This window comes from Schistocerca americana, chromosome 3 (genome assembly GCF_021461395.2).
Source record: "Schistocerca americana isolate TAMUIC-IGC-003095 chromosome 3, iqSchAmer2.1, whole genome shotgun sequence".
Taxonomy (NCBI): Eukaryota; Metazoa; Arthropoda; class Insecta; order Orthoptera; family Acrididae; genus Schistocerca; species Schistocerca americana.
In genome coordinates, this window is record NC_060121.1 from 335,247,568 (window position 1) to 335,391,746 (window position 144,179).

The 144,179-nt window shown below is 43.0% G+C and overlaps 1 protein-coding gene across 1 annotated transcript; it reads left to right on the forward strand.

Annotated features, from left to right (window-relative positions):
- The first annotated feature begins 5,007 nt into the window (after nt 1–5,007).
- On the forward strand, nt 5,008–119,532 carry LOC124606069. The gene is made up of 6 exons (XM_047138032.1): nt 5,008–5,174; nt 14,381–14,624; nt 58,276–58,441; nt 78,923–79,098; nt 90,950–91,143; nt 117,339–119,532. The coding sequence occupies exons 1-6, from the start codon at nt 5,015–5,017 to the stop codon at nt 118,364–118,366; spliced, it is 1,968 nt and encodes a 655-aa protein (XP_046993988.1). The 5' UTR covers nt 5,008–5,014; the 3' UTR covers nt 118,367–119,532.
- The last annotated feature ends 24,647 nt before the right edge of the window (nt 119,533–144,179 follow it).

Consider the following 144,179-nt stretch of genomic DNA (forward strand, 5'->3'; position numbering starts at 1 on the left):
GGTTATAGACTATGAGTCATCTGGTAAAAATATATGTTCCGGCCTATCGAAAAGCGCCGGCACGAAGACGAAAATAGCACGAGGAAAGAAGGCGGAGAGACGACGTCAGCCAATAGCGCGCTGACAAAGACCGCACCACGACAGGAGAGGCATCTAGCCGAAGAGAATACAAGCGCCGCTCCTGCCAGCCTCGGCCGACAGTATTAGTACAGTAGTAGACCCGGTACTACGATAGCAGTGACGTGTCATCCATATCCATTGCTTACTTGGACATTGTCTATAGTGAATAACATTACTTATTTGCATGTCGCCCACCGCTTCCGACACCGATGTAAAGCCTAAGTATTGTCAACCTTCTTATTTGTAATAGAAACCATTAATGTTATTTGCTTGAACTGTTGTATAGCATTCCGAGAAAGCAGCACCCTTTAGGCATCCTATAAGCGACGAGTGGGTAGGCCCCCAAATATATTAACCGTCGCACGTAAATGTGAAAATAGCGAGAACAGGTGAGATGCCGCATAGACCTCCCACAGAGAAGAAAACAACAAACAAACGGACGTGAATTATGTTGTATGTTGTATGTTCGCCGGGGACCTAGAAACGACCGACGGAGAGACTCCGTCCCCGCCGCAACCGCAGTGGTCCACAACCCCACGACGACTACCGCAGTCCACTTCACCCCTCCGCCGCCCCACACCGAAACCGAACCCAGGGTTATTGTTCGGTTCGGCCCTGGCGAACCCCCCCCCCCCCCCCCCCCCCCAAGGGAACGTCTCACACCAGACGAGTGTAACTCCTGTGTTTGCGTGGTAGAGTAATGGTGGTGTAAGCGTACGTGGAGAACTTGTTTGCACAGCAATCGCCGACGTAGTGTAGCTGTGCCGGAATAAGGGGAACCAGCCCGCATTGGTCGAGGCAGATGGAAAACCGCCTAAAAACCATCCACAGACTAGCCAGCTCACCGGACCTCGACCCAAGTGCACCAGGCTATTAGTGCCGGCGACCAGGCGCTCCGCCCCTCTCCGGAAAGCCGTGCGTTAGACTGCTCGGCTAACCGGGTGGGCTGAACTATGTTACAACAAAGGAATTCAAGAGTCAAAACATCTAAACAGAAACGCGAGAGTCATAACATGTGGTATTTGGGTAGAACAAATAGGAGGTACGTACGAAAGTTGCCCAGAAAATAATGCATCACATTTTTCTTATTCTACAATTCTTTTTTGAACATAATGAGAAATACACACACGAAAGAATGATGTTTTATCTACACACCCTATTTTTCCACGTGATCTCCATCCCGTTCTATGGCCTTCCTCCAGCGCGGAACAAGAGCATGTATGCCCTGTCGGTATCAAGTCTTGTCCTGGTAGCGGAGCCAGTGTTTCACTGTGTGAATCACTTCCTCATCGTCCTCAAAACGTCTTCCACGAATGGCATCCTTTAATGGCCCAAACAGGTGGAACACCGAGGGGGATACGTTAGGCGAGTCAGGTGCGACAGTCGTGGGTGGTCTCCACGAGCGCTGCAAATCGTTGAGCTCAGCCGAACCACCTTCTGATCACCACACCCTCCATGCCCAGTGACTAACTGTACTTCTGTCGACAGCAGATGCTCCATAGACTTTGCACAAGCGTTTGTGAATAATCCCCACAGTTTCCTTCTGTGCAGCGACAAATTCAACTACGGCACGTTGCTTGTAACGTGCATCACCTACAGACGCCATGTTCAAACTTTTCCGCAGCTACGCTATCAGAAGTGATGGAGACTTGGCGTGCTCACTTAGGAGACTTCAAATAATACATACGTAAAGTTTCGAATCCGCAGGATTGTTTTGGAATGAGAAAAGAAATGCGGTGAATGTCTTTCTGGGCAACTCTCGGATGTCCTTCCTCGCAGCTCGCTGTTGCAGACGGACGTGAAACCACGACACAGAGATACATCTGAATTCAGCAAACAGACACACCAATGACTGGATCGGTGCAAGGGTTATTTGAACACAGATATCCTTGTTTGCAATCCAACAACATGACCAGATAACCATGACATCATGCATGTTTACGTTTGCACTTCTTGAGTTTGGAACGTTCACTGTCTCGGTTTCGCTTCCTTTTTCACAGTTCATTACACTTTCTAACTGTTTTCATTCTCGATCTGTGTTCAGTTTTTGATGGGCTATTCACAGGGTGTCTTGCCACTGAATCTGAGGTTGGTGGGATGAGGAGTTTCCATTGTTAGTAGCCAGTTCAGCACTAAAGAAAGGCAAGCCTGTTGATTCTTGTGCCAGAATAATAGACCAGCACTTCTGTACATCGTCCACAAGTCTCATAACGCGTTTAAAATAAATTGCGACTTTCGACAGTTGAATACGAAACGAGTCGGGGTAAGCGCAGTTGCCGGCGTGTGCTGGGCGCTTCAGGACATGCCCACAGTACAGCTCCAGGCCTGCTCGGCGCGAAACCTGGCAGGCTCGCTGACTGCGTGAACAGCAAACCGGACGAACCGTGATCTTTCTCTATTGACTTTAAAGAAACTATCCGTCAATAAACGATCATTCTCGCACGTATTGTAATTTAATTCGTCAGTTTCTTTCATTAGCGTCATTTCGTTGACGGTCAAAGTTATTCTGCTATTTCGATAGTACGTAAACTCCTACAAGAAATTGTAAGTTTGCAGTGAGAAATACTTGTCGGTATGAATTTGTGTTGGTGTCTGTTAGCTTACATGTTGCTGCGTAGTAAATGTAGATAATATATTGAAATACAGGGTGTTCCAGAAGTGATGGTGAATATTCAAGGATATGACGGGAATGATCATTAAACAATAAAGTCAAGTAAACATGGGCTCTAAAACGCATACCTTAACAGCTATGAACACCTGTTCATCATCGGTACTTTGGGACAAAACTCTTCTAATGAACAAGTGCTCTAAACTTTTAATGTATGCATTTTAGAGCACATGTTTACTAGACTTTTTTCCTTGTTTTGGTCCATACTACCACTTCCCACAATATGGAAAGCAAAGAACTTGCAGTAGAAGAGATTTGTTTCAGAATATTAGATCAAGACTGTCTCATAGTTCTTAAGGTATGCGTTTCAGAGCCTATGTTTACTTGACTTTTTTGTTTAATGATCATTCCCGTCATATCCTTCAATATTGACTATCACTTTTGAAACACCCTGTATATCGCTGTCTGTCTCCAATCTCGAGAAAAATGGAATGTGTGTGAAGCCCTGTGTAATGAACTGCTGCGTCAGTAGAGTAACTAGAATGTAATATTCATAAATTCCTCGTATCTCACACATGGTTTGAGATATCGGAACAAGATTTTAGCAAATGATAGCGCACGAAGAAGAGAGTGATTTGTCATATGATTAGTAGGCGGAATTTCCATATCTACCGCGATACTCAAGCGACTACCGATTTTTTCATTGAAATAATGTAATGATTGAGGACCATCGATAGTTGATGATGGCTCAAATGGTTTTGAGCACTATGCGACTCAACTTCTGAGGTCATCAGTCGTCTAGAACTTAGAACTAATTAAACCTAACTAACCTAAGGACATCACACACATCCATCCCCGAGGCATGATTCGAACCTGCGACCGTAGCGGTCGCTCGGTTCCAGACTGTAGCGCCTAGAACCGCACGGCCACTACGGCCGGCAGCTGATGATGGGTTTTGTAACAATATGAGTGAAGTTACACGTTTATTTTTATACCGAGAATGGGCTGTTTCATGAATTGTTGACTTGACTTGCACTCAGTTGCTGGTTTAATAATACAGTATTTGAAGATTCTGCGCAGTTTCAACTCCATTAGTATGTTAGTGGGACGAATATTTCTAAACTAAATTCTGCTGTGTTTTGACAAAAGAAGCAGATTTTTTTTTGGGGGGGGGGGCGAAAGGGAGGGGGGGGGATTTGTGGTAAGTTCCTATGGGACCAAGCTGCTGTGGTCATCGCTCTCTTGACTTACACACTACTTAATCTAACTGACGCTAAGTGCAACATACACACCCATACCCGAGGAAAGACTCGAACGTGCCTACCCCGCTCGGCAAGTAGATTTCAACATGGTAACAAGAGAAGTTACGCACAGTCCAACATGAATCAATGTCTCCTCAAGTACCTTATTACTTTCAACTTTATCTCATCGAACATTTCTTTCTACCCAGAGCAAAATATCTGTTTTCCTCCACTACATTTCTGGAGCTTTATGTATAACAACAAAGTGGTAGGGTTCAAAAAAATGGCTCTGAGCACCATGGGACTCAACTGCTGAGGTCATAAGTCCCCTGGAACTTAGAACTACTTAAACCTAACTAACCTAAGGACATCACACACATCCATACCCGAGGCAGGATTCGAACCCGCGACCGTAGCGGTCGCGCGGTTCCAGACTGTAGCACGTAGAGCCGCTCGGCCACACCGGCCGGCCAAAGTGGTAGGGGTTTTGTCCATTACTTTTGTCGAATCCCGAGGAATCTATAGCAGCAGAAGGCTATATTCCCAACAATGAACGTGTTCTTAGACGACGCTTTTATTTCAGATCCCGTATTCAGATGTACTGCACTGTTGTTATTAATAAAACGCCAACACAAAACACTTGCCGGCCGGAGTGGCCGAGCGGTTCCAGGCGCTACAGTCTGGAGCCGCGCGACCGCTACGGTCGCAGGCTCGAATCCAGCCTCGGGCAAGGAAGTGTGTGATGTCCTTAGGTTAGTTAGGTTTACGTAGTTCTAAGTTCTAGGAGACTAATGACCTCAGACGTGAAGTCCCATAGTGCTCAGAGCCATTTGAACAAATGATTCGTGGCGCTTGTGTGTTGGCAGCTGGACTCCCGCATAGCGGAAAGGAACACTGCTGTGTTCGCGACGAGAGGCGTCCAACTTCCCGCGGTTTACCCTTCCTGCGGAAAGATTTGCGCCGCGCCCGTCGCTGTGCTGAGCCTGCGTGCGCTCCCTGCAGTGCGCACTGCGCGTGTTCCCCCTGTCAGTGAGAACAGCCTAAGATGCAGGCGGCGGGTGTGGCAGCGTCGCTGTTAGCGCTGCTTGCAGCAAACGGCACCTCGCTGCTCGACTGGGTCTGCGACTACATCTTCCAAGTCACCGGGCCGCCCGGGAGCAGCTACGGCGAAAAGAAGTTGTGGTGGACCTACTGTCAGTATCCCCGTAAGTACTTTTTCGTACATTACGGATTTACACGACGTTATCCGCCGTGCGGTTCTTAACAGCCGACAGACGTCTTGGCTTGCACGTCCTGTTGTGGGGCGACATAAAAGGTTCTCAGCCCGACAGTAAGGTACTATTTTCACCCACTGCTACATGGTCGCGTATACAAACAGTGATCCAAAACTGTAAAATGTTTTCTATTCCAATCTTTGATCACAATATGAATTCTTTAGACGATGACCGGTTTCAGTCCGTAATGACCATCCTCAGGTCTTCTTCACACCATGTCCTAAAGTGATAAGGCCATAAAGGCATCGTCATAACATATAAAATATAATCAGCATAGCATCGTCATATAGATCTAAAATATGGTGTAGAATAGGCCGCATCGTCCACACAGTCATTATGACAGTCATCTTCATCTTCATCCAATATTGCTTGCAATTCGGCGTCTTCGAACTTTTTTGGTGGTCTTCCACGTCCTTCATTTCTTACATTAAAGTCATTATTTCTGAACCGTTGAAACCATCTTTTGCACGTTGCTTCTGATAGAGCATGATCACCATATGCCTCGACAAGTATTCGATGCGACTCTGTAGCACTTTTTTTCAAATGAAAACAAAAAATTAATGCTTTCCGCACATCATCACTTTCTGGTACAAAATTCGACATTGTTAACACGATGAAAACATATGATGTTGTTTGTTCCATGACTTGATGTATACTAAATATCTTTTACAGATGCCATACCAACCAAACAAACAAAAAATTAAGGCTCGTTCACAACACATTGTTCCCTATCGACACATTTGTAGCCGCACGAGATTAGCTAAGCGATCTGAGGCGCTGCAGTCTTGGACTGTGCAGCTGGTCCCGGCGGAGGTTCGAGTCCTCCTCGAGCATGGGTGTGTGTGTTTGTCCTTAGGATAAGTTAGGTTAAGTAGTGTGTAAGCTTAGGAACTGATGACCTTAGCAGTTAAGTCCCATATGATCTCACACACATTTGAACATTTTTTGACACATTTGTATCTTAACGCTCATTTCATACCGGTACACCTGGTATATACCATTTCTGAGAATAAACGAATTAGCGAACTCTCGAAAACCATCCGTTAATTGTATCATTCGCTGCAATAATATGACGAGAAACGTCATACCCATGGTAAAAGAATTATTGTAACTTGCGTATTATAAGAGTATGCCGTTTCAAATGAATAGCATGTTGAGAATCCGTTAACAACGCATTGTTTTTGATAGAATTTGTTATGATTAAATCTCCGTTGGTAATGTAACTACAATTAAAGCTTTCAGGAAATTTTAACATTTTGTGTCGTATCATACGTCGCTGTGTACTAACAAACTTACTCGACTATATTACAAATATGCTCCCCTAAAGACCAGAAAAGTAAAAAAGAAACTTGTAACTTCGCTAGCTGAAAAACGAAAAGAAGTCATGAATCTCATAGACGCTGCATACTTGGCATGTAAACTGCGCCCCACGCTTGAAAATCATATGCATACAAACAGAAACGGAAGCAGCTGTGAGAAATGCAAAACTGAGGCAGGCCCACACATTACCCGACAACAGAAATAGAACATCTGTCCTACGGAAACACCTGTGTGGTCTTGGTATAGGCAAAGTAAAAGCTGCAGCTGAGCCAACTGTCCCTGCGGAAGAACTGAACAAGTAGTTCACATTATCTGAGAGCACGACTCAACCAAGAACGAAACAGATGCTTCATGGCGACTGTAACCACAAAGAATTCTATCTAAAGCGTGTTATTTGCAATACCGCCAAAAACCCATCACGTGTTTCAGATTAGCATCTATTGGATACAATGGCATCACAGTCCAAATGCTGAAGGTTATCACTGACTCAATACTGCCCACTGTAACAGATATCTTCAACCTCTCCATAACTACAAGAGTTTTCGCTGAGGCCTGTAAACAGGGACTGACTAAGCCACTATCTAACAAGGACGTTGCCACAGCACCCTCTGATTACCGACCTAATTGCATTCTTCCCGCACTGTCCATGACCTTAGAATAAATAGTACACGGCCAGCTAACAAAATGCCTAATCACAAACAACCTACTAGAAGGATATCAGTTAGGTTTCTGTAAACATCACAGCGTAATGGCTGCCTTAATAATGATGACAGATGACCTAAAGCTTGACGTGGATGCACAAGAGGCGACTACTATGTGATTCTTAGACTTAAGAAAAACCTTTGACATTGCCGACTTCGACATTTTACTTGCCAAATTTAGCAACCAGAATTTCTCACCAGGTGCATTGTAGTGGTTTCGCTCATACCTGATGCCTTGCCAGGAATGCGTCATGTCTCACACCCTAAGGTCACAACGGAGGCAGGTCGTATCAAGCATCCCCCCCAGGGTTCGGCATTAGGTCCTATGCTCTTTACTTTTTATGTCTACGATGTGTGATCAGTTTTGTCCTACTGCAAACACCACATGTACACAGATGATCTCCAGTTGTATCGAAGTGCAAAACCAATAACCCTGAAGACAGCTATCAAGAATTTTAGTAGTGACCTGTGTGCAATATCAAAATGGAATCAGGATACACTGTTAAAGCTCAAGCTACGCAAAACCCAAGTTGTACAGGTTGACCATTCTAGGCTCATTAGAACGAATTTTTACAATCCTTAACCCCAAATCGGAGAAATATCAACTTCTTCAGAAAAGAATCTAGGTCAGTAACACATGACAATCTAAATTGAACTAGGCACGTTACTGCAATGTGTAAGAGAACATCAGTATCTCTCCATGCCCTAGGAAAATATAAAAATCTCTTCCGTCTTGATCTCAAGAAGAAAGTTTTACAAACACTTATACTTCTAATTATTGATTACAGCGATGTTATACTGTAAGCCCTTTCTCAAGAAAGTTCACATAGCCTGGAACTGGCTGTGAATGCATGTGTCCGTTATACCTGTGATGTTCGACTCTTCCATCACATTTCATCATCATATGCACACCTTTCCTGGCTTCATGCAGACAAGTGCAGGATTTTTTCCATAACCTCTGATACCTTTACTGTCTTGTCATCGAACGCTGTCCCTCATATACCTCCTCGAGCTTAACGCTCTTGTCTGAACAACATGGCAACATTCATTCTCACAACAGAAAAATGTTTTCTGTCTCGCTCCATCGCGTAGCTACTTTCTCGATGTCCTTCTCAGTATCAGGACTCTCGAATAAACTCGTGCAGTATATTAGGGAAATGAACTACATCTCCAGCTTCATAAGTCAGTTAATGACATGTGTACTAAAGCAACAAAAATGATTACCATTGTCCCTGTATGCATTCTTTGCCCTTCTTTCCTAATTTTCCAATATTCTCAGCTGGTGCAGTCTCCTTAAATTTCCTTTCCCCAGAACTCGCTATATTATAAAATATGTATTTTGTACGCCCATAAATCATTTTTACATCTGCCACTATGATGAATGTTATTATTGTAATCATTATTATTAATTACAATTATTATCACTATCAGTGGCACTAGCAGCAGAAATACAAGTACAGGAAGTATTAACTTTATTAGTTGATAGTGAGTATTACTTACTCACATTGTCACTGTAGACATTAAAATCATTTTAACACTTTTTAAAACGCTGATGAACTCCATGTCTTCACATTAAAATTCCTTTTTTCTTAGGTAACTATGATGTAAAAAAGTTACTGTATGTATGGAAACCCAATCCGTTGTAAGAGAGGGCCTGGTAGCCCTAATTATGTGAGCTTAAATCAATGCTGGTAGAAGTTATCTGTATAGTTGAGGGCCAGTGTCTTCAGAATAAGCGGTTGAACATTCGTAATTACGTAAAAAAAATCAAAGACGGCGCTTATCAGAATTCACTGAGCTTGCTCATTGCAATCGTGCTGATATCGGCGGCACAAAGGCCATATACGAAACTTCGATCTCGTAAAAATTTATTGTTTATAAATTCTAAAACTCAGCTAATCTATGTTGAGGAGACGCAGTTAGTTCTCGTTCCCCGACGGGATTTACCATAACTCGCCAGGGTTTGGAAAGGTGGAAATTATTTATTAGATATTATTCATGCCGACAAATTCCACAACTTACGAGCCACTAGAAAAGGCTCACGAGTGACTACAATACCACAAAACTTGAGCAGTTAACAGTTGGCCAGTAAGCTGCGCCCAATCTATCATCACTCTCGAGAGAGTGATGCATTATACACACGATAAACTTTGCTCATTAATTACTTGTGTCTAAGCCTCAGCGTTTCTCACCAGCAGAAATATACTTAAAACACAGTCATAAAGTTCACTGCCTGCACGGCTTTACTCAGTCAACTTTACTTGCACAGACTGTGCTCTAACAAAGCTTACTGCGGAATCATGACACAACGACTCTCAGTACACGTCTTTCCAATTCAACTGCTGAGACACTTGTCTTCTGATTGTGGTGTGTCGCTCCACTCTCTTAAGTCTTGATGGTTATGACATCAGACACTACAGTTCACCACATATAAACTCTGCTTGTAATTATATCATTCTCTACAATTTACTGATATATAAGTCAACTCTACATTCATCAACACTAAGAATTCTCTACTGTCAACCAGAACAAAACGTAAAGTGGATTATTTTTTGCTTTGGGATGGCTCTGGTGTTGGAGTTCTCCGCAGGAACCAAAGAGAAGAGAAGTCTTAACATTTAATTTGGGTCCTTTTTATATTCCCTGCACCTGCTCCTATGCTTTCCAGATCCCATTGCCTTAGCCCACGATGGTGACTGGCAATATCTGAGGGAGCCAGCTGCCCTCCCCCGAATGTGGTATCTGGCAGCCTCGCGCTCCACCCATTTCCGAGTAGGCTAGCTCAAACTCAAATAACTCCACTATGTGTACTCTGATTGTTATGCTGTTTACACCATTCTTAGTGTAATGAAATGTTGCATCAGTTGACACGTTCGTCAGCTATTTACCTCTCTTAATTATTATACCAAATCGCTTAATTCATTTAATTATCAAACTGAGCATGCGAATCGTTATGACAGCACACTGCCACATCTCTCGCTGCTGATATTTATGGCATAAACAATGGCTGTAACCCAACTGGGTTGGGATTGTTTAGGGGAAGAGACCAAACAGCGAGGTCATCGGTCTCATCAGATTAGGGAAGGACGGGGAAGGAAATCGGCCGTGACCTTTCAACGGAACCATCCTGGCATTTGCCTTGAGTAATTTAGAGAAATCACGGAAAACCTAAATCAGGATGGCCGGACGCAGGATTGGACAGTCGTCCTCCTGAATGCGAGTCCACTGTGCTAACCACTGCGCCACCTCGCTCGGTAACCCGACTGGCCTTCGAGCTGAACTGAGCTCGGATGGCCAATCCAGGTATGTCATTTCGTATTGCTGCAAGTATGTGCCAGAGTTCCGTGGCTATAGAGTGACGCATACCAGTTTTTTGGTAACCCACTACCAGATGTTTACAGTGTCAGAGAGATTTGGAGAACGTTCTGTTAACGGCGACTGTTAAAACCATCTGTATCACGGTAGATCGGGACAGTGTGTGGTTTTGAATCATCTTCTTGGAAGATAATGTCAGGGCATCTCAGAGATAGGGCAGAACCATAGGTCTCAACGCATTACAAATATAAAGGCTGCTGTCCAAAATGCCGACTATGCACTGTGTATCAAATGGTGCCCTATACAGTGATTCCAGATGCTGGCCCTGCACGAGACTGATCAGTGCAACCTGGCAAGCCTCCGCACTGCATCTGTCGACCGTGAAGCTGTAATAAGAACAGGGCCTCTGCTGAGAAGACAACGTGCTGCCATCCTGTGCCCAGCACCTTCATAGGGCGCACCACTGCCGGTATGCCCATCTCTGCTTCCACACCGGTGGAGCCCACAGCAATGGTCAGCGTGCTCATAGTCAGCTGAAATGCTAGTAATCTGCCCGTCGAAGCCCAAACTACACGTGATGACATGTTTACGAGTACTTTATGGATTGCTGCTTTCATGTTGTCGGTATTTCAGTGGCGAGATGTCTGAACATACACTCATGCTCATAAATTAAGGATAATTGCAGAATGCGGTGCCACACAACGTGGCTCTACACAAAACTGGCGCTAATAGCATAGCCACATAGGGAACACACACGGCATTGGTGATAAGCTGAGAACACCGTCCCGAAACACATGTGCTACAAAACACCACTGTTTCCTGCGCATGTACCCCGACATCAATATGGGATATGATCACCATGCACATGTACACAGGTCGCACAACGGGTTGGCATACTCTGGATGAAGTGGTCGAGGAGCTACTAGGGTATAGCCTCCCATTCTTACACCAGTGCCTGTCGGAGCTCCTGAAGTGTCCTAGGGATTTGAAGACGTGCAGCAATACGTCGACCGAGAGTATCCCAGACGTGCTCGATGGGGTATAGGTCTGGAGAACAGGCAGGCCACTCCATTCGCCGGATATCTTCTGATTCAAGGTACTCCTCCACGATGGATGCTCGGTGGTTCCGTCGTTATCATCCACCAGGAGGAAGATGGGACCCACTGCATCCCTGAAAAGGCGGACGTACTGGTGCAAAATGACGTCTCGATACACCTGACCTGTTACAGTTCCCCTCTCAAAGGCACGCCGTGGTGTATGTGTACCAATCATGATCCCACCCCACACCATCAAACCACGACCTCCATATAGGTCCTTTTCAAGGACATTAAGGGGTTTGTATCTGGTTCCTGGTTCACGCCAGATGATACCCAGCGAGAATCACTGTTCACACACCTGGACTCGTCCGTGAACATCACCTGGGTCCACTGTTCCAATGACCATATACTGTGTTCTTAATACTAGGATTTACGGGCTTTCCTGTGACCAGGGGTGAGTGGAATGCACCTTACAGGTCTCTGTAGACTGCATGTCTGGAGACAACTGTTCCAATCGCTGCGGTGAGGTCCCAAGCAAGGCTACCTGCTGTACTCCGTGGCCGTCTGCGGGCACTGGTGGTGAGATATCGGTCTTCTTGTAGTGTTGTACACAGTGGACGTCCCATACTGTAGCGCCTGCACACGTTTCCTGTCTGCTGGAATCGTTGCCATAATCGTGAGATCAATTCGTCGCATATGGAGGGCCCCTGCTACGACCTGCTGTTTTTGGCCAGCCTCCAGTCGCCCTAGTATTATATTCTCCATAACGTCATCAATATGTGTTCTTCGAGCCATTTTCAACACACAGTCACCATTAGCACGTCTGAAAACGTCTGCACACTTGCTCCCTGCACTGTACTCTGATATGCACCAGCCGGCCAGAGTGACCGAGCGGTTCTAGGCGCTACAGTCTGCAACCGCGCGACCGTTACGGTCGCAGGTTCGAATACTGCCTCGGGCATGGTTGTGTGTGATGTCATTAGGTTAGTTAAGTTTAAGTAGTTCTAAGTTCTAGGAGACTGATGGCCTCAGAAGTTAAGTCCTATAGTGCTCAGAACCATTTGAACCATTTGATATGCACCAACACACCTCTGCGTATGTGGACTGCTGCCAGCGCCACCGTGCGATGACCGCAGGTCAAATGCACCGCACTGTCATACCACAAGGTGATTTAAACCTGCAAACCGCCCACCAGAGCGTTGTTTCATCATGTAGCAGCATTATCCTCAATTTATGAGCATGAGTGTAGATGTTGATGTTGTTGTTGTGGTCTTCAGTCCTTAGACTGGTGTGATGCACCTCTCCATGCTACTCTATCCTGTGCAAGCCTCTTCATCTCCCAGTATCTACTGCAGCCTACATCCTTCTAAATCTGCTTAGTGTATTCATCTCTTGGTCTCCCTCTACGATTTTTACCCTCCATGCTGCCCTCCAGTGCTAAATTGGTGATCCCTTGATGCCTCAAAACATGCCCTCCCAACCGATCCCTTCTTCTAGCCAAGTTGTGCCACAAACTCCTATTCTCCCCAATTCGATTCAATACGTCCTCATTAGTTATGTGATCTACCCATCTAATCTTCAGCATTCTTCTGTGGCACCACATTTCGAAAGCTTCTATTCTCTTCTTTTCTAAACTATTTATCGTCCATATTTCACTTCCATACATGGCTACACTCCATACAAATACTTTCAGAAACGACTTCCTGACACTTAAAATCAGTACTCGATGTTAACAAATTCCTCTTCATCAGAAACGCTTTCCTTGCCATTGCCAGGTTACATTTTATATCCTCTCTACTTCGACCATCATCAGTTATTTTGGTCCCCAAATAGCAAAACTCATTTACTACTTTAAGTGTCTCATTTCCTAATCTGATTCGCGCAGCATCACCCTTCTTAATTCGACTACATTCCATTATCCTCGTTTTGCTTTTGTTGATGTTCATCTTATACCCTCCTTTCAAGACACTGTCCATTCCGTTCAACTGCTCTTCCAAGTCCTTTTCTGTCTTTGACAGAATTACAATGTCATCGGCGAACCTCAAAGTTTTTATTTCTTCTCCATGGATTTTAATACCTACTCCGAACTTTTCTTTCGTTTCCTCTACTGCTTGCTCAATATACAGATTGAATATCATCTGGGAGAGGCTACAACCCTGTCTCACTCCCTTCCCAACCACTGCTTCCCTTTCAAGACCCTCGATTCTTATAACTGCCATCTGCTTTCTGTACAAATTGTTAATAGCCTTTAGCGCCCTGTATTTTACCCCTGCCACCTTCAGAATTTGAAAGAGAATATTCCAGTCAACATTGTCAAAAGCTTTCTCTAAGTCTACAAATGCTAGAAACGTAGGTTTGCATTTCCTTAATCTTTCGTCTAGGTGAGTCGTAAGGTCAGTATTGCCTCACGTGTTCCAACATTTCTACGGAATCCAAACTGATATTCCCCGAGGTCGGCTTCTACCAGTTTTTCCATTCGTCTGTAAAGAATTCGTGTTAGTATTTTGCAGCAATGGCTTATTAAACTGATAGTACGGTAATTTTCACATCTGTCAACACCTGCTTTCTTTGGGATTGGAGTTATATTCTTCTTGAAGTCTGAGTGAATTTCGCGTGTCTCATACATCTTGCTCACCAGATGGTAGAGTTTTGTCAGGACTGGCTCTCCCAAGGCTGTCAGTAGTTCCAATGGAATGAGTGTAGATAGAAGTAGTTAATGAAACTGTGTCCGGGCAGTCAGTGAGCGGTCTTCAATGTTTCACAGGAAGCTATGACGTGTACGTGACGTGCGACAACCTGGCGCCGCCGTCTGCTGCGGTGTCGGCGGTGGCGCGCCTGATACCGACCACCAGCAGCAGCAGCCGCTGGCCACCCGCATGGGGGGAGGGGTGCGGCGGCGCTGTGGAGGCGGTCCGCGACCTCGCCAGAGCCACGCCAGACGAGCTGCACTCCTGGGACCTGTGCTCCCTCATCGCTAAGCACTGCATCCACTCCTCCTGTGTCCGGGGGTATGTATGCCACGGAAGGCCTCCGTCATTAACCGTACACCTAATCTTCTTTTCCTTTTCTTAATTTTCTTCTGTGCACTACCATCTGTCTTCGCTACTTTCCGAGCCTTACCAAGTGCACCGCACGACACACTGGTCACTTCCCTACGAGACAGCGGGCTAGTACCTCGTGGCACCACCTGTAGCCGTGATGACGGCTTAAATGCAGATGCTAACTACGCCTGCTGGTTGCGCTATTGTATTTGACCAAAAATGTTACCTGCGCAACGTCCTCAATACGCTGCAAGTTGCAGTCCTGGTCAGAACATTGTTCTGCATAGTTCTGAATGGATTAGTCCGCCCCGATAGCTGAGTGGCCAGCGCTGCGGTCTGTCACGCCGAGGGGCCCGGGTTCGATTCCCGGCTGGGTCGGAGATTTTCTCCGCTCAGGGACTGGGTGTTGTGTTGTCCTCATTATCATTTCATCATCACCAGTGGAAGGCAACGGGAAACCACCACTGGAATCGCTTCCCTAGACGCTCATGCGGTGGACCTCTCTGACGAGGCCTCCCCCCATGACAAGAACTGCAGTAAGGCAGAACTCAAAAGTTTTGAATGGATTATGTCGGAATAAGTGCAATCGTATGAGGGCGAATCGCTGCTGCTCTTATAGTGGGTGCCTCGCTAAACAAGACGCCTGAAGTGTTTGGTGTACCAAGAGGCAAGATTTGTACCAAATGCAGCGAGAGTGGGAAATGCATCCTCTAAGTCACAAATTGGACGAAAGTGTAGCGGGACTTTGAATTTTTCCGCGCTACACTCGTTCCCTCAGATATAAATTATACAGTCGCAGCTGTATGAGCGCTCGACGGTAGAGAAAATATATAAGAAAATGAAGGTACAGAAGTTTTAACTCTTTTTGTTTTCTACCCGCTCTTGTCTCTTGAGAGCGGAAGCTTAAATTCACTTATTAGCTAGTCTTGGTCGGATTAAGACGAAAAAACTTATTGATGTGCAGACGTATTGTGAAAGTTTGAATGAAATTTGGAGGATGGAAGCAGCAACGCAAAATACATAGCATTCAATATCAAGACGGTTTTAATTTGTATACGTTAGTAATTCCTGGACAATGAAATTTATTGCAAGATTTCGGAGCAGCTACGACTTTTCACGCAAAAATGAAGCAGGAGATTTTTGGAGAACAAGATCTGGACGCCGCACAAGAGAAGACATGTTAATATGGTAAAGAATGAACTCTTATCTACGCCATCTCCCCCTGTTAATCACATTTTGTTGTTCTCTGTTCTCTTTCAAATAATTTTTGTAGTGGAAATTGGTTTGACTTTTGCTCAGAAACGCCACAAGGACCACCCCAACAATAGCTTTTCCGAATCACAAAGTCCGATAGCTCTTCTGTAATACGAAGTCCGATTTGCATTTCATTCTTTCCCTTTTTCTCGGTCATTAACGATTTTAATACCCCTTTTTATTCACCACTTCTTCCCACATATTCAACCTTTTCTTCTCTTCTTTTCCTTTTTTATTAACCACTACAAAAGGATGTGTTGCTTGGTCGTGACAGACGGTCATTGTGAGGACTGCGACGAAACATAAGAGCACGATAGCTACATTAGTCACATCAGAACTGAATGTCGTAATCGCAAATACGAAGGCAGCTCCATAAGCAGGGAATAGCAGAGAGAGCTCGAATTCCGAAACTATCGGTGGATATCAATTCCTGCAGAGTGATGAAATGGTTATTAATAGGAAAACGTGGTGCCGAAGCCAACCGAAGAAAGCGGTTCGGTCGGATGAGTCTTGCTTCACATTTTTTTCCAACTTCTCAACGAGTTTACGTCCAAAAAGTGAAACATGGAGGTGGTTCGCTGATAATTATGACAGCGATATCATAGTATTCCATTGGCCCCATTGTTACTTCCAAGGTCACACTGCTGACAAGGATATGTGACCATTTTGGCTGATCAGGTCGAGCCCATGGTACAGTGTTTGTTCCCCAACGGCGACGCCATTTTCCAAGATGACTGAGCACCTCTTCACACACCTCGCATCGTCGAGGACTGGTTCCTTGAGCACAAGGATGAATTCTCACGTCTCCCTCAACCACCGCAGTCACCATATCTCAATATTATTAAGCCTCTGTGATCTACTTTCGAGGGGAACGTGCGTTCAAAATGGCTCTGAGAACTATGGGACTTAACTTCTCGGGTCATCAGTCCCCTAGAACTTAGAACTACTTCAACCTAACTAACCTAAGAACATCACACACATTCATACCCGAGGCAGGATTCGAACCTGCGACCGTAGCGGTCGCGCGGTTCCAAACTGTAGCGCCTAGAACCGCTCGGCCACTCCGGCCGGTGAACGTGCGTGATTGTTAAACACCTCCTTCATCTTTACCCGAACTTCCCACTAACCTGCAGGAAGAGTGACATAGCTCTCGCTTGGAAATTATGCAGGACTTGTATTTACCCATTCAGAGATGACTGGAAACTGTTATGACAGTGTGTTATGTTCTTGGTGTTTCCTTATTTCTGTACACTGCCTGTACGTCATATAGACATCCCTTGATGTTTAAGTCCGGTGGACGCACCAGTTTCCGGCGATTATGAGTGGTACGTTGCAGCCTCTGCTTCGAAAATTCCCAGCCACTGTCCACGGTATTAGTATTGTGTGATAAAGCAGGCCCCACGAGGTGTGATAGGCGTCCTGGGTGTTTGCCCGACCGGAAATGTGTGCATGCAACCTTGTGAAAATGGCTGTTGTCATCTTGTAACATGGGAGTGTCCACAGCATACTGATCACGAAGATTTACAAATAGGGCAACGCTTCGTCACTGAGAACGGGGAAACAAACACTCTGGTTCACGTTATAAGGGGATAGTTTGTGTTGTTGGCCCGGATGATGATCACACGAATATTTGGTCAGGATTTGTAAGCGGTGGGCCCTTGAGGTACGGCAATACGCGAACACGAGAAGTCAGTTTAAACAGTTTTATTAACAAAGGCTGATTATAAAACACGCACGCTACGCGAACCCATCATCACTGTGTCTGACATCCTAACATCGGCTAATTACGGTCGTATCGAAAGGCTCCATGGTGAGCTAAGAAAAGAGCCATATTCGCGACCGAGGCCGCGTTAGTTAATACGTCGCGCTGTGGACGGCGGTCAGTGGCTTACTCTCTGCCTCGCACTGCTGACCAATCAAAGTGTCAGCATTCCAGATGGGCCGGCTGGCGAGCGCGTTTTATGTACCGTACGGCTGCGTGCAGTCCGTAAAACCTTATAATGGCTCTGAGCACTATGGGACTTAACATCTATGGTCATCAGTCCCCTAGAACGTAGAACTACTTAAACCTAACTAACCTAAGGACATCACACAACACCCAGTCGTCACGAGGCAAAACCTTATAATGTTCAGGATAACCTCAATGAGTGCATCCAAGTCACCGTACGAAAACACCCTCATATCTTAACAGAACCACCTCCGGCCTGAACTATTTTTCACGTACTGCAGCCTGAACAACTCTTTGGATCGTTGGTCCACCTTACTCTTCGCATCGTTTGAAATGAGCCGAAATCATGACACATTGCTATACACACTACATGCGTCCGCTTAGTTATAGTCCAGTTCATAGGTTTGATTGGCCCATTAGGAAGATTATCTCTATGTGCCAATGTGACCAACAGCCTCTTGCGTGGCATCCGACTCGAAATGTCTAATCTTTGCAGTTGTCTTCGTGATGATCGCTCGGAAACTGGACCTGCATTCACTGAAAGTAGTTGTTCCTGTCCGGTTTGAAACTGACTGCCATTGAGAAGGAGTGCCTTTCTTTCGAGTCCCAGCGGCTAATATCTGTCTACTGTCGCTGTTCTTACGAGGTGTTACACTGCTGTCAGCGGTACTGCATCCCTTGTAGACATATGGACAGTCCACAGTGATAAACAAACAAACAAACTGGGCAATTTCTTGCGCTTAGTTATAGCCCAGTTCATAGAAAGCAGGTGTTGACAGATGTGAAAATTACCGAACTATCAATTTTATAAGTAACAGCTGCAAAATACTAACGTGAATTCTATACAGACGACTGGAAAAACTGGTAGAAGCCGACTTTGGGGAAGATCAGTTTGGATTCCGTAGAAACGTTGGAACACGTGCGTCAATACTGACCTTACGACTTATCGTAGAAGAAAGATTAAAGAGAGGCAAACCTACGTTTCTAGCATTTGTAGACTTAAAGAAAGCTTTTGACAATGTTGACTGGAACACTCTCTTTCAAATTATAAATGTGGCAGGGGTAAAATATGTGGTGTCACCGCCAGACACCACACTTGCTAGGTGGTAGCCTTTAAATCGGCCGCGGTCCGTTAATATACGTCGGACCCGCGTGTCGCCACTATCAGTGATTGCAGACCGAGCGCCGCCACACGGCAGGTCTAGAGAGACTTCCTAGCACTCGCCCCAGTTCTACAGCCGACTTTGCTAGCGATGGTTCACTGACAAAATACGCTCTCATTTGCCGAGACGATAGTTAGCATAGCCTTCAGCTACGTCATTTGCTACGACCTAGCAAGGTGCCATTACCAGTTACTATTGATGCTGTAAAACATGTACCGTCAAGAGCGATGTTCACCAATTATGGATTAAAGTTAAGTATTCCAGCAGCTACGTACGTTTTTTGTTAGTCTCATTTCCTTGACCTGTTCCAGACCTCACGCCAGCCTGCGTGAGCTAAAACGCGTGCCTTTCGGCTTCCTCTCATAGTGGCTTGGCTGTCTTGCCAATCCACAACTAAATACAGGGAGCGAAAGGCTATTTATAATTTGTACAGAAACCAGATGGCAGTTGTAAGAGTCGAGGGGCATGAAAGGGAAGCAGTGGTTGGGAAGGGAGTGAGACAGGGTTGTAGCCTCTCCCCTATGTTATTCAATCTGTATATTGAGCAAGCAGTAAAGGAAACAAAAAAATTCGGAGTAGGTATTAAAATCCATGGAGAAGAAATAAAAACTTTGAGGTCGCCGATGACATTGTAATTCTGTCAGAGACAGCAAAGGACTTGGAAGAGCAGTTGAACGGAATGGACAGTGTCTTGACAGGAGGATATAAGATGAACATCAACAAAAGCAAAACGAGGATAATGGAATTTAGTCGAATTATGTCGGATGATGCTGAGGGAACTAGATTAGGAAATGAGACACTTAAAGTAGTAAATGAGTTTTGCTATTTGGGGAGCAAAATAACTGATGATGGTCGAAGTAGAGGGGATATAAAATGTAGAGTGGCAATGGCAAGGAAAGCGTTTCTGAAGAAGAGTAATTTGTTAACATCGAGTATAGATTTAAGTGTCAGGAAGTCGTTTCTGAAAGTATTTGTATGGAGTGTAGCCATGTATGGAAGTGAAACATGGACAATAAATAGTTTGGACAAGAAGAGAATAGAAGCTTTCGAAATGTGGTGCCACAGAAGAATGCTGAAGATTAGAAGGGTAATCACATACCTAATGAGGAGGTATTGAATAGAATTGGGGAGAAGAGGGGTTTGTGGCACAGCTTGACAAGAGGAAGGGACCGGTTGGTAGAACATGTTCTGAGGCATCAAGGGATCACAAATTTAGCATTGGAGGGCAGCGTGGAGGGTAAAAATCGTAGAGGGAGACCAAGAGATGAATACACTAAGCAGATTCAGAAGGATGTAGGTTGTAGTAAGTACTGGCAGATGAAGAAGCTCGCACAGAATAGAGTAGCATGGAGAGCTACCTCAAACCAGTCTCAGGACTGAAGACCACAACAACAACAACATGGTCACGAACTTGTCCAAACACTATAGCTGGTTTCTGCTATCCCTTAAGATCTCCAAGTCGACCCACCTTGCTGTGCTAATTTCATACAAGCAACTGGCACTTACCTACCACGACTGCCATCTCTCTGCCACGACTTGACGTCAGCAGTGGAGAGTCACGTGACTCCCTGGTACCAGTTCTACACTACCTGTAGGGCTGCAGAGCAACCTGTGTGCTAAATTAAGTTGTTGACTAGTATTTTGTCTGGTGAGGTTGCCATGCTTTGCAAATGATATAAGACTTGTTAGTTATTCTATTATAATCATTATAGCTAATGAAAAGCATCAGGCTGAAAATCACGTTATGGTTGTCTGCTTAAAGTAAATATCGTTTGTTCGTTCCTACGAGGGGCGTTGAATAAGCATTGGAACACATTTTTTCTGAAATCGTGATGGTTTTATTCAAAATTACAATACACCATATTATTTCCCACTGTTTTGGCTGCAAAAGCCTGTTTGTCAACATAATCTCCATTGAATTCAATGGCTTTACGCCACGTCACTGGGAGGGACTATATGAACGTACGGTGACACTCTAGTGGTTGACGTGAGAGCCAACGTCGTGCTGCATCAATAACCTCTCCATCACCCACGTGCTGCTTCCCATAGAGTGTATCCTTCATTGGGCCAAACGGACGGAAGTCGGATGGTCCGAGATCTGGGCTGTAGGGTGGTTGAGGAAGAACAGTCCATTGGAGTTTTGTGAGCTCCTCTCCAGTGTGCTGATTTGAGTGAGGCCTTGCGTCATCACGAAGAAGCAGATGGTCGTGTGCATTTTTTGTGGCGACGAATACGCTAAAGTCGTTTCTTCAATTTCCTGAGGGTAGCATAATACACTTCCGAATTGATCATTGCGCCATGCGAGAGAAAATCAAGGAGAATAATCACTTAAAAGTCACAGAAGCCTATCGCCTTGTTTTTGCTGGCTGAGGGCGCAGCTCTGAGTTTTTCTGCGGAGAAGAGGTGGTGTGGTGGCACTCCGTGGATTGCTGTTTTGTTTCCAGTTCAAACTGATCAACACATGTTTCATCGCCTGTGACGATGTTCGACAAAGAATTGTCGCGATCAGCCATCTAATGTGCAAGCAATTCCCCACAGACGGTCCTCATAGCTCTTTATGGTCTTCTGTTAGGCTGCAAGGAGCCGACTGGCTTTGAGTACCCAAACTGGTGAACGAGCGTGTCAGCACTACGAACAGAGGCGTCTAGTTGTGCAGTGAGCTGTTTCATTGTGGTCCGTCGACCACGTCAAATGAGAGTGTGCGGTTTCGTTCACTGTCAGGTCTCCGCAGACATTCTCCAAGCGTCTATGAATACCTGCGATGCTCTGCCGCCAAAAGAAACTCAATGACAGCTGACTGCTTGGAACGCACCTCCATTACAGACACCATTTTGAGGGCTGCATATAGCGCCGCCACCTATCGGAACTTGGTGAAAGCATATGGGCTGAAGCGGGAATATTCCACGATGTACCACAACGAACTCCGAATTTTCTCAACCGAACCTGCCCGAGAAAAAAGGTGTTGCGTTACTTACTGAAAGACCCCTCAACTAGCCAGAAAAATGTTGTACCACTGTGAGTGGGTTAAATTCTGTCAGGAGATGATTTATCATTTCACAATCAGCAAGCAAGTTTTTTGTACACCTTCATTCATACTATAGCTATAATATGCAGCCAGAACATTCGCTAGGATCGTCAAGGCACTCCTTGCGGAAAATACACTCCTGGAAATGGAAAAAAGAACACTTTGACACCGGTGTGTCAGACCCACCATACTTGCTCCGGACACTACGAGAGGGCTGTACAAGCAATGATCACACGCACGGCACAGCGGACACACCAGGAACCGCGGTGTTGGCCGTCGAATGGCGCTAGCTGCGCAGCATTTGTGCACCGCCGCCGTCAGTGTCAGCCAGTTTGCCGTGGCATACGGCGCTCCATCGCAGTCTTTAACACTGGTAGCATGCCGCGACAGCGTGGACGTGAACCGTATGTGCAGTTGACGGACTTTGAGCGAGGGCGTATAGTGGGCATGCGGGAGGCCGGGTGGACGTACCGCCGAATTGCTCAACACGTGGGGCGTGAGGTCTCCACAGTACATCGATGTTGTCGCCAGTGGTCGGCGGAAGGTGCACGTGCCCGTCGACCTGGGACCGGACCGCAGCGACGCACGGATGCACGCCAAGACCGTAGGATCCTACGCAGTGCCGTAGGGGACCGCACCGCCACATCCCAGCAAATTAGGGACACTGTTGCTCCTGGGGTATCGGCGAGGACCATTCGCAACCGTCTCCATGAAGCTGGGCTACGGTCCCGCACACCGTTAGGCCGTCTTCCGCTCACGCCCCAACATCGTGCAGCCCGCCTCCAGTGGTGTCGCGACAGGCGTGAATGGAGGGACGAATGGAGACGTGTCGTCTTCAGCGATGAGAGTCGCTTCTGCCTTGGTGCCAATGATGGTCGTATGCGTGTTTGGCGCCGTGCAGGTGAGCGCCACAATCAGGACTGCATACGACCGAGGCACACAGGGCCAACACCCGGCATCATGGTGTGTGGAGCGATCTCCTACACTGGCCGTACACCACTGGTGATCGTCGAGGGGACACTGAATAGTGCACGGTACATCCAAACCGTCATCGAACCCATCGTTCTACCATTCCTAGACCGCCAAGGGAACTTGCTGTTCCAACAGGACAATGCACGTCCGCATGTATCCCGTGCCACCCAACGTGCTCTAGAAGGTGTAAGTCAACTACCCTGGCCAGCAAGATCTCCAGATCTGTCCCCCATTGAGCATGTTTGGGACTGGATGAAACGTCGTCTCACGCGGTCTGCACGTCCAGCACGAACGCTGGTCCAACTTAGGCGCCAGGTGGAAATGGCATGGCAAGCCGTTCCACAGGACTACATCCAGCATCTCTACGATCGTCTCCATGGGAGAATAGCAGCCTGCATTGCTGCGAAAGGTGGATATACACTGTACTAGTGCCGACATTGTGCATGCTCTGTTGCCTGTGTCTATGTGCCTGTGGGTCTGTCAGTGTGATCATGTGATGTATCTGACCCCAGAAATGTGTCAATAAAGTTTCCCCTTCCTGGGACAATGAATTCACGGTGTTCTTATTTCAATTTCCAGGAATGTATTTTATAAAACTGAGTTCCTAAACCACCTCCTGAACCACTTTTACACCAATTAAAAATTAACAACTAAAAAAGTTTTCAATCTAGTGTATCTTGCAGAGCACCATAAGTAGAGTTCCTCTAATAATTATAAGATGATTCATCCGTTACACAATAAGTTACCAGGGAAACCATTTCGTAAATATACGGACTGAGAAAATCAGTTTGTAAGTTTGAAAAATGCTTTACTGTAAGTTAGAGCGACTTTTATGAGCGAAAACTGCCCAGCTCAATAGTATACTCCTTGGTGTCCTTTCTTCTTTGCATCATTTTTCAATTTCAGTCACCGAGCGAGGTAGCGCAGTGGTTAGCACACTGGACTCGCATTCGGGAGGACCACGGTTCAATCCCGCGTCCGGCCATCCTGATTTAGGTTTTCCGTGATTTCCCTAAATCGTTCCAGGCAAATGCCGGGATGGTTCCTTTGAAAGGCACCGCCCACTTCCTTCCCCATCCTTCCCTACTCCAACAAGACCGATGACCTTGCTGTCTGGTCTCTTCGTCCAAACAACCCAACCCCTCAATTTCAGTCTTTCCTGCTTTCCTTAGCTCCTTGGTAGATCGTCTTGCCATGCCCCCCTTTTTTTTGAAAGAGTTATGCTCCACATGATTTCATTCTTCAAACATTTGATTGTATTTACCACACAGGTCTTTAAGTTTCTCAACAGATTTTAATATGCCACCCAGCCCATCATTAAAAGTAATCACAATGTCACAAGCCCCTATTTGTACCGTTTTTTTTTTAAAAAAACAGTCTTTGGGCATATACCTTAAATTTTGGAGTGGAATAAGTCATAGCATCTTGAACGAAACCAGTCACAAAACGTTTATCTTTTTTTAAAAATTATGTTACAAATTACATTTGCCCTTTTTGTTATAGAATCCTTAGATACGTAATAGGCTTTCATGTTTTTCATCAAACAACTTGGTGCGTAGCTACGACTATCACTATTCTTTTCCAAATCTCCAGTCCTCCCAGGATAATGTGCCATTTTGTTTTTATAATATGCTTTGAGTTTTCCATTTCAAAATAAAGTAAAATCGCCTCAGAAATCACGTTACAACAGCTGTAGAAAATAGTCCACACTCTCAATGACAGAACACAATTCAGAGAGTAAACAATTCTGAGGTGGACAATTGGAGGGCTGAACTATGACTAACAAGTATGAGAAATTTTCAGTTCCGTTCTGCCACACAGAAGCATGACAAATGCACGTCAAAGTTAACGTGAAAGTCAGCAAACTAACAGAAACTGACGGATGCAGTGACATGGAATGTTCAAATATCAGACGCCTATCATCATATATATTCGTCTATAATGCTGCAACCGACAAATATTTTTTGTTGAAATCTTCACGTCTGCAAAGCTGAAAGAACGGAGAGTCATTTGGAACAAATTTTCAGAATTCCATTTTTTGAATCCAGGTAGCTGTATGTAACTCCTCAACTATCATTACACTGGACATTTGAGTCATTCAAAATTGAAGTAAATTACTAATCGCAATGCATAATGACTGAGAAACGTGACCTCACAATAATATTCACTGTCACTAGATTTCCTGAATCACCTCTCTCTGCCAATCAAAATGCATTTCCAAAAAAATGTAACAATTTAATTGTAAAGTCTTCCCACCTAGCAGCAATTAGAAATGGCAATGTTGAAAGTACAAAAACCTGCATTACGCAAATATATATACAGAATTAAATAATATTTTACAATCACAGAATTAACTTTTACTTTACCAGAATAATTACTTTTGTTATTGAATTTACCTGCTTCACAAAAAATTGGTGAATGCAGTTAAATTTCAAAATCGAAATAATACTTCCGGTTAAGCCATTGAAATAGCAAAGTGTAATATTAGCTTTCTCACTCACTTAGGACTTTCATATTAGATTTTATCTCTGTTTTGGAAATTGGAAATTTGTAGTAAGTTCCTATGGGACCAAACTGCTGAGGTCATCGGGCCCTAGACTTCCACCCAACTTCATCGAACTTACGCTAAGGACAACACACACTCCCATCCCCGAGGGAGGACTCGAACCTCCGGCGGGGGGAGCCGCGAGAACCGTGCCAAGGTGTAGCCGCGTGGTCCTGTTTTAATAACGTGACACCTGATTATTATAATGATTGGAACAGGATGCTACTGTTGGCGATGATATAGGAAAATCGTTAAGATTAGGTAAGGATTAAAATTTACAAAGTACTGCAAAATTCAGTAAACTGATTTTAAGACCCTGCAAGTCTCGTACGTTTCTAAACTCGGAAGTGGCACAGTCTTACTTTGAGGTAGCGCTGCTTTTAGCGTAAAATAATGACTTTTGAAGCCATAGTTACTGGGCAAAAGGCTCGTTTCCATTTACGTGGAATGTATAATTATAGCTGGCCACAAAATACTTCTCTCTCATTTACACTCTTCAGACTTCTCCTGAAATTAAAATTTTAATGTAGTCTATACAATTGATTTTTCGATGTATCCACAATGCCTTGTGAAACATTATGTCACAACGCCATTTACAAAAATTTTTTGCGTGCTCTGACAACTACTTCACGTCCGACCTCTTTCACTGTTAACTAGCGACTGTTTTAGCGCTCTCATATACCATCGATGTTATTATACACTATAAAGACCCTGACATTGCCAGTGTGTTTACGACGTTCCCTAAAACATTATTTTGATATAACTGTAATAAGTTTACTTTGCAATATTTCAGTTGATCAGAATTTCAAGAGAATAATAAAATCTAAACATACTTATAACCAGAAAATAATACTGAGAAACGTAAATAGAAATAATTTGTTGTGTATGAGGTACTGTCTTTCAGAGTTATAGTCGCTGACCGCAGATGAACATTTTAGAGAGTTAACTGTATGATTCTGTTCTAACCAGGTAGTGTCTCTAAATGTTTTCCGTTTTCACACTTCTTATTTCTGTTGTAATATAAAAAATGAAGGTGTTTAAATGAAATAAGATCCCTGTGTAGGCTTTCCACAAAACAGGGAATGCTTAGAACTTATTTATTCTTAGGCTACAATTAATGGGCCTTCATTAACGAAAAAGTTATTGATACGCGCTTCCATCTAAATCCCGTTCAGTGCTTCTCATGCTTTTACTACTAAATGACTCTATATAAATGAATATAGCCCAAAAAGGACGCAGTTAATGATTTCATGAAACAGATTACTCGAACCTAGGCGAACATGTAACAGAAGGTGATGTTATGGAGGATTTATTTTACTGCACATCTTTCAATCTGCATACTATTTACTTTTAAGTCTCTTCACGTCCCCTTTACCCTGATCTTTCAGGTATAGGTACTTGCGATTGGATGGGAATAAGAATGAGCGTCAACATCACACAGAGAGACGATGAGATTAATTGATCACAAATAGTGAAAATTTATTCAGGTCAACCATGAGACTGCCACCGAAAACACTTTAAAACACATTTATAAATCAAGAATCTCATGACACTGATAGGAGTACACAATCTAACGTCCGATTGCACTCTATAACTGTCCCTTGACACATATCAAAGTGCGGTTCAGAGGGAACATTAATTATTGTGAATGGAATCAGCCTCATGGCTGAGATATCAAAGTTCCAAACCATGAGGCAAGGATCACTTAACACACGCACATTCCCACAGCTAGATAAAGGACAAATTTTAGTTCTGCAATCTACCACACCAAGGCAAGCAAAGAATGATTAGAGTGGTCAGTCTTGTCAGAGATAGTTGGTTGCAAATATGTTGTTAAAATCATAAAGTAGTTCATGAAAGATAGGTCCACATGCATGCAGGTACTTATGCATAGGTTCCCACTAGAACCTTTAACTGGAACCTATGGGATCACAAATATGTGAGGGTCTATCAGACAAAGGAGATGATACTGGACACAAAGATTTACCGGTTAAAATAGTAATTAATTTATAATATTCACCATATGATTCAGGAGCTGCTATAGAAACAATTTAATGTACAGCTCACAATAACTATTGTTCGGACAAGGTACGTGTGTGGTAGTAGTCCAAAAACTAACAAAGCACACACTACCAAGTTACAATAAATACACGAAATCATGTTAAAGAATAAAAAAGAGGATCATGAACATTTCCTTGAAATACCGAAGCTGGAATGAAATAGACTATACACAAGCTACACTCTCATACTGAAATACATGTAACGTCAACCAATGAAGACGCTCGAGGGCATATCGGTTCACTTACCAAACAACTGCAAGAGTGTCGAAACAGCTACGTGGCCGACATGGTTTCTGTTTCCAACAGGTGGAATTGAACGATACCATTACTTCTGAGCAACCACACCCCACACATACTAGGACCTGTTGACTGACGCTGCCTATGCTTTTTGTTCTCTGATATAGATTTCTATCACTTTAAAATGGCAAAGACGAGTTGCTGCATTTGCTAACTCTGGTCGACCGCAGAAGCATTTGAAATGCACTGACACCCAGTTCATACATTCATAGTTTATAGGATAAATGTATGATGTAACATACATCTACAAATGAAATAAATGAACAAATCGGCTTCTCCTTACTCCAGAGATTGATTATTAGCGTAACGCAGTAATGTCTGTCGTGAAATCAGTACCACAGGGATACTATACGCGTTATGAAATAAAAGTCTATGAAACGAATCTGACTGATGCGTTTCATCAACGGAAGCCCCAGGGAAAGTTGAGCTGGGGCTGTCCTTCAAATGGAAGGGCAGTCCCTGGCATGTTTTACTGAACAAACGAGGACAATATCTTAAATACCTTATTTTGCATACATAGTAATTAACGAACAAAGTCACAAGAAACAAGTACAAATCTTGAGGGAACAAAATGATTCGATTGTAATATATGAAATCATAATTTTAGAGACCCATAAAAAATAAAACTTTGCAAAATTTTATTGTTGTCAAGAAAAAGTTTAACTATGAACTACGTAACGTCTGTCAAATTAATTAAAGAATAACGTCAGCTTTGCTATTAAAGAATAACGTCAGCTTTGGTAATAAATACAGCCACTTATTATGACAGCCCACCAGCAGCTAATAGAGTATAGTAAACAGTGTAAGTATATTCATGCTGCAGTTTGATGTAGCAGTCAGATGGCGATCCAGTAACAGTAAAAAACGTAAGGAACAGTTTTGGGTTATAGCACATAACGATTGAGGGCCACGACGACGACACATTCTATGTTTCGTCGAAATAATCAGAAAATAACTTTTAATAAGCAGCATTTAAATTTGTATGCGAAGATTGAGAAAGAGAATTCATTTCAAAGGGAAGATTTCATTTGTTATTATTAAGCAAGAGGTAGAAATCCTAAGGGAAGGTTTCACAGGTTATTGTGCAAGGGAAGGTTCCGCAACAAAAGAGATATAGAGGAGACGGGAAGGTTTCACTATCAATTGAACAGCATGGGTGACAGGTAAGAAGTACATGATAGAAACAAACACAAATGTACAGTTTGTTCATTACAAGAAAAATAAGTGAATAAAATAATCAAAAAGGATACCACTCCTTTACAATCTAATGGACTTTAACCCAGTTCAAATTTTATCCACTTAAAAGAAGATTGCTTCTTTAGAGTCTAATAAACACTCATCTATTCAAATACGATAACTTTTCGGAAAGCAAGGAACCATCAGTCGCGAAACGGAAACTACAGTGAAAATCCTATGAGGGTTTGCACAGATGTGTTGGGAAGTGTCTCTAGTACGTTAGCAGTAGCTCTTCTCCGTTCAGTTTTAGCGCTTAAAGGTGCCTAGAGCAATAATGTCTCCAGCCAAATATGAGGTGCCTGCCGAGAGATTTCGCCTGATATCATGCAACCCCGCAGAACCTAACTTCATGCATTTCCTTCTTCATGACAGTTCTCAGCTGCACACTGCAGCGGCTATAAAAACGCCCGTGCAGCGTTTTCGATGGGAAGTGTTTGATCAGCCTCCATACAGCCCAGATGTGGCTCCATCTGATAAACCTCTGGCTATGAAGACGACGTTTTGAAATAGACAATGAGGAGCATTCCAGCGCAGAAATGTGCCGGAAAGCACAATAGCCTGCCTTCTGTGACGACGTTATTGGAAAGTTGATACACCATTACGACAGATGTCTAAGACAGAGCGGAGACTACGTAGAGAAGAAGCTGGAAGATTTAGCTAACTGTTGCAAATAAAAGTTGTGATCCTCACTGTGGTTTTCATTTCGCGACCAATCGTTCCCTTTTTCCCGAATAGACCTCGAATTATGCACTTAAAGTTTGCACATGAGAATGAAATTTGACACATTACTTATGAATATCATTTAATTAATACAGTTTTGTATTTTTAAAGACAATAATTAATGCTCCAACATGTTAAAAGTATCGCAAAAGAACATGTTGACCGACTTCAACACTACAGTATCAAATAAAATTTAAACGTCAACAAAATTAATGTATCACATCGTTAACAAAGGGACATACATAATCATCGATTAACTCAAGAAAAATAAAGAAAAAGTTACTATTTAGACGTGTATATTACCAAATGTAGGCAAACAAACTTGACAGCAACTACACTCCTGGAAATGGAAAAAAGAACACATTGACACCGGTGTGTCAGACCCACCATACTTGCTCCGGACACTGCGAGAGGGCTGTACAAGCAATGATCACACGCACGGCACAGCGGACACACCAGGAACCGCGGTGTTGGCCGTCGAATGGCGCTAGCTGCGCAGCATTTGTGCACCGCCGCCGTCAGTGTCAGCCAGTTTGCCGTGGCATACGGAGCTCCATCGCAGTCTTTAACACTGGTAGCATGCCGCGACAGCGTGGACGTGAACCGTATGTGCAGTTGACGGACTTTGAGCGAGGGCGTATAGTGGGCATGCGGGAGGCCGGGTGGACGTACCGCCGAATTGCTCAACACGTGGGGCGTGAGGTCTCCACAGTACATCGATATTGTCGCCAGTGGTCGGCGGAAGGTGCACGTGCCCGTCGACCTGGGACCGGACCGCAGCGACGCACGGATGCACGCCAAGACCGTAGGATCCTACGCAGTGCCGTAGGGGACCGCACCGCCACTTCCCAGCAAATTAGGGACACTGTTGCTCCTGGGGTATCGGCGAGGACCATTCGCAACCGTCTCCATGAAGCTGGGCTACGGTCCCGCACACCGTTAGGCCGTCTTCCGCTCACGCCCCAACATCGTGCAGCCCGCCTCCAGTGGTGTCGCGACAGGCGTGAATGGAGGGACGAATGGAGACGTGTCGTCTTCAGCGATGAGAGTCGCTTCTGCCTTGGTGCCAATGATGGTCGTATGCGTGTTTGGCGCCGTGCAGGTGAGCGCCACAATCAGGACTGCATACGACCGAGGCACACAGGGCCAACACCCGGCATCATGGTGTGGGGAGCGATCTCCTACACTGGCCGTACACCACTGGTGATCGTCGAGGGGACACTGAATAGTGCACGGTACATCCAAACCGTCATCGAACCCATCGTTCTACCATTCCTAGACCGCCAAGGGAACTTGCTGTTCCAACAGGACAATGCACGTCCGCATGTATCCCGTGCCACCCAACGTGCTCTAGAAGGTGTAAGTCAACTACCCTGGCCAGCAAGATCTCCGGATCTGTCCCCCATTGAGCATGTTTGGGACTGGATGAAGCGTCGTCTCACGCGGTCTGCACGTCCAGCACGAACGCTGGTCCAACTGAGGCGCCAGGTGGAAATGGCATGGCAAGCCGTTCCACAGGACTACATCCAGCATCTCTACGATCGTCTCCATGGGAGAATAGCAGCCTGCATTGCTGCGAAAGGTGGATATACACTGTACTAGTGCCGACATTGTGCATGCTCTGTTGCCTGTGTCTATGTGCCTGTGGTTCTGTCAGTGTGATCATGTGATGTATCTGACCCCAGGAATGTGTCAATAAAGTTTCCCCTTCCTGGGACAATGAATTCACGGTGTTCTTATTTCAATTTCCAGGAGTGTAAATAATTCAAAGAAAATCACACTATAGTAGGAACCAAGCAATTTTTTTAAATAAATAACTGCAAAAACAAAACGCTATAAAAGGGTATAAGTTGATATCGATCGATAGGAAATGAATATAATTTGCATACAAATCGAATTATTTTTGGGATATTTACATTACTCGCAGTGAAAAAATTGAGTATATGTCTCAAAGAATAAACACAATATTGGTAAATGAAAAAATAACATTTCTACAGTAGCATTTGTCAATATTGCTTTTAGTTTCACACATCATCAAACACTTAACATAATAGAATAAAGAAAACTACGCTAGTAATGTTGATAAAGAGACAATGCTCTTCAGTAACAGCCTGAGCCACCTCAGTCGATTGGCTCAGATTCTCAAGGATGCCTACAGCACGTGTCTTCTTGCAGTCGCCTCCCAAAATGTGTATAGTAGATCTCAGTGGTGATTGGAAAGACAACACATTTGGACTATGGGTTACAGAACTGTTTCGTTAAGACAGTCATAGGGAGTGAGTTCCACATGCGTTAGGTGGGCGTGTTCCAGCTCAAAGAAGTTCGTGTCATATCGCAGGTTCTTTCAGTTAAATCAGCTGTTGGCGGGAAGCAGATCAAAATGCTTGTCTCACCTTCTTAAGACTTAGTGAAAATTTAGGGAGGCTGCTCTTGACTCATCTGCTGAACTCGTGGTTGATATTCATGTGAACGTTGTGGCACAGTAACGTGTGGTACCATAAAAACATGCGCGTAGTTTCTCTTCTTCTAGTACCACACTGCTGTTGTACACCATGGCACCTACCACACGTAATCGCGTGTGCATGGTTTGGGCGGATTGGCCATGGTAGCGTTGCGTTAATGCCAGCACACTTCTGTATTTTCTGTACCCAAGAGCTGTTAGGAGTGTATCAGACCCTTTCTGCGTCATTAGGGCTGATTACCGCTTGTGCTGTGAAGTCAGGCCAGGTAATCCTAGTTGCTCAACTGTCATCTCTTTCGGCAGGACGTGCGTGACGTCAGTGAAGCGGACTCCTAGGTCCGAGCATTAGCAGTGCTGTGGTGGCTAGGGCTACCTTGTCCGCTGGGCTAGGATACTCAATTACATAGCAGCCTTCCATTACTCGGGCAGCGACAGTAGCGTAGGTGTCTTCCAGTTCATCCCAACCACTGAGCTCGCTTCATAGTCCCGGGAACATGCTGCTCTCTTGACAGATGTACAATCAATCATTTTTACGACATATTACACGGCATGGACCCGTTATTAATGCAATAATCTTTGCACAGATCTCCATTCGAACTTTACGTGAATAGGAGGTTACCACATGAATCTTAATCATACTTTATACACAGTTATGACTAATTAAAAAAAAAGTTATATCAAGCAATTTCATACCGTACACAGTTTGCAATGGACAGGGTGAAGAAAAAAGTTAAGCGTTAAGTAGCACTACTCCCATTCACCACCAGCAAACTCATAGAATCAAATCACTCACTACATATACCTTTTACATCATTCTATACACACATTTCAGAATTACTTGTCCAAGTGAGGAACGTGGCTGGACATACTCAACGACCTGTTAATTTCATCTACTTGTAATTCCTATACACATCCTCACACTATCATTTGACTGGAGTCAAGTCTCTACGTCTTCTTATCCATACGACTCTCCTTGCGTATTACAGTGTTTGTCAGTCTGTAAACACCTCACAAAAACCGAAAAAGATGACATCATCTCCTCTCTAGTGGTTTCGCAGTCAGAAGGTCAGTCGCAATTAACCAACACAATAAACACATAGCAATTCAAACGAGAAAAAATTACAGAACTGACCGATTTATTACCTCCTGTGGCTCAGTCTGTATGGGTACACAGAGCCATCGCTCAGCCACTTGATTTGAAACTGGAAAGCTTGGAAATAATCTATTAACACACAATATACAAGTGTACAAAAATATGAGGTCCATAGCGGTCTCTAATTTCCATGTTCTTCTGATAATCCCTCACTCAAACATTTTCTTTACGATTGATTAGAAACCACAGGCAGTATGAAGGTTTGTCTGCTATTACATCTTTGTTTCAGTATCTCCACTCAAAAGTCTCGTTCTTGTCATGGAATTTGGCACAAAAGGACATGTCACTAACTATTTCCAAAATAATCTTCGTACACTCCTGGTTCACTTTAATCTCGGATCTATTGAGAAAAACATAAAAATATAAAATCATGTGACCGATTGTCGTCAACTAATTTCCACTGCTTTTGTCATGGAATTTGACACAAAAGGACATGTCGCTAACTATTTCCAAAATAGTCTTCGTACACTCCTGGTCCACTGGAATCTCGGATCTATCGAGAAAAACATAAAAAATCGAATCACCTGAGCGATTCTCGTTAGTTAACTTCCGCTGTTCAGTTTCCTATTACAGAAAAAAAACCTACAAAAGTAATACAGGCTAGCACATAGTAAACTATTGTCCAGTCATTGGTCAATGCATTCTTTCTGTCTTCATGTTGATGATTAGTTGTTCCATGACCTGATCTCTTCCCACATGGTTTCCTCATTAAAAGCTTGCTTTGAGAGAGGCAGCAACACATTCATCTTCTGTGAAGCACAAGATTGTAACAGACCTTCCTTTTGGCGTACCTTTTCTCAACTCAAACAAACTACTGCAGCAAATCGCATCCTCTGCATTATTTTTTTTAAAATCCATTTCTACTCTCAGTACTCCCTTGATGCGGGTCATGTTTTCCGGGCAAGAGCAACAAAAAACTCCGTTATTGCTTCTCGCTACCTTCATATTGCCAGTGCTCCCTTGGCATTAGTATTCAGCAAATACTCTATGCAATTAAATCCTGTATTCATCTGCCATCTACAGCTCTCTATACGCATCCTACAGAGCTGCAAGTCAAATGTTCATTAATTACAGATGCTCCCATGGAAGTTAACTCTTGCGTTGCTTTCATGTACTTCTGAGCATACCACCTCACAACACAAATACAGGTATAGACTGACTACGTCACCACAACAATCAACAACATGGCCAAGTTTGGCTTCAGTAACTTGTGTTCTAACAAGAAGATGGTGAAAGTGGAGTAATACACACTAACTGCTATTTTGATGGACTGTAATTCAAAAGAAAACACACTGACAAGGTTTACATCAAACTATTTATACTTCAAAGATTTGTGATTAGAGACATTATGTGAGCTACATGGCTTGATGTAAGCTACATAAATTCTTTGTGTGTAAGATTTCAAACTCAACAGCATTTTTGTATGCAACTCTCCCGATACAAAAATATCGAAAGTAGATGTTATAGATTTTGCATCATATAGCAGATGGGATCTCACCAACTGTTTATCCTCTACTTCATTGGCTATCTGACACAGTCGTTCCATCTGCCTTACTTTTTTTGCCATCTGCTTTCTTGATACAGTCTGTCACAAGTTTAAAAACCTCATCATGCCTACCTTTGTGGTGGGCATAAGATTCACTGGTTCTCACATGCGGTCTGGCAGTCCTTTGTCATTCAAGATTGTTATGGGAGACATTTCAGTCGATCCATAGGCATCTCGTTTGTTATCCCCTGAAATTCACTTATGAATAATTCCCTGCTATGGTGCTGCCTATTGCAAATAATTTCTACTGAGTTTGACACTGGATGGTAAGGCAAAATGAAGACAGATTTCATTTGTCGCCGCTTAAGGATAGTTTGCTACTGTTTTTGCTTAAACTGTGGTCTATTACTCAACATCACTTTCTCAACACCCTCTACTTCCTTCTGAAAGAGATTTGTAAATTCTATACCACAAGTTTTTGCTGTCACGCTTCACAAAGGATTAAATGTGACAAATTTAGAAACAAGTTCTATAGTAGCCTCAACTTTTCCTCCATACTCGAGCGGTACTGGTCGGGGGGCACAAAAAGCTTACAATATTGTTCACTCGAAATTGGTACATAAACCCTTTGGTTGTGACTGGCAAATTGGAAAATAAACTCTTGTTTGATTCTGATATCCTAATTAACTCCTATCACTCAGCTTGCGCTTCTATGTGATCTAACTTTCCTTAGTTCATTCCTGTTAGCTCTTCAATTCACAATTTTGATGCCTGAAGACACGAAGGCCACTTTGGGTTGTTCTTCAGGTCACAGAAGTCTTTGATGACACCATGAAGCGGAAAAAGCTTTGAATGAACATCCACCCCCGGAGATCCATCGAATTCAAAATACAGCCACGGATGCTGCAATGGTTGATGTTGCTTGTTGCGAATGTTGGCGAGTTGACTGAATCCGAACGGCACACGGTATATTTGGTCACATCTTGAAAGTGAGGTTATAGTGAAAATGCTGAGTGTGACCATGGTGCGGGACTGTGGGACATACCGCGGAGAACTGCCAACTCCATGTGTATGAAGATGGAAAGATTTGCATGAAGTTACCAAATTTAAATTTTAACCCGTGAATACATTGTGCATGTACTCATGTATGTACCTTAAAGCCATGTAATAATAATCATTCTCGTGTACTAGAGTATGTCAGTATCGCGTAGTAGTTTGGGATGATTGTGTGCGCAGGCATTCTCGTATTTCAACAGAGACCGCTCCGTTGATCAAAATGTGTCAGCAGACTCGCATTCATAACCTACTCCGGAGTAACTCAGTCTAATGCCTTGATTGCCCGCCCGATTGGCCGAGCGGTCTAACGCACGGCTTTCTGGAACGGGAAGGAGCGCCTGGTCCCCGGCACGAATCCGCCCTGAGGACTTGTGTCGAGGTCCGGCGAGCCGGCCAGTCTGTGGATGGTTTTTAGGCGTTTTCCATCTGCCTCGGCGAATGCGGGCTGGTTCCGCCTATTTCGCCTCAGCTACACTATGTCGGCGATAGCTGCGCAAACAAGTTCTCTACATACACGTACACCACCATTACTCTACCACGCAAACAGAGGTTACACTCATCTAATGTGAGACGTTCCCTGGGGGGTCCACCGGGGGCCGAACCGCACAATAACCCTGGGTTCGGTGTGGGGCGGCGGAGGGATGAAGTGGACTGCGGTAGTAGTCGTGGGATTGTGGACCACTGCGAATGCGGCAGGGACGGCGCCTCTCCGTCGTTTCTAGGTCCCCGGTTAACATACAACATACAATGCCTTGGTTAATTTCTAATGGCCTGTCCACCACTGTCGAAGAAGAATATAGAAACTGAAGAAGGGGCAACTTGAGTTTAGCTTTCGCCATTCTGTTGTAGACAATACAATCAAGTTTCAGACTATCGTTTGTTACAATTGGTGACTCCATTTTATTTTTGCAGCTGGACTAACCTAGAATGGGACGCGGAAATTCTGGCAATGGATCATCTGAGGCATTCCATCCTCGTCCAGTTACTGAAAGCTGCTCGGCGCATCACAAGAGCCATAACCGCCAGATTTCAGTGCGCCTTGCGAAATACATTATCTTTCATTCAGTCATCGAGGCTGAACGAAACTGGTGAGTATCTTATTTTGAAGTATGCTGTTATTAAATTAAGCGTAATTTACGATAATGATGGAAACTGAAGATATGAATTAAGAATTTTTGCGGAGGCGGAGTCTTCCTGAATACTGAGCAGAAATGCTGACCCTTACACCGCCGCAGTACGATGCTCAACGTAGCTGCACGAACTTCTCAAGCCACATGCCCTCCCCAACAAAGCTAGAGTAATTCGTGCAGCAATGCTGACCATAGGGCTGTGGTGGTGTAAGGGTCAGCATTCCTGGCTAGTAAGCAAGAAGAACTTGGTTGGAGTCCGTGAAGACGTGCCTGGAACATGCCTGACTGCCTTGGGATACGGTGTGCGTCTACACACAAGTTGGCGGGACGCAGATGCCATTTTGTCTGTTCTGCCAGGAGGGCGTTTTCTTTAAATTCTATAAATCGCTTTTTATTTTGTTTGTTATTGATGGTAATTACACATAATTGTTTTTCGCCTGGAGGGCGTGCCCTATGTGATCTCAACAAATACATAAAAATAAATAAATTAGTAAAACAAAAAAAGAAAAAATTGAACAACACAGCAACGAGACGACAGTCTTCGAACAATTCGCAGCGGGCTCTAGTATGGAGCATCCTAATGTCGTAATGGGACGACTTTGTATTATTCTGGTTGTGTAGCCGATGAGGACCGGCTTTCCTTTATCCATTTGTATAAAAAAAATTATAATAAAAAAAGAAAGAAACAAACCTTCCAAAATCCTTTCCTTATTTTAAAAAAATAAAAAATAAAAAAACCATGCTCTGCTAAATATTTTTAACTGTCAGAAACGTGACGTTCGAAATCGAATTCTGGTAAAAGTGTAAAAAAAAAGTCCCGACCGCGCCACAAATATTAACTCATTTTTTTTCAGCTCCCATCATTATCGTAGATAAAGATGAGACTTAAATGTCTCGGGGAAAATTTACTTAAAAGATATATACGAAAGCGTACTTTGCTCATTAACTTATGCTATCAAGAAGATCTTCTTTAAGATAATAAAGAAACGTAGCTGATTGAATGTTTCAGAGCTTAATAAAAAACGTAGCTGATTGGATGTTTTGGAGCTTACAACTGTGTCGTGATCAAAGTACAAGGCAAACAAAAACTTCGAAGTAAATAATAACCAAGTCAGAAGAAAAAAGCAATATCCGCTGATAACCAGATTGCACCTAACGTATCCTTTTCGTTTAGTAACGAACACGAACGTTGAGGAAAAACTTGAGTTGATGTCAAATAAGTTCGTCAGACGAACTACTGGCCAGCTCCCCACCGCCCCTTCCGCCCACCTAGGAGAGAGATGAGGGTGACGCCGCACAGTACAGTGGAGTACAGCACACCGCCCCTAGCCTCCGTAATGGCAGTGTTTGGCGAGGAGGAGACAACTGCCCAAGCTTCCTCACGTGTCCAGCCGAAGTCACTCATCAGATCGCGTACAGGTACGACATTGGGGGAGAGGGCGATAGGGTTTGTCTGCAACGTTCCAGACATTATCTGTGAGATAAAGGTCGGATAATTAAGCGGGACAGTCGAGGTGCTCAACAACGCTTCAGCGGCCGTCAAGCAGGGGCCATATCTAGGAAGCGTTGTGAACGCGGTGGTTACCCTTGCAGGCGGGAGTGTCTGAACCATACGCAGAATCAACAGTGAAGGTGTAGTGCAAGTCTGGATGCCATGCGGTCTAGACTGCGAGCAGGGCCGTTTTAAAGGCCAAGCGACGAAAGATGACACTTGGCGCGACAACTGCAAATTTCTGTACTTGACGTATCACAATAGTACTACCAGGCGCCAGTGGAGCCCACGGGCCCCAGAGCATTTCACAATTAGTACGGAAAACTAACATGGGTGAAAGTCTACGAACATAAGGGTGTAACGGGTGGGAGGCGGGGCACCAAATAATAAATCACTTGTTTGCAAAAACTTTCTTGAACATGCCCTGGGCCGGCCGGAGTGGCCGAGCGGTTCTAGGCGCTTCAGCTGGAACCGCGCGACCGCTACGGTCGAAGATTCGAATCCTGCCTCGGGCATGGATATGTGTGATGTCCTTCGGTTACTTAGGATTAAGTAGTTCTAAGTTCTAGGGGACTGATGACCTCCGATGTTAAGTCCCATAGTGCTCAGAGCCATTTGCACCATTTGAACAAGCTCTGGCCGCATGTACACAAAACGTCTACGCGAAACTCCGGCATATCGTCTTTTAAGACTTTCGCCAACTGTCATTCTCATAACCGAGAAAATGCGGGGAAGTGTTGTCTGTTTCTTCCGAAAGTTCTAGAGCTTTGAGGTCCCCTGGTGCCCTGAGCAGCGCGTCGAAAATTTATCGAGACCCGCTGACACACACTTGTTACTGAGGGCACGTGGATCTGCCAACCCCGCGTAACATGTTCAATGAATCGAAAGAAAGTATGAGGTTCGTTAAGATGAAACCGACAGTGCGTGTACCTTTGCCTTACACTTAAGAGGAGGAGGAGATTAGTGTTTAACGTCCCGTCGACAACGAGGTCATTAGAGACGGAGCGCAAGCTCGGGTGAGGGAAGAATGGGGAAGGAAATCGGCCGTGCCCTTTCAAAGGAACCATCCCGGCATTTGCCGGAAGCGATTTAGGGAAATCACGGAAAACCCAAATCAGGATGGCTGGAGACGGGATTGAACCGTCGTCCTCCCGAATGCGAGTCCAGTGTGCTAACCACTGCGCCACCTCGCTCGGTCCTTACACTTAAGATGGCACCACGTAACTGCGGGTATGGTGGTCCATCTATCGGTGGACAGACTGACGCATGCGCACCGTTTGATGTTGCATAGCGCCAGTGTGGTTTCACGCCGAAGTTATCGTCACTACCGAACAAGCAGGCGAGTAAGCAGGAACAATGAGGAGTGACTCGATTTTTGGCGGCGGAGGGAGTTGGAGGCCGTGAAGTGTATCGACGGATGAAAGCTGTGTATGATGAGTACGGTCTAAGTCGTTCAAGTGTTGTGGAATGGTGCAAACGATTCCTTGAGGGGCGCGAGTTACTGGAAGACGATGCTCGTCATGGACTGGCTCATCGCGTCATCACACGGGAAATGATTGTGGAAGTGAAGGCTTTAGTCTTGGACAACCACAGAATCACCGTGGACTAAATCCATCTGTTAATGAGTATTGGCGCGGGCACCGCCCACACGATACTGCATCAGCACCTGAACCTTCGAAAAATCTGTGCGTAATGGGTTCTCCACCAACTGATTGCCGAACAGCGCAATACTCGAATGAGGCTGTCTTTCAGTCATCTGCAACGTTATCATGAGGAGGAATACGGCTTTCTGTCGCATATTATCACAGGTGACAAAACATGGTGTCACCATTTTGAACCAGAAAGCAAGCGTCAGAGCGAACCGTGGAAACATGCGACTTCACCACCTTCAAATCAGTTACGGTGGGAAACGCTGGAACATCCACCGTACAGTCACGAACTTTAACCATGTGACTTTCATGTGTTTGGACCTCTAAAATAAGCTATTCGCGGACATCGATTCTCAACGGACGACGAAGTGTGTGACTGGGTCCAGGCCTGGATCCGACAGCAGCCTACTAGCTTCACCGAGCGAGGTGGCGTAGTGGTTAAACACTGGACTCGCATTCGGGAGGACGACGGTTCAATCCCGCGTCCGGCCATCCTGATTTAGGTTTTCCGTGATTTCCCTAAATCGCTCCAGGCAAATGCCGGGATGGTTCCTTTGAAAGGGCACGGCCGACTTCCTTCCCAGTCCTTCCCTAATCCGATGAGACCGATGACCTCGCTGTCTGGTCTCCTTCCCAAACAACGCAACCCCCCCCCCCCCCCCCTACTAGCTTCTTTAAGGATGTAATCGACCAGCTAACGTCGCAATGGCATAAATGTGCCATCAGTTTTGGCGAGTATTTTTGAGTATGTGTACTGTGTATAACTACATTTTTGAGTTAATAAAATCATTACCGTTACTTTACACTAGTGACCGGGTTTCATTTGAATGCCCCTTATAAGAACAGACCATGTAAACGTGGGCTATAAATCTTAAGGTTATTTGGCACGTTTTATTTACTTATGTATTTATTTCACCTGGTCAGATTGGAGCGCTTATACCCTCTCTTACATCTAACCAGACATTAATGATTCAACATTAGAAAATGTGTATATAATGTTAGTAATAATTGTAGCTGTTCAGAGAAAGAGCGAGAAATGGTAGGGTAAGATTAGTAGATGAAATGCAAGGAAAAAAAAACAGGAATAGAGAGGGATGAGGAAAGCATGGGTAGTGTTGAGATAAAGGCGGAAATACTAGTTCGCTCTTGGAACGAAGGAAGACAGCTGCCACATTCCGACAGGCGGGATAAGTTGATGATAATTGGATAAGACGTAGTTTACAGAGCAGTATGGCTGAAATGGAGAAGGAGATGGAGAAAGGATTAGTGTTGTGCAAAGTCACAGCCAAGATGGTGGACATCTACATCTACATCTACATTTATACTCCGCAAGCCACCCAACGGTGTGTGGCGGAGGGCACTTTACGTGCCACTGTCATTACCTCCCTTTCCTGTTCCAGTCGCGTATGGTTCGCGGGAAGAACGACTGTCTGAAAGCCTCCGTGCGCGCTCTAATCTCTCTAATTTTACATTCGTGATCTCCTCTGGAGGTATAAGTAGGGGGAAGCAATATATTCGATACCTCATCCAGAAACACATCCTCTCGAAACCTGGCGAGCAAGCTACACCGCGATGCAGAGCGCCTCTCTTGCAGAGTCTGCCACTTGAGTTGGTTAAACATCTCCGTAACGCTATCACGGTTACCAAATAACCCTGTGACGAAACGCGCCGTTCTTCTTTGGATCTTCTCTATCTCCTCCGTCAACCCGATCTGGTACGGATCCCACACTGATGAGCAATACTCAAGTATAGGTTGAACGAGTGTTTTGTAAGCCACCTCCTTTGTTGATGGACTACATTTTGTAAGGACTCTCCCAATGAATCTCAACCTGGTACCCGCCTTACCAACAATTAATTTTATATGATCATTCCACTTCAAATCGTTCCGCACGCATACTCCCAGATATTTTACAGAAGTAGCTGCTACCAGTGTTTGTTCCGCTATCATATAATCATACAATAAAGGATCCTTCTTTCTATGCATTCGCAATACATTACATTTGTCTACGTTAAGGGTCAGTTGCCACTCCCTGCACCAAGTGCCTATCCGCTGCAGATCTTCCTGCATTTCGCTACAATTTTCTAATGCTGCAACTTCTCTGTATACTACAGCATCATCCGCGAAAAGCCGTATGGGACTTCCGACACTATCTACTAGGTCATCTATATATATATTGTGAAAAGCAATGGTCCCATAACACTCCCCTGTGGCACGCCAGAGGTTACTTTAACGTCTATAGACGTCTCTCCATTGATAACAACATGCTGTGTTCTGTTTGCTAAAAACTCTTCAATCCAGCCACACAGCTGGTCTGATATTCCGTAGACTCTTACTTTGTTTATCAGGCGACAGTGCGGAACTGTATCGAACGCCTTCCGGAAGTCAAGAAAAATACCATCTACCTGGGAGCCTGTATCTAATATTTTCTGGGTCTCATGAACAAATAAAGCGAGTTGGGTCTCACACGATCGCTGTTTCCGGAATCCATGTTGATTCCTACATAGTAGATTCTGGGTTTCCAAAAACGACATGATACTCGAGCAGAAAACATGTTCTAAAATTCTACAACAGATCGACGTCAGAGATATAGGTCTATAGTTTTGCGCATCTGCTCGACAACCCTTCTTGAAGACTGGGACTACCTGTGCTCTTTTCCAATCATTTGGAACCTTCCGTTCCTCTAGAGACTTGCGGTACACGGCTGTTAGAAGGGGGGCAAGTTCTTTCGCGTACTCTGTGTAGAATCGAATTGGTATCCCGTCAGGTCCAGTGGACTTTCCTCTGTTGAGTGATTCCAGTTGCTTTTCTATTCCTTGGACACTTATTTCGATGTCAGCCATTTTTTCGTTCGTGCGAGGATTTAGAGAAGGAACTGCAGTGCGGTCTTCCTCTGTGAAACAGCTTTGGAAAAAGGTGTTTAGTCTTTCAGCTTTACGCGTGTCATCCTCTGTTCCAATGCCATCATCATCCCGGAGTGTCTGGATATGCTGTTTCGAGCCACTTACTGATTTAACGTAAGACCAGAACTTCCTAGAATTTTCTGTCAAGTCGGTACATAGAATTTTACTTTCGAATTCACTGAACGCTTCACGCATAGCCCTCCTTACGCTGACTTTGACATCGTTTAGCTTCTGTTAGTCTGAGAGGTTTTGGCTGCGTTTAAACTTAGAGTGAAGCTCTCTTTGCTTTCGCAGTAGTTTCCTAACTTTGTTGTTGTACCACGGTGGGTTTTTCCCGTCCCTCACAGTTTTACTCGGCACGTACCTGTCTAAAACGCATTTTACGATTGCCTTGAACTTTTTCCATAAACACTCAACATTGTCAGTGTCGGAACAGAAATTTTCGTTTTGATCTGTTAGGTAGTCTGAAATCTGCCTTCTATTACTCTTGCTAAACAGATAAACCTTCCTCCCTTTTTTTATATTCCTACTAACTTCCATATTCAGGAATGCTGCAACGGCCTTATGATCACTGATTCCCTGTTCTGTACATACAGAGTCGAAAAGTTCGGGTCTGTTTGTTATCAGTAGGTCCAAGATGTTATCTCCACGAGTCGGTTCTCTGTTTAATTGCTCGAGGTAATTTTCGGATAGTGCACTCAGTATAATGTCACTCGATGCTCTGTCCCTACCACCCGTCCTAAACATCTGAGTGTCCCAGTCTATATCTGGTAAATTGAAATCTCCACCTAAGACTATAACATGCTGAGAAAATTTATGTGAAATGTATTCCAAATTTTCTCTCAGTTGTTCTGCCACTAATGCTGCTGAGTCGGGAGTTCGGTAAAAGGAGCCAATTATTAACCTAGCTCGGTTGTTGAGTGTAACCTCCACCCATAATAATTCACAGGAACTATCCACTTCTATTTCACTACAGGATAAACTACTACTAACAGCGACGAACACTCCACCGCCGGTTGCATGCAATCTATCCTTTCTAAACACCGTCTGTACCTTTGTAAAAATTTCGGCAGAATTTATCTCTGGCTTCAACCAGCTTTCTGTACCTATAACGATTTCGGCTTCGGTGCTTTCTATCAGCGCTTGAAGTTCCGGTACTTTACCAACGCAGCTTCGACAGTTTACAATTACAATACCGATTGCTGCTTGGTCCCCGCATGTCCTGACTTTGCCCTGCACCCGTTGAGGCTGTTGCCCTTTCTGTACTTGCCCAAGGCCATCTAACCTAAAAAAACCGCCCAGCCCACGCCACACAACCCCTGCTACCCGTGTAGCCGCTTGTTGCGTGTAGTGGACTCCTGACCTATCCAGCGGAACCCGAGACCCCACAACCCTATGGCGCAAGTCGAGGAATCTGCAACCCACACGGTCGCAGAACCGTCTCAGCCTCTGATTCAGACCCTCCACTCGGCTCTGTACCAAAGGTCCGCAGTCAGTCCTGTCGACAATGCTGCAGATGGTGAGCTCTGCTTTCATCCCGCTAGCGAGACTGGCAGTCTTCACCAAATCAGATAGCCGCCGGAAGCCAGAGAGGATTTCCTCGGATCCATAGCGACACACATCATTGGTGCCGACATGAGCGACCACCTGAAGATGGGTGCACCCTGTACCCTTCATGGCATCCGGAAGGACCCTTTCCACATCTGGAATGACTCCCCCCGGTATGCACACGGAGTGCACATCGGTTTTCTTCCCCTCTCTTGCTGCCATATCCCTAAGGGGCCCCATTACGCGCCTGACGTTGGAGCTCCCAACTACCAGTAAGCCCACCCTCTGCGACCGCCCGGATCTTGCAGACTGAGGGGCAACCTCTGGAACAGGACAAGCAGCCATGTCAGGCCGAAGATCAGTATCAGCCTGAGACAGAGCCTGAAACCGGTTCGTCAGACAAACTGGAGAGGCCTTCCGTTCAGCCCTCCGGAATGTCTTTCGGTCCCTGCCACACCTTGAGACGACCTCCCACTCTACTACAGGTGAGGGATCAGCCTCAATGCGGGCAGTATCCCAGGCAACCACAGTCGTAGTCCGATCAGGGGATGCGTGGGACGAGCTGGCCGTCCCCGACAAACCCCCATCCGGACCCCCACAGTGATGCCCATTGGCAACAGCCTCAAGCTGTGTGACCGAAGCCAACACTGCCTGAAGCTGGGAGCGAAGGGATGCCAACTCAGCCTGCATCCGAACACAGCAGTTGCAGTCCCTATCCATGCTAAAAACTGTTGTGCAAAGAACGTCTGAACTAATCTACAGAGAGCGCAAACAAATCGACACAAAATTTAAACGGTTATTAAAATACAAGATTGCCTAGTAAATTCAGTAATGCTGCTACTTGCGCATTGCTGACACACTGCTCGGCGGCGGAAGGAGACTACGCGATTTTACACTATTCAGGTACTAAAACGCGATGCTACAACTCTCAAATACTATAATACGCCCGAAATTTATGAATTAAACAATGCAAGTACCAAAAACACGCAAAGAAATTAAGAATTAAACTATGTAACAGAGGAGTGAGCTAGGAGTATACGAGTTGCTGCTGCAGCTGCTTATCCAACGGCGGCACGGAGCACGGAGCACATCCCCGATCCGATAGTTCAGTTATGGAATGATGGTATCTTTCTTATGCTGGAGGAGAGATACTGACGACACAAGTGAGTGAGAAACAGATTTATTTTTCATTTACTTTTGTCAGAGGAGTGCCAAAGACATACAGTTAAATGTATACATGATCACATAACAATTATAGTTATATTTGCATGTACATAGATTGCAAAAAATAAATTAACGAGGTGAAGGACTTGACCAAATCTCCATTCACATTATATTTCTCCAAAACTGAGCCACAAGTAGGGCACTGTCACTGGCAAACAATTGTTCTTGTTACGAGAGGGAAAATGGGGAGAGAGGTCAAATGGATGACTGTTTTATCTTGACCATACTCGCAATTTCGGTCCTCTGATGTGAAGCCCTGTTACGTAAGCGACGACTCAGCCCTGCTGACTCTGATTATTACTCGGTTTACGGACAACCAAAACAATCCAGACTTCATTGCAGCCAGCTGAAAGATGTTCACGAGGCTCTGTCCAGCCCAGTTTCTTAGATTTCCACAGTTGAAATCTTGCCTTATTTGGAGGTACTTCCAAAGACTTCGGTCTCTGGAAGTAGCTTGTCCTTCTTTTCAGCCTAGGCTGAGACTGTTGATAGCTAAAGAGTGCATGAGCTTCAATAGTCTCAACATTCAGTTGTTCTTGATCAGCAACGACATCTCGACGAATACTTGGGAGGTGCAATACCAGCAATACAGTACGTCTTTTCAACAGGGTTGGGTTTTAGGCATCCGGTGGTTAACCTGCAAAGCTTCGTCGAACGCAAGGTCCACACTTTTAGCATAGTTTGACTGTACAACACAGGGGATGCGTATTCTCCAGCAGAGTAACACACAGTCAGTGTTTTGGTTCTAAGAACATGTGGGTTGTGCACTCCAATTTATACGTCTTAAATTCCTCAGGATGTTATTTCTACCACAGTCTTTGTGACTGATATTGGAGCAGCGCGTTCTAAAAGTGAAATTGCTATCCGGTGTTACCCCTAGTAAGATTGGGGTGAAATAATCTTCAAAGAAGGTTGCGTTCCAAGAGACATGCATTTTCCATGAAACCTCCCATTTCATGCGATGAAAAGCGAACTGTTGGGATTCTGATGGATTCGGTTTTAGATGCTGAGCCACGTAGTATATGCCAAGTTCCTTCAGAACAATTTCAAAGGTGACTTCTACTTCTTCAGCAGGCTAGTGCAACGTTTCTGCAATGATAAAACTTCTTGTGTTCGTGTGTAGTGATTGGTCATTACTGTAGATATTGAATAGTAGTGGCAATCCATTTTTCTGTAATCTAAATTTACTTTGTTGAAAGTCAACAAAAACCCTGCGACTATATAGCATGGTAGACATCAATCTAGTAAGTCTGAAGTTCTTCGTGTCCTCAAACGTATTCTAACAGTATACAGTCGGTCAATCGTTGATTTCAATGAAAGCTACTTCTGTGAACCGTCGGTTTTCAGATCCATCCCGAATGTGTTGAACACTTTTGCCTGGTCTAAAGTCTACCTGCTGTGGAGTGAGTTGTTGGCCAAAAGCCTGAATGAATTTGTTGAGTACCATCTTTTTGAGGTGGCACAGGAGAGATATTGTGCTACAGTTCCTCCATTCTCTATTGCCCTTTCTGGGCTCACAAACAGCTATTACGTGAGCATTCATTCATAATTTTGGGATCTTAGGTGACCTTAGATAGCTATTAAAAGCTGCAGCAACCATTAATTCCATATTTTTTATTTGTTCCACCCACGTATCATCCACAGCAGCACCTTTATTTAATTTGTCATGTTAAAAGTTTGCATGTATTCAGATCTTTCTAGATTTTTATGTGCAGATGTCTTCGACATGGGTTGCCTGTGCTTAGCCTCTCGTTTCATTTTGCTATCCATGAGAATTTGACGTGCAATATGACTGTCTGTTACATCTGAGTGGGCCTCATTCATAATTAAATATTTGCTCTGTTTCTTTAATAGTCTCCAGGCCTCTCTCTCCCTCCCCCCCCCCCCCCCCCCCTGTCACTTTCACGATTCTGTTAAGGAAGTTAGTTCATGTGTTGCTTCAATGGTTTTCTCACCCAGAGGACTCTGTTTTAGTAGATTGTAGTAAACTTATAGATGCAAGATCACTTATGAATTGAGGCCCTCTACGTACTTTGTGATGCATAGCTGGGGAATAGTTACTGGAACTCTTCTTAACAGCCTTGCCATATTGGTCGTACACTTCTGGAACTGATTTGATGTTTTGGAACTGGTCCGTTATTTTGGACCTTGGCCAATTTGGTTTCTTTTGTAAATAATTCCAATGTATTTCTCGTTGTCACAAAAAATATTGATGCCATTGAAGTCACACACTTCTGTGATAAAAAAAGATCATAAGACTGAATTTGAACAGAGAGCACAAAAATTCGAAACTATGCTGTCAGCTACTACGCTCCTGAGACACTTGGTTTATGCTGTTCGCACTAACTGATGAAGTAGAGTCAAAACTTTGTCATTTGCTCGGAAACGATTGACTGTTGGCACATAAGAAAAAATAAGTATCCCTTAAGTTTTACCCTTCTTTCACCAAGCGAAGTTTGGTCTGTGTCGGGGAGCAACCTACTGAGGGTTCCCCTTGTAAGAATATAGTAAGAAACTAGTATCTAAAAGGGACTAAATGAGAAATATCAAATGAAACCATCAAGTAACAACATAAATGGAGAACGGGATACTACTAAAGAAACTACAAAGTATGGAGCTGCTGAAGCGTTAGTAACGAGGAAAGAGAAATATTCTAGAAGGGGGATATCGGTTTTGAACGACTACATTTGCATATTAATAAAAGACAAATGGAGGTGTGTCTAAAAGCCTTGTCATTACCTGATACTATGAATTATAAATAAGTTTATGAAAGTAAATCTGCTTTAGGGAAGAAAGGAATGCGAAAAATTTAGCATGAAAGTCGGGATCGAAATGTGAGTGAAATAGAGCATGATACTCATGTAAGACAAAGCACAGCATAAAACTATAAAGCACTTCAATAAACAAGAAAGAGATACTTTACAACTATATGTGATTCCGAGTGGTTAAAATAGTTTGACTATTTGTTGACTGATATGAAGAGAAACCAAAAACAAACATCAGTACCAGTGACTGTAGGTTTGATATCAATAGAAGAACTGCAGAATGTGATCCGAGAAACAATAAACAAAACGTTGTTGGGCGCTGGTGATATAAACATTGAGCTGATTAAATATGCAACTAACGAACTGAAGCATAGGCTTTTAAATTTTATTTGCTTGTTGAACGGACATGTCACAGACGCCTTATGTACAAGGAAGGTGACAGATTGTAATACGCAAATTACCGAGGAATAAGTCTGCTAAACTGGTGTTGAACACTGTACGCTAACATTATAAGCACGAGGTCAGTACCAATAGCGGAAGCACTTGTGATAGAGGCACAAAAAGGTTTTAAGAAGACTAAATCATTGTTCCAATTGTCTTTTGACTTTGGCACAATTCACTGAAAGAGGAAGAGAATTTAGATTATGAATTTATAATGTTTTTACCGATTACGAAAAGTCATCAGGCAAGGTAAACCGGAAAACGCTACGGAAATCATTGAAGGAAATGGAAGTTCCAGGAGATCTGCTTCCAACAATTCAATCATTATACAAAAATAATAAAATAGGAATCCATACTGTAAGGAAACGGACAGAATCCGCCGATATTAATCGAGGAATCAGAGAAGGAAGCCCACCGCCTCCCAACTTTTTCAATGATTATATTGACGATATTATTCATAAATGGTTGAATATGTTAAATCACACATTAAGAAGTGATATTTTAATTTAATGACTACACTGTTCGGTGATGATCAGTTTTCACTGAGGTGACAAACGTCATCGGATAGCGATATGCTTATATACAGACCATGGAACATATTTTGTGTTCAGACATAATGATCTTTCTAGACTCTGAGAAGCTCATCTACAGAAACCAGCACGGTTTTAGGAAACAGCGGTCATGCGAGAACCAGCTGGCCCTCTTTGTGCGTGATATACAACAGGTTCTAGATACCGGCTGCCAGGTTGATGGCACAATTCTCGCCTTTCGAAAGGCGTTCGACTCAGTTCCGCACTGTCGCTTCCTACAAAAAGTGCGCGCTTACGGTCTATCACAATGACATATGCGGTTGGATAGAAAGTTTTCTAACAGACAGGGAGCAGTATGTCGTCCTGAAAAGGGTAACTTCAACAGAAACAAGAGTAACTTCAGGTGTGCCCCAGGGCAGCGTAATAGATCCTCTGCTTTTACGATTTATATAAACGATCTGGTTGATGGCATTGTCAACGGCATTAGACTGTTTGCCGATGATGATGTAGTCTACAGGAAAGTAGTATCACACGAAAGTTGTGAACAAATCAATGAGGATTTGAAAAAAAAAAAAAGCGTGGTGTAATGACTGGCAGTATCTCTCAATATTAGTAAGTGTAACCTACTGCGTATAACAAGGCGAAAATACCCATTAATGTATGAGTACAAAATAAATGATCAGTCTTTGGAAGCGGTAACAGTCAAGTATTTGGGTGTGACCATTCGAAATGATCTCAAATGGAATGATCAGATTACTCAAGTAACGAGTAAGGCGAACTCTAGATTGCGGTTTATTGGTAGAATCCTGAGGCGATGCAGTCCTTCAACAAAGGAAAGAGCTTATAATACGTTAGTTCGTCCAGTCTTAGAGTATTGTTCGACTGTATGGGACCCTTACCAGTTGGGTTTGATTCAAGAGATTGAGAAGGTCGAAAGAAGAGCGGCAGGATTCGTGACTGGTACATTTAGCCATCGCGAAAGTGTTACAAATCTCATAGAAGGTTTGAAGTGGGACACACTTGCAGATAGACGACGCGCTAAACAGAAGGGGCTGCTCTCTAAATTCCGAAATCCAATCTTCTCCGAGGATGAAGAGCATATATTATTACCACCAACTTTCAAATCGCGTAATGATTATCATTCGAAGATACGAGAAATAAGAGCTCGTACTGAGGAGTTCAGACAGTCGTTTTTCCCTCGCGCGATCCGCGAATGGAACAAAGGGGGGGAAATATGACTTTGGCGCGAATTGTGCCCTCCGTCACACACCGCTTGGTGGCTAGCGGAGTATATATGTAGATGTAGATGTACAGATGGTGGTAGTATTGCGAACACAAGGTATAAAATGACAGCGCAATGATGGAGTTATCATTTGTACTCGGGTGATTTATGTGAAAATGTTTCCGACGTGATTATGGTCTCACGAGGGCAAGTAACAATTCTGAAGGCGGAATTGTATTTGGAGCTAGAAGCATTGGACATTCCATTTCGGTAATCGTTAGCAATTCGACATACCGAGATCCACAGTGTCAAGAGTGTGCCAAGAATATCGAATTTCAGGCGTTACCTGTCACCACGGACAACAAAGTGGCCGACGGACTTCGCTTAACGGTCGAGAACAGCGGCATTTGGTTAGCGTTTTTAGTGGTAACAGACAAGCAACACTGCGTGAAGTAACAGCAGAAATCAATTTGGGACGTACGCCGAATGTATTCGTTACAACAGTGCAGCGAAATTTGGCGTTGATGAGCTATGGCAGCAGACGATCAACACGGGTGCGTTTGCTAACACTACCAAGTCGCCTGCAGCGCTTCTCCTGGGCTCGTGATCAAGTCGGTTGGACCCTAGACGACTGGAAAATCGTGGTCTGGTCAGATGGGTCCAGATTTCAGTTGGTAACACCTGATGTAGGGTTCAAGCGTAGCGCAGAGCCCACGAAGCCATAGACGCAAGTTGTCAAAAAGGCGCTGTGGTGACTTCGTAATGGTGTGGACAATTTTTACATGGAATGTACTGGGTCCAATAGTCCAAATGAACCGCTCATTGACTGGAAATGTTTATATTAGACTACTTAGAGACCATGGACTTCATGTTCCCAAACATGTCACCGCATCACAATTGTTCGTCACTGGTTTAAAGAACATTCTGAACAATTTTACCGAAATATTTGGCAACCCAGATCTACTAACATGGAACATAATCTAGAGGTCAGTTAGTGCACATCATCCTATACTGAGAATACTTTCCCAATTACGGACAGCTAAAGAGGCAGCATGGCTGAGTATTTCTTCCGGGGACGTCCAGCGACTTGTTGAGTACATGCAACATCAAGCTGCTGCATTACGTGAGGAAAAAACACGTCCAACACACCACATTTGCCAGATCAGTGTATAATACGAGAATCTGAAGAGTAGTTCAGATTGCACTACATAAGTTGAGTCTAATCGTCACTATACAGGGTGGTCCATTGATCGTGACCGGGCCAAACATCTCATGAAACAAGCGTCAAACGAAAAAACTACAAAAGACGGAACTTGTCTAGCTTGAAGTGGGAAACCAGATGGCGCTATGGTTGGCCCGCTAGATGGCGCTGCCATAGATCAAACGGATTTCAACTGCGTTTTTTTTAAATAGGAACCCCCATTTTTTATTACATATTCGTGTAGTACGTAAAGAAATATGAATGTTTTAGTTAGTACTTTTTTCGCTTTGTGATAGATGGTGCTGTAATAGTCACAAAGATATGGCTCACAATTTTAGACGAACAGTTGGTAACAGATACGTTATCTAAATTAAAATACAGAACGTAGGTAGTTTTGAACATTTTATTTGGTTGTTCCAATGTAATACATGTACCTTTGTGAACTTATCATTTCTGAGAACGCATTCTGTTACAGTGTGATTACCTGTAAATGCCACATCAATGCAATAAATGCTCAATATGATGTCCGTCAACCTCAATGCACTTGGCAAGACGTGTAACGACATTCCTCTCAACAGCGAGTAGTTCGCCTTCCGTAATGTTCGCACATGCATTGACAATGCGCTGACGCATGTTGTCAGGCGTTGACGGTGGATCACGATAGCAAATATCCTTCAACTTTCCCCACAGAAAGAAATCCGGGGACGTCGGATCCGGTGAACGTGCAGGCCATGGTATGGTGCTTCGACGACCAATCCACCTGTCATGAAATATGCTATTCAATAACGCTTCAACCGCACGTGTGCTATGTGCCGGATATCCATCATGTTGGACGTACATTGCCATTCTGTCATGCAGTGAAACCTTGTAGTAACATCGGTAGAGCATTACGTAGGAAATCAGCATACATTGCACCATTTAGATTGCCATCGATAAAATGGGGACCAATTACCCTATCTCCCATAATGTCGCACCATACATTAACCCGCCAAGGTCGCTGATGTTCCACTTGTCGCAGCCATCGTGGATTTTCCGTTGCCCAATAGTGCATATTATGCCGGTTTACGTTACCGCTGTTGGTGACTGACGCTTCGTCGCTAAATAGAACGCGTGCAAAAAATCTGTCATCGTCCTGTAATTTCTCTTGTGCCCAGTGGCATAACTGTGCACGACGTTCAAAGTTGTCGCCATGCAATTCCTGGTGCATAGAAATATGATATGGGTGCAATCAATGTTGATGTAGCATTCTCAACACCGACGTTTTTGAGATTCCCGACTCTCGCGCAGTTTGTCTGCTACTGATGTGCGGATTAGCCGCGACAGCACCTAAAACACCTACTTGGGCATCATCATTTGTTGCAGGTCAGCCTGCCGAAGTGGCCGAGCGATTCTAGGCGCTTCAGTCTGGAACCGCCCGACCTCTACGGTCGCAGGTTCGAATCCTCCCTCGGGCATGGATGTGTGTGATGTCCTTAGGTTAGTTAGGTTTAAGTAGTTCTAAGTTCTAGAGGACTGATGGCCATAGATATTAAGTCCTGTAGTGCTCAGACCCATTTGATCCATTTTTGTTGCAGGTCGTGTTGACGTTTCACATGTGGCTGAACGCTTCTTGTTTCCTCAAATAACGTAACTATCCGGCGAACGATCCGGACACTTGGAAGATGTCATCCAGGATACCGAGCAGCATACATAGCACACGCCTGTTGGGCATTTTGATTACAATAGCCGAACATCAACACGATATCGACCTTTTCCGCAATTGGCAAACGGTCCACTTTAACGCGGGTAATGTATCACGAAGCAAATACCATCCGCAATGGCGGAATGTTACGTGATACCACGTACTTATACGTTTGTGACTATTACAGCGCCATCTATCACAAAGCGAAAAAAGTGGTCCAACTAAAACATTCATATTTCTTTACGTACTACACGAATACGTAATAAAAAATGGGGATTCCTATTTTAAAAAAAACGCAGTTGATATCCGTTTGACCTATGGCAGCGACATCTAGTGGGCCAATCATAGCGCCATCTGATTCTCCACTTCAAGCTAGACGAGTTTCGTTCTTTGTAGTTTTTTCGTTTAATGCTTATTTCGTGAGATTTTTGGCCCGGTCACTATTAATGGACCCCCCTGTATACTGAATGAGGATATCAACAGGAAAACAAAAGTGATGGCGTTTCAGACATTGGAACCCGTAAGAGTCATAGTTGTGACAGATGGACAAATAGTTAAAAAATAAGAGAGTAAATATGTCGGTGTGATTTTAGATTTCCCAATTGAGATGATGTACAGCTAAAATTGGTCATTTCTGTGGAACCATACAACGTACATTAAAACAGAGTATATAGAAAGGGGCATTTACAGGGAAATACTGTTGTCTTTGCTTTGAATCATCAGAGACGATGTTCTTCCACTTTTTAGCGAGACATTTATTATTAAACAGTGGAAGAAGCGCCGATATCGGAGAAAAACTAAATGTTGAACCCATTCCAAATATAGTTTAAAAACATCGACTGAATTGCGAAGGCCACGCCCAACTTATGTCTAATGATAGAATAACTAAAGTTGCAATACAGTACATACCAAAAGGAAAGAGAAACGTGCGAAGTCACTTGAAAGGATGGCCTGAATGATTCCGATGCGGAACGGGCCAAAAGGACTTCCATTGAAGTCGATGGTGATGATGGGGATCATTAAGGTGGGGATACAGCTGAATATGGCATACCTGAAGAATCTTGAGCACTTTGTTCCTCTCTAAGTTGAGGTCGTTGCCAGGAGAGGCGAGAGGCGAATAATTCTTTGTCCAGAGTGCTTACATTTAACTATCAAGGTGAGGGTTTTCTGTCCATCTCTTACATCAAATCTGGAATACTGAGAGATGTCCATTAAAGTTGATTTTTCAACTTGCACACAATACTAACGATGAAATAATATTAATGTCTTGTCCTGACACAGGAGAGAGGAAAGTCAGATTCAAATGGTTCAAATGGCTCTGAGCACTATGGAACTTAACTTCTGAGGTCATCAGTCCCCTAGAACTTAGAACTACTTAAACTTAACTAACCTAAGGACATCACACACATCCATGCCCGAGGCAGGATACGAACCTGGGACCGTAGCGATCGCGCGGTTCCAGGCTGTAGTGCCTAGAACCGCTCGGCCACCGCGGCCTGCGGAAAGTCAGGGGGAGGGGGGGGGGGGGGTTAAGTCAGTCTGCAATATAGGAGCGGTGAGGAACAAATGCGGAAAGATAGATTATCCGAGAAGGTTGCTTGATGAGTTGGTTCAGCACCTACGAGAGGCGCGGATTCTAGGAGTCTACAGGATGCTTGCAGCAGGAAACTCATGGAATTCAGAAGTCTGATTAACACCATTTATTTGCGATCAGACTAACTACTACACTGAAGGCTGATTCTAAACATTAGAAAAAAACAAAGGAGACAATTCGCTGCACAACGGAACTCAATGTCTGAAATCTCGGGATAAGTGTTAAACAGAAGTAGTGAACGCTAGCAGCACGTTAAGTACAAACTTGAGAACAGCACTCCAAGTGAGAAAAATATATATTTCGGGGCCTACTGAGGGTAGCCACGAGCGATATGGGGACCTTCTCCCCTGGGATCTGACTGAGAACTCCCTCCGAATGCAAAAATTCGGGTTTTTAAAGAATCGTTACGAACCACTATTTCTCCCTTCCTATGGTCGATCCACCAATCCCCCAGAACTTAACAAGCTTCTGCCAATCTAGCGACTCGTCCTGCACCTCCAGGAAGCCTCTGCTCAAACATATTTAGACTCCTCCCCTACTCCTAATGGTTAGGTAGGGATGCTTCTGGATTTTACATTAACAAATTCCAAGTTTGCTATTGACAGCTGAACGTCACTGCCACTCCTTTTACGGCCAGCAACAACAGCGTTTTACGTCACTTAGCCCCGCTCTCCCTCCTGCTGCGGTTGGGGACTGCTGTAGTAGCTCTTTAACCTGTGCAAACTCTCTGACGTTGCCGTTGTCGATAGCAAGTATCAAGCTTGCTGCCTCTACTAAGACGTGCCTTTCGTGGCCATCCTCTAGCTAGACGTCTTAAAACAGCGTCTAGTCGGTGGGTAGAGTTACCAGTTAATTCTCTGAAGTTATACTTTCCCGTGAGACAGCTGCCCAGAATGTCTGCAATTATACAGTTCTAGTGTCATTATTTATCTACGGTAACTTAAACATTTCCACATTTGTATGCTCACTGCATTGTGTCTCTGATTTGCTATCTTGGACTACCCTTGACGATTCCTAACATCCTTAAGCGTAACAACGTACAAGTCATTATGTCGTCAATACATCATGATAATAAATTATAATAAATATTACACAGAGTACGGGAAGGAACTTGCCCCCCTTCTTGCAGCGGTGTACCGTAGGTCTCTAGAAGACCGTAGCGTTCCAAAGGATTGGAAAAGGGCACAGGTCATCCCCGTTTTCAAGAAGGGACGTCGAACAAATGTGCAGAACTATAGACCTATATCTCTAACGTCGATCAGTTGTAGAATTTTGGAACACGTGATATGTTCGAGTATAATGACTTTTCTGGAGACTAGTATTCTACTCTGTAGGAATCAGCATGGGTTTCGAAAAAGACGATCGTGTGAAACACAGCTCGCGCTATTCGTCCACGAGACACAGAGGGCCATAGACACGGGTTCCCAGGTAGATGCCGTGTTTCTTGACTTCCGCAAGGCGTTCGAAACAGTTCTCCACAGTCGTTTAATGAACAAAGTAAGAGCATATGGACTATCAGACCAATTGTGTGATTGGATTAAAGAGTTCCTAGATAACAGAACGCAGCATGTCATTCTCAATGGAGAGAAGTCTTCCGAAGTAAGAGTGATTTCAAGATTGCCGCAGGGAAGTGTCGTAGGACCGTTGCTATTCACAATATACATAAATGACCTTGTGGATAACATCGGAAGTTCACTGAGGCTTATTGCGGATGATGCTGTGGTATATCGAGAGGTTGTAAGAATGGAAAATTCTACTGAAATGCAGCAGGATCTGAAACGAATTGACGCGTGGTGCAGGGAATCCCAACTGAATCTCAATGTAGACAAGTGTAATGCGCTGCGAATACATAGAAAGAAAGAACATTTATCATTTAGCTACAATAGAGCAGGTCAGCAACTGGAAGCAGTTAATTCCATAAGTTATCTGGGAGTAGGCATTAGGAGTGATTTAAAATGGAATTATCATATAAGGTTGATCGTCGGTAAAGCAGATGCCAGGCTGAGATTCATTGGAAGAATCCTAAGGAAATGCAATCCGAAAACAAAGGAAGTAGGTTACAGTACAATTGTTCGCCCACTGCTTGAATACTGCTCGCCAGTGTGGGATCCGTACCAGATAGGGTTGATAGAGGAGAAAGAGAAGATCCAACGGAGAGCAGCGCGCTTCGTTACAGGATCATTTAGTGATCGCGAAAGCTTTACGGAGATGATAGATAAACTCTAGTGGAAGACTCTGCAGGAGAGACGCTCAGTAGCTCGGTACGGGCTTTTGTTGAAGTTTCGAGAACATACCTTCACCGAGGAGTCAAGCAGTATATTGCTCCCTCCTACGTATATCTCGCGAAGAGACCATGAGGATAAAATCAGCGAGATTAGAGCCCACACATAGGCATACCGACAATCTTTCTTTCCACGAACAATACGAGACTGGAATAGAAGAGAGAACCGATAGAGGTACTCAAAGTACCCTCCACCACACACCGTCAGGTGGCTTGCGGAGTATGGATGTAGATGTAGATATAATGTTTTTATGTGGTCTGAGTTGTGATGATGTGCCCTGAATAGTTCCAGTAGCGTTAGGCAATTACAATTGCTAGTGCATTCACACCGTTCATAATCTGTAGGAATGTCTTTTTTGTATACAGAAAATACAGACTCATGGGGATGAAATTTCGATTCAGGTATGACACAGGGCTAAAAATACCAGAGTATGAGTTTGGTAATGTTCGATCAAGGTGTCCATGCTGCAACTCTCACCATTTTCGGCAGCGCGTATTGATCTATATTCAAAAAGTAAGTTATACTTGCATCATACACTCCGTGAGCTGGTGAAGCCAGAAAGCGAAAGCTGTGCTTCTACAGAAATCTGATCACTAGTAAGTCGTCGTCTTTTTGTCCAGAACTCCAGGCCAAGGTGGCGGTCTACCTGGAACGCCTCTCCAGCTACTGGCGAGACTCGGCGCAGCTGCTCTCTCTCAGTGTGGACGACGTCTCATGGCTGTTGGTCCCCCTCGCCTTCGAGCACATGGTGAGTGGCGACTTTGTCCCCTCTTTCCAGGCGTGTCGTGTGTAAGAGGCTTGAGAGAATGACACGAATAGCCGCACATGACTGTCAGATCTCGCCGTCTGTTTTCTGATTTACCTGGCCCACGCTGTCGCCGTCATTGCCTCCCAGAGTCCCTCCAGGGGTCCTGACCCAGCTCATCTCAACGTCTGTCATCCTTGTGGTGTTACTAGATAAAGGGCGCAAGGTCAAAATGGATTAGGATTGGGAACATAGTCGAAATTATTTCGTTTTTCCCTTTTTTTTAATGCTTTCTCAAGATTTTTTTAATACCTTTGGGATACTTCGCATCACATCCTGCTTTATAAATCTAAACCTCTTGGTTACATACTCGTATTTTATGGGAGGAAGGTCTAGATTCTCACAGTTAATAAAATGTTCCGCGCATTAATGCCGTGGTCGAATTGATTCCACCTTAAAACTCAGAGCTCCTTGACGCAGTGTTAAAACACCGCACCAATGCATTACTCAATAATGGTTATTCGTTCGCTGAGGTGAAAACGCGTTAAGACCACCGTGCAGAAATCATAGCGATGCTCAAACACCGGTGAAAACTAAAGTTTTCCTGCCGTTCGCCGGCCGTTGTGACCGAGCGGTTCTAGGAGCTTCATTCCGGAGCTGCGCTGCTGCTACGGTCGCAGGTTCGAATCCTGCCTCGGGCATGGATGTGTGTGATGTCCTTAGGTTAGTTAGGTTTGAGTAGTTCTACTACTAGGAGACTGATGACCTCACATGTTAAGTCCGATAGTGCTTAGAGCCATTTGATCCATTTGAACCTGCCGTTCATTAACGGCGTTACCGACCGGATACGAAAAATCCTGAAAAAGGGGAACATCGCATAATCTACACACCCACACGGAAAATGCAAGAGCACTTAAAATCGGCCAAGGATGCTCTCCAACCGCCGTAAAAAGCTGGAATTTATAAGACTCCGTGTGGATGTGAGGAGGTGTATGTGGGTACTACAGAAGGAACAGTCAAAAATCGACAAGAAGAGCACGAACACAATTGCAGGAGAGTGGAGACTGACAGATCAGCTGTTGAGGAACGTGCTTTAGCCAGACCACCGCACCCATTTTGATAGGACTCAGGTACTGGCAGCCACAACCGGATACCATGAAAGGTTATACAGAGAGGCCATAGAGGTTGTAAAACACTCTAAGAACTTCAGTACGAAGGAGGAGGGCGTGAAATTGAATGTCACCTGGAGTCCGGTGTTGAAGAAGATGTGTACCAGTCTTCTTCCATCATGGGGTGATAGCAACAGCGGACGATGGCCGCTCTGACGAGCTTACATAATTTCATGAAAATTCAGCTGCTATCGCCAGTGCAAGAGACAATCGTAGCTATTTTCAGTTTAACTGCCAACAAATAGCCTAAATTTATTAAATACACCTGACTTAATGGTAGCAGACGTCCTATTAATATCAGATAATTCAATACTTGGCTACTGAGAAAAAAAGTCTCCAAAAAACGAAGACAATACATCCTCTTAAAATGGATGGGAAAATGTTTGACAAAATGCTATCTATTAGTAGATAGTAGCTGCTTTTCACAATATGTTAATAGCTTTACTAACGCTTTCTTGAATTTAACCCATCTTCAAAAAAATTCTCAACGTCTTAGTGACGGCAGCAGTTCAACTTCCAACGATGTGTACTTGGTATAAAATTCGGAGACGTAAATCACACGAGGAATGGGAAAAACCGACCGGTTCAAATCGGTAGAGGTATTTTAGCTCTCAATTGCTGGTAGTTTTCGGTATTTGTTTGGTCTCGATGATAACAGCTTTTTTCATGTTTTACTCATAAGAGAATGAAACACCGACATAGAAATTTGCCGTAATAGCAGTGCTAAAATTTTAGTTTTTGTTAGATCCTTTTTCGAAAATGAGCAACGTTCATTTGTAAAATTTTCGTTGCTTTGAAATACTAGGTTCTTGCAGAAAATCGGGAAAGCGTGGTGTGCCCCATAGCATGATAAGAGTGTACATGTAGTATGAAAGACTTTCCCCATTTTTTTTTACAGTAGTCGTCGGAAATTGGTTGTATTACAAAAATGGCTCTAGGCACTATGGGACTTAACATCTGAGGTCATCAGTCCCCTAGACTTAGAACTACTTAAACCTAACTAACCTAAGGACACCACACACATCCATGCCCGAGGCAGGATTCGAACCTGCAACCATAGCAGCACCGCGGTTACGGACCGAAGCTCCTAGAACCGCTCGGTCACAGCGGCCGGCCGGTTGTATTATAGAATGCCACCATCCCGAGGTTGGAAGTACTTTACGAAGTGCTATAGCAATGAAGTACAATGCTCCATTTGCTTTGGAAGATTAAAAACGTACAGTGCTCCATTTGCTTTGAAAATTAAAAACGGGAGGAGGTACAGCAAATTTGGGAAATCATATGGGGAGAAAAATTTTTCATTGTTCCTCGAAAAGGAAGGGAAATTTGATTGATATATGAATAATTTGGGATAATAACTGAACCTTTAATGTTTTGGTTCATTTGCGGTGAAAAATTGGTAGCACCCAAAAGTGACGATGCATGAAAGTCATTAACTCATAACTTTTCCCTCTCATCAACGCCGCACCCGTCTCCTTCGTCTTCGCCATCTCTGCTGGACACGATGCCATGCCTCAAGCCAATATCGATCGTCCTCTCCTCGTCCTTCATCTTCATTAGAATATTTCAGTCTGTTCGAATTCTACGTTTATTATTCGAAATAATAGCAACAAAACCGAGAATCCATGATCTCAGAACTGGTTACTTATAGCGGTTTTAACAGTAAAGTTAAACTGGAGAAGAATGAAACCGGTATAACCGAAAATAGGATGTTTAAGCGGTAATCGCCGTCGTTAAATAACACGACTGTGCCTCCTTCCACTGTAATTTCTATTATAATGGAATCATAACGTTATAGTTACTAAAGAATGCAACCCAGAGTTACAGGAGTTTATCCAAATCCTAGGTTGGGTGAACAATCTAAAGAAGCCTACTCAGTAACTATATGTATCCGCGAGCAGCTCTGGATCGTATAAGGTTCCCCACCATCTCTTCCATAATAACACAGCGTATTTTACACTGATGTCCAAAAGTAAGGCAAGAAATGGAAATTTTGCAATGTTGCATTTATTTTGCCACAAAACAGTACAAACAGGTGATAGTAAAGTAGAAACAATGTAAAGAATACAGAATGTAAACAACTGCAACATGCATAACGGTAGACAAAAATGTTCTTCATTTCTTCTGACGTAACTAATTTGAACACACACTCTGTCAACTGTGCTCAGTATGGGTTGTGACCTCGTCTGGCAGCAATACAAGTCTGACAGCGACGGAGCACTCTGTGAATGATGTCACCAATCTCATGTTGACGCAGTAACGCCCATCCTTCCTGCAGATCTGCTCGCAAATCTTGAAGAATGGCTGGAGGGTGCTGACGTGGTGCAACTCATCTCCCTAGTGCATCCCAGACATGCTCTACGGGATTTAAATCGGGAGAGCGAGCAGGCCACGCCATGCGTGCAGTATCTCCCATTTCCTAGAAAACATCAACCACTTGTGCTGTATGAGAGCGAGCATAAACGTCCATCATTACGAAGTCTGGGCCCACATAATCTCGTAACAACCGCGCGTGAGATCACAAGACCTCTTCACGGTACCTGTCAGTAGTTAACACTTGCTGATTCACACGTACAATTTCATGAAGAGGTGTTATAGTGGTCGAGTGATTCCTGCTCACACCATTGGGGCTCCTCATCGATATCACTATTTTTCCACTGTTTTGGTCCCTAAACCCTGTTCCACGCTCCCTCCAAATGTGAATTCATCGAGAATCTCTTACCAGACCAAATCGGGACGCATCTGTGAAAATAACATTGACCCACTGCTCGACCGTTCAGGTAGCACGTTGACGACTCTACCCGAGGCGTACTCATCTGTGAAGACGCATCAGAGATGCACATACAGCAGGTCCGACAGTTAAGGCCACTCTGCCAACGCCTCAAGTACATCGTTTGCCTCGATACAACACATCCAGTGGAAGTCGCGAGTTCAGGTGCCAGATGCCGCGCCGTCTGAGGCGGTACCGTCGTGCACTTACAACAAAATAACGGTCATCACCTACGATAAGGAACCGTATCCGCGACTTAGTTTGTAAGTCATCAAACGATGTACCATCTCAGACTAAGTCCTTCAAATGGCTCTGAGCACTATGGGACTCAACTGCTAAGGTCATTAGTCCCCTAGAGCTTAGAACTAGTTAAACCTAACTAACCTAAGGACATCACAAACATCCATGCCCGAGGCAGGATTCGAACCTGCGACCGTAGCGGTCTTGCGGTTCCAGACCTCAGCGCCTTTAACCGCACGGCCACATCGGCCGGCTAAGTCCTTCCGATTAGCACTGAGACAGAATGAGATTTTCACTCTGCAGCGGAGTGTGCGCTGATGTGAAACTTCCTGGCAGATTAAAACTGTGTGCCGGACCGAGTCTCGAACTCGGGACTTTTGCCTTTCGCGGGCAAGTGCTCTATTAACTTCGAACGGTCACGAGATGATCGCTGAGTTGTGATCACAGAACCATCTGTGCGAATGCACTCCTCCACAACCTACGCACGGTGCTCCCCTAACAGAGCCATCGCGCCTGACGAAAACGGCACGCACACCGCTATCCACCGATACATCATCCATATGAGAACCCCACCTCAACTCACATAGTGGCCTCTTCAAATACGTGAGACGTTTCCGCCGGACCCTGTATAACGGAAACTCGCCGACTAGCGTATGCTACGTTAAAGGACACACTCTGCTCTTACAATCACCAAGCAGAATATTTAATAAATATTTCAAGACTATTAAAAACATTGGCAGGCTCACTTGAACCTGGATTTCCTGTTTTTCACGAGCATTCCTCTTAGTAATTGGGCTCTGCGGACGTCACCAGACCTAAATGAAACCTACCCTATGACTGTTGTCTTCATCTATGAATTTACCCACAAACGGCGTATGAAGGCAGTAGAAGCTTATATCGCGTGTATAAAATCCGATATGACTCCTCTAGTAGCAGTGCACTGCCCTGATTAAAGATACTCTCTGCGCAACGTGAATAAAGCCCAAAGAAAATAACATTATTACGCGATATAAGTACCCTAAAAAGTAACTCGCCACAGGCAAGCATTCAACGCAACGGGAATGCTTTTGGAATCTGAAACGATCTACTATAGGTTACTTTGACTAGTAACGTTGCGTTACCTTAGATCATAATAACGAGCAACGAAACAGCTATTTCCATGTAACTGTCGACGCAGACATCCCTCTCGTAAGCTGAGATAGTCAGTGGCAGATTTACATACAGGCCCACTACCCACGTGCCTAGGGGCGGCACCTTAAGCGGGATGGCATTTTTGTTCTGTACTCATTTCAACAATTACGTTTTTAAAATAACTGCGCTTACAAACGACAAAAATTTATAATATTGTTAAACAACTTGCTAGTTTAAATAAGCCTTAAGAACGAAATTCGACAATACAAGCTTGGAAATATACATACCGCGTGACCAAAAAGTCAGTATAAATTTGAAAACTGAATAAATCACGGAATAATGTAGATAGAGAGGTACAAATTGACACACATGCTTGGTATGACATGGGGTTTTATTAGAACCAAAAAAAATACAAAAGTTCACAAAATGTCCGATAGATGGAGCTTCATCTGATCAGAATAGCAATAATTAGCATAACAAAGTAAGACAAAGCAAAGATGATGTTCTTTACAGGAAATGCTGAATATGTCAACCATCATTCCTCAACAATAGCTGTAGCCGAGGAATAATGTTGTGAACAGCACTCTAAAGCATGTCCGGAGTCATGGTGAGGCATTGGCGTCGGATGTTGTCTTTCAGCATCCCTAGAGATGTCGGTCGATCACGATACACTTACGACTTCAGGTAACCCCAAAGCCAGTAATCGCACGGTCTGAGGTCTGGGGACCTGGGAGGCCACGCATGACGAAAGTGACGGCTGAGCATACGATCATCACCAAACGACGAGCGCAAGAGATCTTTCACGCGTCTACCAATATGGGGTGGAGCGACATCCTGCATAAACATCGTACGTTCCATCAGGTGTTTATCAGCCAGGCTGGGGATGATGTGATTCTGTAACATATCGCCGTACCTCTCACCCATCACGGTAGCAGTTACAAACCCAGAATCACGCATTTCCTCGAAGAAAAAAGGCACGATGAGTTTCCGTGACAGTTCTAGTATTTTCGGTAGCCCAAATTCTGCAGTTGTGGGCGTTGACAGACCCTCGGAGCGTGAAATGAGCTTCGTCGGTCCACAACACGTTACTCAACCAATCGTCATCTTCCGCCATCTTTTGAAACGCCCACACCGCAAATGACCTCCGTTTCACTAAATCTCCAGGTAACAGTTCATGATGCCGATGGATTTTGTACGGATAGAATCGGAGGGTACGCCTAAGTGCCAACCAAACAGTAGCGTATGAAATGCCGGTGCGACGTGCAACTGCACGAGCGCTGACTTCCCCGTGCCTAGACGAACCCGCTACAGTCTCCATTCCTTCCTGAACTGTCTCAGCAGCATTACGCCTTGTGCTCGGTGGCCACTAAGGGGTCTATCATCTAAGCAACCCGTGGCTTCGATCTTCGAAAGCATTCACGCCACAGCTGCATTTGTCAACGGACCTTTACCCGTTCGAATCGTCTTCCTATGGCGATATGATCGTAACGCTAAACTAGCACATTCCTCATTCTGATAATACAGCTTCACTAAAAGCACCTTCACTTAAAGCACCTTTTCAGGTAACGTCAACATGATGCGACTGCTGGCGCATCTCATTCTCTCTCTCATTACACCTCCTTTTATAGACGATTGCCATGCGCAGTCACTGACGTTTTGCTGTCCAGCGCCATCTGTCGGACATTTCGTGAACTTTGTTTTCTTGCGTTCTAATAAAACCCCATGTCATTCCAAGCATGTGAGTCAATTTTTACCTCTCTATCTACATTATTCCGTGGTTTATTAAGTTTTCAAATTTATACTGACTTTTTGATCACCCGGTAGTTTACGTGGTGACTGAAAGAAAATTTAACAATGGGTTTCTGCCTGGTATCATCTTCATGATTGTTTAAAATATTTTGAAGTAATCTACCAGGACAGTAATCTACAATACAGTGTTTGAAACGTTATTATTACGAGGATGTGGTCGGAGTCTACTTAACCCTACCATATTTTCCCCATGAAAATACCGGTACCCCTGAAAAGCTGTGATAAGCTAATCAGCAGTTTCTGAAATACTGTTAACATGTGTTGGCCTTAGTATGTAAAACCCGACTCTACTCAAATTTCTTGTAGAAATTATGGGAAAGTAGCAAGTCAGCCCCTCATTACTGTAATTAATGTGAAAGCTCTGTGGTCTTGAATTACTGAGCTTAGATTTAATGACACCATTTAAAAAAACATGTTGATACTGGGAATGTTTTACATTTTCAAACACATGTTCATACGAAAAGAACGTAAGCAGAGTATCTAATAATGTGTGAAATACACTTCACCACAGTTGTAAGAATTTAATTTATTTATTTACTTAGTTACTTTTTTTGGCGAAATAAGAAGAAGAAACCAACTTTCGTTTGTTCCATTTATTATGCTGCAGCCTGCACGATATCAAAGTTCCCACTCTGTGCAGTCGAATAGTAGGTGACGTTGCAAATTTTATAGCCGGCCGAAGTGGCCGTGCGGTTAAAGGCGCTGCAGTCTGGAACCGCAAGACCGCTACGGTCGCAGGTTCGAATCCTGCCTCGGGCATGGATGTTTGTGATGTCCTTAGGTTAGTTAGGTTTAACTAGTTCTAAATTCTATGGGACTAATGACCTCAGAAGTTGAGTCCCATAGTGCTCAGAGCCATTTGAACCATTTGCAAATTTTATATTACACTTCTTAACTAACCTTTTTTGCTTCGAGGAAAGGTTATTTTTATTTTATGTTGGAACAAAAGATGCATTTTCGTGTAGACATTACAACAATGTTCACACAAATGACAACACACCACATCAACTGCCAACAAGACTACTTAAATTTCGTAGTCTGTCTTCTCTGCCCACAGAAACCGCTAAAACCGCTAAGAATAAGTGGGATAAGATTCGATCCAGAACACTTCACTGCAAGAAATTTCAAAGATTTTAAATTAGAAAGACAGTGTCAAGAATATTCAGAACATATATGTGTCCCAGCTAAAACTCCAGCGACGTGAGAAACAGAAGCCAAAAAAGGGGCTGTCCCGTTTTCTTACTACACGAATTCCAGCCAGCAGGTGTGCTTCAACTGTTCACTGACAACAGAGAAACAGACGACAATGAAATTAAATTATTCTGCATTGTCGTTCTTTCGTAGCACAATTACGTCGCGTAATCCGAGTTGATCAGTTTATCGCTGCCTGTTTAAAGGAAAAATCTCTGTGCTCGTGTGCCATGTTTGAAGTGAAAAGCTTTGTGCTCATGTGCGGTGTAGTAGGATTTTCCGATTCTGCGCAGAACCTCCTCTTTCCTTATCAATCCACCAAATTTTCAATATTCGTCTGGAGCACCACATCTCAAGTGGTTCGAATCTGTTCTGTTGCAGCAGCTCATCTACTTCATTATCATCAATCCTGGCGTTAAGTTTGTCGCTTTTCTCATTTTTTTCTAATTCTCGTTACTTTCATCCTTCTTCGATTTACTCTCAATCCATATTCTGCTACTCATTAGACTGTTTATTCCGTTCAGCAGATCCTCAAATTCTTCTTCACGTTCACTCAGGATAGCAGTGTCATCAGCGAATCGTATCATTGATATCCTTTCACCCTGAATTTTAATTCCATTCCTGAACCTTTCTTTTATTTCCATCATTGCTTCTTCGATGTACAGATTGAACAGTAGGGGCGAAAAACTACATTCCTGTCTTACACCCTTTTTAATCCGAGCACTTCATTCTTGGTCGTCTACTCTTATTATTCCCTGTTGGCCTTAATACACGTTCTATATCACTCGTCTCTACCTATAGCTTACCCTATTTTTCTCAGAATTTCGAACAACTTGCACCATTTTACACTGTCTAACCCTTTTTCATGGTCGACAAAACCTATGAGTGTGTCTTGATTTTTCTTTAGTCTTGCTTCCATTATCATCCGAAACGACAGAATTGCTTTTCTGGTGCCTTTACCTTCCCTAAAGCCAAACTTAACCTCACCTAACAAATCTTCAATTTTCTTTTCCATTCTTCTGTGTATTATTCTTGACAGCAACTTGGATGCATGAGCTGTCAAGTTAATTGTGCGATAATTCTCGTACTTATCAGCTCTTGCAGTCTTCGGAATTGTATGGATGACACTTTTCCGAAAGTCAGAGGGCATGTCGTTAGACTCACACATTCTACACACCAACGTGAATAGTCGTTTTGTTGCCACTTCCCCCAGTGATTTCAGAAATTCTGATGGAATGTTATCTATCCCTCCTGCCTTATTTGATCCTCCAAAACCCTCTTAAATTCCTATTCGAATACTGGTTTCCCTATCTCTTCTAAATCGACTCCTGTTTCTTCTTCTATCACATCAGACAAACCTTCCCCCTCACAGAGGCTTTCAATGTATCGTTTCCACTTACCCGCTCTCTTCTCTGCATGTAACAGTGGAATCCCCGTTACACTCTTGATGTTATCTCCCTTGCTTTTAATTTCACCGAAGGTTGTTTTGACTTTCCCACATGCTGACTCAGTCTCTCTGATAATCATTTATTTTTTGGTTTCTTCACATTTTTCATACAGCCATTTCATCTGAACTTAGCTGCACTTCTTATTTATTTCATTCCTCAGCGACTAGTGTTTCTGAATCCCTGAATTTCCCTGGATATTTTTGTACTTCCTTCTTTCATCGATCAACTGAAACCTATGGTTTCCTCACAGTTACCTTCTATGTACCTATGTTTTTCTTTCCAACTTCTGTTATTGCTCTTTTTAGAGACGTACATTCCTCTTCAATTGTAATGCCTACTTAGATATTCCTTATTACTGTGTCTATAGCTTTAGAAAACTTCAAGCGAGTCTCGTCATTCCTTAGAAGCCGGCCGCGGTGGTCGTGCGGTTCTAGCGCTGCAGTCCGGAACCGCGGGACTGCTACGGTCGCAGGTTCGAATCCTGCCTCGGGCATGGGTGTGTGTCATGTTCTTAGGTTAGTTAGGTTTAAGTAGTTCTAAGTTCTAGGGGACTGATGACCTAAGATGTTAAGTCCCATAGTGCTCAGAGCCATTTGAGCCATTCCTTAGAACTTCCGTATTCCACTTTAATGATTCTTCCTGAATAATCTCTTAAACTTCAGCCTACTCTACATCATTATTAAATTGTGATTTCAGTCTGTATATACTTCTGGGTACAGCTTGCTGTCCAGTATCTGATTTCGGAATCTCTGTCTGACCATGATATAATCTAACTGAAATCGTCCCGCATCACCCGGCCGTTTCCAAGTATACCTCCTCCTCCACTTGTGATTCTTGAACAGAGTGTTCGCTAGTACTAGCTGAAATTTATTACAGAACTCTATTAGTATTTCTCCCCTCTCATTCTTTGCCCCAAACCCATATTCGCCTTTAATCTTTTCTTCTATTCCTTCCCCTCCAACTGCATTCCAGTCCCCAGTGACTACTAGATATTCGTCTTCCTTTGCGTACTGTAGTATCCTTTCAGTAACCTCATATAGTTTCTCTATCTCTTCATCTTCAGCTTGCGACGTCGGCATGTGTACCTGAACTGTCATTGTCGGTATTGGTTTGCTGTAGATTCTGATAAGAACAATCATATCATTGAACTGTTCACAGTAACACACTCTCTGCCCTACCTTCCTATTCCTAACGATTCCTACTCCTGTTATAACATTCTCTGCTGTTGTTGATATTACCATGTACTCCTCTGACCAGAGGAGCTTTCATCACGTCCTCTCTTTCCCTTTGACTCAGTGAAGCAAGTATATGTGGCACAATAGTAGTCCAGTTGCACTGGGGGGGGGGGGGGGGAGAGGGGGGGGAGGTGTGAACTGAAGAAGATTTCCGATGTGAAAAAACAGCAACTAAGGCGCTATTTCTTCACATCGTCCATCTTCAAAAAAATTTGCTGAAATTGATGAACAAAAATCTAAATGACAAGATTGGTCGCGTGAGGGTAAGTTCCGACGTAATGGGTGCTCGGCGGTTCCAACAGAAACTGCAACTTTTAGGTTCTTCACGCAATTTTGACACTACAAATGCTAGATCGCTGGCGTTGGCAGAAATGAAAAAAACGTGCAAGTCGTCATGAAGTGTTCGGAAGAAATCCGATATGTGGCGAAACCAAATGACGGACGCATCGGAGATTTTTCATTGTGCAGTTACCATTCTTAGCAAAGTTGTTATCACCAAGCGTGAACGTGCATCGTTTCCTTTTAGCTATTGGTCTAAGGGAGGATAGGTAGGCTGCTAGCTTGTTGATGTATAAAATATCTAATAATAAATCTGTATTTAGACATACAGCTCTAAAAGTGGCAGTGTATTTATAATGTGCAGCTGATATTTTCATAGGCTGGTACGTCGATATCTTTCCCGTCTATATATTGATACTGTTTTCGATATATCCAGAGCCGATGACGACGTTTATTTAAATACCGATATATCGGATTCCCAGTATTTTTAAAATATTAACAGTCCTACTCGTAACCAAAAGTATCACTCTGATGATTCTGCAGCTGATACGCATAATTGATGAATGGACCAGATATAATAGCAAACAAATTATCTGAAGGAAACACACACGTCATAAACAGAATCTATAAAATATGCAAATTGTGACACCTTCCACGGGGCATTATGCCCGTCAGACATCTGACAGTAAATACAGTGATAGACTAATGGTGCAGTATGATTTGCGGGTAAGTTTAACATTTTTTGTGTCGTCGATAAATCCCTGTCAGTCCCTAAAATGGCGTGCAAGGGACATATTGGGTCTTTTGTAAAGGGAATTAAATGGTTTGTCGTCCAGTGAATTGATATGATTAGGGGAAGAGGAATTCCCTTTTGCGTAAATGTTATAGAACATCTCTGGATAGTAGGGAAGATACATGGGTGCAGATTCTACCACGGAGATGTCATATATTCGTTACATTTGGGGTTCAGCATTTCAGAACGGGTTTGTCTCAATGTCGTGTCATGTTGTTCCAACTTCGTTGATTTCATTACCATTATCCCTTCATTGCATTGTAGGGAATGCAGTTTGCCTGATACGTATGTTATGTTTCTTAGAAACCTCACCTCGCCACTAACAAGAACATTTTGAACTACGACACGTCTATTACCTTTGAAATGCAGGTTACGCACAGGACATGTTTAGGAAGAATTTCATTATAAAAGGTCATAGTCTCGATTCAGAAAAACGTTATTGTTTACTAAACTGAAGTTACGTTCTCAAATAGTTTTGATATATGCATATCGTGGTAATTCTCTACCTCTTCACGTTCTCCATGCGGCGCTTCTTATAGGCTGGTGTCACCTGATCCTTTTTCCAAAAATGGTTCAAATGGCTCTAAGGACTATGACAGAACCGTTCGGCCACAGCGGCCGGCTTCCTTTCTCCAGTCCCATGACACAGATCGTTGTTCCAGCGACCTACGACACTGTTTCTAGAACTGATTTTAGTTTCTTGGCGAATTTCGTATAGAATTTAAGGTGCACCGCGCCACATCCTGTGACCTTTCCTGTAGAAGGCGACTTGAGCTAGTTTCCAATTCAACACTACTTTCTTTTTAGGTGTGTCTTTTCGACTGTTTGCGACGGTGTAAAGTGAGTACTTTTCCAGTGAGACACTTTCTGGATATAGGATTAGATCATTCGTCTTTCTGTTTAGGTACCATCATGATCAACTGGTCTGCTGAGTTTACTACGTCGAATAATTTTACGTACGACCAGAAGAAATCTTTTCTTTTTTGACGATTCCGTAGACACTTTATTGCTTTAAAACTCCACAGATTTTGTTTCTCAACAAGATTTCCGTTTTGTTTCAATGTTCGAAGCATCGCTCGCTGCTTTCTCTAGCGAGCCACATTCTCCTGCCCTGTGCTGCATGTTTGCTGCCGGCTGCTTGGGTGGCTTTCAGCGATTTTCCAGTAATTCTTGTTAGGCAGAAATATCTCTCCATTTTTCCGTTCTTTCAACACGGGTGATCAGTAAGTTATAACAGCCGTGTAGCCGCTCACTCCTACCTGTGTATTCACTGAATCGGCTATTTGTAAGCATTAGAAGCAAAACGTTATCGTCGAGGCCGTCTCACGAGCTGTACTCGGAAAGTACCCTCAGTACAGTGATTCAAGATTCTTTGTTCACACCTACCGATTTAAACCCGCAAATCTCCCATCCTATAGGTGCCAGGTTAGCTCCTGTCAGTGTAACACGATAGAAGAATTTGAGAGTTATAATTTCCAATAGTTCTTTGAAGACTTCCGCTCATTTGACATAAACGGTGCGAATACGATAGAAATATCGATTAGTTTATTATGACGTCCATTGATGAATATCTACTGAAAGATTATCTGAATCCAATTTACATCACTAGAGACTTCAGAGTATTTTATTAACACGGCCGGCCGCTGTGGCCGAGCGGTTCTAGGCGCTGCAGTCCGGAACCGCGCTGCTGCTACGGTCGCAGTTTCGAATCCTGCCTCGGGCATGGAACTGTGTGATGTTGTTAGGTTGGTTAGGTGTAAGTAGTTCTAAATCTAGGGGACTGATGACCTCAGATGCTAAGTCCCATAGTGCTTAGAGCCTTCTGAACCATTATTAACTCGTATATTCAGTTCAAAGATCACGGGGCGCAGTAGAGCACAGTGGACGCTTGGGAGTGCTACATATGGCGCAGATCTGGCACCAAGTGGCCGTGTGACCCTCTGCCGCTTCCATGTGACTGCGCTTCTCGTTCAGCGGCGTCGACAACGATGGCCGGGCGTCGCCAGCAGAGTTCGCCCGATAACATCGTACGACAGCTTGGACACAGTGCGTCCGACCTTCTTCGTCAGTTTATGGTGGTACCCAGGAGGCTGGACTCCATTCTAACCTGTATCTCTCTCGAGAAGAGCTTGGAAAGTACCGTTCACCGTGTCCGCGGTTATCGGAGGAACTAGACAAGATTTAGAAAAATTTGAGATGAAGAGAGAAACTTTCTATCACATACCTGAGATGATTCGTGGTGACAGTGAAAAGCAAATTTACAGACACTCGGCAAAACTTCAAACAAATTCAGCAGTAGAAACATAATGTCAGTTAACGTGAAATGGCGGTTATTCAGCATAAATGTGAAAGGCAAACATAAATTTTAGAATGAGATACTTTGAACACCGAAAGCACATACACACGCGGGGAAACACATACAACACATGTGCAAAGCGCATCACACATCAGAAACACCATCTCACTAGTATAAGAACGCCAGCAAGTGGTAATTGTTATTCGTAGACGGCTCTTTTGCACCTACTACAACCCAAAAAAGATACACTACAGCAACATTAAGCATCAAAACTGACATACCAAACCTTTCTCACATGCTCACTTGATTTTTTTTTATGTTGTAATCTAGATCTAAAATTTCCGGTACAGATTTTACCTCTGTTCCAGATTACAGGCTGCTTAAATTATACACATGAGGCAGAAATGGCTGGACAGCCAGGGGTGTCAATGGGATAACAAGATTTCCGATGTGAAGAAGTAGTATACCACTTGGATTAAAAAATAGAGCAACTTTAACGCAAGTAGTGCGCTACTTCTTCACATCAACATTCTTCAAAAACAGTTGATAAAATTTATGAACAAAAATCTAAATGACGAGACTGGTCTTTGCGGCAGGTGGAGAGTAGTGAGGGGAAATAATGACGTAATCGGCACTCGGCGCTAGGTCGCTGGTGTTTGCAGAAATGAAAAAACAGGGAAGTTCACATGAAGTGTACCGGACAAATCCGATATGGGACGAAACCGAACGATAGTCCCATCGGACACCTTTTATTATGTCACTCATATGCAGGTAACGTTCTTAGCAAAGTGGTTATCGCCAAGGCTAAACGTGCATCGTTTTTCTTTCAATTCTTGCTCTAAAGGTGATAAGCAGGCTGATAGCTTTTTGATGTACACAATATCTAATAATAAATCAGTACTTAAATATACACCTCCAAAACCAGCAGTATATTTTCGATGTGCAGCCGATATTTTTATAGGCCGATACCTCGATATTTTGTCCGTTGATATAACGATGTATCGATACTTCTTTTCTGTGCATCGAGAAACGGCGATGGTGTTTTTTAAATAATGATATATCGGATTCCCGATAGGTTATAACGTCGTGACTGTGCCCCTCGTTTTTTGGCGCACATAGAAATGGATGACAGATGGCCGGAGAATATTCTTTCGACGGAGGCACATTCTACTCTGCATGCTGCCGTAAATTCGCAGAACTGTCCCACATGAGTTTCTACTCCTCGAAATGCTGTCCAAGAACTCGAGTAATGTAACTATGTGGTGTGGTTTAACAAGCTCCTACATTCGGTCCGGCTTTTTTTTTTTTTTTTTTTTTTTAGAGGTTGTGACAACTCGTGGGCCTGTTAGGAGAACAGTGACATCTGCAAGTTATAAGAATCTCCTTGTAGATCACGTGATTCCAGCTTTGCGAGAACACGACTGCGTCTGCTTCAATATTTTCATGTAAGATAGGGCGACACCACATGTAGTTCGTCAGGTGAAAGATTTGCTTCAAGATGTCTTCGGTAACGACCTCACTATCTCTAGGTAGTTTCAAGATATGTGGCCTTCCAAATCTCCCGACCTAGGTCCATGTCACTTCTGGTTGTGGGGATTTCTGAAAGATCGTGTTTATCAGCGATCTATCCGGATGCCTCCCGAGCTGAAAGGCATGACACGACGACATATCGTTCTGATTAGAGCGAATATGCTGCGGGCAGTTGTCAACCATGCCGTGTTACGGATATAGCATGTTCCTGAGTTTGGTGACCATGCTGAACGCATGCTGTAATTTATGGCCATATCCTGCTAAACATGGCCAGAACCACAGTAATAATCTGTTCGATCGTTCCTTACAATTTTCTGCACCATATCATATTCTGATTGCTTACAGCGTCATATTTTCACCTGATGACAAAAAGTGGAACTATTATTTTTTTCAGTATACTCCACGATTAATGAATATAGCTACAACGTTTTAGCGTCTTGCGACGCATACAGCCCTCACCGTAGCGCTCGGGACACAGTAAAGTACATACCTTCTAATCGACACCATTCGAGACACCTTCAGAAATTGTTGATGTTGTTGTTGTGGTCTTCAGTCCTGAGACTGGTTTGATGCAGCTCTCTATGCTAATCTATCCTGTGCAAGCTCCTTCATCTCCCAGTACCTTCTGCAACCTACATCCTTCTGAATCTGCTTAGTGTATTCATCTCTTGGTCTCCCTCTACGACTTTTACCCTCCACACTGCCCTCCAATGCTAAATTTGCGATCCCTTGATGTCTCAGGATAAGACCTATCAACCGATCCCTTCTTCTAGTCAAGTTGTGCCACAAACTTCTCTTCTCCCCAATCCTATTCAATACCTCCTCATTAGTTACGTGATCTACCCACCTAATCTTCAACATTCTTCTGTAGCACCACATTTCAAACGCTTCTATTCTCTTCTTGTCCAAACTGTTTATTGTCCATGTCTCACTTCCGTGCATGGCTACACTCCATACAAATACTTTCAGAAACGACTTCCTGACACTAAAATCTACACTCGATGTTAACAAATTTCTCTTCTTCAGAAACGCTTTCCTTGCCATTGCCAGTTTACATTTTATATCCTCTCTACTTCGACCATCATCAGTTATTTTGCTCTCCAAATAGCAAAACTCCTTTACTACTTTAAGTGTCTCATTTCCTAATCTAATTCCCTCAGCATCACCCGACTTAATTCGACTACATTCCATTATCCTCGTTTTGCTTTTGTTGATGTTCATCTTATATCCTCCTTTCAAGATACTGTCCATTCCGTTCAGCTGCTCTTCCAAGTCCTTTGCTGTCTCTGACAGAATTACAATGTCATCGGCGAACCTCAAAGTTTTTATTTCTTCTCCATGGATTTTAATACCTACTCCAAATTTTTCTTTTATTTCCTTTACTGCTTGCTCAATATACAGACTGAATAACATCGCGGAGAGGCTACAACACTGTCTCACTCCCTTCCCAACCACTGCTTCCCTTTCATGTCCATCGACTCTTATAACTGCCATCTGGTTTCTGTACAAATTGTAAATAGCCTTTCGCTCCCTGTATTTTTCCCCTGCCACCTTTAGAGAGTATTCCAGTCAACTTTGTCTAAAGCTTTCTCTAAGTCAACAAATGCTAGAAACGTAGGTTTGCCTTTCCTTAATCTTCCTTCTAAGATAAGTCGTAAGGTCAGTATTGCCTCACGTGTTCCAACATTTCTACGGAATCCAAACTGATCTTCCCCGAGGTCGGCTTCTACCAGTTTTTCCATTCGTCTGTAAATAATTCGCGTTAGTATTTTGCAGCTGTGACTTATTAAACTGATGAAGTCTGAGGGTATTTCGCCTGTCTCGTTCATCTTGCTCATCAGATGATAGAGGTTTGTCAGGACTGGCTCTCCCAAGGCCATCAGTAGTTCTAATGGAATGTTGTCTACTCCCGTGGCCCTGTTTCGACTCAGGTCTTTCAGTGCTCTGTCAAACTCTTCATGCAGTATCGTATCTCACATTTCATCTTCATCTACATCCTCTTCCATTTCCATAATATTGTCCTCAAGTATATCTCCCTTGTATAGACCCTTTATATACTCCTTCCACCTTTCTGCTTTCCCCTCTTTGCTTAGAACTGGGTTTCCATCTGAGCTCTTGATATTCATACGAGTGGCTCTCTTTTCTCCAAAGGTCTCTTTAATTTTCCTGTAGGCTGTATCTATCTTACCCCTAGTGAGATAAGCCTCTACATCCTTACATTTGTCCTCCAGCCATGCCTGCTTAGCCATTTTGCACTTCCTGTCGATCTCATTTTTGAGACGTTTGTATTCCTTTTTGCCTGCTTCATTTACTGAATTTTTATATTTTCTCCTTTCATCAATTAAATTCAATATTTCTTCTGTTACCCAAGGATTTATACTAGCCCTCGTCTTTTTACCTACTTGATCCTCTGCTGCCTTCACTACTTCATCCCTCAGAGCTACCCATTCGTCTTCTACTGTATTTCTTTCCCCTATTCCTGTAAATTGTTCCCTTATGCTCTCCCTGAAACTCTGTACAACCTCTGGTTTAGTCAGTTTATCCAGGTCCACCTTTTTGCAATTTCTTCAGTTTTAATCTACAGTTCATAACCAATAGATTGTGGTCAGAGTCGACATATGCCCCTGTAAATGTCTTGCAATTTAAAACCTGGTTCCTAAATCTGTCTTACCATTATATAATCTATCTGCAATCTATCAGTATCTCCAGGCTTCTTCCATGTATACAACCTTCTTTTTTGATTCTTGAACCAAGTGTTAGCTATGATTAAGTTGTGCTGTGTGCAAAATTCTACCAGGCGGCTTCCTCTTTCATTTCTTAGCCGCAATCCTTATTCACCTGCTACGTTTCCTTCTCTCCCTTCTCCTACTACCGAATTCCAGACACCCATGACTATTAAATTTTCGTCTCCCTTCACTACCTGAATAATTTCTTTTATCTCATCATACATTACTTCAATTTCTTCGTCATCTGCAGAGCTCGTTGGCATATAAACTTGTACTAATGTAGTAGGCATGGGCTTCGTGTCTATCTTGGCCGCTATAATACGTTCACTATGCTGTTTGTAGTAGCTTACCCGCACTCCTATTTTTTTATCAATTATTAAACCTACTCCTGCATTACCCCTATTTGATTTGGTACTTATAACCCTGTATTCACCTAACCAGAAGTCTTGTTTCTCCTGCCACCGAACTTCACTAATTCCCACTATATCTAACTTTAACCGATCCATTTCCCTTTTTAAATTTTCTAACCTACCTGCCCGATTAAGGGATCTGACATTCCAAGCTCCGATCTGTAGAATGCCAGTTTTCTTTCTCCTGGTAACGACGTCCTCCTGAGTAGTCCCCGCCCGGAGATCCGAATGGGGGACTATTTTACCTCCGGAATATTTTACCCAAGAGGACGCCATCATCATTTAACCATACAGTAAAGCTGCATGCCCTCGGGACAAATTACGGCTGTAGTTTCCCCTTGCTTTCAGCCGTTCGCAGCACCACAACAGCAAGGCCGTTTTGGTTAGTGTTAAAAGGCCAGGTCAGTCAATCATCCAGACTGTTGCCCCAGCAACTACTGAAAAGGCTGCTGCCCCTCTTCAGGAACCACAAGTTTGTCTGGCGTCTCAACAGATACCCCTCCGTTGTGGTTGCACCTACGATACGGCTATCTGTATCGTAGAGGCACGCAAGCTTCCCCACCAACGGCAAGGTCCATGGTTCATGGGGGGGGCCTTCAGAAATAGATAACATATCATGTGACGACCAAAAAACAAAAATTTTTAGTAAAAGCGAGCAACTAAATGATACAAAAGTGTCAAACTGACAACTAATAGACGGCCGCTATGACCGAGCGGTTCTAGGCCCCTCAGTCCGGACCCGCGCTGGTGCTACGGTCGTAGGTTCGAATTCTGCCTCGGGCATTGGTGTATGTGGTGTCCGTAGGTTAGTTAGGTTTAAGTCTAGGGGACTGATTACCTCAGATGTTAAGTCCCATAGCGCTCAGAACCATTTGAAGCATTTTGAGCAATTAATATGTGCTCAACTAACACAGATAATTTTTCTGATACAAAGCTGTTGTTGCACATCATTACGTATGTAAACGGTGACAACATGTTTCCATGTTTCTCACAGCATTGGCAAGGAGTAAGATTTTGGCGTGATAGCCAACGAACTCACGTTTGTCTTCTTGAAAATTGATAAAAAATTGAATAAAATCATCTTGGGGTCCCAGCCACGTGAGGTCACTACACATTTGGGTGCTTGACATCCTTAGAACATTTAATCCAGACATATTACGGCTACAGCGTGCATTATTACGTCCCGAAAGAATGTACTGTAACTTCGGAGAAAAAACTGCACCTCTCTTATGTGCTGTTATAGGCCGAGAATTGTTTATGTTCGATAAGACATCGCTAGACACTTTCTTTGCGTGAGTGTTGTAATAACTGTACCTTATTTAAAGCGTAATCATGTACTGACAATAACTGTAAAGTTATGTAATAGCGTGATAGCGGTACCTATAAGTGTAAGTTGAGAATACCTGCTGTTTGTGAATATCATGCAAATAATCTGAATTATTTTCTGTGTGTTTCAGGGAAATCACACGAATGAAGAGCGGCTCCATGTATGGATTAAGGACATGGAACGCGTGAGAGATATGCTGCACACGAAGTTAAAGGGTTGGGTGCGCGATGTGAGGACGCTCAGCGAGCAGATACCGTACTACAAGGTGGAAGAAGACAAGAAGAAGCCTGGGAAGTATATACTTAGGTATAAGCCCGTGTGAATTCAAATATTTGTCGAACTCATCGCTGGACGCCATGGTCGAGCTGTTCTAGGCGCTTCAGTCCGGAACCACGCAGCTGCTACAGCCGCAGGTTCGAATCCTGCCTCGGGCATGGATGTGTGTGATATCCTTAGATTAGTTAAGTTTAAGTAGTTCTAAGTCTAAGGGACTGATGACCTCAGATGTTAAGTCCCATAGTGTTTAGAGCCATTTGAATCTTTTTTTTCCGAACTCATTGTTTCACTTCTCTCGCTGCTTTCTTTACTGTTACACAAGCTACTTAGATCGCTTAATTCGGGCTGGAGCAGAAAAATGTGACTTATAGGCCACAGTGAAGGAGATATTACAACTGCTCATTTACGAAGTGTTGGGATTCCAACACACTATGAGATCAAAAGTATCCGGACACCTGGCTGAAAATGACTTACAAGTTCGTGGCGCCCTCCATCGGTAACGGTGGAATTCAATACGGTGTTAGCCCACCCTTAGCATCCATGACAGCTTCCACTCTCGCAGGCATATGTTCAATCAGGTGCTGGAAGGTTTCTTGGGGCACACCAGCCCCTTCTTCACGCAGTGCTGAACTGAGGAGAGGTATCGACGTCGGTAGGTGAGGACTGACACGATTTCGTCGTTCCAAAGCATCCCAAAGGTGTTCTAACGGATTCAGGTCAGGACTCTGTGCAAGCCAGTCCATTACAGGGATGTTATTATCGTGTAACCACTCCGCCACACGCCGTGCATTATGAACAGGTGCTTGATCGAGCTAGAAGATGCAATCGCCGCCCCTAATTGCTCTTGAACAATGGGAAGCAAGAATGTGCTTAAAACATCAATATAGGGCTGCGCCGTGATAGTGCCACAGCTGGCCATGATGGCCGAGCGGTTCTAGGCGCTGCAGTCTGGAACCGCGAGACCGCTACGGTCGCAGGCTCGAATCCTGCCTCGGACATGGATGTGTGTGATATCCTTAGGTTAGTTAGGTTTAAGTAGTTCTAAGTCTAGGGGACCGATGACCTCAGATGTTAAGTCCCATAGTGCTTAGAGCCATTTTTGTAATACAAAAGTTCTAGAGGTACTGATGACCTTAGAAGTTAAGTCCCATAGTGCTCAGAGCCATTTGAACCATTTGATAGTGCCACGTAAAACAGCAATGGGTGCAAGCTCCCTCCATGAGAAACACGACCACACCATAACACCACCGCCTCCGAATTTTACTGTTGGCACTACACACGCTGGCAGACGAGGTTCACCAGGAATTCGCCACACCCACACCCTGCCATCGGATTGCCACATTGTGTACCGTGATTCGTCACTCCACACAACGCTTTTCCACTGCTCAATCGCCAATGTTTACGCTCCTTACACCAAGCGAGGCGTCGTTTTGCATTTACGTGATGTGTGTCTTATGAGCAGCCGCTCGGCGATGAATTCCATGTTTTTTCACCTCCAGCCTACCTGTCATAGTACTTGCAGTGGATCCTGATGCAGTTTGGAATTCCTGTGTGATGGTCTGGATGTATGTCTGCCTATCACACGTTACGCCCCTCTTCACATGTCGGCGGTCTCTGTCAGTCATCAGACGAGGTCGGCCTGTAAGCTTTTGTGCTGTACATATCCCTCCACGTTTCCACATCACTATCACATCGGAAACAGTGGACCTTGTGATATTTAGGAGTGTGGAAATCTCGCGTACAGACGTATGACACAAGTGACACCCAATCACCTGACCACGTTCGAAGTCCGTGAGTTCCGCGGAGCGCCCCATTCTGCTCTCTCAATATGTCTAATGCCTACTGAGGTTGCTGATATGGAGTACCTGGCAGTAATTGCAGCACAATGCACCTATTATGCAAAACGTATGTTTCTGGGGGTGTCCGGATACTTTTGATCTCGTAGTGTACTCTTCACTTCTTCGGTTGGCTCTTTGTCTTACAATACGTCACATATTGCGCAGCAGATGAGCAAAGCAAACCTAACAATGAACGGTGATACTACAACTACAGAAAACACAGTTGCCGCCAGCTACTACATAAGATTTCTCAATTTATGGTAACACTGATAACTTAGGAAAAAATGTGGTACCTGACACTAAACCTGGGCACGTTTTATCACAATACTACGGTACAAAACCAAGCAACTTAGCAAACACGACTGAAAAAATTCTGTGTGCGCTGTGTATGTGGTTTGCACATTTTTAAATGGTTTTTTGCGTTTTCAAAAATACTATTTGTTACAATGTTACGATGATTTGAAAATGGGTCCCGGACGGAAACTAATCATCGAGTACTTAAAAAAATTAAATTTGCAGCTTTGCACTGGTTTTTTTCGTTGTACTGTTTCTGTTCAATGAATTTTTCATTATTTATTTTTTTTATTTTTGTCACTGGTAAATAGTTCTTAACATACAGTTATCGAGTTACTAGTTCTGAATACTGTAAAATTAGCCCATAATATAATATATTAACATTACAGATAGGGCAAAAGATTTGTTTACAGAGGTATTATTGAAAAGAAATATGTTAGTTGTCATTGTTTTATTGGGAATGGAGAAAGTTAAGTCAGTTGACAATAATTTGGGTTACATATGATTATGTTAAAGTAAAAACGTAATTATGTTTAAGTAATACAGTGAATCAAAGCATCTTAGAGTAAAAGATTAGTGTGTAGCTAAGTACAGTCTGATGTAATTACATTTTCCTTGAGACATATAAGACTCAACGTTACCATATAGTGCAGAAGCAGAAGAAATGAATTAAAATTTGTGCCACAACCATGATTTAAACCCAGGATTCCTGCTCACTAGACCGACGTGCTAACCATTACATCACAACAGCAGTGTCACAAGTAAAATGTAATCCCAACAGATCAATAGATCACCTATGCTTAAGGTACAGGCGGAATTTTCCCATTACGTACAAATCTGGGGTGCTATGCCAATAACGGAGAGCCTCGCCAATACTGACGATTGAGGAAAGGGAAAATGGGGTGAAGGCGTGAACTGAAGTTAATGTTAGGGAGAGTGCTGGACTAGGGTAGTCCGTACAGGTCTCTTAGTAATCATGCTGCGGTGGTGTAATGTTAGAACATCTGCATTGAGGCTAGGAGACCTGGATTCAAGTCCTGGCCATAGCACAAATTTTAATTCACTTCTTCAGTTGTTTTTTTTTTCATTTTTCTTAATTTTACAGCGTTACTCCTTCACTTGTTTGGTGAATGAGTGTCCAAATAATACTAACTCTGATTCTTCCCTTTCTTCCATATCATCCGTAGCTCGTGGTCTAGTGGCTAGCGTTACTGCCTCTGGATCACGGGGTCCCGGGTTCGATTCCCGACCGGGTTGGGATTTTTCTCTGCCCGGGGACAGGGTGATTGTGTTGTCCTCATCATTTCATCATCATCATTCGTGTCAGTGGCTAGATTGGACTGTGTAAGAATTGCGACTTTGTACGGGCGCTGATGACCGCGCACTTGAGCCGAGCGCAAACCAAACATCATCACCATCATTTCTTTTATATTCATATCCTCGGTGGGATCTCTTCTTCCTTTTTCCAAAATCTCATTATTTGTAGCACAGACATCATTGTCAGTAATAGGGATGTCAGTTGGAAGATGCGTGGAGTGTTGGACTTTGCAAGCGGTGGCACACTTAATGATGTTTTTCCTGCAAGAACAACCTCCAGGGCACACCATTCCAAGCCCAGGAAATGAACTCGACAGTTCCGCACGTGCTGCTTCCCTAGCAGTGGGAACTGGCAAGAGGCCGAATTTTGAAGCCCTCCACCCATTGCATAGGACTTGGTGGGTCCTTTTTTTCCTATCTTGCGGGCTCAAATACATTCTCAGGGAATACCGTCGAGCTGTTGCTTGTTTAGGAGGCAATAAAGTGAGACTGAATGATGTTCTTGACACACATTTTTCAAAGAAATGATAGTGAAACGCCTTTAATAATGTTGTAATCTTCGCAGTGCACGATTGCCACGAATTTCTGTCCAGTCTGGTCATTGTCAGAAGCAGTAGCAGTGGAACTTCGGAATATGTCTGTTGCTTTCTGCAGATGGCTTTTCGTCTCCAATACCTCGAGGAGTTTCAGTTTACCTCCGTCGAAAAACGACGAACTCATTTATCACGCACTGAAGGCATGTAGGAGTAAAATATTTTCTCTAGATACTTGAGACAATTTGAAATTTGGGAGGCTGTAGACTACGTCGCCTCGTCTGCATCTACCAGGGTGAAGTAGAAACATGTTGGAGGACAATGGGACTGGAGCAGTCAGAAGGGCGGTGTCCTCTCAAACGACTGAGCAACGTCAGCAGCAGCGGCTACAACTACAATATAGGCGTCCTTTACAGCTCCCTTAATACTGAAGCGCTCACCCTGAAGTTGTACAATCTGTAATCAAATGAAGCGCTGTTTATTTTGTTCGCTCGACAGAAACGAACCTTTTGCCATGGTTACTGACGTTGTTCCATAAACATGAAAGTCGGTGCAGTTCTTTCGGTGACTGCAGAGTCGCTCAGCTGACTAACTTTGTAATTATGAAAGATAATAGTTATTTTTGCGCTCATGCCATTCTATGCAACAGAAATCCTCCATCTACATCGAACTATGGCTTCTCGAAATCAACTGAGTCTTTAAAGACATCAAACATCTTGTAAAACACAGCTTTTTGCGTCTCCCGCATACTTACGTAGGTACAGTTTGAGTGTACTGAAAAGTAAATTAACAAGAGTGAACACTGGAAGAAACCATTCAACTGACGTTGGTCGTTAATCACGTGATTTGCTTATAACTGAATAAGAACGAAATTTACATACCAGCTTGTTTTATTCTTCCTTTACTTCACTTTTTGATAACACAGTTCTGAGTTGTACAACTTCTCCGCTATAAAATTATGTATAAAATAGGTTGCTCGTTTTATAGCCACGACTGTAATCCGAAATGTGTGAAAAATTGCCGTTTTCTGACGTAGCTTCTATATCGAAAAATAATCAAATAGCCAAGTTTTGGTACTCTAGCGAAGCAAAATTTAATTCTCTTCATTTTGGCAACATTGGCTTTTTCGATTAAACGAATCTGAAAAAAAGAAACACAAAAAGTCTGAAATTTTTGTGGTTTTCTTTTCATTAAGGCTGAAGTTCCACTTGAAATCGTCACAAATTCAGTTAATCGTATCAGAGGGCTACTTGAGTGATTAAAACTGTTTCCAGAATTCCACTAATTGTTTGAAGGCAACCTTCTTTTTGGGGCTAATTTTGCTGATCGACTAGGACTGTATTCATTGGCACCAGAATATAATATGTGCATGTTGAGCAGTTGTAGTGTTATTAATTCATCTGTGACAGGCATCAGTGATGACGTGGTTCTGAGGAGGCCTGTCTGTGGGATCTATGTTTTGACTATGCAGGCAGTTACAGTGCTGAGTTCAGAAGTAAACAGTGTTTGCGTCATTCATTCTAGGGTGCAACCACGCTCCTCCAATGAGTACATACTACCACTGAACAGTTTCAGACATATTTTCGGAGACACATTGTGGCTCAACGGAAAACCAGATGTATGTACCGATTGATTGCTGCCCATGGTGATACAGTGCATTGGTGGTGTGCCACTGCTTCCAGCAGAGTTCTATGGAGCTGTAGATCGAGTTCTGGACATCCGCGTAGTACAGAAGCAATCAAGATCGGGCCGTTGTGCAAACAGCAGGGCTGACTGAAGATCATCCAGGGACGAAATATGAGCACATGTTGTACCAGAGGTGTAGTGAGGGACCACTGGCAACGGTCCGCTAGCAGCAGTATTAAGAGCACATGTGAAAGTGGCCAGGCTACCACAGGCACAACGACACCGCCAAGCACAGCTACTCTGGTGCCGTGAAAGTGTCGACTGGAGAGTGTAATGGCACTCTATTGTCTTTACTGATGCGAATTTGTTTTGTCTACATGCAAGCGATAGACTTGCATCGCTGTGACGGAGACCTCGTGAGCTGCCTATTCCAGTGTGGATTCGTCCACGGCAATGGGTCCCATCTCAGGGTTCATGATGGGGAGGGGGTGAGGGGTGGTGGGGTGGGGGCGTCTGTTACAACTCGCTGTCATATTAGGTGTTCCTGTATGTAAAGCAACCAGTGTCCCCTACATTGCACAGGCTGTTACCTCACGATACTGCCATTTCCATAAAAAAAAGGCCAAACGGTACCAGTCGGTCCAGCCGCCGTGTCAGCCAAGTCATTTAGGCGTCAACGGATACGGATGTGGGGTCACCACACCACTCTCCCGGCCGTTGTCAGTTTTCGTGAACAGTGGCACTGCTTCTGACTCAAGTAGCTCCTCAATTGCCCTCACAAGAGCTGTGTGTACCCCACTTGCCAACAGCGCTCAGTAGACTGGACGGTGACCCATCCAAGTTCTAGCCAAGCCCGACAGCAATTAACTTCGGTGACCTGACGGGAACCGGTGTTACCAATGCGCCAAGGCAGTAGGCAACGTGACCCTTCAGCAGGACAATACATGTCCTCACATGGCTGCTGCCACTAACGTGCGCTTTGTGGCGTACAGCCACTGATCTGGCCAGCGAGATCACCAGATCTCTCGTCATTTGAACATGTATGTGACCTGATGAGGAGGGAGCTTGCTCGTTCTCCGTGGCTAGCCAGAGCTGTTAACAAACTTGAAGAAAAAGTGCAAGATACTTAGAACAATTTAGTGCAAGATGCCATTTGGCACCTCTATGATTGTTTGTATGTGTGAATACATGAGAGGGAGGAGAGTATACAGTATAATGATGCAGCTGTTTGGATGCCATTTAATGTGGCATGTGTGTTTGATTTGGTCTTAATTTGTTATTATGTATTCCTACAGTGATGACCTACGTGTCACTTCACTTGGCAATAAGATGACTTTGTCCTTGAGGGTGCTGCATTTTTTCTGACAGTATAGGTTGCCATTAGTTCAAACGTAATAGTACCTGGTTAACCACGAGTAATGAAAAATAATGATTCCTCAAACAGAAGAACATAGTCAGATTTGCATAACAAAGGTAGTAGCAGAAAAGTACGCTTTTGAGAACATTCTATGTCGTCTAGCATTCTGCCGAACCCACTGCGCAAAATGTAGGGCCCTGGATCATAAATGATAGGCGGAGGATGGAGAAAGGAGGGACGGGAGAGAGAAAATACTGATATTGTACATTATTAAAAATAACCAAGAACTGTGTAAAACGCATAACATAATTAATTTGTCATTAATAAGCGAAACAAATGGTTCTGAGCACTATGGGACTTAACTTCTGAGGTCATCAGTCCCCCAGACCTTAGAACTACTTAAACCTAACTAATATAAGGACATCACCCACATCCATGCCCGAGGCAGGATTCGAACCTGCGACCGTAGTGGTTGCGCGGTTCCAGACTGTAGCGCCTAGAACCGCTCGGCCACACCGGCCGGCAATAAGCGAAACATCTAAAGCATTTGACATTAATACATGAGACTTCTTGTTAAAATTTGTAAATAAATTATACAAGGTGAACGCAGTTGTCACTAGAGGGCGTCCGAGATATGCTCGTATAAACTGGACTCAGTCAGGTTGCATTTCCTCTGCCTCTCACAAGGCAATATTTCCAAGTGTCAATAAACGATCTTGAAGAAACTTGGAAGGTGTGTAGAGGGGGCAAAATAACGCAATACACATTGCATAATCTACTTTTTTTACAATTTGAAATTTTGCGAAACACCCCACCACCTTTAATTTATTTTGAAAAGTGAACACTTTTGTGCAAAATTGTCCTATGTCGTTGTGTTGAATGATTATGATGTCAATCTCCACTTGAGTAACAATATAATCAAGCTGCAGATACTAGTAAATGATCAATTATCTTCACAAAGGCTTACCAGTGTACTGAAATATGCTTCATACAAATCAAGATGTTTAGAAGGTCATCTGTGACAATTTGAAATCTTGTTGAATTTTTTTATGTTGTGTTCTTTGGCGTGTATATTATGTGAACAAATTTTGTTCATTTTATGTGTGTGGTGTGCTAAAGCGTTATGTTTTAAGTATTTATTTGCAGGTTTCCTACATACTAATGAATATTTGTGTTTCATTAACAAAATACATGTATGTGAAATGGTAAACTAAAAAACAGGAAAACAAGAAAAAAGAATGTAAAACGTAAATAACAATTAAAAACAAAAACGTAAGTAAAATAAATAACTAGACTAATAATGAATTTTTAGATAATTTAATTAGCTACAGGCTGGTGCACGAAATGCGTTACCCTTTTGATTTTGAATATAACCTTTATTGTCAATACAATCTGAAAGGAACATATGCTACAATGAAGAGCCGTCCATGGAGATTTGTTCTAACTCAGCACATGCTCAGTATGTCCACCTTTTCGTTTCCTAACTTCCTTCAAACGAACACTGAAGTTAGTGTTTACTCTACGGCACATGTCTTCCGTAATTTCACTGCAAGCTTGAAGAATAAATCTTCTGAGCTCCATTAAATCACGTGAACGTTTCGGAAAAATTTTTTTCTTTAGGTACCCCCAAAGAAAAAAGTCACATGGATTGAGGTCTGGACTGTTGGGGGCCCAATTTTGTCCGTCATTGCAGCGACCTGGAAATCTGAGTGAAATGATCCATATGTTGAAATGCTCGTGTAAAAACTCCAACACAGTGTTTGCAGTATGTGGCCTTGATCCATCGTGCATGAACCACAGCGTGTTGAAGGGCAAGGCAGTAGCAAGAAGCTGTGGAATGGAGCTATTGCAAGACATGCTCAAATAACGCTCGCTGTTCATAGTATCTTCAAAGAAAAAGGGTCCAATAAGTCCGTGACTGGAAATTGCTGCCCACGCTGTAATCCTCGGAGCATAATGTTGTCGTTCATGAAGCACTTGTGGATTTTCAGTGGCCCAAAAGCGTACATTTTATTTGTTAACCACACCGTCTAAATGAAAATGCGCCTCGTCTGAAAACCGAACGTTGTTGAGAGTATCTTCCCTATCCTCCGCCCACTGAGCAAACAGTAGTCTCTGCTGCTTCTGTTCTTCAGTGAGCTTCTGTGCACAGGTCATCTTGTATGGGTACATATGGAGGACACTTTTGAGAATGCGTTGAACGGAGCGTCTGGATATTCCCAGTTCACTGCTGCCTTTCTACACAATTTTCTGGGACTTCTCTGTACAGCAACTCGTACCGCTTAAATATTCTCCGACGAACAAGCCGAGGTCGATTCGCTTCCAATGCTGTTCAAAAAATGGCTCTGAGCACTTAACATCTATGGTCATCAGTCCCCTAGAACTTAGAACTACTTAAACCTAACTAACCTGAGGACATCATACAACACCCAGTCATCACGAGGCAGAGAAAATCCCTGACCCCATCGGGAATCGAACCCGGGAACCCGGACGTGGGAAGCGAGAACGTTACCGCACGACCACGGGCTGCAGACCCAATCCTGTTCCTTCCTATTCAAATTTATCGTAAAACCCGTGGAAGGTGTTCTTGCAAGGGACCCATCGTGTGTTAAACTGTTGTCGCAAACACCTCTGAGTCACAACAAGGCTTTTTGTTTCATGAAAAAGTAACACAATTGCCGATCGATGCTGTGTCGTCAGTCTTACATTGTCAGCCATTGCTGCTTACTAGTCTCCTAGCGGCAGTATCGTGAATTACACGTCATTTCGTAACTCATTTGTTTTTCCAAGCTCTGCTGGTACTGCTGTAGAGATCCCAGCGGGATATCTAATGTGCGTCGTAAATTGTGAAAGAAACAATTGGTAACACATTTCGTGCGTCACCCTGTATGATCAAAATACTCCGACAGCAAATTGTATACAGTTTATTTTCCAAAATTGGTATTTCAGAAACCAGATTTATTACACCTGAATGGGGTCTAGTGCAGCAGGGGATACAACCCGTTGGCTTTGAACAATGACGTCATTCCTTAGTCATAGATCTTAATGTCTTCACTTCGAGGCATAGATAATAAAGCAGTTCTGTGTTCTAATAAGCACTATCATTAAAATAATTGAATGTTAATATAAAAGCGATCGCTTGATATTCGGTACATCATTAAACGTGTGATTTAATTAACTTAATTGTTTGTTTTTTATTCGGCCGGTACTTAATATTTATTTCACTTTCTTATTCCACCAATATGTGTATTTCCGTGTTGCGAAGTAAGTAACAGAAATTTGGGAGCTGGCGATCTTTTTTCGTTTTCCAGCTCTAGTATCAGCATGACATTTTCGAATGTGTACTTCCGAAACCCCCATTACAACAACATCTTTCACTTCGCCTTTACACTGACGACACAACTATAATAAATAATAATAAAGCTGTTGTTTTAGTTTCGTTTCTTTACTGATTGCTTAATGAAGTAGGATCAGTTTATTCTATCTCGTGAGATTTTTTTTTAAAAAAAGCCAAAAAACTCTTATTACGTACTGAAGGGAGCTAGAACACTAAGAAGAATCGCTTCTCGGCTTTTGACAAGATATTGCTTAATAAAGTAGGATCAGTTTATTCTATCTCTGAGATTTTTTTTAAAAAGCCAAAAAACACTTATTAGGTACTGAAGGGAGCTGCTTAATGAAGTAGGATCAATTTATTCTATCTCGTGAGATTTTTTTTTTTTAAAGTCCAAAAACACTTATTACGTACTGAAGGGAGCTAGAACATTAAGAACAATCGCTTCTCGGCTTTTGACGAGATATTGCTTAATAAAGTAGGATCAGTTTATTCTATCTCGTGAGATTTTTTTTTTTTTAGGTCAAAAAACACTTATGCTTTTGACAAGATCAATGTTTATCTCTCTCGCATTCCTTTGTTTCTCAACATTCTCCTCAGCTCTTTCATCTCTGTAATACATGCTCTCTGGCGACTTGTGACGTCATTGTTCAAAGCCGACGGGTTGTATCCCCTGCTGCACTAGTCCCCCTGAATGTAAGTAGCTTGAAAGCTTATTTAATTTGGGTTGTAACAAAAGCTTTCATTTTTCAAAATAGATTAATGGGGGTGAGGTAGTTTGTGAAACTTCAAATTATTACAAAATTCCATTACACATGTTCCAAGAACTTTAATTACATATCAAATTTTATGTGAGAAACGTTTTTTATATCTCGTTATTTGGAAGACATTTCTTCCAAACGTAATATGCCAAATTACTCCTTGGTGTGCGTCCTACTCTTTAAAAGTGAAATCGGGCACAAACAAAAAAATATGTATTGCATTATCTTGACCTTTCCAGAACTCCCCACCCCCTAAATTTCATAAAGATAGTTTATTGACACTTGGGATGTCCATTTGTCAGCCACACTGCTAGCAGGTGCAGTGGACTGCTGAGGCCTCGGTCGTCTGACGTCCGACTGCGGTATGGCAGATGAGCTGCTGCTGACTGTGCCTTGTCAGCACGCCAGCAAAGTTCTGGCAGTCTCTCTCTCTCTCTCTTTCACACTTACACTCATTCAAACACACTTTTCTTGTTGATGCAAAATATACACTGGTATTGTCAACTTTTTAAATCTGTGAAGGAAGGCTCTGTTAGTGGCGGTAAAATTTTGCATTACTAATTGTATAACATTGTTCTTCATTGTAATTCATGGCAATAAAACACTTTTAGTTAAAAAGTTAAAAAAGGCAAGGGTTATGGGTTCAAGTCCTGGTCTTGTAGACGATTTTCACCTGTCAGGAAGTTTCAAATTAGTGCACACTCTGCTATCGAGTGAAAATTCACTTCGGGAATTTTCACATTAACGTATACACTGTCCATGATTTGTCATGTTGATTTAATTTGTTTTTAACTTCCAACCCCACGACTTGTGTGTTACAGGCGCCCCGTATTGAATGAAGACCTTCTCTCCTTCCACCAGGAGCACCCGTCATTTCGTGGCAGCTTCGGTGCGCTATGCGAGGAGCGACACCCAGGGGCATTACAAATGTTCAGTCTTGCCGACGCACTGCACTCCCTCTATCATTACAACCTGTTCTACGAGATACATCCTGTAGGTGTCGATCGCTTTATAGGTAGGTTTAATACTAGGACCCATCTACTACATATTTATGTACTGACAACGGCGACTGCATGCTAATTCGAGGAATGAGATTGAAAAGCCTGTGTGGATATCCAGTTTTAGATCCTCCGCGATTTACAACGCCCCTCAACGTAGCTTCTGGTGTTCTTTTTCGATAGTTTGACATGTTTCCATCTAGGTCTGTTTCAAGATAAGTACTTATTTTCGACATATCAATGACACCTGTGCTACATAGGGTACAAGAGAACTATGGATACAAAATTTTGGAATGTTTAGGGGAGACAAAAAGAAACACATTTTTATGCGACAAAAATGTCACAGGTGCATTGTTTCCCTCTACGGTGCCATGATAGTTTGGACGCTACCGATGTACAGAGACACTACTGTGCAATGAATATTATTTTACACACGTTGCTGAAAACTTCATCCCCTTATATTTATGGACAACTGTCATCTGCGTACCAGTGATTGTCTGACTGGCTCAAAAGAAACAGTTGACTCTCGAAACGCGCCGGCCGGTGTGGCCGTGCGGTTCTATGCGCTTCAGTCTGGAACCGCGCAACCCCTACAGTCGCAGGTTCGAATCCTGCCTCGCTCATGGTTAGTTAGGTTTAAGTAGTTCTAAGCTCTAGGGAACTGATGACCTCAGATGTTAAGTCCCATAGTGCTCAGAGCCATTTTAAACCATTTGAACTCTCGAATAGTGGATGTGGATTCAACAAACGGACAAACAACTCTTCTGGATTGTCTCTCGGTGTTTCATTTATCAAAAGCTTCGTGTTCCTCCACAAAGAGAACATTTATAGATCAGCAACATCTTTAAAACTGTATTGCTCCGTCGTCCTCACAACCTTCACGGGTGCCTAATGGGGAAATGGTGCACCTGAGAAAAAAAAAAAAAGGTGTTTCCTTTTATCTCCTCTAAACATTCTAAAATTATAGATGCATAGAGTGTTGTATGTTATAAGTGTGTTGTTTTAAAAATGTCAGTTTTAGCTCTGTAACACAACAGCTACAGACGTATTTTTTTTCTTTATTGTCATTTTGATACCTTACAAACAAGGTAGGCCGGCAGCGGCCTATTTACGCCGCTCTTCGGCCACAGGAAAGACACACAGTATAACAGCAATACAGAAAAACAAACATACATGGAGCACAAAAACGGGAGACAAACATAGTAAAAATAAGCGAAGTCGTTCACCGACGTACTGCTCGGATAAAAAAAAAGTTCAACACTGCACACAACGGAGAATACAGAATGCTACACGTGAACAGAGGAGCTTGGACAGAGAGACACTGATGCACCGACGGGATCTCCAGCGTACGAAGACGCACAGTTCACACAAAACAGAAAGGGGCCTGCCAGAGGCAAGAGGTGTGGGTAGGAGGGAGAGGGGGAGGGGGTTGATGCCAGTGGGAGAGAAGAAGGGAGGGGGAGGGGAGAGGGTATGGGGGTGCGTGGAAGTTCGGTGAGGGGGGAAGGGGGAGGGGAGGGAGGGAGAGAAGGGAAAGAGGGTGCCCTGGAGGAAAAACACAGGGGGAGGATCAAAGTTGGGTACATGGAGGGGATGAGGGCATCATCAGGGACGGGGAGTTGGCAGAAGCCACCTTGGGCAAGGGTATGGAGTGTGGAAAGATGGAGAGCAGGTGGGATGTGGGAGTACAGGCACGGCAGCGGACGAGGGTGGGAAAGGATGGGAGAGACAAGCAGGTGAGGGGGGTTAAGTTTGTGGGAGGTGTAAAGGATCTGTATCCGTTCGAGGAAAAGGAGGAGGTGTGGGTACGGAATTAAGTTGTAGAGGATTCGCTTGGGGGAGGGGAGGCGGATGCGATAGGCGAGGCGGAGTGCATGGCGTTCCAGGATTTGAAGGGTGTTTGTAGAAGGTAGGAGCGGCAGTGATCCAGGTGGGATGGGCATAACAGAGGATAGGGCAGATAAGGGATTTATAGGTGTGGAGGACGGTGGAGGGGTCCAGACCCCATGTGCGGCCAGAAAGAAGCTTGAGGAGGCAGAGTCGAGAAATGGGGGCGTCCAGAAAAGGCGACGGTCAAGGGTGACGCCAAGGTACTTGAGGGTGGGGGTGAAGTGGATAGGATGGTTGTAGATTGTGAGATAGAAATAGAGGAGACAGAAGGAAGGGGTGGTTTTGCCTACAATGATCACCTGGGTCTTGGAAGGATTTGCCTTGAGCAGCCACTGGTTACACCAAGTGGTGAACCTGACCGGTTCAAGGTAGGATTGGATAAGGTGCTGGGAGCGTCGCAGGGTGGGGACGAGGGCAAGGAAGGCGGTTTCAAAAATTGTTCAAATGGCTGTGAGCACTATGGGACTCAACTTCTGAGGTCATCAGTCCCCTAGAACTTAGAACTAATTAAACCTAACTAACCTAAGGACATCACACACATCCATGCCCGAGGCAGGATTCGAACCTGCGACCGTAGCGGTCGCGGGGTGCAAGCTAGTCCAGGCAAATGTTGAGAGAGGCGCTGCAGTCGCGCTCATCGCTAGCAGTCCCGAATCTGGCCAGGGCATAAACTGCGGTGTGTGCAGCAAGTAACTGACCAATTGATCACCGGTATGGGGTGGGCGTATAGCAGGGGTGGGCCCGAGAGCTGCCCGCACGGTTGCCCGCGGGCACCGTCAGCCGCGAGGGTAACACTGAGCAGCAATGAGGCCGTGTAGTGCGGGTAGCAGAGCTGTGCGGTGTGACTGGCCGCTTGGGCACACACACTGAACGGGGGGGGGAGCAATCGTGTCGCTGTGAGAGCGCTTCGCGCGCACACGTCAGTATGGACAAGCTAACCTACGTAGTGCAGGTGGAACAACACATGTCCGAGGTCGTTTCACGCGTATGTGGCGTCCGTGAACTCGGCACCTGTACACAGTTATCGGGAGGCGAATCATATGTGGCACAACATGCGTAATTGCTACATAAGTGTAAAACTTGCTTACCTGAAGTTTGTGTATCCTGTGCCATGCAACAGTTGGCCATGTACGGATGAAACACAATTTCAAACCACTGTAACACGTTCTACTTTCATGGCCACAAATAGGATACGGACGTAAAGGATCAAGAAACGAACACATTTGTACTGTAAATGTTACGTTATATTTACACAGACACGTGTTGTTCAGAGGAGGTGTACTACGTACGAATAGGGCATAGGCATTAGTTTACAGTTTACATCATCCTGGATGTTTTTACAATGATTCTGAACTAGCAACTCGATATTTGGTGTGAAATTACTGGTCATAGGCGCACTGCACCAGTCAGATAAACACCAGTAAGACTACTCAGAAAATAAGCTTCGATTTTGTCAGTTTCATTATGGAGAAAACACTTGTTGTCCCAAAAAAATATACTCACGAGCAGCTATTTTAAATAACAATGGAAACTATTCACGTGGGAAATATTTGTAGAAGCTTTCAAGGGTTCAGCAAACGATTGTATTGAAAGTCAATGAATTCGAACTGAATTACAGAAGGCTTAGCTGCAAAAGGGGTCACAGAAAGGTTGACATCTTATTTCAGTCCTCATTACTATCAAAAATGCTTTCGAGAGACTGTAGCACTGTTACAAACCCACCAAAGTGTTCTTTGAGCCTCTCCTGTTGAAATTGTTTTCACTGACGACTAGTGCAACGCTTGGGAAGTGTACACACGACATTTCTGACAGTTTCTTTGTCCGCAAAAGCAGTTTTCTCTTGAATGCCAAAATAGTCTCAAACACTTCGCTAATTACTTTATTTCTACCTTGCAAAACTACGTTCACACTATTCAGATGCTTGGTTACGTCAGTTAAAAACACAAGGTCTAAAATCTACTGTGGGTCGTCCAATTCTTTCACCGGTTTTCCTTTCGCATCCATGAATATCGCTATATCTTTACGTAAATTAAAAAATCGTTCTAAAACAACACCTCCACTCAAACAGCGTACTTCACAAAAATATGGAACATTGCCGTATTAATACTCGAGACCTGCCAGGAACGATTTGAAACGTCTGTGTCCCAAACCGTGCGATCTGAGAATGTTAACTATTTTTATAACCACGTCCATGACGACAACCAGTTTGACAAATTTTGCTAGCGAATTAACACGGTGATGAACGCACTGTATTGCTGGTAGTTCCTGCTGGATACCGACGGCTTTCAACTTTTTTCGTGTCAAAGCAACGACACCAAACTTATGACCAATCATTGCAGGAGCCCCATTTGTTGCAATCGATGGAAGTTATCCCAACATAGCTCGTATTTCTCTATTGCATGTTCTACGCACGTAAATATACCGTCGGCCGTTGTTGTGTAATGCATTGGCACTAAATCGAGGAGTTCTTCAATCACATTAAACTGAGGATCAACTTCTCGCAGAAAGACTGTAGGTTGAGCAACATCACATACATCAGTGCTTTCGTCTAATGCTAATAAAAAGAAAACCAAATCTTTGATCCTGTTTCTCCGTGTGCCGTTTCTTCAATACGCCTGCAATCCTTTCTCCGTGAAAGAGCAACAGTTTCGAAAACAGGAAGACAGGCTGGGCACAAAATTGTTGCGGCAGCAACAAAACATTGTTTCACAAATTCTCCGTCGCCGAAGGGCCGTTCTATTTTAGCTATTTTAAGAGCTACATGATAGCTTACTCTCATCGCTGCATCGTTGCGGATGATAAGGTTCTCGTCCTGTAAATACGTACTAGGAGAATGTAAAAGAGACGAAAAATGCACATAACATATTATTAATAACAATAATAATGTGACTCAATGTCATAATTATCTACATGTATACGTATTCAGTTCCATAATTTCAAAAAATGTGTGTGAATTCCTTAGGGAACAAACTGCTAAGGTCATCGGTCCCTAGGCTTACACATTACTTAAACTAACCTAAAGTAACTTATGCTTGCAACAACACATACACCCATGCCCGAAGGAGGACTCAAACCTCCGACGGGAGGAGCCGCGCAATCCGTGATATAATGCGTCAAACCACGCGGCCACTAAGTGCGGCAAAATAAGTTTGGCGTTTCTTTTTTCATTGTTCAAACCGACTATAACCTTCTCGTGGAGCAGTTGATAATGTCGCTTCACATTGTACTTCTTCCGCGAAGACGATGTTGTATGCAAATCAATCACTGAGGTCCGCTTTGCGTTTCAACAGAAAAGTACCCTTCTTCCCACTGTGGATGAAGAGTATGGTTTCAAAGGACTTTCGTTTCAACGATTTTGACTCCTCCTCAGCCATTTTCCACCCACTAGTTCTGTTTTGTCACAAATACCGAACGCGATGTCTACACAGACAATAGAAACTACAGGAAGTAAATGAACCGAGTGGCTCCGCACGGTTCAGTGACGTGCGTGGCTAGGCGAGTGGGAGAAAGCCACGGGCAGGCCTTGCAAGCATTTGCGAGCGCCCGCGCTAGCGAAACGGTATTTACAGAGCCCTGACGTGCAGCCAGGGGACCTATTCTGTATCGTTCATACCGATCGGTGTAATAGGTTAGTCTCGGTAGTAACGTCATTTTCGGTTCATTATCGAAATATCCTATTCAGTAAGCTTCTGAGACTTGTTACCGAACGGTCCTCCCACCGATTTTACGACAATTGTACCGAGAGGTTTTGGATTTCGGTCTGGCCCTGTAGATTGGTGAGCTGTGTTTTATGTACACCTATAATTTGTTGTTTTAAACATATTTAGCGATTTTAGCTTTGGATTTAGTGATTGTGTTACTAAAGAATCACCAGAGGACGCATCCGGTTGTAAAATGAGTTCATAATTGACTATTTTCCTTTGTTAGAAATATGGTTAGGTTGTTAATGTGAATGACTACATAAAAAAAACGTTTTCGGTCAATATTCTCTCAAAATACGTGTTATTTTTGTGCAAGTAAGAGTTTAAAGATCATTAAATATCAAGACATTGGCGTATATTACATGAGTGTGAACTGACGTTACTAGTACCTTTGTGTACTTTTTCCCACAAATGGGTTAGTTATTAATTATCGAAACGTGTTTGGAACTTTCAAGTAACAATGGAAAGCAATTATGTGAAGCCTGATATTGGAAACCTTCCAAACTATCACGCATTTATGACTTACGTAGCACCCTTTGACAACGAAGTCAGTCTACATTCCTCTAAAGTCTACACAATACTACCAGAAATGAGTATCTGTTGTTTGGCGCGGCCAAGTGGTAGCCGGCACGGTAGCTCAGCGTGTTCACTCAGAGGGTTTAGCTACCCTCTAAAATAAAAAAAACTGAGTGACCGGCTCAACGAACAACCTCAACGAATGTCATGGGACGTCCGCCTCGAACATATACAACGAACACAGACCACAATGAGATTAAAAAAAAAAAAGTTGTTAGCGCGCGGGAATGAGATGCAGAGATCGATTCAATAGAACACGGGTTCGCGCATGGGTGGACGCAAAAAAATTTTTTTTCCTCTTCATATATCCAACACGTTCTGAGACATTGTTACTCGTGTAAGTTAAGATCTTTCTGCAATAATCGTTATTACTCACATGTAAGAGCGCACTTCCTGAGTAATGATTTCGTGATTTCTGTGTGTCTAAAATACCAAATATTGTTGGACATGAAATTGCTGGTGAAACAACTGACAGTGACCTTTATATTTTTTTGTCAGAAATAATACACCATTTTTTCCGAATATGTAGCGATTTCCGAGTATGCGTTTAGACAGAAATCTAAGAGCACAACTTAAATTACTGGGAATGTAACTAGCAGCAGTCATCTTCACAATCTTGCTTGTCACAAGTATTTATCTGCGATCGAATTCCCAACCACAGTAGACAGAGATAAAAGATCTCTGCCGTAATATTTTTAGACTGTAGCACAATATAAGAAACATTTTCATTCATGAGATGCATGTTATAAACTTCGACGAACTGCAGGAGCTCTCGAAAATGTGGTTTTTTTTCAATTTTGTTTTTAAGACCCAAATCGTTGACGTATCATATAGGGGGAAGTGGGCTACTTAATCATTTGGATCTCTAGGAGCGAGTTATAACCACATTCTGTTTATCCTCTTATTCTTTAAAACTCTCAGAATCAATTTTTCGGGTATTTTTATAGATGTATTAGTACAATGTGGTACTACACACTATTCCTAACTCATTTTCCGAAACTTAAAATCCAAAACACGATGTCAGTGTGAATGAGAGTAAGAGACATAATGCTGCATTTACGACAATTTGCAGAATACAGACAAGTACGCTATCGTTATTATGCATGCATGGAAACATGCGGTTAGATAAACTGTAAAAATTTTTATGCATTTCAGCTGAGAATCATGCAAATGGATATACTGCGCCTGATACTGTTAAGGGGAGTCGGAGGTGGTCAAATCCAAAAAATTACGATTTTTTTTTTTTTTTTGCTACCGAAAATTAATTGGAACATTCCTCTTTAATGTAAACTTTGAATTATTGTCCTACTCGCCCTAGAAGTGGAATTATTACCATTTTCCCCCACGCCTGCAGAGGAAATGGGCGGCCGCTGAATGCATCTAACACCCTCTCGTGACTTCCTGGCGAACTGCTTGGGATTTTCTCGGCCTGTTACGCATATAGCGCCTTATGTTACGCATACAGCGAGTGTGCAAGGGTTGGCTACATTGTTTTCTGTGACAAATGAAGCGCTAAGAGCGCGGAACATCATCTCTTTGCTGTTTACCGTTTCGAATTAGTTCAGTGTTGCGCCTGTTGTTGGTAGTATTATACTTCTTGTGTAATGCGTTGTTCTGGTTACGATGCCACGTTTTAGTAACCGTGTATATAAGAAGAGGAAGAACGTAGGGAAAAGAAAATTAACACTAATACCAAGTTGCGATACTACAATTACTGAAACAGTGTGTTCTTCTGCTAAGCAACACATGGCCGGCCATAGCCCTGTGACATCTTCTAGCAAGAAGCTGACTGGTGGAAGTGACAGATTTCGTGAATATGTTAGTGACAGTGATGATATTAAGGAAGTAATGAATATTGGATTATTATCTTCTGTGCTGAAAGAAAGTGTTCTGTGCAAAATGTGTTCAAATGTATCAGTGGGACTAGAGATAACAAAGCACTGGTTTAGCTTGTGAGATGAAGATAATCTGTGCATGTTGCAAGTATCAAGTGACTTTCTACAATTCACATGCCAGTCTCTTTGGTGAAAATGGACGATCTAGAGTGTTTGATGTGAATGTTCGACTTGTGTATGGTCTTCGATCCATTGGAAAAGGGTCTGCTGCTGGTAAACTGTTTTGCGGTATTATGAACTTGCCATCGCCTCCAAACAAATTTGGGTACTACTGTGAACTGGTAGGATCCTCTGTTGAAGATGTGGCTTTGAAAACCATGAAGGAAGCAGTGGAGGTCTGTAGAAATGAACGGTGGTTCTAGGGATTTGGTGGTGGCATTAGATGGTTCCTGGCAAAAGAGGGGTCATAAATCCCTGAATGGGGTTGTAACTGCTACTTGTGGTGATGGTGCAAAAGTGATAGATGTTGCAATATTATCAAAACATTGTAGGTGCAAAAATAAAATCAAACGAGAGCACAGTGGAACCTGTGAGGCAAATTTTAGTGGATCAAGTGGAGCAATGGAAGTGGATGGAGTGAAACAAATTTTTGAACGTTCAGTTCCCAGATACAACGTTAGGTACAAATATTACCATGGGGATGGTGACTCCAAAGGTTTCAGGACTATAGGGGAACTGAAACCATAGGGAAACGAATTTGTAGTTGAAAAGTTGGAATGCATTGGGCATGTGCAAAAGCATATGGGTGCACGGCTTCAAAGGCTCAAACAAACTTTGGGTTCAAGTAAGCTCAGTGATGGAAAGACAATAGGAGGGAGAGGCAGGCTTACTGATGAGGTGATTGAACGTCTACAAAGATACTATGGGTATGCTATAAGGCAAACTGCCCAAAAGATTCCTGGCGCAAATATAATGCAAAAAAGGACTATGATCACAAACATGTTTTGCCAGCAGCTGTGATAAATGCAATAAAACCAATTTTTCATGACTTAGCACAGCTAGAATTGTTACACAAATGTCTACACAGAAAGACGCAGAATCCTAATGAGAGCGTAAACAATTTGATTTGGAAAGTGATTCCTGAAAGGGTGTTTGTAAGCATAAAAACACTGCACTTTGGCATTTATGATGCAATAGCAACCTACAACCAGGGGAACAGTGTGAAGTGTGAAGTTCTGAAGGCATTAGGATTTAGAGCTTGGGTGAATACTGTACGAGCACTAAGAAATATTGACAGAGAAAGGATAAGAGGAGCAGAAAGAAGAGAAAGGCATATGAAGTATGATGGAACAACAGGCCAGAAAAGAAGACAGAAGAGGAAGCTTTTGGAGGATGAAGATGAAGACCCTGATAATCCATCCTATAGTGCAGGAATTTATTGAGAAACTTTGATAGCCATTTCCCATAAATTAAGATTTTTCGAATATAAGGAACATTTTCTCAAAATCCACTCAAGCTAGAGAGATGACATGTTTATACAGCACTCCTAGTGGTGAAACTTACATTGTAACACAGCCATTTGGCAATATGTTCAGTAGTTTCATTTCAGTTTAATTATAAAGCCATTATTTGTAAAAAAAATTTGGGCCATTAATAAAAATAATAATTGGAAGGAACTAGAAAAGATACTCCAAAATCCCTCTGTCATAACTGCAATACTAAACCACTCTATATGTAAAAATAAAAAATTCAAATTTTTCTATTTGGTAGTTTATTCATAAATGTTCCTCAAACTTAGTGATTTTAACATGGGCAGCATAGGCACCTCTGGCTCCCCTTAAGGAAGAGGCAAGGGCGATGAAGGCGGGGACTTCAGCTCGATGGGATGTGGCGTCATGCGTTATGGCAACGTAAATGCAATTTTCGGTACTTGGAAGAATAGCGCGCCTGTGTCGTCTGTTAGCCGCTTTGTGTTCGTGGCGCTGTGAGCGCTGCAGTGCGCATGCGGGGATCTGCGGCCGCTTGCTTTTCATTGGCTTGCGCAACACAAACCGACAACAGTTCTTCAGTTCTCTAGACCCGAACGGTATCGCTACCGAAATGCATACTGAATAATGCAGGGACTCTAATTCGAGTACTAGACCGTTCGGTGCTCTTGAATACCGAAACGATCTGCAAAATGGCGGAAAGATACAGAATAGGCACCCAGGTAGGGGCACGCCCACTCTCACACGGCTGACTGTGTGCACTTCGGCTTCACCTCAGCAACATTCCATTCATATGCTGCCTCTGTAATGTTCCCGGGGCAGTGTTTAGAAGTGAATTGTAAACCTGGCCACTCATTTCATCCATATATACCAGGTGTAGAAGTATGAAACCGGAATGTCCCTACAGACGGTGCTAGCCGTCAGTATAGGGCCCGTGAGACCGCACCTACAGCGCCATCTGTTTCCTGTAACGGCTGACGACGGATGTCAACAAACAGTAACCCAAGTTCGATGCATCGCCATGAGTTTCAACCCGTAAACATTTCCACTTTTGCGCCTACGAACTACGATTTGCGGACAGCATTGGTTCCCTGTTATCATTTGAAGAAACGCATCGAATGCTTGTCAAGGCTTTCGCCGAACATGATCTTGGAAAAACACAGTGTTCCGAATGGTTCAAAAAGTTTTGACGTGAGAAACGACGAGCGCGGGAAACCACTGGAGTTCGAAGACAACGAATTGCAGGCCTTGTTGCATGAAGATGGTACTCAAACTCAACAAGAACTCGCGGAACAATTTAATGTGACGCAGAAAGCCATTTCTCTTCTGTTGAAAGCTGTGGAATAGGTGCAGAAAGTGCTAAAATGGGTTCCGCATGAACTGCATGAAAAACAGCAAGCAAATCGAAAGAGCACTTGTGAAATGCTGCTCGCCAGATACAAAAGAAAGTCGTTTCTCCATTGAATTGTGACAGGCGATGAAAAATGGATATATTCTGAGCATCCTAAGGGTGGTAAATCATGGATGAATCGAGGCAAACCATTGACATCCACTGCAAGACCAAATCGCTTTGGAAAGAAGACAATGCTCGATGTTTGATGAGATCAGAAGGGTGTCATCTACTATGAGCTGCTAAAACCTGGTGAAAACTTTAGCACCGATCGCTACCAACAGCAAATGATCGATTTAAATCGAGCATTACGTTAAAAAGCAACCGGAATATGGAAAACAGTAACACAGTCATATAGCTCCATGATAACGCCCCATCACACACAGAAAAACGGGTCAGGGAAACTATCGTGACGTTCAGTTGGGAAATACTAGGGCATACGGCTTATTCTGCAGACTTGGCTCAGCCCTATTGTCATCTATCTGCATCACTGGAACGCCCTCTTGCTGAAAAACCCTTTAATTAGTATTAAAATGGACGAAAATGGTTCGCTGACTGGTTCGTTTCAGAAGAACTGTCTTTTTTTTGGCGTGGCATTCATAGCCTGCCGGAAAGGTGGGAGAGATGTATAAATAGAAATGGAGATTATTTTAAATAAATTTTTTTTTCAGTTTCAAACAACAGACGTGTAATTATTGCAACCAAATTCCGGTTTCATACTTCTACACTTGGTGACAAGCACAGAAATCAATGTGGGACGTACGACGAACGTATCTGTTAGGACAGTGCGGTGAAATGCGGCATTAATGGGTTATGGCAGCAGATTACCAACGCGAGTGTCTTTGCTAACAGCTTGACATCACCTGCTGCACCTTTCCTGGGCTCGTGACCGTGTCGGTTGGACCCTAGACGACTTGAAAACTGCAGCCTGTTCAGATGAGTCCCTATTTCAGTTGTTAAGAGCTGATGGTAGGTCTCGAGTGTGCTGCAGACCCCACGAGGCCGTGGACCCAATTGGTCAACAAGGCACTGTGTAAGATGTGGTGCATCCATAATGGCGTGGGCTGTGTTTGCTCGGAATGCCGAGTTCTGTGGCCCAACTGAACCGGTTATGTTTGGCTACTTGGAGACGTTCTGCAGCCGTTCATGGACTTCATGTTCCTAAACATCGATGGAATTCTTATTGATGACAATATTCCATGTCGCCAGGCCACAATTGTTGACGACTGGTCTGAAGACCATTCTGCACAATCTGAGCGAATGTTTTGGCCACACAGCGAACATATATGGGACATAATCGGAAGGTCAGTGCATGCCCAAAATTAACCCCGCACTGGCAACAGTTTTGCAGTTAAGGACGGCTATTGAGGCAGCATGGCGCAATATCTCTGCAGGGGACTTCCAACGACTTGTTGGGTCTATGCCACGTCGAGTTTCTCCACAACAAAAACAGAAGAAGGTTACGTCACGATATATATATATATATATATATATATATATATATATAGGGTGGTCCATTGATAGTGACCGGGCCAAATATCTCACGAAATAAGCATCAAACGAAAAAACTACAAAGAACGAAACTCTTCTAGCTTGAAGGGGGAAACCAGATGGCGCTATGCTTCGCCCGCTACATGGCGCTGCCATAGGTCAAACAGACGTCAACTGCGTTTTTTTTTTAAAAATAGGAACACCCATTTTTATTACATATTCGTGTAGTACGTAAAGAAATATTAATGATTTAGTTGGACCACTTTTTTCCCTTTGTGATAGATGGTGCTGTAATATTCACAAACGTATAATTACGTGGTATCACGTAACATTCCGCCAGTGCGGACGGTATTTGCTTCGTGTTACATTACCAGTGTTAAAATGGACCGTTCACCAATTGCGGAAAGGTCGATATCGTGTTGATGTATGGCTGTTGTGATCAAAATGCCCCAACGGGCGTGTGCTATGTATAATGCTCGGTAGCCTGGACGACATCATCATCCAGGTATCCGGACCGTTCGCCGGATAGTTACGCTATTTAAGGAAACAGGAAGTGTTCAGCCACACGTGAAACGTCAACCACGACCTGCAACAAATGATGATGCCCAAGTAGGTGTTTTAGCTGCTGTCGCGGCTAATCCGCACATCAGTAGCAGACAAATTGCGCGAGAATCGGGAATCTCAAAAACATCGGTGTTGAGAATGCTACATCAACATCGATTGCACCCGTACCATATTTCTAAACACCAGAAATTGCATGGCGACGACTTTGAACGTCGTATACAGTTCTGCCACTGGGCAAAAGAGAAATTACGGGGCGATGACGGATTTTTTGCACGCGTTCTATTTAGCGACGAAGCGTCATTCACCAACAGCGGTAACGTAAACCGGCAAAATGCGCACTATTGGGCAACGGAAAAACCACGATGGCTGCGATAAGTGGAACATCAGCGACCTTGATGGGTTAATGTATGTTGCGGCATTATGGGAGGAAGGATAATTGGCCCCCATTTTATCGATGGCAATCTAAATGGTGCAGTGTATGCTGATTTCCTACGTAATGTTCTACCGATGTTACTACAAGATGTTTCACTGCATTACAGAATGGCGATGTACTTCCAAAATGTGGGTGTCTGGCACATAGCTCACGTGCGGTTGAAGCGGTGTTGAATAGCATATTTCATGATAGGTGGATTGGTCGTCGAAGCACCATACCATGGCCTGCACGTTCACCGGATCTGACGTCCCTGGATTTTTTTCTGTGGGGAAAGTTGAAGGATATTTGCCATCGTGATCCATCGACAACGCCTGGTTAACATGCGTCAGCGCATTGTCAATGCATGTGCGAACATTACGGAAGGCGAACTACTCGCTGTTGAGAGGTTTGTCGTTACACGTATTGCCAAATGCATTGAGGTTGATGGACATCATTTTGAGCATTTGTTGCATTAATGTGGTATTTACAGGTAATCACGCTGTAACAACAAGCGTTCTCAGAAATGATAAGTTCACAAAGGTATATGTATCACATTGGAACAACCGAAATAAAGTGTTCAAACGTACCTACGTTCTGTATTTTATTTTAAGATACCTAACCGTTACCAACTGTGCGTCTAAAATTGTGAGCTATATGTTTGTGACTATTACAGCGCCATCTATCACAAAGTGAAAAAAGTGGTCCAACTAAAACATTCACATTTCTTTACGTACTACACGAATATGTAATAAAAATGGGGTTCCCCATTTTAAAAAAACGCAGTTGATATCCGTTTGACCATTGGCAGCGCCATCTAGAGGGCCAACCGTAGCGCCATCTAGTTTCCCCCTTCAAGCTCGGCAAGTTTCGTTCTTTGTAGTTTTTTCGTTTGACGCTTATTTCGTGAGATATTTGGCCCGGTCACGATCAATGGATCACCCTGTATGTATAAGCACAGAATCGTTTAACTTTCTCTTTAGCAGAAAATCTGTATAACGTTACCTACCAGACAGGCATCTCAGGCCCGTGTTATTTAAACTGACACAAACCAACACTATTTTGACTACTTATGATTTGAACCACTTTTGATGTTTAAATAACTTTAAAATAATTTTGTTTATTGTGAATTTACATTTTAAAAAACGTAAATTTTACACTTTCGCCAGCGACTTGTTAAATATGTATAGCTTATTCTCGTTCTACATCGAGTATTTTTATAGAATAATTCCTATTGCAAACAACCTTTCTTCTCTTCACAATAAGTACATTTTCTCCTTTTCTTAGCTGGAGGTTTAGCCGCCATTTCTGGATTTGGTGATACTACTGGATTCATTGACTATTGCTTTGCCAAACTGCTGGTGAAAGTGCGACGTCTCATTGTTTCTTTTTTTATTGTGAATGCAAAATGGTTCAAATGGCTCTGAGCACTATGGGACTTAACTTCTGAGGTCATCAGTCCCCTAGAACTTAGAATTACTTAAACCTAACTAACCTACGGACATCACACACATCCATGCCCGAGGTAGGATTCTAACCTGTGACCGTAGCGGTCTCGCGGTTCCAGACAGTAGCACCTAGAACCGCTCGGCCACCCCGGCCGGCTTTGTGCATGCATTTTTTACGCGTACTTCGATCGTATTGAAGAAAAATACACCAACGATCTACGTATTGTTTTTCTCTTCATACTGTAGCAATCAACAAGGTTTTCAAAACATTCCCTCCAAGTTGCAAGTTCCTGGTTTCTTCCTCCTCCCCCAAACAAACGTAAGCAGTAGCTTGTCGCACTGTCACAAACTGCCCAAAACTTTATTTCATGTCTACCAGGTTTTGATGGTATGCACGGTCACGCACCATCCTGGAATGCAGGTAACCCTCAAGATAAGTTTCCACATATCAAAAACTTCTGTGATTGGTCCCAGTTTGTCACTTGACATACAGGGTGTTTCAAAAATGACCGGTATATTTGAAATGGCAATAAAAACTAAACGAGCAGCGATAGAAATACACCGTTTGTTGCAATATGCTTGGGACAACAGTACATTTTCAGGCGGACAAACTTTCGAAATTACAGTAGTTACAATTTTCAACAACAGATGGCGCTGCAAGTGATGTGAAAGATATAGAAGACAACGCAGTCTATGGGTGCACCATTCTGTACGTCGTCTTTCTGCTGTAAGCGTGTGCTGTTCACAACGTGCAAGTGTGCTGTGGACAACATGGTTTATTCCTTAGAACAGAGGATTTTTCTGGTGTTGGAATTCCACCGCCTAGACCACAGTGTTGTTGCAACAAGACGAAGTTTTCAACGGAGGTTTAATGTAACCAAAGGACCGAAAAGCGATACAATAAAGGATCTGTTTGAAAAATTTCAATGGACTGGGAACGTGACGGATGAACGTGCTGGAAAGGTACGGCGACCGCATACGGCAACCACAGAGGGCAACGCGCAGCTAGTGCAGCAGGTGATCCAACAGCGGCCTCGGGTTTCTGTTCGCCGTGTTGCAGCTGCGGTCCAAATGACGCCAACGTCCACGTATCGTCTCATGCGCCAGAGTTTACACCTCTATCCATACAAAATTCAAACGCGGCAACCCCTCAGCGCCGCTACCATTGCTGCACGAGAGACATTCGCTAACGATATAGTGCACAGGATTGATGACGGCGATATGCATGTGGGCAGCATTTGGTTTACTGACGAAGCTTATTTTTACCTGGACGGCTTCGTCAATAAACAGAACTGGCGCATATGGGGAACCGAAAAGCCCCATGTTGCAGTCCCATCGTCCCTGCATCCTCAAAAAGTACTGGTCTGGGCCGCCATTTCTTCCAAAGGAATCATTGGCCCATTTTTCAGATCCGAAACGATTACTGCATCACGCTATCTGGACATTCTTCGTGAATTTGTGGCGGTACAAACTGCCTTAGACGACACTGCGAACACCTCGTGGTTTATGCAAGATGGTGCCTGGCCACATCGCACGGCCGACGTCTTTAATTTCCTGAATGAATATTTCGATGATCATGTGATTGCTTTGGGCTATCCGAAACATACAGGAGGCGGCGTGGATTGGCCTCCCTATTCGCCAGACATGAACCCCTGTGACTTCTTTCTGTGGGGACACTTGAAAGACCAGGTGTACCGCCAGAATCCAGAAACAATTGAACAGCTGAAGCAGTACATCTCATCTGCATGTGAAGCCATTCCGCCAGACACGTTGTCAAAGGTTTCGGGTAATTTCATTCAGAGACTACGCCATATTATTGCTACGCATGGTGGATATGTGGAAAATATCGTACTATAGAGTTTCCCAGACTGCAGCGCCATCTGTTGTTGACAATTGTAACTACTGTAATTTCGAAAGTTTGTCTGCCTGAAAATGTACTGTTGTCCCAAGCATATTGCACCAAACGGTGTATTTCTATCGCTGCTCGTTTAGTTTTTATTACCGTTTCAAATATACCGGTCATTTTTGAAACACCCTGTATGTTCACTTTGGGCTGCTACATTGTCAGACCACGACATGTTAAGAATAGCATATAAGTGGTTGCGAGATTCAATGGTCAGCCATTCTCAACACTCCAAAGCTAACTGATATCTTCATGTCAAGATCAGAACACCAAGAACTTTTTTCCTATTTCATGCAGATATATATCCATCCATTCCTTGTAACGAATTCGACCTACCTTGTTGGTCCTCATGTACACATTCTCAATGAGTGGTACACGAAAGAACAACATAAAACGAGACTCTTCATCATCACAGACCTCTATCGAGTACCTTGTAGGTACCTTTCAGAAATTCCAGCCTGAAGGACTGTTGCCCCTGTTGTATTCTCATTACGAGGAAACAATAAGTGGAGAACCTGCACTGAATTGTTCATGTCCTCGCTGTAAAGGGATTCTTCATGGTCATTAACATCTTTGTGTTGTTGTGAATTTTCAGCGGCATCTACCTCATTACCATCATTATTTGAAAATTGAGATACACTAGGTGGGTTTTCTAAATTACAAGACTGCTACAACAATTCCATTATCTCCTCATCTGACAGACCTGTTCTCCATAACATTTTCATTTGGTAGAACAGACAATTGTTATGGAATAACGCACCACAGTAAAAATGTGCTTATCACAACGAGGACTGTTGAACGAAAGAATAACAATGAGAGTCAACATTAGCAAATGATGTAGCAGACGCTGTACAGACAGACATCTAGTTGTTTAATAATGGCTTGTAAACTCACGGGCTTGCGATGTCCGTACGGGAGGAAACGTGAAACATCACTTTAACACAAAGGCACAGGTAAATTTCTATAATTGTATTCCAAAATTATGACTAACAAGACAAATTATGAAAAGTACTAAAAATTCATTTAAATAAAATGTATAGTTACTGACAGAGAAGATAATAAATATCATTGACGGGCCTCTGAAGCCCGATAGTAGTTAAAAGGTTAAACACTGAGAGCTGCTAGAAAAGTAGACAAGATAAATTTGAAAAAGTTACAAAATTACTAAAGACCCTTTGCTCTACATTGCAATGAACAGCCATTTGGATAACACCTGAAATTACTATCGCTTTTTGCTTCTAAAGCCGTTGATGTTACTTGTATTGCGTTCTGTTATTGTCGATCCGTTGCAAATATTCCTCACTCCTTCTTTCCTTGTACTGTTCCTTCTGCAATTTTACACGGAGCAGGTTCACCCATATCGTCTTACATAGTTTTTCCTTCAGTCGCTGGAGTAAAGGAAGAAGAAAACGCATTACGCCTACGAAATTCACAGGCTGGAATTTACAAATGTTCAGTCGATACAAAGCAAATAAACAATTAGTGACAGTAGACAAGATAAATTTGAAAAAGTTACAAAATTACTAAAGACCCTTTGCTCTACATTGCAATGAACAGCCATTTGGATAACACCTGAAATTACTATCGCTTTTTGCTTCTAAAGCCGTTGATGTTACTTGTATTGCGTTCTGTTATTGTCGATCCGTTGCAAATATTCCTCACTCCTTCTTTCCTTGTACTGTTCCTTCTGCAATTTTACACGGAGCAGGTTCACCCATATCGTCTTACATAGTTTTTCCTTCAGTCGCTGGAGTAAAGGAAGAAGAAAACGCATTACGCCTACGAAATTCACAGGCTGGAATTTACAAATGTTCAGTCGATACAAAGCAAATAAACAATTAGTGACAGCCTTTTATTTTAATCAAACGGTTAGTGAGTGAGAGAAAGGTGTAGACCAATTTTTGTGTGTGTGTTCTTGTTCCGATGATCAAGCTTCAGAGTGGTTTTATGGAGATCTTCACTGTAGTTGCTTGTCAGCTACGATCTTCATTTCAGCATTAACTGGTAAATGCCATACAACGTGTGATCTGCCTGATACACGGTGGACCCGAACGCCATCGACAAAATCTGTGACATTGTTCAGCGATATTTTCTCCGTATTTCGACACAAGGTGTAAGGTAGCTTAATTATTCATGTAGCACACCCGTACATATTTTTATTAACACTTTTATGCTCTCATAGTACTCGCCATGTCTATTAACAGAAATGAATGGGTCACTGAGATGTTCTTTCCATAATTCGATTTACTACTGGCAAAACGCATGTGTAGCCTCACACACAGCCTACGGTCAGGCTCGGAACTGAATTAGCTCTTCACGTCTGTTCGTGAGAAGCTGAATTTTTCCGTTTATTTGGCACGTACGCCTAGCAGAGAGATGGCGGAGTGAAGTAAGAAGACGACCTTCGACATGGCCACAAATGTGTAGCTCGCACTGTACCAGAATTGCAACTTACGAGTGCCCACGTAACTAGGCCTGTTAAAACGTCCAGGCACCACGCCGGCAAAGCACACGAGAAAAAGGAGGAAAAATATAAATAAAATAAAACTGATAACTACTCGAGGACAGACACACTAGAATTCTATCCAACCTCAAAGCTCTCAGAAGGACACAGATTCCTACGAACGCTATACGAGCAACGATGTGATCAATAGTCACATGCTTGATCGAACTGGTAATTCTACCTCCACGCACTGTAGCACACCTTAGATCAAATGGATCTTATTTACTTTAAGCTTATATTGCATTGTATTGTATGGAACTGGGGACCTAGAAACGCCCCACAGTCAATAGCCCACAGTGGTACACAATCCCACAACAGGCTACAACAGTCCATTCACCCCACCGCCACCCCACATTAAGCGAGATGAAATTTAGGTATTACCACCACTTTATATCTCTACTCTTCGGGTGTTGGCCTCTCGTGTAGCCACTAGCAAATGTTAAATGTAAAGTCACTAGTCACTTTTACTACGGAGACAATGACAGCAGTTGTATTTTCCGCTTTAAAATGTTCAACTAGGGCGGTGTGGTGTCGGTGGTTACGTCACTAGCAGTGCTTATGTGAAAAATAAGCAGTCAAATTCATCTCTGATCTATTTTTTCCTGTGCTGGATTCGCAGATTCAGAAAATCTTCGAGAATAATATTAGGTAAGAAATTACTCCACATACACAACAGTGTTACTGTCCCGTAGTGCGATTCTATACTTAAAAAAAAAATACATTACCTAACCAATTGCAGTATCCGAATTCACCGGAACGTGCACTACCTAGTATCACAAGCAATGCAACACTAACCACTTCGCGGTTCTAGGCGCTACAGTCTGGAACCGCGCAACCACTACGGTCGCAGGTTCGAATCCTGCCTCGGCCATGGATGTGTGTGATGTCCTAAGGTTAGTTAGGTTTAAGTAGTTCTAAGTTCTAGGGGACTGATGACCTCAGATGTTAAGTCCCATAGTGCTCAGAGCCATTTGAACCATTTGAACCACTAACCACTTCAGACAAAATTACTTAAGTCAAAACTTTAGTATCGTCGCATTTTAACGACCCACGAATTATATTATTAAATACTGAGATAGTATGCAAGAAACTCTTGACTAAGTCTGTACAAAATCAAAATCACTTGACTTTTCGTCGAATGTCACACGAAATACAAGGAGCCAGTCTCTGACTAAATCCAGAAAATAATTACACTTATCATGCCCTAGACCATTTAATGCACTCTTCCAACCTTGCATTCGAAATATATTTCAGTTCAAGAACAGAGTCCTATATCTCTTCCATAAAATCGCGGAAAGCTGCAGACTGACGGAATAACCGATACAATTTTGCGCTAGGCAGGAATCGATAACGACTCTTAAGGTGTCCCAACTCCCATGCAGTAAAACATACCCTGATCAGCCGGAACATAAGGCCGTCTACGTAATAGACGGCATGTCCACATTTGGCACGGATAACAGTGACGACGTGTCGTGGTATGGAAGCAATGAGGCCTCGGCAGGTCGCTGGAGGGATTTGACACCACATCTGCACACACAAGTCACTTAATTCCCAAGGGAGGGGGTCTTGAGCTCTGGCGCCACGATCAATCACATCCTAGATGAGTTCGATCGGGTTCAGATCTGGCGAGTTGTGGGACTGGCACATCAACTGCAGCTCGCCACTGTGTTTCTCGAACCACTACATCACATTCCTGGCATTGTGACATGGCACATTATCTTGTTGAAAAGTGCCACTACCGGTGAGAAACATAATCGTCATGAAAGGATGTACGTGGTCTGCAACTAGTGTACAATACTACTTGACCGTCCTGGCGCCTAGACGAGATCCACTGGACCCATGAATGGCCACATGAATGTCCACCAGAAGATAATAGAGCCGCCGCCAGCTTGTCTACATTCCGAAGTACAGGTGTAACAGAGCTGTTACCCTGGAAGACGACGGATTCGCGCCCTCCCAACGGGACGATGAAGAAGGTATCGGGATTCACAGACAGTGCAACGCTCTGCCACTGTGCTAACGTCCAGTGCCGAGGGTCACGGCGCATTTCAGCTGTAGTTACCGATGTCGTGGTGTTAACATTGGCTCATGCACGGGTCATCAGTTGTGGGGCCAGCAATGGGGGTTTCAGTGCACTGTGGGTTCAGATACGAGGGTCACTCTAAAAGAAATGCACAATATTTTTTTTTAAATCCATCTTTTATTCTACAGGTTTGAAAGTTTTACAGTGTGTAGATACATACTTTAGGAACAATATTTTCATTTCTCCACATCATTTTCCATCCCTCTCAACTGCCTTACGCCATCTTGGAACCAGCGCCTGTATACCCGTATGGTAAAATTCTGTACCAACCTGTTGGAGCCACTGTTTGGCAGCGTGCACAAGGGAGTCATCATCTTCAAACCTTGATCCACGAAGAGAGTCTTTCAGTTTCCCAAAGATATGATAGTCACATGGAGCCAGGTCAGGACTTTAAGGCGGGTGTTGTCCATCCGAGTTTTGTGATCGCTTCCATGGTTTTTTGACTGACATGTGGCCGTGCATTGTCGTGTAACAGCAAAACATCCTGCTTTTGCCGATTTGGTCTAACACGACTCAGCCGAGCTTGAAGTTTCTTCAGTGTCGTCACATATGCATCAGAATTTATGGTGGTTCCACTTGGCGTGATGTCCACAAGCAAGAGTCCTTTGGAATCGAAAAACACCGTAGCCATAACTTTTCCAGCAGAAGGTGTGGCATTGAACTTTTTTTTTCCTTGGGTGAATTTGCATGATGCCACTCCATTGACTGCCTCTTCATCTCTGGTGAAAAATGATGGAGCCATATTTCATTACCTGTCACAATTCTTCTAAGAAATTCATCTCCACCATTCTTGCACTGTTCCAAAAGTTCACTGCATACCGTTTTTCTTGTTTCTTTGTGAGCAACTGTCAACATCTTGAGAAACCACCTGGCACAAACGTTTTTAATGCCGACACTTTCAGTATTCTGCAAACACTTCCTTCTCCTATCCCAATGTAGCGTGACAATTCGTCCACTTTGATGCATCAGTCAGCAGTCACCAATTCGTTAACTCTCTGCACATTGTCTGGAGTGTGTGCAGTACGAGGCCTGCCGCTGCGAGGAGCATTCTCAATTTTGCCGTGCCTGCTTTCATCACGTAACCTGCTTGCCCACCGACTAACTGTACTGCGATCGACAGCAGCATCTGTGGATGTTTCCCACTGTCTCGTTTTCACAGCACAGGAATTCTGTGACAGCACGTTGCTTCTGACAAACGTCAAGTGTAGTAGCCATCTTGAAGACATGCTGTGACGGCGCCATTCACGGAAACAGGTTGTTGAGCTAAGTTTGAAAAAAAGCGGGAAGGATGTATCTACACACTGTAAAACTTTCACAGATGCAAAATGAAAACTGTGTTTTTACAAAAATAGTATGCATTTCTTTTGGAGTGACCCTCGTACATTGCACCCTGCAGAGCATTAAAGTCTGATGTAAGTTGCGCCACAGTTCGCCGCTTGTTCTGTTTTACCAGTCTGTCCAGCCTATGACGACCGACATCTGTAATGGGGTTTGGCCGCCCAACCTTACAACATCTGGACGTGGTTTCACCTTGGTTTCTACATGTGATGAAGACACTGACCACAGCACTCCTCGAACACCTGAAAAGTCGTGCAGGTTGCGAAATACTCATGCCGAGCCTCCAGGCCATCACAATCTGCCCTCGGCCAAAGTCCGACAGATCGCGCGCCATCCCAGTTCTACAGATGGACGGCACGCTTACTGATACTACATGCACCGTTAGTGTCTCTGACTAGCAGTCATTCGTCACCAGGTGACACTGCCGTCACTTGGATAGGTTTATACCGATAGTAGTTCACCGGTCTTAATGTTCTCGATGATCAGTGTATGTCGTCTACCAAGCCAAGCTCGCTGTCTCCTTAGCTCCTCAATAGTGACTGACTGAAACCCTCGTCAGTACCGTACGTGGAGCATTAATTGAGACAAATGTAGGGCGCTGCTGTCATTTCTTAACAAGTAAAGTAAGAATCTCGTGGCCATCAGTTGCTCTTCTAATGGTCAGCTCGCCCAGGATGATACGAGGTGTGGCTAGAAAAAAACCGGACTAGTACTGGTGAAACAATAAAACGAATGCAATAAGGCTGAAAGTCGCGTGGCCTGTCACGTGACTCTCGCTCCGCCTACTGCTCGAGTTTCATCTGCCTCCTGCACTCAGTCTGCCCGTGGCGTCTGTTTTAAGTAGTTGACGTTTTGTCTGTGCATCGGAAAATGTTGAGTGTACAGAAAGAACAGCGTGTTAACATCAAATTTTGTTTCAAACTAGGAAAATCTGCAAGTGAAACGTTTGTAATGTTACAACAAGTGTACGGCGATGATTGTTTATCGCGAACACAAGTGTTTGAGTGGTTTAAACGATTTAAAGATGGCCGCGAAGACACCAGTGATGACACTCGCACTGGCAGACCATTGTCAGCAAAAACTGATGCAAACATTGAAAACTTCGGTAAACTTGTTCGACAAGATCTCCGTTTAACAATCAGAGCAGTGTCTGAGTTAACAGGAGTTGACAAGGAAAGTGTTAGGCAGATTCTTCATGAAAGTTTCAACATGAACAAAGTGTGTTCAAAAATGGTTCCAAAGTGTCTCACAATTGAACAGAAGGAACGCCGAAGAATGATTTGTTCTGACATCCTGGAAAACATTGAAAGTGATCCCACCTTCTTACAAAATGTTATTACTTGCGATGAATCGTGGTTTTTTACTTACGATCCCGAAACTAAACGCCAATCGATGCATTGGAAAACTCCTGGTTCTCCACGACAAAAAAAGCACGAATGTCAAAATCGAAAATCAAGGCAATGATGATTGTTTTTTTTTGACATCAAAGGGATTGTGCACATTGATTGGGTACCAGAGGGACAAACAGTGAATCAGCATTACTACATTAGCGTCCAGGCTACCCTACGTGAGCGAGTACAGAGAAAACGGAACGATTTGTGGAGAAAAAAGTCATGGATCCTTCACCAAGACAATGCCCCAGCTCACAGTGCGTTGTCAGTGAAGACGTTTTTGGCAAAACACAACATTCCCATCTTAGCTCATCCACCCTACTCACCTGATTTGGCCCCCTGTGACTTTTTTCTTTTCCCTAAAGTCAAGTCAGCTTTGAAAGGAACTAGATTTGAGACTGTTGAAGCAGTAAAAGAAAAAGCGACGGAAGTAATGTATGGACTTACCGAAAATGATCTGCAGCATTGCTATGAACAGTGGAAAATTCGTATGGAGCGGTGTAGAGACCGAGGAGGAGAGTACATTGAAGGAGATAACATGAAATTGTAAATAATTGTAAATAAATGTTTTTCCCAGCATCAGTCCGGTTTTTTTTCTAGCCGCACCTCGTATCTTGCGTGCCCAAGCTCTGCTGTCAACCAACGGTGTTCGGATGATCTTTGGTGTGTCTGCACAAATATTTCCATTGCTGGACACAGTATGGGTTTTTCTAGAACATATGTATCAAGATAGACTTTAGTTGCAATGAAATGCAACTTATCTTACTTCTTGGTTTCTATTACAATAGACTGGAACGATGAGATTGTATCGTGACGACACGAAAACTGGTAAAAATAATTTTGAACCGTCACAAGCTTAAATTGGGCTTCAGGGCGGAAGTTGCCTCCACTCTCACTTTCCCCTATTTTAACGTGACGCCAGCTAGCAAGCGCTCGTGCAAAGATGCGAGATCTACGCGAAGGAATATCTCCTTTACTTAAAAGCAGCCGTTGGAAGGCTGCAGTGGGAACTCGAGAGACACAATGTCTCAGCGGTTACTTAGGAACATGGCTAGAAAGATGGTTAGCTTCTGTTGTTTCCTCCGTGTAATGATAAAACCTAAAATCTCCCTCTTGGAGACGCTCTGTCGAAATCTTGAATTGTATTGGGGCGGTGGTCGCAATCTCGGCAAAACCTGACTAGAGATTAGACAGCACTCGGAATCATTACCGTCATTGGTGAATGACTTGGAGCTTTTCCAAAATTAAAGAGAAGTTAGAATTTTGGCTGAATACTCTTGAGTAAGACAAGGCAGAAATTGTGCCAACAAAGCACAGCAAGATGCAACTCGTTGCTCCATATTGTTGTTGGATAAGTCAATCAAAAACATTGGCCTAACTCCTTTCATTTCAGTATTTGTTTTAATGTGGTTAAACGTAGTGAACTGCATCGTACCCTTGCAGATTTACAGAGTAACTGTGTCACCATGGATGCACAACTCCAACAATGCAATACTGAAACAATACAATTCAAGACTAATAACAGTGCTTTTGTTAGTTTCAGGATAGTCACATCAATAAACACTGTTTATTTCCCGAACGGCACAAAGTCAGGACGGATACGGAGACTTCTCTGATACCCTGTAGATGAAATATACTTGTGTAGTATGCAGTAATGTTTGAGAAACAACGTTTTTCTTTACTTTAAAATGAACGTAACTAGTTACAACCTGAAGAACAATTTCTTTTTTGAGGTTACCGGTTTGGTCTGTTTTAGACCATCTTCAGATCTCATACCATGATGGTAAGCTGTGGCGGTGAACGGAGCAAGTACCACAACTCTAGCAGTTAGCTGTAGTGAAGGTGTAGCGCCTGTTCCGTTCACCATCAGCACCTAACATAAGGTCTGAAGATGGTCTGCACCGAACCAAAACCGGTAACCTAAAAAATAAAAAAGTTTCTTGCAATTGTAACTATTTATGTTCATTTCGTGTTGTGTTATTTAACAAATCTCTGATATACGACTTTCTGAATATTAGAATTTTTGGTAACATTCCGTCTTTTGAGGTAATAATCCCTGGAAATTTGTTGGTTGCGACTTGTTCTAACCATTGATCAACGATAATTCAGTTCCACAACTCCTAGTCTAATCGTGTAGAGGAGACTTTGATTTCAGCTTCCTTCAGTGTATGAGCACCACCTACTTGCTGTGACTATTTTGCAGATGAGGAGTGGCAGCTGGAGGACAGAAGCAATGCTACCCTCTCCGTGGACACTGGCTGCATGCAGCTGTTGGCGAACGCTCTGGACCACCCCACGTGTCCACTGGAAGACCTGCCACCAGAAACCATCAGGCAGCGCGAGCAGTGCCGTATACAGCTGTGGGAAGACATGGTGCAGCGGTCGCCCCACATACCCGTCACCAGTTACCTGGCCTACACGCAGAGGGCGAACGTCAACCTTTGCCTCTTGGCCTGGATGACAGTCAACTCTTTCAGCATTTGTCAGGACGTCCCCTTTAGTATGATGCAGTCCGTACATGATGCTCGCTGCTATTTCGATAGTCCTCACGACCAGTCGTGTCTGGAAACGAATGCTACAGATGCCATCTGCTCTGTTTCCAGAGCTATTCTGTTGGTGAAGTGTCGTGATTTTTCCTTCTATAATAGGCTCGAGGTATGTAGCGTCCATCTTTATACAAATGGATCAAACTCAACAACGGACAAGTTATCAGGGCTAGATGGGTACGCAAGGGCAACAGAAAGAAGACTGAACTACAAAGATAGTCTAAGCAGTGCCACCTTGAAATACAAGGATTTTAAAATTGACATCTTAAAACCTTTAGAAATCTCGTTTATAGCCGTGAATATTATTTTCCGCTTTCTGACTGCTGGAGTGTACATATACCTTCCCCAGTTACGTAATTTGCCTGGAATGATATTCCTGTCCTTCCAGATTACAGGCATAATCCAGATCCTGTGTTCTGAGGTCTTGTATCGTATAGCTGGCGTCCCGGACTTGTCTATGGCAGTGCTGGTCGACAGCGCCCTCGCGCTCCTCGGCTGTATCTGGCTAAACTCATTCTGCTACCAAATGCACGCATGCGTTCGCCATCTGAGGCTTCCTAACGACCATCTACCTGCTGAAGCGAGAAAAGTATTATGCCGTCAGGTGTTGTATGCACTAATAGCATGGAGTACATTATGTGCAGCAAGCTTTGGAAAAGACGAGCAGATATCACCTGATCCATAGTCGGATAATATTCCTGGCGGGTATTTCCCTGTCGATAGGTTTCAATTTGATCTGTCTTGGACTACTAGGATACATGTACCTACGTACTAAGATATCCTTGACTGAACTCCAAATTTATAGTAACGACAAATTTGGCTCAAAGAGACAACTTCTTTACGTATCAGTTAAGACTACCATCTTAAGTGGGATATGCATACTTATTAGAATTGGGTTCCACCAGGCTGAAGGTATAGCACAGTTCGTATATTACGTGCATATTGCTACCATGGTTCAGGGACCACTGCTGTTCGTTTTCTTCATTTGTAACGAAGCAACACTCCCTCTTCTCAAGAACAGACTACTGGCTTGTTGGAACCCACACATCATCAGTCTGGAGCAAGAACTGTGTTCAACAGCTGAGAGAAATCTGGCTCGGAGGGAAAACAAACTGTCTGTGACTGCAGAATCCTCTTTGTAAAATGTCCAATAGTATTCTTCTCAAAGGGCTGTCTTCATCGTAGACCATACTAAAGCCAGCGATCAGTCGTAAGAATTGTATCCAGCTGGTGTGACAAAACTAATTGTGCCTGATAGCGTACAACCCGTGCCTCCGATTTCTAATTGGTTCTTTGTACATAATTGCATGCTTATTTATACATGTTAGACTCATTTTACGTATTTTAATGCACTGAGAGCAAGTAATTAATTACTATAATTGATTATGCGTGAAGAAAGTTTTTCTCCTGCGTCTTCTACTTCGATATTTTTATAAGAACATTTTATAATACTTAACATAGGTCAAAGGCGAAAATAATGATGTAACTTCCTATATACGGTAAATTATTTTAACCATCGTTCTCTAATGCAAAGCCAACCGAATGAACTCTTACAAGGCGTTTCCAGGAATCTTTGTTCTTTCGCTGATTCATACGAAGCTTTTAAAAGACGTCTGCATTTATCTTATATTGAAAACTGCATAATCGTTCAGTACATAATTAACTGCGCTGTTATACCTCGTCCTGCGTCTCGCTGCATGTGGAATGGCACGAGTTTTCATGTTCGACTAGTACAAGCTGCCACTGTTTTCTGAAACTTTTACGTGACTTTCACTTCTGGTACTTCATGTACCTGAAAATTATCATATTGTACCACATTTAACTATATTTTGAGACAGATTTTTTTATCATGTGTTTACTTATTTGTTATTGTTTATGATAGGTGAAATATGAAAATTATAGATATGTGCATAAAAGCTATACATGTGTATTATTTTTAATATAAGTACTATGCCAACATAAATAAACAGCAATGTAAAATTATAGGAAGACGAAGATGAAGACGACCTAGGGTCAGTAGCGTATGGAAGGGCGTGTAATGGCGTATGTTAGGCTGATTAGTGGCTCGATTCAAGAGGGCGGGGAAAATATTTATAGTAAAGAACACAAAAAAACTGTCAGTATGAAATATTGTTTGAACTGAACGCAAAGTATTAAAGACAGTATTACACCAGACTAGAGTAATGGCGTTTGTAAGATGGGATGGCGGTTTGTTGAGCTAGAGATACATAAACGAAGTACAGAAAATGTTAAAATTAACTTACATGCAAATGAAACCGCTGTCTGTTTGAAGTTAATTTCCCACCCAACTGAACACCCTGCCACAAACGCTACTACATAGATTAGATTTTCAGACATTGTCGAATTACAGCACTCATCACTCATTTGCCAGCCAACAATAATATTAAAAGCGATTTAGTGATATTTAAGAAGGAGGAGTTGCCCTATTGGATACAGCAGAAGCAGACATTCGCCACTCGCCATTCTCATACGTCACGAGGCGGGTGACAGGTGCAGCCTGCCGATTCCATTATTCATCAGAAAGAAACACTGACGGCGGAAGCCAAACAAACTATGTCACTTGCACATACCAAATGTAGCAAGCGTTAATATTGTGAAAGAATATGTACATCTTAAAGACTTCCCTCTCGTATTCCTGGTGGAAATTATTTTAGAAACATTCTCGCAAGCGAAATTACTTCCACAGTTTTAACTTAGTGGTACTGTATCAATTGGACCACTCAGAGAGGCACTAGGTGCGAACTACACTCATGTTTAGAAAAAAACAGAACACCTTGATTGACTAGAGAAAGGACGTTCATATTCACAGGACATGTTCTACAGAAATGTTTAACATATCAGTCTCCTCGGTTCAGCATGTGTCCTGTTGCCTAGTACATACAGGGTCCGCCACTCGCGCTGATAACTTGTTATATGCCCCATGGCATCGATGCGTATAAGGCGCGAATGGCGTCCTGTGGTAGTGCAATCCATGTTACATTCACCAGGTTCTGTGGTTCACCTGCGGTGGTAGACATTGGGTCACAGCACTGCAGCTGTTGTTTCAACATACCCCACACATTTGCGATTGGTGACAAGTCTGGTGATCTGGCGAGAGAGGGCAAAAGGCCGACATCCAGTGATCCCAAGAAGGCACGTGTTCATGCAGCAGCATGTGGTCGTGCATTGTCTTGCTGAAAATCGCTTCTGGGATTTTGTGCAGAAATGGTATGGTCACATGTCGCAGGATGTCATTAACGTATATCACACTGGTCACAGTGCCCTGGTTATGCAGCAATTGTGATTTGTGAATGTATCTGATGGCACCCCACACCATAAGGCCTCGAGTTGGCACTGTATGTTTTGTGAGAATGTGGTCACTGTGATGGTGCTTCTAACCTCCACCTTTCTAATCGGCCTACTGGACTGCAATGTAATTGACGGTGATCGCATATATCTAATGAAATTTTACAGAGAGTAAAGCTATTGTTACTGAAGGAAAATAATACCGGTTAGTAGGAGGAAGTGTGCAACAGACACTTCTGAAGGAAGAATCTACTCTAAATATTGATAGAAACTTTTCTCTACCTCTATACTTTTTGTCATACTTCATTATTTTCAAGCATATTTCCTCACTTTGATGACGACGCATATTTTTACAAATATACTATCTTCTTTCGTCCTTCTACGTCTAGAAAGTAGTACAATTTCAATACGCCTTAGAATTCATTTTCCCATAACAAGCCCTCATCCACACTCAAGGTCATTACAGAAAAATCCGTCCGACTCTGACACCGAAAGCGGTTTATCTGGTGGTTTTTCATTTTCTGTTCTTAGACATTAATAATTTCTTTCTTCCTGTTCTGGGGTTGCTGAATTTTGACCACAGCAGTGTAACCTTTTTATCAATTTCTTCGAGTAATTAACTTTGTATTACCAGCAATTCGCTAACTGGCAAGTCAGGTAAAGTTTCTTCGGGAAGATGACTGTCATCTCCCAAATTGCTTGGAGAAATGTGCTCTGTTTCTGCTTCTAATTCTTCTCCCGACTCTCGTCTGACTGTATGACGACAGCCTTAACCTCGCAGATGTAATCTACGAGGCTTTCAATTAGTCGTACCCAGTCATCATCGGCAAACTCGTCTTTCCCCTCTTCAGAAATTTCGCCTCTGTTTTCTTTAGGACCAGCGGCGTTGGGGATGGCTACTTCAATTGCTAAAACATTTGGACAAGCCTGTCTCTTCGACGCAGAGCTCTCCGTTTCTTCATAAACGCTAATTTCGTGCGGATTGAGAAGTGTCAAATATTGTTCGCTCTCTCCATTACCACATCTCCCATACAATCCTCTGTATCCTTCAGTTCGCTGTAATCCGCCCGAACTGACCTAACCACACCTCCTCGCGTTCCGCATTGTCCTGCGCGATAACGGAAGTTTTATTCGATATCGGCTTCTTTAACTCCGCCAGCGAATCACGTTGTATTGGAGCTTGTGGTACCGTTGTTGTTTTTAACAGCGGCAGCCTCTTCGTTAATGACCGATACTCTACTCTCATCGTTATTACGGACAGTGATCGCTTTGTTGACTGCCGTTTCATCCACAAATACTATTACCGCGGGTGCGTTACTCGCTCTGTGTCTTCCTGCATATTCTCCCATCGCCGATTTATCCATTCGGATCTATTATAGCGACGTTGCCTAAGGCTTTCTTATGGGGCGCCAAAGTGTTCCCACACCTGTTGGGCCCTAAACCAGGGCGGCTAATGGTTGCCTTCATTAAGTACATCAGGCTCGTTTCTATCCATCTGTCGCAACTGATAACTTTGCTCCTGCCTTCCAAAATTCTGCAAAGAACCGCATACTATATTCACATAATACTGGCCTCTGTCATTTCTACTATTATTGTTCTCACTATAACTGTTACTGTTATAGAGGTGTGAGTTATTATTACCACAGTGGTGGTTACCATTAGTGCCATTGTTGCTGTTGTTATGATTGCTGCTGCTGTGGTAATTGTTACTATTACCACGACTTTTAAAATTTTCGCGTTTATTCCGCCAATTATTTTCATCTTCGACCTTTTCTAAGAATGCAGTAATTGTTCTGTAACTACTGTCCATGTACCTCTTGGAATCACCTAGAAGCTTCTTCCACCGCTCCTAGACAATCACCGATTCAGTCCGTCGGTCATGCAAATATTCTAACTTGCGGATCCAATAATCGCAGAATTCTTTCATTGAGCCGCACGAGTTTTCGTCCTAGGATTTTGAGAGTATGAAATAGCGCCATTCAATCTCATGCTTCGGCTCTGATCAATCTTATTTCAAGAATTCATACTTAAATTCTTGAAAGCTCAAGTTCACAACATCGAGATTCAAGCCCCATTGCTTAGCATCGCCTGCTAGCACGTCGATTGCAGCGTTAATTTTTCTCTTACCCGTCCACGATTCTGGCAATACTTCGCAATTTTTAATGAAGTCGGTGGCGTCCAATCCATCCTGATTTTTGAGGTGATCGAAACGCTCCTCATTCGCAAATATTTCAGTATTATGTATGTGACATAACACACACGGCAGCTTTCCGTTTAATCTCTTTTCTAGTTCGGTTACTTTTGTAACTGCTTGGCAAGTGGTCGTCGCTAACGTTTCCTCTTACCTCTTTTTCTCATCACACGTAGTCAACTGTTTCTTCACCCTATTATCTACGTCTGATACTAAAGTTTGCAAATTCGTAACCTTTTCCCTGTCGTCTTTTCGTACTAATTTTACCTTTTCAAGTACTTTATTTTCAATAATGGGTTCAACAGTGTCTTCCATTTTCTGGTCCATCCTCTCCACTTCCGTCTCAAAACGACTATTTATGCTTCCTATTTTGACTGTACCTCTGTCATGTCTTGCTCAAGATTATCGATTTCGGAATTCATGACAATTATTTCTTTCTTGATTTCATCTATTTCCGCGTTAACAACTTCAATGTTATTCTTAACTATCTTGATTTCTTTCTTCTGATCATCCTTTTTCACTTAACTGTGGGTCCATTTTTCTGTTAATTCCCTTCGTGAAAGTAAATTAAGGGTGGCAATGTGCAATAATCAAGAACGGAAGAAAACAGTACTCTGAGTAAAATAGGTTTAAGACAGGGCTGCAGTCATTGTCCCAGACTGTTGAAACTGAAGAAGGGTGAACCATAGTGGAATTATAGAAAGTTTCATGAATAGGAGTAAAGTTCAGGGTGAATAGGATTTGCTGAAGACACTGCTACCATCACCGATAGTGAAAAAGGATTAGCTGAGCTGTTGAATGGAATGAATTACCTAACGCACATAGAATTTAGTTTTATAAACTAAAGAAAGACGAAAATGTTGGGGAGTAGCAGAAATGAGATTGGCGACGAGCTTAACATCAAAACTGAGGACCACTAAGCAGACCAATTGAAGGTCTTCTGCTTCCAAGCAAATTTAAGAGTAAGGGATGAAGTAACATTGTTATAAGAAGTAAACGAGCACCGGTATGACATGGCTAGTAAAACTTGGAGGATCTACTAGTCCGAGGAATAAACATCTAAGAATGCTTGGAGCACGGCATTGTATGAAAATGAGTCATGGATTGTGGGAAAAAACAGGAAAAGGAGTGAATCGAAGTGTTCCAAAAGTGATGCTACAGAAATATGTTGAAAATTAGGTGACCATAAGAAATGAAATGTGGATGTTCTCCGCAGAATTGGCGAGAATAGCAACGTGTGGACAGTTGCGACAAGGAGAAGGGATAGCATAATAGGACAAGTGTTGTGACATAAGGGCAAAAACTTCCATAGGGAAAGACAGAAACAGGAATCCATCTACAAGTAACTGAGGACTTCGTGTGCAAGTGTTACTGAGAAATGAAGAGGTTGCTGCCCTTCCCCCCCCCCCCCCCCCCCCCAAATTTGCCGACAAGAAAACAAATACAACAGGTCAACATGACGTTCTAAATCTGTTATTGAAACTGATACAAGTGTCATCTGCAGTGGGCAGAGATACGGTTTGCATTTTGCTCGCAGTTACGTGAACGTGTTGCACTGTGACAATGTTTCACAACCGGAGGATATGAGGTAGGACAGGCCTCCTCGATCGACCCTTTCTGATGGTTTTATTCTTGAAGAGTGTATTTCTTATAAATAGTTGTTTAACACACAACTCTAAGCGCTGCAGTCCGGAACCGCGCGACTGCTACGGTCGCAGGTTCAATCCTGCCTCGGGCATGGATGTGTGTGATGTCCTTGGGTTAGTTAGGTTTAAGTAGTTCTAGGGGACTGATGACCTCAGATGTTAAGTCCCATAGTGCTAAGAGCCATTTGAACCCATATAGAACTGCGAGATTATTTCTCTTCACTCGTTCCTACCACAGATCCCACATTGTCACGTAAATTTATCTGTATCCCTTTTACTGCAACAGCATTCCAGTCCTCTGTGACTATTAGCTCCTCATCTCGCTTTGCATGCAGATTTACCCGTTCACTGTCGTCGTATACTCTCTCTTCCCCTCACTAGATTTTCTGGGTCCGTTGTTGACTTACGTGCTTCAATTATTTTTCGGCACTGGTTTGCTGATTCTATTGAAAACAAATCACCAAACTGTTCATAATTACTCACTGTTTGCCCAACCTCCTTAGTCATAGCTAACCTCTCCCCCATGATACAATTTTCTCATCCTGTGAATGTCACCCGCGCCTCATCTGACCATATATCTTCATCTTTATTCCATTTCACTTTTCATACCAACATTAAATCTAGATTGAGACCTTACATTTCCTTTTTCAGATATTTTAGCTTTCCTACACGTAATGGCACTGTGAGAGTGCGTGCTCACATGTGTGTGTGTGTGTGTGTGTGTGTGTGTGTGTGTGTGTGTGTGTGTGTGTGCGTGTGTGTGTGTGTGCATGCACGCATGCATGTATTGAGGCAACTCGGCACATGCAAAGAGACGGCAGCACTATCAGATGGGTCAATGTGGTGGTTGTCTTGGGTGGTGCATCTGCAGCAGGAATCCAGCCATGGTTGCTGTGTGTCTGACAGTGAGTGCTGGCAGTGAGCCTGCTGTCTTCCGTGACTGGTGAGCTGCACAAAGGGGCAAAGTGTGGCTCAGTGTATTGATACGTGGACCTGGGGACGGGTCACTACAGGCAGGACCACTGGCACATAATCCACATTCAGACAACAGACTGAGTACACAATGCCAATAAAAATAGTGTTTCATCCAATATAATTGCCTCATCAGTGATGTAATCACATTCAGCTTACTTTAAGTCGCCACAGCAGTAGTTTACCACAGTAATGATAGACAGCTCACGATAAAGCATGTATCAAAAGTAAGTACTATAGCCAACAGTTGTACTAAGCTTACAGGGCTATTACAAATGATTGAAGCAATTTCATAAATTCACTGTAGCTCCATTCATTGACATATGATAACGACACACTACAGATACGTAGAAAAACTCATAAAGTTTTGTTCGGCTGAAGCCGCACTTCAGGTTTCTGCCGCCAGAGCGCTCGAGAGCACAGTGAGACAAAATGGCGACAGGAGCCGAGAAAGCGTATGTCGTGCTTGAAATGCACTCACATCAGTCAGTCATAACAGTGCAACGACACTTCAGGACGAAGTTCAACAAAGATCCACCAACTGCTAACTCCATTCGGCGATGGTATGCGCAGTTTAAAGCTTCTGGGTGCCTCTGTAAGGGGAAATCAACGGGTCGGCCTGCAGTGAGCGAAGAAACGGTTGAACGCGTGCGAGCATGTTTCACGCGTAGCCCTCGGAAGTCGACGAATAAAGCAAGCAGGGAGCTAAACGTACCACAGCCGACGGTTTGGAAAATGTTACGGAAAAGGCTAAAGCAGAAGCCTTACCGTTTACAATTGCTACAAGCCCTGACACCCGATGACAAAGTCAAACGCTTTGAATTTTCGGCGCGGTTGCAACAGCTCATGGAAGAGGATGCGTTCAGTGCGAAACTCGATTTCAGTGATGAAGCAACATTTTTTCTTAATGGTGAAGTGAACAGACACAATGTGCGAATCTGGGCGGTAGAGAATCCTCACGCATTCGTGCAGAAAATTCGCATTTCACCAAAAGTTAACGTGTTTTGTGCAATCTCACGGTTTAAAGTTTACGGCCGCTTTTTCTTCTGCGAAAAAAAAAAAAAAAAACGTTACAGGACACGTGTATCTCGACATGCTGGGAAATTGGCTCATGCCACAACTGGAGACCGACAGCGCCGACTTCATCTTTCAACAGGATGGTGCTCCACCGCACTTCCATCATGATGTTCGGCATTTCTTAAACAGGAGATTGGAAAACCGATGGATCGGTCGTGGTGGAGATCATGATCAGCAATTCATGTCATGGCCTCCACGCTCTCCCGACTTAACCCCATGCGATTTCTTTCTGTGGGGTTATGTGAAAGATTCAGTGTTTAAACCTCCTCTACCAAGAAACGTGCCAGAACTGCGAGCTCGCATCAACGATGCTTTCGAACTCATTGATGGGGACATGCTGTGCTGAGTGTGGGAAGAACTTGATTATCGGCTTGATGTCTGCCGAATCACTAAAGGGGCACATATCGAACATTTGTGAATGCCTAAAAAAACTTTTTGAGTTTTTGTATGTGTGTGCAAAGCATTGTGAAAATATCTCAAATAATAAAGTTATTGTAGAGCTGTGAAATCGCTTCAATCATTTGTAATAACCCTGTATTTACAGAGTTATTGGAAAGGTCAGCTCAAAAGCATCGGAACAGCAGTAACTGCCGATGAATTACAAGGACGTTAAGCTGGTTGTGACCGAAATTTAAATTTAATTAATATGATAATATCATCAACAGACAGTGTTCAAAGCTTGAATTAAAGAGTGGGATTTAGAAGGTACAAATGATGAAATGGATTACAGCAGATTATGAACAGATGGAGAAGAAGTTCAGAGGGGTGAGAAGTGCAGGAAGGTGAAAACAAAGATTTCGTCATATAAATAAGCTCTGATAGTGGGAAATTTATTTGCCATTAAAAATATTACCACAGATACTGAAATATTATCGAGTAAATAGATTTGACACAAATTTAGTTATTTGAAAGCTAGAACTTTCACTTTGTAATCGCCCATGAAATCACGAAATGCTTAAAATAAGCTTGTATATTTGTCACCCATTACAGGACACAGTCTAACGTCCTGGAACTGAATGAATAACAGCGAAGGATAAGTGTGTGTGTATGTGTGTGTGTGTGTGTGTGTGTGTGTGTGTGTGTGTGTGTGTGTGTGTGTGTGTCTTGTGAGGAACGTTTGCGATTTACGATATTGTAGTTGTAAGTTACGCTGTGGACTTGCTACTGAACAAAATATGATTGCTCTTCCTGCACATACACGAGACGTGAACCGTAAATCATATCATAATTTGATGTCAAGCAGATAGACAGCTAAATCTGGTGTGGATGCAAGGGATGGGAGGAAACCATGAGGGTCCTGAGGACTCCTTCTCACCCACCAAGAGAAGCTAAAGAATTGTGTTAACCATTGATACAAAAATATTCTGGTTACATGAAAACATTTTATGTATATAGTATTTCTTGTTATCCATTATCCATTATTATGTTATTATAAGTTACATTGGGGGAGAACACGTTGAAAGACAATGGCAATCATAGAAATCAATCTGGATACCTGCATGTAACTAATGCCTGATAATGTGTGATGCATGAGGCAGTGAGTAACCTGATGGACACAAATTATGAAAAGGACCTGATGTATGTCACTCACAGCATTTGCAAAACGTACAGGTAGATCTGACTATACTGTCAAAAACAAATGGTTCAAACTCCAGTGCTTGTATCATACAACACAATATACAGAACAAGTTTGAAGTAATGTAGACAAGTATATCCATGTGCATTGTTTTAAGATAAAAACTATCTTACAAGAAGATACATAGCGACAGTTGCATGTTTCTTATTTCAAACATGAGTTTTCACGCTAAACTACAATGAACAAGAGAGAATCGAATTGAATGATTTGCTATGCAGGCTATAGGTTAATTGGCAATGTTCTAGGTTTCCCAAACTGTGCTCTGCCGAACATCAGTGTTCCGCAGGAAGTGAATAAGTCCCTTGCAAAAAACTATTAATAACATGGCGTTGTTTCATGACTTTTTGACGACTTTAATTACCTTTTACATTTTATTACAACTTCTCTGTTATGATTAATAGTTGAAGCAATCACTAAATAGAACAAGTTTTTCTCATTTTTGATAATTTAATTAACTTTCAAAATAAATAAGGTGTTCCATAAAAGTACAAGGATTCTCAAAGTATTGCATCAGAGAGAAAGTTTGGAATCCCCTGGGCTAGAAAGTGCATGCACCGTCATCTTAAAAACAGGATTTCCAATACGTCAAACAGCACATTATTCTTTCGTCTGATGTGCCTCGCTGAAAACTATTCGATGATTTGGGAATGTTATTAGCTACTAAATTTGCAGTAACTGTAAAATGGTGTTGAACTAATGAAATTTGGATGTCGGCGACTCTTCAGTGTTCAGGTTGTCAAGATGGAATAGCAGCAGCAACAGATGGGGTTAGAGAATGTTGTCTGCGGTGCCCTAATAGAAAAAAAATACTGTGGTATCCACCAGATGGCTTGAGTAATCTCATAGAGAAAACAACACAGGTGGACAGAGACTTTATGCATGTTCATCGAGAACGAAGGTAAAGTACGTTAATCACTTGATCACAGAAGGGAGTGTGCCCAAGTGTTGTATGTGCTCTAGGCTCTTACGGAACAGAGGGGGGTCGGGAGTGGCAGGGAGAGGAAATGAGTTGGGAAGACTCACCTGTATGCAGGACTGCCCAAAGCTGTCGTGGACTGGTTTGTGGTCCGAGAGAGGGTCGCAGCGTGCGTGAGGAATGAGCAGCCATACACTGCAGCACAGATGCTCACTTCATCTTGTTATTTTCAACTTCATACAGATCATGACTGAGAATCGCATTATTCTTTCGTCTAAACTGGTGACCCGTTGATGTCCAGTGTCCTATCAACCGATCCCTTCTCTTAGTCAAGTTCTGCCACAAATTCTTTTCTCCCCAATTCCATTCACTCCCTCCTTAGTAGTTACCTGATCTACCAATCTAATCTTCAGCATTATTCTGTAGCCCCACATTTCAAAAGCTTCTATTCTCTTCTTGTCTAAACTAATTATCATCCACGTTTCACTTCCATGCATAGCTACACTCCAGACACAAATACTTTCAGAACAAATTTCAGTTCGTCAGAAACACTCTTCTTGCCACTGCCAGTCTATATTTTTGTCCTCTCAGTTTCGGCCAACATCAGTTATTTCCTGCTCATATAACAAAACTCACTTGCTGCTTTAAGTGTCTCGTTTCCTAATTCCCTCTATATCACCTGATTTAGTTCGACTACATTCACTTATCCCTGTTTTGCTTTTGAAGGCACTGGCCATTCTGTCCAATTGCTCTTCAAGTCCTTTACTGCCTCTGACAGAATTACAAAGTCATCGGCACACCTCGGGGTTTTTTCCTCTTCTTCCTGAACTTTAATTCCTACTCCATATTTTTCTTTGGCTTCCTTTACTGCTTGCTCCATATACAGATTCAATAACATCAGGGAAAGGCTACAACACTGTGTCACTTCCCTTTCATGACCCTCAACTCTTATAACTGTTGTCTGGTTTCTATACAAGTTGAAAATAGCCTTTGTCTCCCTGTGTTTTACCCTGCAACCTTCAGAATTTCAAAGAGTTTATTCCAGACAACACTGTCAAAACCTTTCTCTAAGTCCACAAAAGCTATAAAATTAGGTTTGCATTTCCTAAACCCATCTTCCAAGGTAGCTTCTCTTTATGCACCACGACTCTCTTTGTAGGTATGCCACAGTCAGCGCAGCAGAGACACTAATCAGCATTAAATGCTATTTCATACACAACGGCTTACAGCGACCTAAACAGGGCAGAGAATGGGGCCTGAGGAATAGCCAGCCCTGGCTGCAAACTACACACGTCACTGTGTCTGGTTCTGTGTTAAGCAGTACATCACTGCGTCCAGAACAAAATGGCTCATGCTGTATACACAAGTGCCCTTTTTCCAGACATTTGATGTGTAAACCTAAGTAACAACGATTTGTACACATGCAGTTTAAGAGAATTACTGGCTGCAAATAAAGATGAACTGCCTAAAAGTGAAAACAGTTTTTGAAGCTATGAAAAAGTAGCTCTTTACAGATATTTGATAGACACCTAATCTGCTAGTAAACGCAGTTCAGTTCAGTTTAGAACACCGTTGAATGTGTCACGAAAAGCACTGTGAGCTACCAGCAAATGGCTTTTGTACCTCTCAATGAAGGTATATTACACAGCAAAGAGTTATGTACGTAAAATCATTGGCTGACATTGTAGGCTTGAAAATACCCACACAAACTACTACAAAGACACACACATACACACACACACACACACACACACACACACACACACAAACACACACGCGCTCGCGTGCGCATGCACACACACAATCACATGCTGCGTTAGAAAACACTTGAACTTACATGGTTTCTGCAGGTGGCCCACTACGTGGCCGACACCTGCGAGCTGGCCTTTATGAAGGCGACAGCGACCTCAGTGAGGCTTAATCCCGTTTTACACGGAACGTATGAGCTTGCCAGATTACCCATGATGCACCATTTTCGCCGGCGCCTTCCGCGTAGACGAGGCCACTTGCAAGAGATTCACGCGTACGATCGCTAGATGGCGGAACAGGATGGATCCTGTTCTCACACGTATGTACGTTCTTCGCGCTTGCGCGGATGACCAAGTGGGGAGCACAGCTGACAAACGGCGCGAAATTCTATGTGAATTGTGCACCTCGCTCCTGCTCAGGGAAATGTTATACAGCAGGTTGTTCGTCTCACAAAAGTTAACGCGTGAAATATCAGCAATTTTCGGTAGGTATTATTTGAAGCTTTTATCTCGGTTACACGATTTATCAAAAGCTGCTGCTATTCTAAGCCATTCCTCTTCAGCTGTTGAAGCCCGTAAGAAAGTAAAAGTGAAGTGAAAGTTCTCACTTTTTTAAATTCAGTAATACAGGAAACAAGTACCTTCAAATAGTCATCTCTCAAAGAGTTACGGATTTCACACTATAAATCTATTGTCAATTTAGACAAACTCGTACTAAAATGCGATTTGCAAACGATAAGCTCTTGTAAGATTCGCCAGTCGCCAGAAATTGCAATGTAACTGTTAACATGGAAAGGAATAAAATATGGCCGGCCGAAGTGGCCGTGCGGTTCTAGGCACTGCAGTCTGGAACCGCGAGACCACTACAGTCGCAGGTTAGAATCTTGCCTCGGGCATGGATGTGTGTGATGTGCTCAGGTTAGTTAGGTTTAACTAGTTCTAAGTTCTAGGGGACTAATGACCTCAGAAGTTGATAGTGCTCAGAGCCATTTGAACCATTTGAATAAAATATGACAACTTTCAGCTACTGTATTTGAACAAACAATCGTATGAAAAAATATACACACAAAATTAAAGTCTTTTTTCTGCTTGGCGTAACTGCTTCTCTCAGACGAATATTGGGCTCAATTAAGGACGACAGCATGTCGAAGTACACTGCAGCCATTCTCACAAAATTTTAAACTGTAGTGGATCCTCCAGCCTCAATTCCTTCATCAATAAGGAATAACAGGCTTTTTTCCTTGTCCCTTCTTTGAAACCATGACCGAACCCAGAAGCTTCTATTTCTGCAGCATCGTTCTTCCTATATTTTTCTTTATGATGAAAGCTGCATCTATGATAATAAGACCAATGTGATATCTTCTTCCATCCTTCTGAGCCTTGTCTTCTGAAAGTATTTAAACAGCTTTTATAATGAGGGTGTTTACACATGTGAGGGACTTAAAGTTTCATATAAATTGTGGGAAAACAATTAAATGTATCATCATAGTGACCGTCTAAAGTTCAAACAAAAGTAGTGCCCTTGGAAAAAGACATAAAATACCCGAAAGTCTCGAAAGTGAACTAAGGCCGTCGATTCACATGCTGGAAGTTGTCAACAAACATTTAAAGCAGATGATGTGACAGTCACGTGCCATATAAACGCATTTTTGTAGTTGGACGTTCTACCGCATGGAGCGCTGCAGTAGACGACGACTTTCTTGTGAGAGTTGCACGTCTAGTGTGAAACGGGATTTACACACGAGTGCCTCACTGCAGGCATTTCTGTGCCCACTGCATTCTCCACCGCCAGCTGAGTGGCCAGCTGCCACTCACACTGAGTCTCCAACACCGACACGCTGTATTTGTTTGCATCAGCCAGCAGTTTGCAGAGGGGGGGGGGGGGGGGATGTCAAGCTGCGCAGCTGGGGGAACTGAAAGGCATAAATGTAGGCCAGCAGCTGGCGCAGAACTGGACCCTCCACATCAGGTATTGTGACCTCACTGCTGCTGGTCAGTTGGGTTGTTTTTGGGGGAGGAGACCAGACAGCGAGGTCATCGGTCTCATCGGATTAGGGAAGGAATAGGTAGGAAGTCGACTGTGCCCTTTCAAAGGAACCATCTCGGCATATTTCTGGAGCGATTTAGGAAAATCACGGAAAACCTAAATCAGGATGGCCGGACGCGGGATTGAACGGTCGTCCTCCCAAATGGGAGGCCAGTGTGCAAGCCACTGCGCCACCTTGCTCGGTAGTCACTGCTGCTGGCCTCCAGTGTATCGTGGTGGAACATGGCGGCGAACATGGGCCTCCTGTCTGTCAGAACGACCCTGTGCACTGCCAGCCGTGTGTCGCCTGCCACCAACATCACTACAGTGCCATCCCCAGCGTTTTGATGGGCGCCCACATCCAAAGTCGCAGTCTCCTACACACCCTATTCAGCTACCACTGTGAATGATTCTGAAATATGGTGTCCCCAAACGTCCCTTTGCCTTTAAACAGCACCATCAGTACTTTTTAATGAATTTTGTCCTTGACAAATCAATTACAACACTGTGGAACCCTTGCTGTGTCCAACTGATCTTACAAGTGAATAGTTGTAGATCTTCAGCAACACAGTATCATACACACTTATATAGTCCAATATGTCCACAGAAAAGGTTGAGACATTTTAACAATTTCTGGATACAATGCAGTCTCACACTATCCTGAAGTCTTTCAAACGGAGATCTAATGCCATACAGACAAGGCCAGAAGGAACTATAGTGGTGCTTCACTGAATGACTTACCCTTTTAATCTCTCGAAGTATTTGGAAAAACGACATTTTACAACTGAAATATAAATCACACTTCAGTAGCAATGCTATGGTGACTCCATCCTGGAGTTCCACTTTCCGCCACCAGGTGGCATCAAACTCGTGGTGCTGCAGTCACGTAGTGTGGGAAATTATAAAAAAGTGGTGGATGGAGAGATATCCAAGAAAATGGGGCCCAGAATTCTGAATAGGCCAACTGTCCTGCATTACAAACGATGGGAAATTAAAAATATTTGTGAGAAATTTAATAATAAAAGATGGAGGTTGGTGAGAAATTTTAAAAAAGATGGGAACTTCAAGAAAATCAAAGATGGCATAAGTGGGAAATTTAAAAGTTGGTGGGAAATTTAAAAAAAGGAACTAGCACAATTGTGCTTTATGCCGTAAACCATGACCTCCTCGTTGTAACTGATCAGGGTGAAATATTAAATGGAGGGACTTGATATGAATAACACATATTTTAAAACATATAACTATCTCCATCATACTTTATAGTAGCTATCCCTCCCCCCTTCCTCTTCCCTCCCTCCCACTGTCTCCAGTCAATCATAGTACACTTTCAAATTCAAAGTAGCAAAAATAGTCAAATTGTGTTAGTTGAAAATTAAAAACTCTGTCTTCCTCACCCTGTTTCCAACAAATATCATGGAGTGTTCCTTATCTGCAACCTATCATCATGCAGTATTAGAAATGAAAAAAATCCAGGATGTTGGAAATAGTCCAATTGTATTAATAGGTGTTCCGGCATAAAGTCAAGCCCCGTCATGCCTGTTGGGAACATTAGAGTAGAGAGAGCTGTGAAGAAGATGTCAGCCAATTGCACACTGACGGACCCTTTTCTAGGATGAGAAATCAACAGCAGCGGCCTCTGGATGAAAAGAACATAAGCACCGCTCCTGACTGGTCGCGGCTAGTTCTACACAAGCGTCAAGACTGGCGACCTGGATAGAAGCATCCACTGTATTACTTCAATTGTACTGAAATCGTTATACTTAAAGACATTGATTATATTGCATGTCACCCTTTGCTTGCGACACATCTATGTATTTCTCAAGTTAAGTATTGTCAATGATGCATTTCACAATAAAACTCTTTAATACGATTTGCTTGAATTGCTGTCTAGTGATCCGAGAAGCAGGTTTCCTAGACATGCCATCTTTTACAACTAGGCAGGATACAACAGTGGGAACTTGAAAACCATATCCTACTCCCTCTATCACGAACCAAGTACACTGCAATACTACTTGTCTCAAGCCAGTCGTAGTGCAGTAGCAAAAAGTCAGGGTCCAATGAAAAATCCAAGATATGGGAAACATCCCAACTGTTTTAATGGAAAATTTAAAACTGTCTCCCCCTCCCATTCCCTCCATCCTATCAACAACCAATAACTGTGCAGTATTAAAAATCCAAGATGCTGGAATTAGTCCAACTATGTACCTTATAGCCCCTCTCCCTCCTCTTTTGAGTCAACCAGAGTATGGTACTGAAATTGTCCATAAAAGTTGTGCCAGTTATGTAATAAAATTACATAGCCTCCACTTGAAAGACAAAGAAATTCATTTTTTCCAGCACAAATATTGTGTCAGGTTATGTTACTTTTTGAACAGACCAAAATGTGCTTTATATTCCCTCTCTCTCCTCTTTCCTACCAATGATAGTGTAATATAAAAATTATGCTTAAAACTGACATCTAATCCATGATATGTACATAAAATTGTGGAAAGACACTCTGTATAATACACTCCCTCCCTCCCTTCTCCTCCAGTCACAGCCGAATATTAAAATTAAGGAGTTGATTACAGTGCAGTCCCATCTGGTCTGTGCTCAAAAATATCTAAATGACCTGAAATATCAGTCACGAAAAAGTATGTCACACACTTCTCTCACTTGTTCCTCAATAACAGACTGGTATTACAATTACAATGTAGTCTAGTACGAGCTATGCTCGAAAGCATCCAAAATATTTGTAAAGATAAAAATACATCTAAGTATCTCAATTCTGTGAGAAATGACTAATTGCATTTTTGTTGGTGACATCCAAAAATCATTTATGGACTGGCTCATCAGTCACATCAGAAAATTTCTTTCAAAGTTGTGTCATTTGCTATGAAATATTAGAATGAATATATAACACACTCTCCTTAAATAATTAAAAACCAGCAATTGTGTATAAAATATAATTAACAAATTAGTTATACATCGTTGTCAAACATTAATTATATTGTATATACTATGCTCCAAACCCCTGAAAAATGCTAAATAAAATCAACTGCTGTTTTATGTACCTGCTTTTCAGTGTCACCAAACTGATGACTGCGCTATTAAAAACGTCAAATGTTCGTTCTTTGTAACACGAGTTATTTGTTATTACCAATAGATGTATACAGATGCAGGTAACGTTAAAGGTTCGATCATAGTACAACACTTGGCTTAAGACACAACGTAGTCTTAAATTAATTGTTAGTTTGTGATGCTTACCAAATGTCAAAAAATTTTAAAATACCTGTAAAATACATTGGCAATGCAAAAAAGTACGTGTTTCTATCAGGTTTTTACCACACATATGCATCTATAAAACATGATTTTGAACTGTGAAACGTGTTTGAGGAAGGAAAGACTGAAAATACAGTAACACCAGATAAATATGATCGATAAGAGTCAGTGCAACAAATAACTGGGAATTAGTTGATTTCAAGTACAAGGCCCTGTATGGCTCAAATTAATTTTTTTGCACCACCTATGAAGCAAAAAAAAAAAAAAATCCAATGTTTACAACAGCATCACGAACTTTAGGAAAGGAAAGAGGAAAGGTGGTGTCCAATTTTAGGAAGGAATAAGGTGTTTTATAACGACATATCACATAAACAGCAGAACAACATGCATTTTTATGCAAACTCATGAGGTAACCAAAGAGGGTAGTAACAAGGACAGTAATGACATCTCCAAATTCGATACCAGTTCCGATACCTCGAGAACAAGACCGAAAACAATATTGCAGTCTTTTCTTTTAAAACTAAAATACTTATAGTAGAAGTTGCTGTAGTTTCACTTGAAAAACGTAAGTTGATAACAATATCTCTGTCAGTAACATAGGAACGGAAAGACACTTTACAAATTTAGTGACAACTTTTTCACAATTAATTAGTGTGAAAACATCATTTTGATATCTTAAACAGTTGAGGAAATATTTCAGATTAAAGCCTAGCTGCATCCTGAATATTCTCTTACCATGCATTATTCCTCTAACTGCAGTAGTAGCTAGTTTTTCACCAAAATCGCCTTCCTAGAAGGTTGTGCAGAATTCTTAAAAGTATGTTTGAGCTAAATAAAAGGCGCCTATTAAACTATGTATTCCTCCATAAAATATTGCCTTGTGTTATCTTAACTCTCCAATACGAAGTCATCAAAAACCACTAGAGAATTAAACAGTCTTACACGAAACAAATTTTTCTTGCATAGGATTTTAGAACTGTTTCAGTCTGTATTTGAGGTGCTGAAGCTAAATACTAATCAGTTTTTCTATATCTGCTCTACTTTTTAAGACAAGTGTTTCTTAACCAGTAGTTCCACATGAAATGTGCAACTCTAAATCACATGTATGAGAACCGGTTCCTGTATATTTTTGCTATCATCGATTCAGTTCCAGGAAACTGCACCAGATCGAGTAAACATGTGGTAACTTAGGTGACATTCAATGCTAGATCTGAGGTCAGTTTGTGAATTCTTGCTGTCTAAGGTACAGCAAAGTTGGTGGGAAAGAGTTGTTATAAGGTTATCTTAAAAAGTATGGTCTATAGATTATTGCATTGTATTGTTCAAGTAGAAAAAGTTATGTAAATCATCTTGACGCGTTTTGTGGGGATTGCACATTGAAAGGAAGCAGAACTGTTAGTGACTTTGTAAACGTTTCTTAGCTTGGAAACTCGGTGTTAGGCTTGTGATCAGGATAAAACCTGGCCACCCCATTAGATCTGTAAGACTTTTACAGGACATTTATGACAATGGACTACTGGGGAAAGAAAAAGTGTGACATTCTTTTGTAGGAAAGTTCTGGAAGTATGTAAATACTTTGGAGCAAAGGAGACCACTCAGCAAGAAGCAGATGCATTGAGACATTGACCTACACATGCAAAAATAAAAGAAAGAAAACTTGCTATCTTTCAAATGCATGTGCACACATGGGCTTGCACACATTTACCTACGCCACCATATGTACTCAGCTGGACAGACAGTGGTGTAATCAGTCTTTGCCCAGTCCTCTCCATGTAGGGGCATAGGCATGTGTGTGTGTGTGTGTGTGTATTTGTCTGTCAACAACTCAATGCTTCTGCATTTTCCTCTTTCATCCCAAAGTACTTACGAAGTGTGAAATATGGCATGGGACTATTGATGGTTTTGAGAGAACACAAATATTACTTTGAGGGCTATTACTGGAATCACTTGACTCAATTGTAACAAATGGTTTTATTCTGATTTAGTCTCTCCATGATGCCCAGTCCCTCACTCAGTATAAGAGCCAATCCATAGGTTTCATCAGCTTCATGATCTCTGTGAAGACAGGTGTTCTCCCACTGATACTAATGTATGTGACAATGATTAAATGATCTCACCAGAGGTCACAACCTGTCAAAATATACTTGTGATTACTGGCTTCCAAGTTGAAACACAAAAATTCGCTGGAACCTTTACCAAATTATCTTGTACCATACAAGAGGAAGTGTCTGCTACCTTCTTCTCTAAAGATAGTCTTGCATTTTTTCATGAAATTAGAAGACCTTGAAAAAAACTGGTCTTCCTGCATATTTTCCCAATTATTAAGCACTATCTGGTGACAGCTCAAAGTGAAGTTCGAAGCATGTCCTCCTACAGAAATGGAACAAAATGCTTCAATATCAATTGCTCATTCAATGAAAACGAAAATATGTAACACCATAGCTTTGGTCTTGGAGAAGAAAAAGTATCATGAACATCAGTCAGTGATTTGTGTGGATTTAGAATGGTAAACATTCTCCTAGGACAGCAAATTGGCCACACACCAAAGTTGCACCTCTGCATAACACACCTCTGGATTAGAAAACAGTGGCCTAAGAGAGAAAACATGTAGTTGGAGAAAAGAATATCATTAACAACATATTAGTTGAATGAAGGGAAATCATCTTTCCAGGTCTGCATATCACACTGGCCTTATGAAGCACATAGTAAAAGTGCTTGATAAGAACGGATCATGCCTTGCATGTGTCTGAGAAAAAATGCCTCAGTTGGGTACATATAAATTAAAACAGAAATATTTAATGACCCGCAATGAAAGGAATTTTGTAAATGCTGCTACAGTCAGTCATTGATCACAAATATTGTCTATTCAATTACCGGTTTTGATCATCTTCAGATTGATCTGCCCTCATAAAGTTAACAGAGAATGCCATTAAAATATACAGTTATTTTAATTTGATTTTCTGTTAACTTCATGAAGACAGGTCTATCTGGAGATGATCAACATAGACCTGTGGCATCTAAAAAATTTCATAACAATGGATAGCTAACACATTCACAGTGACTAAGTAACCTCTCATTTGATGGATGAGGCTGAGAAATGAGCCTGGACTTAATTTCTTGCTGTTGTCAGAAATTCTCTAAGAAGATGCAAAGCTGAAAACTATGTTGAACATGTAAATGAGATGCTCAACAGTTTCAAATCCCTTTGCTCATAACATGAGCATTACACAGCCAATTAGACCATCGTCTTAAAAGTTTAGAAAACATTATTGAGGAAGAAGGTGAAAACCTTCACCAGTATATTGAAGCTATGGTGGACAACACCAATCCAGATGGCCTACACATATGATGGAGGCTACTCAGGGGGTTTAAAAAGGGACTGTTTCAAAATGCATTCCAGAATGTCATGTAAAAGAAGCTTCTGAAGAGTTCACTGATTAGTTTGTTTCATTGATGATTTTTTCCTTATCTTTGGATATAATAATATTTATGTGATGTAATTATAAAAATTCAGTGATTAACTTTTTAGTTGATCCATCAATCTAAATTAAAACAGTGTAATACATGTTTCACTAAAATGTTATACACTCCTGGAAATTGAAATAAGAACACCGTGAATTCATTGTCCCAGGAAGGGGAAACTTTATTGACACATTCCTGGGGTCAGATACATCACATGATCACACTGACAGAACCACATGCACATAGACACAGGCAACAGAGCATGCACAATGTCGGCACTAGTACAGTGTATATCCACCTTTCGCAGCAATGCAGGCTGCTATTCTCCCATGGAGACGATCGTAGAGATGCTGGATGTAGTCCTGTGGAACGGCTTGCCATGCCATTTCCACCTGGCGCCTCAGTTGGACCAGCGTTCGTGCTGGACGTGCAGACCGCGTGAGACGACGCTTCATCCAGTCCCAAACATGCTCAATGGGGGACAGATCCGGAGATCTTGCTGGCCAGGGTAGTTGACTTACACCTTCTAGAGCACGTTGGGTGGCACGGGATACATGCGGATGTGCATTGTCCTGTTGGAACAGCATGTTCCCTTGCCGGTCTAGGAATGGTAGAACGATGGGTTCGATGACGGTTTGGATGTACCGTGCACTATTCAGTGTCCCCTCGACGATCACCAGTGGTGTACGGCCAGTGTAGGAGATCGCTCCCCACACCATGATGCCGGGTGTTGGCCCTGTGTGCCTCGGTCGTATGCAATCTTGATTGTGGCGCTCACGTGCACGGCGCCAAACACGCATACGACCATCATTGGCACCAAGGCAGAAGCGACTCTCATCGCTGAAGACGACACGTCTCCATTCGTCCCTCCATTCACGCCTGTCGCGACACCACTGGAGGCGGGCTGCACGATGTTGGGGCGTGAGCGGAAGACGGCCTAACGGTGTGCGGGACCATAGCCCAGCTTCATGGAGATGGTTGCTAATGGTCCTCGCCGATACCCCAGGAGCAACAGTGTCCCTAATTTGCTGGGAAGTGGCGGTGCGGTCCCCTACGGCACTGCGTAGGATCCTACGGTCTTGGCGTGCATCCGTGCGTCGCTGCGGTCCGGTCCCAGGTCGACGGGCACGTGCACCTTCCGCCGACCACTGGCGACAACATCGATGTACTGTGGAGACCTCACACCCCACGTGTTGAGCAATTCGGCGGTACGTCCACCCGGCCTCCCGCATGCCCACTATACGCCCTCGCTCAAAGTCCGTCAACTGCACATACGGTTCACGTCCACGCTGTCGCGGCATGCTACCAGTGTTAAAGACTGCGATGGAGCTCCGTATGCCACGGCAAACTGGCTGACACTGATGGCGGCAGTGCACAAATGCTGCGCAGCTAGCGCCATTCGACGGCCAACACCGCGGTTCCTGGTGTATCCGCTGTGCTGTGCGTGTGATCATTGCTTGTACAGCCCTCTCGCAGTGTCCGGAGCAAGTATGGTGGGTCTGACACACCGGTGTCAATGTGTTCTTTTTTCCATTTCCAGGAGTGTATCATAGAAATTTGAGTACCTAGGCAATAACTATAACTATACTTGAATTATTCTAGCACCGAAACAATTGTTGGTCTATGTTATCTTTACATTTACCCAATTGTATCAGATTGTCAGTGTAACTAATACGTGATGCTAATGAATCACTTTCTGCTTTTATCCTTTCTTTCTATTTTGTACTTTCATTCAGGGAGCTTTCACAGTAAATGAAGCCATTACTTATTTTATTTCAAATCAGCTGTCTTCAGCACAATAGATAGTTATTGCTCAACTAAAAGTTAGGCTATTGTTGAATAATAAATAGTGTTTGGTACATATTTAGAAAGTTATCTTTTTGCCTCCTTCTATGGAAGTCCTATTTTCATTCTCAGTTTGTCTTCATTTAATTACTAACAATTAAAAAAATTATTCCAGTTGAGTCATAATTCAGTATTTCTTTGTGAACAGTGTTGTGTTCCCAATAAAGATTAATTTAATAGTAGTTGGTTTCCATACAGATTTTAATTCTATATGTCACAGTAAAAATAACAAATTATATGTCAATAATCAAATAATAGCATTTTATAGCGGTCAATATTGCTCTAAAAATTGATAAAAATTTATTCATACAAAGAAACTTAATTCAAACAAGAAAGCAAATGAATGTTAAACAGAATAATTTTTAGGATTTATTTTAAATTGTATGTCGATACAAGGCATAATATCAGAAGTTTTTCATCTTCTAAAAATCACCTAATTGAACCAAATAAAAACACTATTGCTAAAGGTGTACCTTCAACCAAACATATCTGCATCTACATCTACATCTGTGTCTAAAGTCATACTCTGGAAATGACAAAGAGGTGCATGCCACTAGATACTTACCATTGTACCGCACATTAGGATTTCGTACCATTCCACTTACAAGTGAAGTGTGGAAAGAATGACTGCTGTAATGGACTTGTACATGCTGTTAGCATTCTAACCTTGTCTTTCTGGTCCCTACAGGAGTTGTAGTGCTCTTCTGTTTTCTTCCCTTAACCCTTTCACTGCAAATTTACTCTCAGCGGCTCCCGCCCTGTGCTCGTTATTTTCACCCGGTGCGTATATATACGACTGGAGCAGTCTACCGCTATTATTCAGATAAAAATGAGACGCAAGATCCAGTATTGTCAGTGTAAATCGTTTCCTTTTTTTAAATCTTTGTTCAGAAAGTCTTATTTTGTTCAAAACAGGTACTTTATTAGGAGAAAAAATACAAAACATATTACATTAGTTATACTTCAAAGTGTGATATCTCTCGAAACAAAAATGCAAACATAAAGACACATTACATTTTACACAAATGTATCTTGTGTCACTTCGTTTATCATGTTTTGCACATACAATGCACCTTCTCTGGCCGGCCTTCTTCTTTGGAGTTCCTCGGATTAGCGAGATAAAGTGGCGCTTGGTTAGGCGTAAGGGATTGTCACCATCAGCCAATCTCCTTCCACGGCGTCCCTCTGTTTGCGGTTGGTGGTGAATCTCTAGGATCTCCTTGATAAGTTTCTGTTGAAAATCAGATACTGAAATATTTCATCCCGTTTGAGTTTTATATAACGCATGTACACTGAGCAGAGACAGATCCAGCAAATGAAAAAATACCTTTTTATACCATTTTACAGTTCTTAGTACACATTCTACTGAACTCAGCATAATGTCGCTCCTGTCGACGGCCCCCATATTTTCAGTGTAGCTTACAATGCAAGCTGGTTTTGTTTTTGGTTTTCGTGGTTCTGTCAATTTTGTCAGTCGCTGTAATTTCGCTTGTGTGAAGAGTTGAAAGCATCCTCACTTCCCGCTTGTCCTGCCACTTCAGAGCAAGAAGTTTATCTGTTGACATAAACTCAATCTCGCCTTTTCTAAGTTTTTTAGATAAAGCAGGCATGCCTTTGCGGTTTGTTCTCACAGTTCCACAGGCATTATCCATTCTGTCATGCAAATAAGAAAGCAACGTTGGGCTAGTGTACCAATTGTCAGCATAATAATGTGTGACCTTTACCAAGATAGCGTTCAAGTAATGTGAGAACAATGCTTCCAGGTATTCCAACATTTACACCAAAGTCAGTTTCTTTTTTTACGTCTGTTGCTGCACCCACATAAATAATAAAGTCAAGAATATAACCAGTTTCACAATCCACATAACACAAAAAAGTGTTCTTAAGTGATCCACAATTCGACGTAATTTCCACATTTTGTCATCTCCAGGGTCCTTACTATTATCATCAAAATGTAACATTCTAAGTAACAGAAGATATCCATCCCTCGCCATGATTTGCGCAAACATTGGAGTAGACAGTAACTGATCATTGGTCCAATAACTGAATATTTCATTTTTCTCACTTGAGCCATCAGAAAATTTACGGCAAGGAAACAATAAACTTCGTCCTGTTTGTGTTTTTCCAACGTCGCGGTCTTGATTTTTCACTGGCATCATTGCAAATGTGTTCATAACATAAATTACATTGCTTAGCAATGTAGCTCACAATTTCATGGCTAAAAAAAAACTTGGAAGCAGTCGTATACTGTTCATAAATCATCTAAATTGATGATTTTGCAACCGGAACCACTGTTATCGAAATTATACACTTTAAGGTCCAAATCAGAGCCTTTCCATCTTAAATAAACTGTTTTGTGTCTCTTAGGAGATTTTTCAGGCATACACTCAGGCTCTTCTTCGGAATCGGAGA

Bases quoted from the DNA above. Each gene is read 5' to 3' on its own strand.
- LOC124606069 (XM_047138032.1), top strand. From the start codon at position 5,015: ATGCAGGCGGCGGGTGTGGCAGCGTCGCTGTTAGCGCTGCTTGCAGCA. The intron at 58,442-78,922 runs GTGAGTGGCGAC...TGTGTGTTTCAG, and splicing joins CCCTCGCCTTCGAGCACATG to GGAAATCACACGAATGAAGA. The intron at 79,099-90,949 runs GTATAAGCCCGT...TGTGTGTTACAG, and splicing joins CCTGGGAAGTATATACTTAG to GCGCCCCGTATTGAATGAAG.